Consider the following 128,554-nt stretch of genomic DNA (forward strand, 5'->3'; position numbering starts at 1 on the left):
AATTAATTTCTGTGTTTCAGTATAAAAGTCACTAGAAAAGTTAAAAGGCCACAAAAGAATTTGAGCAGAATAATGCTTTTTTACCATTTCTGCTTTTTACATTTTTCACAGGTTTAACAATTCTATTTTTCCTTTAAAATTTTCTACTTAAAATAAGTAACTGCATATATATATATAAATAAGCATAGAAATAAATATATGTCTTGCATATATATAAACATAATATATAAAAATATAAATATAATATATATAATATATAAATATAAATTGCATTTCTATATAAATATAAATATAAATATAAATATAAATATAAATATAAATATAAATATAAATATAAATATAAATATAAATTTATTAAAACATTAATATAATATAATATAATATAATATAATATAATATAATATAATATAATATAATATAATATAATATAATATAATATAATATAATATAATATAATATAATATAACCATAATAAGATATAATATGTAATACGTATATTAAGATATAATAGCATATATATAATAATATATAACATATTCTATTATATAAACTATATATTATATACTATGTATATTAAGATTATTTATTAATATATAATATAAAATATAGTATATGCTATATGCTGTATATTGTATATATGTTATATATTAGTTAATTATGTACTGATTAATTAATTAATATCAATATAGAAATATAAATGTTTCTAACATTTTAGCCTGATTTTTGCTTAAAACCTGCCAAATCAAGAGAAATCTTCTGACAAAATTGCTCACAAAAACCACAAATGGCAATCCACTGCCTCAGTGCTTATGACTGTAAACTGATGAAAATTCTCAGTTGTTGGCTCCTTAAACTGAGATGCCAAAGACACCACGTTCCAGCATCCAAACATCCAAACATGGCCCTTACTATGGCTGCTTTGGCTTCCACAGAAATGTCTAGAAGCAGGAAATTGCTTACTTGAGCTCTGGCTGCTCTTTGATCAAGAGATTGGATTACTGCTAAATTAGATTGGTTTTGAAGCCATACCATGAAAGCCAAAAGTTTAAAGATCTGGTGCCAGTTCCTTCCTATGCAGTAAAGTTCTTTCTGCACTTCTGAATAAGTACAATAGGAGTAAAAATATATTAAATAACTGAAACGAGTACAAAATTAAATTTCATGAGGAGTTCTAGTGAAAAAATCTTACAAATGAGTACTTCAGTGTTTGCTTTGAGTTTGCAAAAGAGAATAATAATGATCATTATTAACAGAAATCACCAGCAAGAAAATATTTCTGTACAAATGCTAATTATACACATTTCATTACTGCTGAGAAATTCCCCATCTAAGGTTGATTTCTTCCATCCAATTTTTAATGTTCTTAACAGTGCTGCAAATTTGCTTATAACCATTAAGCAGGAAAAGAAAATACCAACTTCTTTTGAAAATAAACAGTCTATCAGGACTTGGAGGATGTTCACTTAGTTACTGGCACAAAGAGAAGCTGGACAAAAAAGTAAAGTTTCTATTTTAGCTGCCTCCTGGTGAAATACAGGCAATAATACTACACAAAAGAACTCTTCAAATTAAAGTGATAAAAATCATGTCACTATAAAAAGATATTGTAAATTTTTGGGGTAGATTTTTATCATTCCTATTTTTATTAATGCACATCAAATTTTTGCTGTTCAGAAAAAGAAGAGACAAAGTCTTGAGAGAAATTAGATGAAAATTTATTATTCCTTAAAACCTTAATGTTCATAATTCTGATACTGCTCAAAAGAGTATTACAGTAAAATAAGCTCAAAGAGAACAGAGAAGAAAAAAGCTGATTATTCCTTAAAATTAGCTTTCTATAAAATGTATTTTGCTATGTATAACCATTAGATTAACTGCTGATGTGCAGTTAATTACAAAGATGTCTATAACATCCAGAATGCTTTGGATTTTTACATATTGTTTCGCTGATGAAATATTTGAACCCCTCAAACTACTGAACCCCTGTAAATCTTTCTCAAATAGCATAGGGCACCTAACAGTACTGCTATAAATAACTAGATCAGGCTATTGGGTATAATATGTTGTTAAATACAACTAGATCAGACTTCTTCTTTGCAGGTCACTTCCCTCAAATCTCCTTTTCTCTTCCCACAGCTGACCATCTCTCACATTCCTGCCAGAAACTAAAGTAGGGGGAAGATAGAGGAAACCACAAGAAATATTTTTAAGTTCTCAAGAGATCCTCTAGCTTTGAAACTTTCTCCATGCAGTGAAAGTTCAAAAAACCACAGGAAGCCTCTTCAGCCAGGGTTGAGCTCATGCTGCTGGTTCTACCTTGGTTTGAGAAGGCAAACAATGAGAGAGGAAGACAGGGTGAGGAAAGCTTAGTGCCTTCCTTCTTATGACCTTTCTGACTTGCCATAGTTAATTGTCTCTGCCAAATCAGGACAAAATTTGCCAGCTGGTTGCAACATTCTCAAAAGAATCATATCTATAAAGGTGAAAGTAAGTAAATATACATGTATTTATATAAATAAATATATATATATTTATATATATATACACACTTGTTTTCATTCCCTTAGGGAAAAAGCATTACCAGACAGATGGGGTTTTTTGGGGGGGAAATGATGTAAAGGGAAAATCTTAGATATTTTGAGTCATTACATGAAGAAAATATGTATCCAGTACTCATTTGTTAGTATTTGCTCACTGAGACAAGATCTGCTTGGCAGTAGTTTGCTTGCCTACACTAAATGAACTTAAGTCCAGCTTCTAGCTGTATCATGTCATCTTCACAGAAATATCTTTAAAACTGCCACCTCTCAAGGCCAAATCCATTCCCAGGGAGTTAGAGAGCGATTCCCATCCATTCAGGCACACCTCTTAAATATTACAGGAGAGGTATAGTGGAGAAAGGAATGAATGTGTGCTGGATCTAAAGCCTGGACAGCTCAGAGAAATCCCAATTGTCCTCCTGGAAAGAGGATTTTGAGAAGATTGCTCTCATGGCTCTGTCCAGAATCAGACAGACATGTCTGGGCTCATTAGCTTGACCAGAGAAGCTGAATAGGATGAAACCAGAATGCTTTAACTTTTCTCAAGCGCAGACATGTTACAAAAAAAAACCTGGGAATCCAAACCAACATATTTTCCATCTTACACTAATTTGTTGTGGAGAAAAGACAGAGTTATGTGGGTGTCAGTCTCTCCGAGTAACAAGCAGTAGGACAAGCAGGAGTGGACTCAAGTTGTGCCAGGCTATTAGGAAAAATTTCTTCACTGAAAGTGTTGTCAAGCATTGGAACAGGCTGTCCAGGGAAGTGTCTGCGTCACCATTCCTTGAAAGTACTTAAATGCTTGCAGATGTGGTGCTTAGGGACAAGTTGCAGAGGTGGACTTTTCAATGTATTAATGGTTGGACTCAGTGATCTTAGAGATACCTTCCAATCTAAAGGCTCATGATTCAAATTCAAACCCTGGGTTATCTATTTTACACAGACATGAAAGACCTGGAGGAGGAAAATTCTTTGCTGATTTTGCACACCACACTAGCTTGAAATACATTTCCCAAAAAATTAACTTGAAAAAAATCAGCAAACATATGATGTGTGTAACTGAACTTCTAAACCATTCATTGCTTAATGGACATACACCTTACCTTGAAAATATGTTTTAAATGGTCTTCATCAAATTTTATTTGCATTTTTTCAAGCAGCCTCCTGCAGCCCTCTAAATCAACATTCCCATTCATGAAATCATTCTGAATTGTATTCCAAAACCACGTATGAGACGTCAGGTTAAGGAAGATTCTGGCCAATTAAATTGCCTTTTAATGGAGGGGATGAGGGGGAAAAGTTTAATTTCATTAAACCTAAGAAGATTGTGCTTCCCTTTCTTCATACTCTAGAACATCCTTGCATTCTGCCCTCTGAGAATGCAGCAGGCCCCAAGGTGTGCAGGAAGAGATTTCTGCTCTGTCCTCAAAGTCCCAGAGAGCAGTGACAGAAGGGCCGAAGGGAGGGTGTGATCAAGGGGTGGTCAGGGTGCAAAAAGGGCTGCAGTGAGAGGAGGGAAACGTGGGGAAGCCGAGGGGATTCAGCAGGCTCAGGGAATGGTGGGGAGTGCCAAGAAACACCAGGGAACGAGTGCTCCCAGCACTGTGCCCACCCAAACATTATCAACCGGCCCTGGCTGACAGGACTGGCTGCCCCAGGCCCTCCAGGGCATCCCCTGTGTGCCCAGGCCTGAGGGGAAAGGGCCATGTCAGGGGCATCCCAATGGCAGCTGTCACAGGGCAGGGAGAGCAGAGGAAGAGGAGAAGGTAGAAGAAGAAAAGGATATCTGTTCTCATCCATGGTGGCTGTGCACCGCCTGCTCCAGGCCCCTCACTGCAGTGGCATAGCCGAGATCTCACTTGGGCTCACAGTGGGCTCCTCATGCCACTGTGACCTGACAGAATGGCATGGAATGTTCACTCCCCCATCCTTCCAGTGTCGCTCCAGTGTTGCTCTGGTGATGTCACAAACTGCAGGCGCCCAGCACAGGCCCCTTCATGCCCCCGCTCCACCACCCTGCCACCATCCTGTGCCTTTTCCTTCCAGCACAAAGTGTCCCCAGGCCCTGCCCCTGTCTCCCACCCATTGCTCCACCACCCTGCCACCATCCTGTGCCTTTTCCTTCCAGCACAAAGCGTCTCCAGGCCCTGCCCGTCTCCCACCCTTAGGATATCCCACACCCACAGCACGTGTGCTGGCAGGAGCTGTGTGGGGCAGAGCAGGCCTTTTGCAGCCAGCCGTGCCAATGTCCTCCAGGGGAGCTTGGCCAGCTTGGCCGAGGTCTCTCTGTCCCGGTCCGAGGTGACAAGCTGGTGAGGCAGAGGCTGCCAGCACAACATCTTCCCCCAGATAACCAGGAGCACTGTGCTACCAACCCACTGCAGAGACCTGGGGGGAAATCCCTTCTTTGGGCCTTGGAGAACCAGCTGGCTTCACGGCACAGGGTGATGGTGGATGTTGAGAGTTGTGGGATGCCACCCCAAAGTGCTGGGAGGCCACCCAAGCTCCCACTTTCCTGCTGGGAACTTCTCTGTCCTCAAAACCAGCCTGGGCAAGAGCAGCTGTCCATGTCCTGCTTTGAGGCACACCAGTATCAGCCTTCAAATCACTGGGACAGCCCTTGGAAATCAGGCTGGACTTACACCCTGACTCCATTTCCCACTCGTTTTACAGGAATTCTTCCCCAGGCAAACTGCTTCGAAGTTGCCAGCTTCCGTGTAGCTGTCAGCAAGCCTGAGTGAGACTCGAAATGTGACAGACCAAAGGCAGTTTGCCACAGATTTTATGCTGAAGTGCCTCAATGCTTACTGAAATACCAGCTTTGATACAATGACCTAAATAAAAAATGGGGGAAAAAAGACAAAATGGAGTTGTTTAATTGATTTATTTCTGGATCACTCAGGAGAGTACAGAGACTTCCAGCAGTCAATCACCACTTTAAAAATAATTCAGGTCTGCAGTGACTGGAAATAATTTGTTTGGGTTTTTTTTTTTTCACTTTCTTCATGTACTTTTTAAGTACTTTACCAGGAATAGTCAAAATGTCAAAGGCAGCAGAGTGCTCCAGCTGAGATAGCAAGCAAATTCTTACTTTCCTTCGCAGTTTTAACCAAAATTATATTCATTTTTGTAATTTCACACCAAATGAAGCATTGATTATAAGGAATCTAGTAAGGAAGATCAGCAAAGACATTGGGACATTATATCTAGATTTTTTTTTTCATTGCTACTGAAACCTTGTAAATTCAGCCTTCAGGCTTTGCTTGTGCATATATCTCTGAATCCCTTATATAGATACATGAACAAAGAGAAGATCAGGACACTGGAGGAATAAATTTCTTATAGCTAGTGCAGAAGATATTTCAGGACTGACCAGGGATGTAGGCTGGGTGTTGCAGCATTAAAGAATAAAGAAATGCTATTCCTCTCTCCCAGTATTTATTACAAAGGTCAAAGGAATGCGTGTGATTTTGGTTTACTTTCAAACTATGATAGTGATTATTTCGTAACATTTATCACAGATTATTACAAATGCCTACCATCCTTGCTGTTTTCTGTAAACATAACTTTTAATTAGAGTTTCAACAGAAACAAAGTTTAATTGCAAGAACTACTGTAAATACTACACTTTAAAAAAAAAAGGTGTAAACATTCAAGCATTATTCTTGCACATATTAGATGTTTTCATTGTAAGCATAAGATTTTGCTGTTGTTCATCACAGCTGGTGGGAATTGCAGTGCCACATGGGTCAAACACACCCTTTTGTAAATACTCATTTGTGGCTTTATAGATTCACTGCTGACTGACCATGATTGCTCTCATTGTCTTGGTTTTAAAATGTCATAAAGAACTATGCATTGATATGGTTTCAAGGAGAAAAAACTGTGCAAAAATGGGCATCTTCAGATTACTCTTCTGATGACAAATGAAGATTTTGCATACTTACTGCCCTCTGATTTGGGAGGTTCCTTTCTCTATGTATCTGGATATGATAATAAATATCCCAGAGAAACCAATGCAGTTGAATAGAGAGAAAGATGGAGCACAGAGAGCATTTTCTGTGCTCCCTCCGTTCTTCAAAGAGAGCTGCATTACCTTTGGGTCATTCTCTTTTCACCCCACAGCTGCTACTGAGATCCATCCAACACCAATCCAACCCTTTAGTGCCTATTTCCTGCTGGAGACCATTCAATGAACAAGCAGCTGTCTTTACATGAAATTTGGTTGAATAAGTGATTATTTCTTTATTGAAAGTAGAAGTAATTTTATTAAAAATGTTATACAATCCAGGGCTGCTATAGTGAAGATAGCTTATTGGGCGTGTAGTTTATGTCTTTATATCTGCAGTACCAGAAAATAGACAAAATTTTGGCCATAGATGTAAGTGCTCACAGAAACAGATATAACACTAGAAATTCTGGATTGGAAAAAAATCACTTTTTCACAAATATTGAGCATGAACAAATAATAAGGAACAACAAAGAATGATGAAAAAGATGGAACAGTTAAATGACTTTCAGTTTCAAGATTTATTCCACCAGATCAATCCCTTATGAGATATGATTTTGCAATACATTGTTTTGTTCTGTAGAATTAAATTCTGTCAACTTTAAAATGCTGTTTCTATATAGAAAAACTGTAGCAAAGAGTGCAATAATAAAAAGCATTTAATATTGTAGTATCAGTCTATCAGCCTACCTTTATGAACTTCTCATTTTCTTTCAATTTCTTTTCTCTAGAAAAGAGGGGATCTATGAAACCAGAATTTGTAACAAAAGCTGCTCAGAAGGATGAAATTTCAGCAGAATAAATGTTCTGATGTCACTGAAAATGCCTACTCATTTTTAGCAATGCTATGAAATTAATTTGAAGAAGGTAATTACAAAACAGGCTTTGCCAATTTTCCCTCTACATTCTCCAGGATGGGCTTTGATTTATTTTATTTTATTTTATTTTATTTTATTTTATTTTATTTTATTTTATTTTATTTTATTTTATTTTATTTTATTTTATTTTATTTTATTTTATTTTATTTTATTTTATTTATTTATTTTTTTTTTATTTTTGGAAAGTGGAAATTTGAGAAAGAATAAAGATTATGAGAAGAAACTAAAGGTGTACAACTCCATGGAAAACTTCACTGAACTTTTATTTATACATTTTTATGGCTCTGAATGTCTTTGAGACTTAGTTGCAACTGCTCCCTTTTTTGTCTGTAAGTGATTTTTTGTTGCTTAGGGAATATGCCAACTTTCATTATTTTTATTCCTGAAATTGCCTCCTGTTCTCTCTAATGCTTTGAAAACCATTCACATTCTTATAGCTGCTTGTGAACCCCTCTCTTTTATTTTTTTTTTCAGTTCCCTGTATTTTAAAATTTAATGAAGGATTGACATGTATAATATATGCATATTTATATACACAACAAAAACAAAAATTCAAGTTTTCCACTGCAGTAAGGAGTTCAGAACACCTTTTTTTCAGAACACAAATTTCAATTCTTCAAGAATGTCTCGGGCCCTTCTCTAGTTAGGATGTGATTAAAAATGTATTTTTGTAGTCTCTACAGGGGAGGCATTGGAGATGGATTCATATTCTGAGATTCCATTCCAAGCATCCTAAACTCAGCAGTGCTGGTATCCAGGCTGCCTGGAAAAATTATATTATGGCAGCTGCATGTACACACTGTGTTATTTCTAATTCATTCGAGTTCCCTTCCTCAGGATAAATGGCAATTACAGCGGCTCTCTGGCTGTCAGTAGTACATGACACCACTGTCATTGTGTCTGCTGAGCAGTTATTTTAGTCTCTGTTCGCTCCAGAGGTTACACATTTGGTTTCTTCAGAAAAATACACCCAGTGTGGCTTATTCATTAGAACAGCCTCATGCTGCCTCCTGTGCTGAGCCACAGAGCAAAGGCTGAGCAGAGGGAGTTGCATTTCTTGCTGCCACCGCCCTGGCTGTAAGAGCTCTGGGGCACATGTGGGGAGGAGAGGACAAGAGCAGGACAGGGAGTGCCCAGGTGTCAGCTGAGGATGAAAGGGACAGGTGGGAACCCTCCTGCTACCCAGGGGAACAGTCCTGGTACTCCCTGAAAAGCCTCCTGTGGCAGTGCATGACCCTGGCGCGTGGTGGCTCTTCTTACGTTCTCATCATCCTTTCCCACTGCCTCTGCTTCTCAGAAGATGTGTTTCTATTTAAAGAATTAATTACCACTCTATTGTCTTGTCTTGTGTTGTTATGTCACCCTGCAGCAGGTTCAGGGCTGCTGTGTCAGTGACAGATCCCAAGGTGCAGGATGGAGAGCAGCACTTCTCTGTCTGAGGTCTCTGTTTTAACAGGGAGCAGGGAGAGCAGAGCCCAGCTCATGAGACATCCTTGTTGTGTTGTAAGCCTTGCAGGATTGAGTTCTTACTTTTTTGGGTAAATTGTGGTTGTAATACAGCTTTGGTCTAGTTAAATGTAGCCCTATTTGCCTGAATAAAACCAGGCAACTTCACACGGGCAGTGTCTGGGCTGTCCTCGCTGACCAGGTGGTGCAAAATGGCTCAAGCCCAGCTCCTCATCCCCTGCTCAGGTGAAACACCACAAAATAAGGAGGTCAGATGGATATTGAGGAGAGGTTTTGCTCACCATTACCTGATTTACAGTGGTAAAAGGCATCTTTTCCCTGCTGTGATTCCCTGCTGTCTCTGCAGGGCAGGTAAACCACATTACCAGCTTCAAGGACACACCTTTCTGGCACTGAAGACAGCTGCCTCAGTGCCTCCAGCAGAAAGATGGAGCAGGATTTGCTTAGTCATTTCTTCCACGTTATGAGACTGATTCTTCTTGCTTGGAAAATGAAAAATAGCTTTTTTCAGTGGGAATTGTATCAGACTCCTAAAGTGCATCTTAGTAGAAAAATCTATGAAAGCAATGGGTTGCATGAAAACCAACTTGGAATACATAAAGTAGAGAAAGAGGAAGAGAGAATTTATATGTGATGTTGTTTCTCTAACTTGTTTTGGAGCTGGTCAGGAAACTTGCTCTTTTTTCCCTTTGTTATTTTTCCCTTTCTCTTGGAAACTAGAGGAAAAAAAAAATAAAATCCAGTGTTTTTGACCAGACAGAACTGCAACAATAGTGAATAGTGTCATCAGTGACTGCCAAAAAAAAACCACCCCAATTATTTGTCACTCAAGCATTAATTTGCCACTAAATGTCAGACTGATGGCAATTAGTAAACAGAAAATCTCACTGGCAGTTAACAAACAGGAAGGAAAATGAGCACTGCATGTCAGACCACTTTCTTCCATCACACTCCTTATCCGTGTTTTTTAATTTCATCCCTGATTTAAGCATGGAGCAGGTTTTAATATGTTAGCTAACATGTATTTCAATATTTTACAGATCTGCTTCCTCTAAGTTGTTAACTAAAAATAATCAAGCTGTCTGGCCTTTTTTAGGTCCTCAGTCAGCTGGTCACAATCCTGGAGTACAATTGGTCATATCCTACGAGAACAGCCGTCTGACAATAATGCTGAAACACATGAGGAACCTTGTGAGTATTTTTATCAGAATGTGTAACCTGTAAGTCCTTGCATTTGCAGAGTACTGTGAAAACATTAATCTTCAAACAGCCTTTCTGGGAGAACTAATTTCAACTCAAAGTAGTGATAGTGCTGCTCTGTCATGATTTAACAATTGGTTTTTCCCTTTGCGATCACTCAGTATGGTTACAGGTGTGAGACAGATACAGAAACTGGGTTTCCTTAATGGCTGGTAATGGCCTTTTCCAAGAAAACCAATTTTGATACTGTTTTGGCCCTCTCAGCAGACACATTTTGATAGCAGTCAGACATAAGGCATGGTGCAGCAGCATGACTTTTTGCAGCACCTCAGCCTGGAGCTCTGGGTTGATTATCCAGACATTGCTTTCTAGTCCAGCCTGTCTATGAAGAGGGAAGAGCTCAGCAGAGGGAGCAGTGGTGAATTTTAAGGAGCAATGTCATTTGGAGGTGTGATGCTCAGCTTTGTAACACTGTCAGGAGGCTGAGAGGTAAATGTTGAGTGCTCCTGGAGCCAGGCTACGGGAGGGGAAGCTGGCAGTGCTCCTGCAGCACAGAATTCCTGCAGGTGGAATTGGCTGCTGAGGGTGACTTCAGAGATGGAGCTGGGGCTGTGTGTGAAGTGTGATCTCTCGGTGCAGGAGCGTGTCAGCTGCTCCATAATGAATTCCCTGCCTAGATGTGCTCTCGAATTCCCATGGCTCACGTCTCCAGCAATATCTGTGGCAAGAGAGCCTTTACTTGTCTAGCCTGGGGATTAGAGCAGTTATGAGCTATTGTGGGTTCTCAGTGCATACTCTATTCCACCTCCATCCCAAACTGGATTACAATCCTTTTCCTAAATGGGGCCAGATTGAGGGGCTTATGTGGGCACCAGCCAGAAATAAAATGAGGCTGATGGTTTAATTAGTGGGATGAAGCACATGAGGCTTACATAGCTCTGACTGTTTTCTGCTGGCCACTCTGGCTTCTCATTTGCAATTCAAGCATCTCCATTCTGGTCTGTAACATTCAATACTTCTCTGTCCTGAGGCTTGTTTTCTGTGTCCTGTGTGTCACTTTGACAGATGAGATCAGCCTCTGCTGACAGGCCCAATTTATACAAACTTTACCTTCAGGATGTAGCATAAGACCCTCTTTATTTTTTGTGTTGAGCTTTCTAAATCTAAGTGACTTTGATAAACTTCTGATAAAGTTCTAATTGGTGAGAGGGGCATATCAAAGTGATTGCCATGCTGATGATATCATTGAGATTTCAAGCAGGTGGTGTGGAGATGCACACAATTTGCAGGTGTTGGAATTAGTCTTTGTTTCTCCTTGTTTCCATCTTTGTAAATGTGTAGGTTCCTAACTGTGTTCTTAGGAAGTTCTGGTCATTTAATTAAATGAAAGTAAATTACAGCATAGATAGCTGTGTAGTGCAAACATAAAATCCAGGGTTCAGTTCACTTCATTATGGAAAGGGTGCTGTGGATAGACAGGGAAAGCCGATCGGAAGATCTCGCGTTGTACGCGAAGATAGGGCCCCTCCTTCTACAATGTTCTATAACCCATAATACTACGGTGATTACGTCATCATATCTCGGTGCTATAAAAACCTAGCTCACCGGAAATAACGGCTTTTTCACCGTCCACCAGATTGGTGTTAGCGCGTGATTTGCCAGACAGGCCTGTAAGTTCAGCCGTCGTGTCACCCACGAACCGGGTCGCTACGCCTCACCCCGAGGCGACAAGTGCTGCCGAAACCCGGGACCGCTCCCCGATACACGCGGGTTCGAGCGGCCGGAGTTCAGGAGTCTCGCCGGACGCTGAGTGACGGCTGGAGCGGCAGGACCGACTCCAGCGGGGAGGACGCTCCCGTACCGCCGAGATGCAGTCGATCAGCAAGGTAGATTCGCAGCTGCATAAGCAGAGCGGTATAGACTGCAAAAAATCAAGGAATTTTGAATGCGTGGTTGTCAGATTGTTAGAATCGTGTTACCGATGATCCCGTAGATATTATTCTCCCAGATTGCTGGGATAGGTGTTCCGAGGCGCTCACAAATGACGTCTTGCGCATTAAGTCCAGCAAGTGCCTTAAAAGCTGGGTGAGAGTTACGCAAGCGCTGAGAAAAGCGCTTCACGAGCAGAAAGTTTGCAAGGCAGCTCAAAGCTGTTTAAGGGTTACACCACGGGTGGGGGTAGGAGCTGCCACTCAGACCACGTGTATTGATTACCCCACCGATTTTAACGAGCCATCTAATGATGACGGCCGACCCAAGTCGCCGTCCCGCCTGCCCGGTCCTAATGCAGGTTTGGCCGCGGAACACACTTTGCCGCCGGGGCGTACCGATGCCACGGAGCCACGGGGCGCACCCGACACCGCGGGCCCTGGAGATGTCGGGGAAAGGCCCCCGCCATATGCGCCGCGAAATGGCGCCGGGGACACGAGCAAGGGGCGGAGCGAAGGGTGCCTAACACACGCGGACATACGCGATCGGGAGTCTAAGGGGAGGCGGGCGGACAGCGCCGAGAGTGAAGGGGAGGAGAGCTCACGGTCCAACCGGAGAGCATGCTCTAGAGTGTCTCCTAGTAAGGAAAAGAGCCCGCTGGAAGGAAGGCGGAGAAAGGGAGGGGACAAACCCGTCCCTGGAAAAGGGAGAGGGCGAAGCCCAACAAAAAGGCACCGCAGCCTGGAAACCTCGAGTCAGTCAACTTCCGGCACTGATCCAGACACCGGTCAGAGCAAGCGGTCAAATGACGAGCCCACAGCGCAGGCTTGCAACCGCAGTAAACTAAGCCCTTGTATTTACACCCAAGGCTTTGGCTCTTCTGCTGACTCTGTTGGGAGATCCACGTCCCTTGTAGAGGGAATTCCCTGAAGGGAATTTGCCCATTCACGTGGGGTGTCCTAGAGAAAAAACCTTTGGATCCGTCACATCCACACGTGCCAGATTTGCTGCTGATGCACAACTCTCACCCCTGGATCAGCTTCAGAGTGTCCTCTCCCTCACTGCTGCAACATTTCAGTCATGTGTGAAAAAAGCCAGTCCTGACTGAGGGAAACTCTACCAAAATTTCTGCAAAGACAAACAACGGAGAACAGCCCTATGGATTTTGTGACTGGAAAGGACCATTAATCTGATCTAACCCTCTGCAAAGTAAAAGCTGTATTTTTTCACTAAGGCAATACTTGCAGCCAAGGAAACTGTTTGAACACAGAGATGTTAAGACTGGTTGGTAATGTTTGCCTACAGTTTAAGGCTGTGGGTGCACAATGAAGACAAGTTCTGTTAAACAGATATTTATAAGATACTAAAAATGTTTCAGTCTCAAGATTTCCCTCAGCAATTCATAGGTTCATTTGAATCCTGAGATTCTGTAAGTCAGATGGCTCACTGCTTCTGCTTATGATTTGAATGGCATCACCACGATTGCTGAGGAAAATAACTTTAAATTCCATTTTCAAATATAGAAAAGCCATGATGCCAATAAAATGCAATTTTCCAAGCGTGTATTACATAACTTGAAGTCAGCTTATTGGGGCACTGCTCGCTCCTCTCAAATACAAACAGTGCAACACTGGGCACTTTATGCATAGGGTTTACGGTCAATATTGCCTTAATAAAGTGAGGCTGGGCTAGAAGGAAACATTTGTGTAGGGGTGAAAACCCTGGAGGCCTGGAGATTTTGCCTCTGGAGTCATGGAGGATGTGGCAGGTGGAGGGGTGAGACAGGGCAGGTTTATTTTTTAAAGACAATAGCACAGTACCTGGCAAAGTGCACTGAATAGTCTTAGGAGGAATATAAAGGAGCCCCAGAGGAGGTTTTTTTTTGCCTCTGAAAGAATTTGTTAGCTTAGAACAAGAATAGTCCGACTGTGGCAGCACAATACCCAGAAAAGCAGCAGTAGGCAGGAACAGAACACAGGGGGAATGCTGCTCTACTGTAAAAATGTAGGCTTGTGCAGATGTGGAGATGAATTTCTGAACACTGAAATACATGTAGGTTTTGAACTTGAACAAGTCCAGTTCTGTTCACCTTCATTAACCAACACAGAGAGTGGGAGCTATCCAGAGCCCACCAGGTCTCACACAGGGCTGGCTATGGGCTGGTTTAGCTCCTCACAGGCAGAAACAGCCAGGCTTCCTACTGCTGGGCTTGCTCACTCCTCAAAAAATACCAGAGACAAGAGAAACAGCCATTGCTGACATCCAGAGAGAGGTTTCTAGCATATTTCCTTGCCTGCTTCACGGAGAAGAAAAGGGAACAGTGGCTCAGCATTGGCTCAGGAGGAAGCCTGTTTTTGCCACTGACTTCATTGCCATGACTTCAGGCATGCCCTGTTTTCCTAGATAAGCAGCTAAACTTTCAATCCTCACTGATAAACATTTTTGCCCATTACTTCTTGTGGACAGAGTAACTCCTCAGGGGTAGAGGGGAGGAGAAACAAAGCCAAGTTATCCTGAACGTCATGCCAGTAAATGTAAAATATTACTAGAATTCAGGAAAGCGTGCGTGGGCGATGAATTCAGAACCAATTTTACAGGGGGAAAATTTGCTGCAAGAAAAAGAAACTCCTACAGTTCTGTGCAAAAGTACTTCCAGCTTTCCTTTTATAAAAGCTCTGAAGCTGTCATGTACCACTCCTGGTGATTAATGATTCTGGGATAGCTGATATGTGGGTGACAAATGAGTAATCAGCTTTAGGCTTACACAGACATCCAGCCTCTTTCCATTTCGTGTCCTATGCCGTGAGAGTACAAATTGCTTTCAAAAATGTTTGTGAGATGCGATGGTTTAAATGTGCTGGGACGAAAGGTGGAAGCCAGTCTTTCCCCAATCCAAAGGGATGAAGTCTAAGCCTGCAGCACAGGGCTATAGGGATGTTCCCACCTACAGTACAGGTGGATTCTCTGCTGCCTTTTCTGGCATTTCTTTCAGCTTGAGCTGGGAAAGGGTTGGAGATCGTTGTTCAGTCTTAGCTGGTTCCCATCGTTCCTCTCATGGGCTCCCTAACTTTTACACTTTATGATTATCCTGATATAGATTTAAATGGAAAATATAGAATACCTGCCAACAACGCAGTGCCTGCCAGTGAAATAAAAAGCCACATTATCCTTTCAGAATATTATGAATGTGTACTGCTTTCCTTACTGCAGCCAACAGGGATGGGAATGGAGGTGCACAGGTAGGCAAGGCAGGGATGGAAAACAAGTGGGAAAAATATCACTTTGAGCTGAACAAAGTTATCCAGAGAGTATCAGTAACAGAATTAAATCAGCAGCTTGGCTGACAGAGGGGAGGTAACATTCAGGTGAAGTTCTCCTTAGTCTGGCACAGGAAAACAAAACAAAAAGCCATAGGAAAAAAGCTCTCATACTAACTATAGCTTATAAAGCATTTGTATTTAATTTTATATTCATAGAAAATTCTTTTGAAGTGAAAGGAAATTAGCTCTGATAAGCTATGTTCTCCTTGAGACTCAAAATTAGCTGAACACCTCTAAACAAAGGGTACTACAACTCAGCAGTAGTTTAAATTGGAAAGAGATGAGGTCTGTTCTTGTGGCACAGGGATTACTGTTGGATTCAAACATATTTGTTTTGAAAGGTGTTTGACAAATATGTTGTACAGAAAGTTCTGTTATTATTTCTTGTTAAACACTTTAATCTGTCACAGTCACAGTACTGCCTCAGCTCTAAATTCTAACTGCTCATTTTTAAATAAGTAATTCCCTACATAGTTGATATGTGTTGAATAAGAAAAAAAAAAAAAAAGACAAGACAACAAACAGTGAGTTCTGTTTAATGATAGGAGTGATCTGGGAGATGAAGGTGAACAAAAATTAGATTTGCCACTGGTTGCAAATGAAGAAAACATTAAAAATAATAGTGCAGACAGAGCAAGATCAAGAGAATAAAAATAATTTCCAGAACCCTACGACCGGCTTAGACAAATGAAAAATATTTCCTCAGGGAGGGAGAGATCTATATCCCAGAGAAATGGGAAGATAAAACAAGCCCATGGTGAGACATGAGGTTGCTACAAGAGATGCCAATGAGAAAGGCCAGATCCTGGTGTCATGGGGCAGAAATGAAGTAGTTCATCTTTATAAGGCTTTGATAATAAACTATTTCTCTCAGGATGTTTTCTTAACTAGAATACAAGTTCAAAGAACAGTTCTCAGTAGGGTTGCTGGGGAGTGATTGATTCTTCAGGAGTGATTTATTGTTACTAAAACTTAGTTAAGGACAGACTAACAAGGACACGAGTCAATTGTGCAAATATTTAAGGGAGAAGACAGGAAGGTTCAAGAGGAATTATTTAGAACATTGAGCAAGAGCGTAAGTAGAAGTAATGAGAGCTAATTAAGGAGCAGAAATTGCAAGCCTCATATAACGAAATGCTTTCTTACACAGGGAGATGGCATGCTGTAGAATAATTGAAGGAAAAGTGCAGAGAGATTGTACAGTTGGAGAAATTAAAGATAGGCACATACAGACTTTAGTAACTAATTAAGAAATTGAGAAGAAAAATAGTGCAGAATGAAGACACAGATCACAATCTCACTGTTTCTTTACACATTTTTATATTCACTTACTATCTGGGCCCAGGCAAGGAGAGAAAAGAATTTGTATGTGGCAGAGAGATAGAAACAGAACAACAGCCTCTGCTTGTGTTTCTTTTCTCAAAGGCTAATTTATTTTCATGCCCTCTAACAGGCAGCAGTGCTCTTAATCCTGAGTGATTTCAAAAAGAAAGTGAAACGGGGATTTGTCTAAAGTATTTGTTCTCCTTTGTGTTTTATTCAAAAGAAGAAATTCTGGGATCTATGTTTCTAAGGGTCAAAACAAGATCATTCTTATCTCAGCCAGTGTCATAGACTTTGTGACTAAATGTTCATCTGAAAGTAACATGTTCCAAGCACAGCAGTAATACAAGGCTGAAAGCAGTGGAATTTAGTTTCCTTATGGGCTTGGTGGTGATTCTGAAATAAAAGCTTCTAAGACTTCTTTATGAAATCTACTCTCTGCATTCTTCACCCTGCACCAACATTGCTGATCCACAGGATAATAGAGCATGACTGAGCCTTGATTCTTGATTTCTCTCACCTATTAGAAAAAAACCCAAACCAGTGGAGTTAATTGTCTCAAAGATAGCAATGCAAACACATTGCCTTTTCTTTCAGGAAAAAAAAAAATCTATGTGATTCTCACTCAGCTCTTTCACTGGGAGTTGTACGTTTATTCCATACATTCCCACTTCTGTTTTATATTCTTTTTTTCAGCCTTGGTAACTTTTTTATGCCCTCATGGTGCCACGTGGAGCACACAGTGATCGAGTCCCAGGCATCAGTGAAGATCCTGTGGATGTACAGACTCTTCCCCATTCCATTCCATTCTATTATTTTATATATATATATATATATATATATATATATATTTATATATATAATATATATATATTTATATTTTTATATATATATTTATATTTATATTTATATTTATATTTATATTTTATTGACATTATATCAAGTTGGGGTTGTGTCTCTCCTTATCTCTTTGTGGATCATCAGGACAATAAATTATTCTTTTTAAATGGGTCATCAGAGATACATTTCAGTGCATTTCTTCAACTTTCTGGTTTCAGAGCACCATAGAAATAAAGGCTTGAATAAAGGGAGAGAAACCCATGTGAGCTTCTGGGTATCCTAGGCCAGCTTTCATTTTATATAATTCATTTAAGCAGAGGTAGATGGGCTGTCCTCTATAAATGACTGAAGCAGATGAGAAGCATTTTGCATAATTCTTATAAAACTCTGGGTCTTTTGGGATCCAGTCCATTTTCCAGAACCATCTCCTTTAAAAAAATTAAAAAAACAAAACCAAAAATTTGTTTTTTTAAAATATTTAACAAATAATTCCTGCTCATTTTGAAAATCCCAGTATCTCTGTGCCTTGGGCTCAGTTTGAAACTGAGATGCGCTGGAATCACATTTCCATCTCATTGTGATGGATCACCTGCCTGACCACGGCTGTTTTGAACACCATGAATTATCTTGCCTAACCTCCAGTGGTCACCCCAGAATGGACCATTTTCCCTCCAGTTTCTGGTTCCATACACACATTTTGTCACTGGTGATGATACAAAGCAGCAGGATCAGCACAAACCAGCTGGGGCCAGGCACCAATGTGGGGGCAATTCAACCAAGCCAAGCCAGGAGATGTCCCCAATATGACAGAGTGAACCTCTTGCTGGTTTCCCCCTTGACAGGGCTACTTTTTCCCCATTTGACAGCCAGGACCCCTTGGAAATTGTTGGTTGACTTTTTAGAAATTTTGTGTCTCAGGACAGCTCTAACCCTATTTTTGCCAGCACAATTGTTCCCCCTCAGGAATGCTGCATAAGCAGCTGTTCCAGCCAGGCTGCTCCAGTCCTGGCCACTCTGCTGAGGGCAGGTTGATGAGGATGCTGAAGGTATTGGACATAAGCTATATTTGGATATTCACATCAATAACGTGCATAGAGCATCTTTACATTTTTAGCATGGTAAATGACAAAGCCATCTGGAGGCTCGCTCCACAGACGCTGCCAGATTTCTGAAAGGTAGAAAATGCCTGCTCAAAAAAATGCTCTCCAGAATTTCCCTGACAGCAAAATATTTCTATTGTCCTGCATTAAGTTGAGATAAATGCAATTTCTTCTTTGGTTGCCTTGCCACTGACCTCCATGGCAGTGATCTCTGTCAGTGTGTCTTCTGTCTTCATGCACATACCCAGATAACCCAAAAAAAATTGGATCAGGAAATGTAACAAAAAAAGAAACTGCTGCTGAAGAGAAGCAGTTAAATATTTTCAAATTTTAGGTAAAAAAGGCAGTTGTTTGGGGGAAGAAAAATGCCATATTTCTGCAATCACTTTTGGCCAGTTGCCTTCCAGTTTTGTCTTGCCGATAGCAGACAGTGCAGGGTGTACCGTAGTGACAGAGTGGGTTATCTTCTTTTGTAATTATTATTGAATTACTGCGATTGGGATTTTATTTTTAATTTTCTTCGAAGCAATTTGGGTCTATTCTGCAAGAGGAAAATGAAAGTAGCAGGGTAGAAGAGAGGTGTTCATGCCTTGGTATATGCTCAAAGGAAGAAGAAGGAAGGGTCTTGGTACCACATTAGTATTTGGGAAGCAACCATAACCACCCATTTTTCCTAAAGTTTATATATCCTGCTTTTGAAGGAGCCTCTTGCTTTGTAATACTAATTTCTCAGCTCTGCAAGCTTAGAAGTAGCCCAGAGGATGTTCTCTTTTTCCTGAGGCAGAGGCTGTATTTGCTAATTAAGCTGCAGCTTTGACAGACAGGGTTTAGCCTTCCTCTGCTCAGTTACACAGGGACTCAGAGGAAGTGAAAAGCAGCAGCAGTGATGGCTCTTCCACGTTCCTTACTGGTTTTAATTTAGTCTAGAGGCAGCCAGTAATTTACAGAGGTTGCTGCAGTGCAAGGATGATTTCTTCTGTGGATTTTTTTTCCTAATCCTCCTTTATTGGATAATAATCAAATCCAACTAATGTCTGTATATAATATATAGATATTTTGTCTTGTTGAAGGTTTTTTCCTAACCACTTACTATATTGATTTGCTTTCAAAAGGTGTATGAATATCTTGATATTAAAAATTAAGAAATATTTTGTAGTCCTTTCTTCGCTATGTAAATAAAGTCTTACAGCAGTGTATGTAAGAGAAGAACATAAGGATGGTAAAGGATAGGAAGACTAAGAGAACTACTGAACAAAGTGAATTATTTTTATTTGAGGACAGGAGCTGAAATGGGAGTCTTTCTAATGTCTGGATATATATATCCATATATATATATCTATCTTTATATAGATATATATTATTTCTTTTTCCATTGAAGAAAAGGAAGAGAGAAACTGAGATTTAAAAATGTCAAGGAAATTAATTTTTCAGGGAAGAAAAGTAGTTATTTATAGAGGAGGAAAGATGTCATTGGTTAATACAAGTTGATCATTTGTTTTTACTGTCAAAATTGTTGAAAATGAAAAATGGGAAAAAGAGAACAGCAGCTGGAACTATCAAATGTTCAGGAGCCATCAATCTCTAGGACAAAAGGTGATCTGCATGTCTAACACTAACAGAAACTGATGACATGGTTTAAATTTGAGGCAAAAGTCTCCTAAAAAGAAAATTTTACGTTGCTTAGGAAGACGTGAGTTTTAAAAAGTTTTACAATAAATAATCCTTAAAATGCATATTTTAAAAATCATGTGAGTATGGCTCAATATTCATATTGGGTGCTAAATCACTTAATAGTTGAATATGTGGCAAATTTTTCAGTAGTTATGCCTATAGTAATGCTAACAAAGAATGCTTATGTTAGGAGAGCTGAGGATCATTAGTAATGATCATGGGAGAAAAGTCATTAGGATAAAATATTTCTTGTGGAAAAATTAATTGAATTTCATCCATTATATCCCAGCCACAGCTACTATTTTTAAAATTAAGTTATATAGGATGTAACCTATCTGTGTGGATTTCTGTAAGCAAATATCAACATTTTTTGGTTTTGGAAAATAAAACTGGAGTGGAAAATGGAACAGTCATAACAGATGCAGGCTCTGTATTTTAGGTTTTCAGTATTGAATTAGACATATGAAAAGAAGCAAATCCAGAGTATTATTTTCTCTCCCTCATTCTCCCTCATTCTTAAAGATTTTCAGCACCTTCTGCCTGACTTTAGAAGAAAATAATGTTTCCAAAGTAAATTCGTTTTTTCACATAAATACAGGCAATTGTAACTGAGTTCCTTAAAAAACATCTGTCATTATCAAGGTCAAGTAGGCTGGTCATTCTCTGAGAAGACAGTTCAATCATCACCTGGCTGTTGAAGAAAGAAAATACAGTCAGTTTCTAAATTCAATTTGAGCCAACTTCTAAATTCAGGTTTTTTTATTGGCAGATCAAAATCATCAGTTTTGTGGGAGTTTTGTCCCTAAGCATATCAAGAGAACCTATGGCATTTTTGGTGGGAGCTTGGTGTTACACCTTTACAGTCTTGCAGATTTTTATAGCTTGGATTTATTTGCAAACTAACACAATGAAAGTTTTAAGACAGTAATTTAAATTGGGAATAACTTCTCCTTAAGGAAGTAAAAGCCTTTATTTTTGGGTTAATGAAATTACTTCAGAATTAAACACAAATAGAATTCATTTTAAAACTTTAGGATTTTTCTGTTACCTTGATCACAAGTCCATTCAAGCCATAAAGGTTTTGTAAAGTGCAAAATTACTTTCCCAAGGTACCCTTTGATTTTCCATCTGCCCTGGACTATGGACAAAAATAATTGATTTTTTAAAAACTTTTAATAAGAGGGAATTTGCTGGATTTCAGAACTACTTATGAGTCTGCTAGAAATCTTACTCTGTTTCTGTCATGAACTATCAGAGCAGGTACTCTTTGCTGCAAAGAGAGAAGTTCCACCTGAATATGAGGAAGAATTTCTTTCCTGTGTGGGTGACCAGAGTCTGGAACAGATTGCCCAGAGAGGGTGTGGAGAATCCCTCACTGGAGATGTTCCAGAACCATCTGGATGCAATGCTGTGCCATATGCTCTGGGATGACCCTGCTGGAGCAGGGAAGTGGGGCCAGATGACCGCTGTGGGCCCTTCCAGCCTGACCCCATCTGGGATTCTGTGGTTTTGGTCAGGTATTCCTCATGTTAACCTAAATTTATAAATAAGCCAGGGCAGACTGAGTTAGAAGTGATCACTAAATGTGATACTGTAATATGACAGAAGTCATAATCCTTAGTAAGAAAAATATTTCTGATGTTTCCTCCATTTTTCCTTTATTCTCCATTCTCCTTTATTTATAACTCAGAAACCCTAGGAGAGGATTAGTTTGCCCAAAACTTGGGGGTTTTTTGCCTGCTATGTCTGTTGTCTTAATAAAACAGTTTACTTCAAATTCCACCTACTCATGATTTTAAAAGAGATTTTTTGCCACGTTAATCCAAGCCCTGTTTTTGCACTATTACAGTCAAATTGCCACTATCACTCCTTGTTCCTGCTAGGAAGTGTCTAGCAAAGTACAACTCTTTCCATTGCAAGTCTTGCCTCAAGAAATCCTACGGTTAAACAGGCTCTTCACAAGAAGAGAAATTCAGCTCTTGTGCCAATCAAAAGAGAAACCGACATAAACTCATCATATGAGCTTTTTTGATTGTTTGGTGGCATAACAGTGCCTCTGCAGATGGAAAACTGGGACAATAGTGGGATTTGGAGCAGCCTGTTTGCCTTTCCTCAGCAAGGGAGGAGGAAGGAGGGAAATGTCACCTCTAAAGTGGGGGAGAAAAGAAACAATAATCAGAACTACAATGTCTACTTGGAATTCAGGTGGCTGCACATCAAGTTACCTCTAACAGTCTGACTGCTGATTGCTACTATTCATGAAAAGGGGCTTTATTTTAGTTCTGAAATAATCCAGAGCAACAGCTCCCCCGTCGAGTTTTCCCGTCTGAATCTCTAAAATGTTCTCTTTTTTAATTTTCTCTCTTGACCCTCTCCTCCCACTCACCTCTTTGAACACAGATTTAAATACATTCAAAGAGATAGTGAGGAAGTAGTTTTCAGTCCATCTCATACAGCCAAAACACTGCTGCAAAGTGCCTCCCTTAAATTTTGGGAGGAATCAGCTGACAGAGGAAGGTTAGTTGGCTGAAGGCAAGGTAACATGAGAAAGAGCAGTTCAAAAGCACAGTGACAGTTTTACCTGACTCCTTTTCAGTTAATCACATCCACTTCTGGACACCCATGTCCTGTTAAACCACATTACCTTTGGAGCCTGTCACCTCAGCCTGGTTCCTTCCTTTGTCTGAAACAACTAAAATCAGTTGACCTTCAAGTTACAGGGATGTTTACCTATTCATTGAGAAGTGGAGATCTAGATTGCACTTAGGATCCTGGTTCCTTGGACTGGGACTTAGGGCTGCATTTCATTCTCCCTCCTGATTTTTAAGAGATGCTCTGTTTACTGTTACTTGTAATCCTCAATTGAAGTTTTAGTACAGTCCTAAATCAACAGAGGTGGGTTTTCAAGTGGACAGTGTAAATTATAAATCCTGCATTAACAATGTGGCCACATTGGAAAATACCCTTTAGTTCCATTGCCCTTTAATGGCTCTCTTACATTGGCTATTGAATCCCATCTATCTAAATCCCGTGGGAATTTTAAATCAGATGTGCTTTGGGGAACTTAGCAATAGCAATATTAATCACTCCCATAGTGCTGACAATATGTAATGGTTTGAGTGGGGCATCCTTTGATGCTGTATGATGTTAATGGTAGCAAGAATCAGCTTTGCAGTAGACCACATCATTTGCCTTGAAGGATCACTTCAGATAACAAAAACCAGAGGTTTGTTGTGCAAGAACTGGTTGTTCACACACACAAGCACTGTTTTCCTTCCCAACAGAGAAATTATTTATTGCTAGGAGACAGCAGTTTCTTCTATCCCAGGGATATGATGTTGGTAATGCTGTAGAAAGCCCCACATTTCCAGACACATACTGTGAATAATCAAAATCTGAGAAATTTCTTCATCCTGAGCCAGGTGTAAAACTACAACAGGAGATAGAAATGCAAGTGCCTGTATAATCCTTTGGGTTCATTGGCTCCAAATGTTTTAAGTTCTCTTCTTTTTGCCTGTATTCTCATTTGCATCATGTCACTGCATTGCTTGGGTGCTGACAGGCAAACTTCCTGTCTAAAATGCTGATTATATGATCAAAATTATTGATATTTTGATACACTCCATTTTGTGCTTTCTGACTGTATACTGTGTAACCAACACAAGGGTTTGTATTTAATTATAAGCCAAGCATTAAGTGACACGTGCCTGCTCCGTAGTTTTTAATTTTTATGTTTCTTGTGTGTTCTTTTGAAGCCTCAAGTAATAGAATGTGTTTCCTGAGTAATTGTAATCTGCTTTAGGAATGACTTTACAGCTCCTCAGAAGTTATCAGAAAATTCTCCACCCACCAGCACTGGCTGGTGTTGATGACTGAGCCTGGTTAATAGATTGTCTCTGATCTCGAGTTGCTGCCGTATAAGATGGAATATCTGGAATATCATTCAGTAACCTGAACTGGAAAATTAGAGATTGCAGCTGTGTGATGGGTGAGATCAGAAAGGCTGCTGTAAGAATCCTGTTCTGCCCATATTGCTGCAGGAAATGCTCCTGGCTCTTCTATAGCAATATGTTTTACAAAACACCCTTAGAAACCATCGGTCTCCCCAATATCAGCACAGATACTTGGGGGTTAAAATCAGTAGGAGCTTACCATCTAAAATCCAGTTCCTATGCCTTGCTCTGGAAAGTGGAAAGGCCAGACTTTGTATCAGATTAAGATGAGTTAGAGTAGATTGAGCCTTAAGGATTTTTTCCATCAGAATGAAAATATTAAAGACAGATAATTTTACCTTGTCTCTGTGTTATTTAATTTTTATTTTCCTGATTCCATTTTAAGCTGAATTCTACTAATGCTTGTTATTCCACTGGCACTCCAGTTTAGCCCAGAGAATACTGAAAATGCAACATGTTTTTATGTCTGCTAAAAACACAGATTTCATTTGGTACTTTTTATTTGTTTTCTTTGCTAGAACATGGACACTCATATTTATGACCTTCTTGTTTTCCAGCACCTCCCAGATGGCTCTGCCCCAAGTGCACACGCTGAATTTTATCTTCTGCCAGATCCTTATGAGGTCAGTCGAAGGAAAACAAGAACAGCTCCAAGAGGCTCTGACCCTACTTACAATGAACTTGTGAGTACCATTCACTTTCTTCCACCCCTTCTTGTTTCATGGAATCATGGAATGGGTCAGGCTGGAAGGGCCCACAGTGGTCATCTGGTGCCACCTCCCAGCTCCAGCAGGGCCATCCCAGAGCACATGGCACAGGATTGTGTCCAGATGGTTCTGGGATATCACCGGTGAGGGATTCTCCACAGCCTCTCTGGGCAATCTGCTCCAGTGCTCAATCACTGCACAAGGAAGTTCTTCCTCCCATTCAGGTGGAGCTTCCTGGGTATCTGTTCCTCCTGTTGCCTCTTGTCCCATTTTTGGGCCTCACGGAGCAGATCCTGGTACATTCCCTGACCTCTTCCTGCAGATGCTGACAGACATGGATGAGGTCCCCTCTCAGCTGTCTCTTTTCCAGGGTGAGCCCAGCTCACTCAGAGTTTTCTCTTGAGAGACATGCCCCAGTCCCCTCACCATCTCCATAGCCCTTCACTGGACTCACTCCAGTGGTTCCCTGCTTTTCTTCATCTGCTGAGCTTGGAACTGAACACAGCACTCCAGATGTGCCTCACTAGGGCTGAGTAAAAAGGCAGGGTCACCTCCCTCAACCTCCTGTCAATGCTTTTCTTGATGCACCCCAGGATCCCTTTTTGGCCATGAGGGCACACTGCAGGCTCATATTGTCCACCAGAACCCCCAGGTCCTTCTCTGCAGAGCTCCTTCCCAGCAGGTCACCTACAACCCACACAGGTGCAATTTGTTCTATTTGCTTTGCCCTCTCTTGAAACAAAACAACAATACAACATTTTTAGAGCCATTGCAATGAGGGTGACCAAGAAGAAGGAATGTACCATAAGGAGAACCACAAATGGTGATGACTGTCTGCTTTGCATCTTTCTCAGAAGTGAAACAGCGTCTTTTATGTCTCTCTGTTCAGGAAAACAGTTGGATTTTTCACAGTGCCCTGTCTTACCCCATAACCACAGTTACACGTTAGCCAAATGAGATCAAGCATCATTGCACCATAACCCAGCAGTTCTGAATGAAGATATGCACAATAGCATGAAAAGTATTAATTGAATGGATGCTGTTATTCAAATTAACATTTGAAAATTGGCTGTCACTGTCCTAAATGATAACACAAGAATGAATAGCCAGGTTCTTTTCATGTTAAAATGCCATTAGTTCACAGCTATATATGATTCTTTCACACACCACTGAAGTGCTCATGCCTCTGGGGTGAAAGGAAACATTTGTATGGAGAAGCATTTATGGCAGAATGGGAAGTGGTATAAACTGTGTTCATTTGTAAGGGCAGATGAGATTGAAACAGTAGGTGGGATTGGAGATTATAATTATTACATGTAACAAATCTCCTAAAGATCTCAAAGCAATTTACAAATGCTCTTTCAGCAGGCTATAAAGTAGAAGGTGTGGAAAATATTACCACTCCACCCTGTTCCATAGATAAGATATGATGAAGGTTAGGTTAGTCAGCAGAGTCTCAGTGCTTATCTCTTCGTTTCTCAGTCCTGGAGTTGTAATATTTCTCTTTTCCCACATCTGTTAATTACAAAAGTTGCCTGCTTACACTGATGACTTCCAGCGTTCTGTAAGAAGGCTCCCTGAGTAGTATTGCTGCTCACAGCTGAGACAAATTTCCCTCCCTACAGTACTGCAGTGGAATAACAAGAAACTAGGCTTTATTTTTTCTGTTCTTTCCTTCTTTTTTCGCTATCAGAGTGGAATAAATCTAATTAATCTGTCTAAAGAAATTCCTTTACATTTGAAAGATATTTAAAGCAAACAAACATAATATGATTATATCATTACATTCATTGTAAGGTATCCAAAATGGACAACAGATAAGAGCCAGCCAGCAACACTGGAAGACAATTATCTTTCAAATTGCTCTTAGAAACCTTTGAATGCAAGGAAATCCAAAATCCCGTCTGCAGTTAGTCACTAGTCACTGGGAGGAGATTTAATTGTGGTTCACGAGTATTCCGCTGCTGTTAAAAGAAATCCCGTGAAAGCTTTAATGTCCTTAATCAAAACGGAGAGCCTTCTTCCCAGATGCTCAATCTTTTTCACTGGGAAGTGCTAATCACAGTGGGGACATATGGTTCCACTGAACTTGGCCCCTTCCAACCCGATGCCTGTGCTTTAGCAGCTCTGCTCCTCCATATGTGATGTCATTCTGGATGCATTTTTTTGTCCAAGGCTGGTAGACTGAGGCAGAAGCCGCCCCAGGGAAGCAAAACTACTAAAAATATAAGTCAGCTGTCTCTTAAGTTAGTTGCTGTCCAAAACACCGTGTACAGAAATGTAGTAGCCTTTTTTATGAGTTCATAAGTTTTTATTAAAGCCAAATGGCTGGAAGGAAGCTGTATATTAATTTCCTTCTTTGTTCCAGACTGAGAAAAATCTGAAATGTGCTTCTCTTGGGTATTTTTGATTCTAGTTTTGTACTTCTATTGCTTATGACTGCCTACAGCAAATTATCAACCTTGCAAAACTGCTTTTTATGTTTGATTTTTACTCGGGTGTGAGAGTGAAGATGTGAAAGTCCAGGAGGGCTGACAATAAAATGAGTTACAGCAAATGTTGTGGAGCTGCTTTTAGCAAACAAATCCTTCTTTTCTCTTGTGCCTGTGTTTGGATTTTGGAATTTGTGGCACTCATAGCAGTTAATGTTATATTGCATTAAGAAATGGTGGTAGAGAAGAGGAGAAGGAACACAGAAAAGTGGAATGCAGTGTAAAGAGAAAAGGAAGGCAGAGCAGCCCCAGCCAGTCTGATGAAAGGGGAGGAGGGGAACTGCACCAGGAGCCACGGCTGCTCCCTCCAGCACCATGCATCAAAACTGCCTTGGATTAATTACCAAATCTAGGAACTGTGCCATGGCTACCTATGGAGAAGCAACTGTCCCTCATTTGTGATTAAAATGTCATTAGACTCCTGTAGGTCAACAGTGTTTCTCTTTTTGCAGCCAGCAATAGTTGAATTCCAGCCCTAACTGTCCCACTGATTTGCTGCATGGCCACATATAACTCACCTCCATCGGATCTGTCTGTGTAAAAGGCAGGCAAATATTCTCACAGCACAATCATTTCAGGATTTAACTGTTCCCAAATTCTGGAACGTGTCATTTGTTTTATCCACACCCTTATTCAGCTTTCTCCAGACCTTTCTTCTGTCCCTACATCCTGATAATAATCCTTACTCCAGCTGAATTTGCAATACCATTTTAGAAACAGTTTACTGGGAGAATTTGAAAACCACCTACCCTGCACTGCAAAAGTCTGTCATTGCTCAAAGATGAAAGCCTATTTTTGGCCAAAGATTGAAAGTTGCTCATTACCCCAGTTCAGTTTCTTAACATTTACAGCTGATATGTGTAGGTTTTGGTGATTTAAAGCAACAGCTGGTACCTTTAATACATTGGCAAAGAAACAAGGCAGCTTTCTTTGATAGCATTAGCATCACCTCAGCATCAGATCACAGACTTACTCTAAATTATATTCTGCTTACTGTGCCTGTCCTTGCTTTTCAGATTTTCTTCATCATCTCACTTTTATTTTGGTGAGGAAAAGAGAAGCTGTGGAATCTGTAATTCATGGGCAATCTGGCAAATTAGGCACAGTAAACATGAAAACCAAAAAGCACCAGGTGCAAATTTCATGACAGCCATCCCAATCTATTATTTCCAAAGGCTTCTAAATGGAAAAGGGAATTTTAACCCCCTGGTAAGACCTTTCTTGGTGTCCTGTTGGTGCTTTCTGTGAGGATCGCCTGGTGTCCTGTCCATTCCATGAATGCAATTGCAAGTGGAAATACAGAGAGGGTTTATCAGTCCAGCCCACAGAGGTCCAAGCCAGAGGGGCTCAGTCTGCCTCTCCTTTCCCTCAGCAGTGCCATAGGTAACAGCCTGCATTCAGATTCCATGGAAAATCCAAGCAGGCAAATGACTTTAAGGCAGTTTCAGTTTTCCATTCTCCTGAAGTGAGAGAATGTCGCCACGTTTGCTTTTTAAATGGCATAGAGAGATTAAAATTTAAAGCATTTTTCCACTGCAAGTGAAATAGCAAAAACATTTCCAGCCATACAAATTTTAGATTAAATGAGCTTCTCTTAAGCAAACTTACCTTTCAGGCCCGCTCTGAGAGCATTTTCCTTCATATTTTTATCAGCCCACATGCAGTTTGCTCAACAGTTTTTGATTAATGCAGGGACTGAAGCATGGGAATTTGTTCTAAGTGCAATTTATTCTTGTTAGGCTATTGCTCCAGATTATTTGGGGTTTTTTTAAAATTCAGAAACTACACCATTATAATTTCATACTTTATCCCTGTGTGTTCTCACAATATTAAGGTAATTTAAAAGCTATTTTAAATCTATAGACATTAATAATTGTTTAAGACATGCTAAACTACCATCTCATTTATTTGGAGAAGTATCAACAGCACATCTGGAGTATCAGATATATCTAAATTTAGTAACTTCCATTTGCTCAACTGGGTCCAATCTTTCCCAGTTTTCACAGGGAAAATTATGAATACTGATTTTTTTTTTTTCTCAAGCATTGTTCAAGACAGGTTTCAAATTTATTTTAAAATGGTAATCAGATTTCATGAGCTTAAGCTCGTGATTCTAAGGTAGAATCTCTTTATATAAACTAGATAAGGTCAAATGTATTTCTGAGGTAAATTCACTAAGTTAAGTGAATTTGGCTCATGGTTAATAGCTTACTATTCTGGATGGAAGTTTAAAGCAATTATCACAAAGTTGGATTAATCATCATCCTATTTGAAGTGCTTTGCCTGTCAAATAGATTAACAAACTTGTATTTTTTTTTCTATTTCACTATATATTATTGCAGATTGTATATGACAGAGTCCCAGAGCTCCAAGGCCGTGTACTGAAGCTTGTTGTGAAAAGCAAAGGAACATTTGTGGGAGCTGTTAACATTCAGCTGAGCAGTGTCCAGTTCAATGAAGAAAAGTGGTACTCCCTGGGAAACAGTGTAATTTAAATGCTCTCCGAGATGATTCAATTATTTGCCCACTCACTAATGTTTCTTTATCCCATTTCCCACGGTACATTTTGTCTCAGTTGCCCTTGAGAATAGGCAGTCATCTGCTGAGCACATATCCTAACATTTCATAATGCTGTTGTCTTAAATGTGCTACCATGTTCCTGCCACAGATTCCTGACAGCGTGAGTTTAAGGAATCACGTGCTAAGGACTTGTAGCAATATGCAGAAGTTCTTATGACAGCAATGAAGGGCTTGGTTTTGTTAATATTAAATAGTACAGTAAAAATACTAAATTCTCAGTGTGTGGGGCCGCATTCTTTGCCCATTAATTCCACTGATGGTGTTGAAACAATGCTGGTAATGATGTAATTTATCATCATTGCATGTGATGAGTTCACCAGAGGACCATGGGATGGTTCCCTGACAATACATTTCCCTGCAGATGTCCAGCAAATTTCATATTAAATCTTATCCAATCAATACTTTGGGTTTTTTAAAGAATGTTAGAAGTTTTGATACAATGTCACATTTAATCCAGGACATTAATTTGTCAACAATATGTATCATTGTTTCTTTTATTCTGACATCCAAGAGGCAGATATAACTGGTCATTTGTGTGAAGAGAGGAGGGAGAAGCTGATGTTCATGAATAAAGAGATTATATTGAGTGTGAGCTTTCAGGGGGGATTTATTTAAGCTCATGATGCCACAGATATTTGTTCAGCAGTCTTCCCACATTGCAGTCCTATGCTGCATAAGGGGTTCAAGTCAATACATGCATTGAATAGACTTAGAGCTATAAATATATATTTATATATTAAATAATTAACATGATTGGTTCCTTTAAGTTCACAGATGCTAATTATGATCATTTTCATGACCCTCCTCTAGACTCTCTCCAAAAGATCAACCTCTTTCTTGTGTTGGAGGCCCCAAAGCTAAATGCAACTTCCCAAGTGGGACCTCCTGAGAGCAGACTAGGAGGGTAAAATCACCTCCCTCAACGCTGATTTTGATAGCAGATGTGGGCTATGTTTCCACTTTTTCCATCAGTGGGAACTTCCCCAACCTGCCCTGACTTCCCAAGTGAGGGATCGCGGCTCAGGCCAGTTTCCTCAGGACCTGTGGATGTTTCTCATCACGTCCCATGGACCTGTGCACCTCAAGGCTCCTTAGGTTTTCTCAGACCCAGTCTTCTCCTACAGAAAAACAGCAGTAGGGCCAAGGACAGCAGCCCTTATTTGGGATACCCCCTCCATAATATTCCCTCTGGCTTCACAAAATCATTGTGAATGTGCCTCTCTGGGAATCAGGCCACTGGGGCTGTTGCAAAGCCACAGATGTTATTTTAATGATTTCTTCTGCAGAATATCATCGATAATATGAAATATGAATAAAGAGTGATGCAGGTTCCAGCTTGATGCCTTCTTTGGATATCAATGGAATGTTACGGTAACCTGTAAATATAATGACACCTTTATTAGTGTATTAACCACAAGCACAAATATTATGATGGAGTGTTTTTATGATCACCAATGCAAACAAGGCATAATTTATGATTCTGTAAGTAGCTCTTTAAAATAAAATGAAATTATACTAGAACTGAATATCATTTGTGCTGGTTTTTCTCATTTATATATATATATAGTATTTCAATTCTGGTATTTTTGGTGTCAGAGTGAAAAAGCCCAGTGTTTTGCAGGATGTGATATTTTTTCAAATGGAAGACTTTCAGCCCAGTGATATTTAAACATGGGCAAACTTACATTGTAACATCCCAGGTTATGTGCTGCACACATTGTTTTGAGAGCAAATGAAAGAACTTGTGAATCAGCAGTGATAGCACCTACAGAACGGTGCTGCAGCAGCCATGCACTGTGCAGCTGAGGCAGAAAAAAGTGAAGTGTAAGACTTCCTACCATGACTTCTTAAATGTTAATTTCATATGAGTAATTCACTTTATCAGAGATAAGTCATGCCATCATGAAACTATGTGTTCATCTGGTTGTTGAAGCATTTGGAAAAGCCATAGTTCTCAATTTCAAACATAATTCACTTACCTGCTTAGAAAACAAAACAACTTTTTCTTAAAAATCCCGGCCTGTACTGCTTTATATGACTAAATGTCCCTTATTTAATAACAAGTGACAATGTCACTTATGGTTAAAAAAAATTCTGTATTTTTTCTATGTATATATGTAAATAATTCCAGCTATTTAAGTAAGTCTGTTTTGTAGAAGTATCCATGTTCTGAACAGTAGTTTTCAAAATCCCTCTTTAGCTGTGTGTGGATGCCTGTGGAGTCTTTGGGAGCCACATTTACCTGGGTTTGGAATTTCTTGCTTCTTTCATACAGAATCATAGAATTGTTTAGATTGGAAAAGAGCTCTAAGATCATCAAGTCCAGCCTTTGACTGAACACCTCCTTGTGAACCAGGGCATGGCACTGAGTGCCACATCCAATTGTTTCTTGAGCACCTTCAGAGATGGTGGTTCCACCTCCTGTCTGAGCAGCTCTTTCTAATAATGGACAACCCTACCAGTGACAAAATTCTCCCTGATGTCCAACTGAACCTTCCCTGGCACAGCTTGAGCCATTTCCCCTTGTTCTGTCACACTACACATAAGTTCCTCTGGTATTTAAGGTTCAGATTCTAGGCAGCAAATATTAAAGCTGGTTGTAGGCAATTTACATTTGAGATCAGTTTTTAAGGCATGCACACAATATGTGGAAGGCTTGGTTGATTTCTTATCCGAAGATACACTTCAAAGACTAAGACTAATTTCTGAAGACTTGTGTTCTAGCCCCTACCTACAGAAGATTCTACAAAGTTTCCTGAGAGAAGTAAAACTTCTTTTTTGTTATTGAAATTGCCCCAATTTGCATTAAATGATTAACTACTCTTGGATCCCATGATAATAGAGTTAAAAATTGAGTTCCTGTCCTGTATTAGTATTCACCATGGCAGATTCATTGGCACAGGGACTGTAAGAGAGGACTCCCCCCTCCTATTTGCCTTTAACCACCCAGGTAGAGAATTTTTCTCAATTTCAGCCCCTCTGAGTATAGCTACAGAATCACTACATGGAAAATCAAATTCTGCTGCAGCTGGACAGCGAGCATTCCTCCCCAGTGGAGTCTACAGGTAGTTGGGAGTCTGCTGCTGGGGAAAGGAAGGCAGTGTGGATATAGATTTGAATCCTTTCAAAAGAAAATGCAGAGGAGGGAGGAAATGGCACAACTTTGCCCCTCTGGCTGTCAAAGAAAATAAAAGATGTAAGCACTGCTCAGCTTTTGGAAGCAACTTGCCCTCAGGGAAACCTCAGGGATATGAATCCTAGGGACCTGGGGACAGTCCTGTAGTACAGATTTAAGCAATTGGAATGCTGAAGACTAAGACTGAAATCCATGCTCACTCTCCAGCATATTAGGCAGTTCTTGCCTTGTCTTCTGCTTGTTGTGACTCCCTCTGCAAGAACATTATTTTCCTATTTCACTGTTTAGAGAGTACTTGGGTACCTAAAGCAAAACCATCGTTCCAGACCTGCTTTCAGAGATCTCAATGTTAAGCATTGCAATGAATGCTTGTAATAAATTTTGAAATTATTTATCACTTTACCTCTTAGAAGCATTTTATTTATGGCCTCTGGGCATTCTGATAGCAAATTACTTTTTTTATATTGTGTTAAGTGGGGATTGGGGTAATTTGTTTGGCATCATTTATAATTTTTGTACCTAGACTCACTCCCTAGAATTTTAATTATTGCACTGAAAATGTTTCTTCAGAAATCTACTGCTCTTACTTTTCCAAAATATGAATCCCTCATTTGTAACCAAAATTATAAAGACATTAAGCCTCACTGAAAATTTGTATCTAAAAAAGCCTCAATCAATAATTTTGCAAGTACTTGTAAGCAGCAGTGCCTGATATTTGAATTTGTCTCAGATATTGCGAATTGTTAGGTTGAGTGTTCTTTCATTATCCTGAAGTATACAAATAAAAGGAAACGAAAAGGTTATCAGTGTAAAAATTCATGTTGTAGAAAAACAACTGAGCTCTAAGAGTAATGTCATTTTTCTTGTATAACTCCTCAGCCTCAACTAAGAATCACAAGCAGCTTTATGACTTCCAAACATGAGGGAAAAAAAATGCACCATTTAAAATCCTGTTAAGCTTAATAAAAAAGGTGTGGTGCCTGTTGCCAGCTCCAGTGTTTTGCCTTGCCGTCTTTATTCACTAATAAAAGCTGTTTGTTTTGTCAGAAATGGCTTTGGAAAGCCAGTGTAGTAAACAGCCATTTTACATAAGCCTTTCTCCTTGGCCTATTGGCTTCTGTGTCTGCTCTTTATGAGCAGCCTTTTCATTACAAAAGTTCCAGGAACTCTACTGGCTTAACAAAAGAAACTCCAGCAAGAAAAATACCATGAATATTTTGCCCTATTTTTAACCATTGTGCTCCACTCTGAAAAGTTGCAGATAGGTTACCTGAGGGGGTTTTGGTGGTTGATTTTGTTTTAATTTGGTATTGGGTTTTGAACTTATCTAAGTGCACAAAACCACTGTCTTCATAGCAGCTCTGACTAGTCTCACTTCTTGCAATGAATTAAAATACCACCTGGGCAGTTTCCATCTAGAATGGAACACTGCAGTGGGAAGAATCACCTGCCATTAATATTGTTCTGATTTCAACATCATGGATTTGCATTCAGAGAATATGTTTATTTCAAAAACAGAGAGTGCCATTTATTCATTTTGTTACAAAATCGTGCTCTAGAAAATAAACATAGTGCTGAAGTCTCTCAATGCTACAGTAACAAAAAAAGCCTGGAATGTTGCAGATTTTTTTGAGCTGTTATAGGTGGTTGACATAAAAATATTACCTGTATTCAGGCTCATCACAGGTAAAGTGTACTGGCCAAGGAATTCGTTGTTACACAGAGAAATCTCATCCTGAACGCAGAAGCGTATCATTGCCAGTTCTGGAACTTGGATGTTAAAAGAGAATGTTTCATTCCATTTAGGGCTCAAAGCTAATTAAAGGAGAAAAGAAACAGGATTAAAATATGATTTCTTTTTTTTCTACTCTATAACTAAGCTGCTATCACTAGTTTGAACTGGTAAAGAGTTTCTTTTACCCTAGGTATCTGTGCCCATTTAAACAAATAACTAAACTCCCACTGATTGTAGTGGGGCAAAAGCCTAAGATAGTTGGTGTCATCCCTTAAAAGAGAGAAAAATGAGACAAGGATAGCCAGGTTAAGAACTTCTGCTCAGCTTAAATTTTCCTATAGCCATACCAGTTTCATGCTTTTGTCAAAGTTTCTCCTTTCACAGTGTTGGAAATGAATAAATTCAGGTAGTAGAACGTTCACTTGACCAGAAATACAAAAAGAGAATGTGGAACAGGAGGGGTTTGCCTGGTCTTTAGCAATGTTCATACAGGGAAAAGAAATTCAGGGGCTGATTTTAAACAGCAGCTATCTATAAAAAAGAAAAAGGAAGCATAGAAGACAGAGGCACAGACAAAATGAGATCACAGAAAGCTTGTAGTCTGAGACATCAAGAAGATCTGTATTATAAAGATAAGGGAGTGCTCACAGACAGCTACAAAGAGTACACACTTCACCTGTCAAGCAATTAAGGGATTACTCCTACCAGAGACTTCAAATGAGACGAGTGATGAAGTTACAGCAATTTCTTAAGAAAACCTCGTCATTAAGTTAAGTTAAGTGGTTAAGGCTGGGATAGGGTTAACTTTCTTCATGTCAACCCCTATGGTGCTGCATTTTGGATTTTTGACTCAAACAGCACTGACTACACCCCAGTGTTTGAGCTATTGCTGAACAGGGCTTCCACAGTGTCGAGATTTCTGTCTTTCTCACTGCAGAGCAGCCTCCCCATCCCAGTGAGGGGGCTGGGGGTACCCAGGAAGTTGGGAGGAGGCACAAGTGGTACAGCTGACCCCAGCTGGCCAAGGGGATGTTCCTTACAAATGGTGTCATGCTCACAGCTGGGGGGAAGGAGGAAGGGAGGGCATTCAGAATTGCAGTGTCTGTCTTCCCAAGTAACCTCAGAGCTCCAAAATGAAGCCTTGTTTCCCTGGGAATGGCTCTACACCTGCCTGCCCATGGGAAGTGGTGAATGAATTCCTTATTTTGCTTTGCTTGTGTGGGCAGCTTTTGCTTTATCTATCAAACTGTCTTCTTCTCTACCCGAGGGTTTTCTCATTTTGGCCTTTCCAGCCCTCTTCCCATCCAACTAGAGGAGAACAAGCAAGCAGCTCTTTGGAGCTGAGCTGCTGTCCAGGATGAGCCCACAGCAGTGTGCAAAAAAAAAAAATTCCACCTTCCTTTAGAAAGGGGGAGTGCTCCCAGCTGTGTGTTTGTGCTTCCTTAATCTATCAGTCTAGAAACATGGCACACACAGCATGAACTTCTGCTACAGATTTTGTGCCAGGAAATCCTAGTCTAGAGAGAAATAATTGCATTTTCTATAACTCCTTGGGATGCAAAGTTGGTGTTTCCTTATAAAATGTTGTTGTGCTTTGTTCACAGCCTCGAGGAGCAGACTGATGCTCACCATTGCTTCTTACAATACTAGATTTCTTTCTTGTTTGGTCCTCTGGTACACCATAGATTTCTATCTGCACTGTGGGGTCAGCTTTGTTGGTCCTAGAGATGCTGCTGGGTGGTAACTGATGGCCACTGATCAGCTGGAAAATTAAAGTTATATTGAAATAACTGTAAGAACGAACTAATTCACCACAGCCATATAGTCACCATAATAGAAATAGCTTTCAAAAGAAATTACTTTAAGTATATGCCAGTCATAAACTGGTGTAATAAACACAGTGGAATCAAGAATATGGTGCTTCCTATCTAATTTACTTATATATATATATATTTTTTTTTTTTAGAAATATTGTGGTATAGGAGCATGTTTTAACTAGATCAGATTGGTCTGAGCCCAGTCCAAACTGACCTTGAATGGTTAGAGGGATGGGATACACATAACCTCTCTGGGCTGCCTGTGCCAGTGTTTCACCACCCTCTTTATAAATAAATAAATATATAGATAAATAAATAACTGAAATAATATTTTAAACAATAATTTTCAGGTTTTTTTATTCAATAGCTATACATAAAAATTATATTTTGCTACTGTACAAAATAATCCTATTGGAATCAGCCTACAGTGATTTTTACATTTTCTGCTATCGAGCTCATGAATTCCAATCTGTGTGGAGTGGATCAGCATCAAGACCCACCGTGACATCAGCATTGTGCTACAGGGTATGTAGCAGACTGCCTCACCTGTGCCTCATCTCTTGCACAGTGTTCCTTAGTATTAGACAAAAACTCTTCATTCAGTGAGCTTCCTGATGTGTTTTGACCAAAATTTCCAAAAACAGGAAATTTTGTCTCAGACTGCCCTGTAATCTGGCACCCAGACTAAGACAGGATTTATGAAAGTCACAACTTTGTCTGCTTTTTATCTATATTTCAGGGTAGCTAGGAAAGAGTCAACATCTGTGCAGTAATCAGCCTTTTAGGAATTAGTATATAACATGTATTGAGAGAGATATACAAGCCTGAAAGCACAGGTGAAAGATATGACTCCTGACCCTGGTCTCAGGCCTAAGCATCATAAGAGATTCTTATTCCCCTGTCAACCACCCCAAAAATCAAAACCCACAAATCCCACACTTTGCTTTGATATTTTCCAGTGCTTGTAGCACCTTGCCCCAAGAGAAGTTCTAGCCTGAAATACTGAAGAGCAGTGGCTTGGCAAACACTGATGCTCTTTCTTCCTAAGGAAAAGCTGCTGCCTTCACCAGGAATCTTTGCAATCACTGATGGGCTGCCCACTAAGGACATGGGAGATTCCTTGCCATTTCCTGAGGGCCATTGCCAAGGCCTGCATGACCCACTGCTAGACCTAGCCTAAGCCTCCCCTGGCATGGGAAAAGAGTGAGTTCTTTCAAGCACACCATGACCCAAATCCATAAATCAAATCAATTTTTGAGATCCAAGGTGAAGCAGACATACAGAGTGATGTATAAATTTAGGAAGCACCTTGAACATCCCTATTTCTGCTTCAAAGGCTCTATGCCTCTTGATGGGAATTGTGGCACATTGGGTTAAGGATAAGGAATTCAGTAACATCAGGCCCTATGTGATTTTTCTATTCTTCATTCGTTCATTCATTCATTCGTTCAGAGAGATTTGCCCTTTAGATGTTTTCTATCTTTGCTTTCTGTTGTCATTTCTGCATTCATCTGGTTAGTAACTTTTTCAGCAGAAGCTGCTTTTCCTTTGACTCCTGCTCCAAATTGCTTTTGTCTTCAACCACAATTTCCTGGTTTTTGCTGCTGGCTATGAATGGGGCTCTCTGTGCCCTTCATTCCCTCAGCCAGTGGGATGCCATTGCCTCTCTGCAGCCCGCACTATCCAGCCTGAAGTCTCAGTCTAAAGTCCTCAATCTTAAACACAGCCTTTCTCTTCTCCAGCTCCTTCCAAACTCAGACACTTCCTCTGCATTGACAATGGTTTTGTCTGTCTCCTGCATTACAATTCAGGGTTTCTCCTCATCCTAATTCCAGCTTCATACAAATTAGGGCTAAAATAAGTGATGTATTTGCCTGGCTGCCTGAAATCATCCAGCAATGTCTATTCACAATTGGTATGCTCACTGTCAGGACACTAGAATGTTCTTGATTAGGTGCGTGCATTATGTAAGTATTTTATAATTGTCACTAACTATTGTTTTATCTCTGCTATTTATTACTCTGAAAGAAACAAAATAGCAATTACACACTAATTATATGCTAATTAAATAGCATTTATGCAAGTGGTATTCTGTGTAATCAGAAATATTACTTTTTCATTGGGAAAAGGGACTTTTCTAATTAGTGAACAATTATAACAAATCTACTTGACCTCAAAATAAAGGCCTTATCTAATCATTTATTTGTAAATGGCATGCATTTCAAGTATTTTTGGGAAGTCAATCACATTATAATTTGGGAGAAGTAGAAATAATTCAAAGACTTATTAATTCATCCCTCCTTTCACCCTTATTTATACCATTTAAGGATTATAAATAGTCTTTTATATATGCATAGAAAGATAATGAGACTTAAAAGAAGCATAAAGCTTCCTATCTTATCTTTAAAAATTTCCATTTGTCAATTAACATTATAATAGTACAGGTGGTATTATTGATAGTGAAAGAAATAACACCCGAAGTGCACATTTGAATTCTGTGCTTTCAGTTCAGCTTCCACATGCACAATTGTCTGGCCCCTTTTTCAGCTACATTATTTATATTTATTTGTACAGCATCATTAAAAATCATGTATTTTTACAGTCTCCTGGAGGCTCTGAACCCCTACATATTTTTAGCAAGCATAAGTGAAATACAGATGGGAAAGCACCCAAGCAGCAGTTGATACTCTGTGAGAGTTTTACCAGCTTGTTGAAAACATTAGTTCCCAACAAACAGGAATAGGAATAAAATGGGGAAAAAAATTAGATAATAATTGCATCTGAAATACATAAAATTTGCTTTCCCATTTTCATGGAACAAAACAACACTTCAGTCATCTTACCCTTATTGACAGAGACATTGGTTTGCTGTATCCTCCCACATTTCGGGGTGTAAATGTGGTATTGCGATCCCTCAAGAATACAGGTTTCAGCACATAGCCACAACCACCATTGTCCAGGAATTTTCCATCTTGCAATTCCATTTGTGTTCCCGGTGTTTGGAAGTTTAAGGCCACTGTAAAATTATATCAGTATTGATTTTAGTGAATTAGATTTGATAACATTTTATAAAAAAAAGTTAAAAAAAATTTCAAATGAGCTTAAGATATCTACATCTTTCAATTCATATGTAGGATCCTGTTATTTCCCTTAAATTAAGTGATACTCAATAACGAATTATTTGTGCACAAAAACAGTACACTCTTTAGAACTGCACCCTCTTTTAAGAACTAATCTATAGATCTTTTTTACATTGCTATACCTCTCTTCCCTTTTCTTTCTAAATTAGACCTTGGAGAATATGAAATAAGAGATCCTTCTCTCTGCAAGAACTGAATTCACATCCTAGTTTCTCTACAGCAGCAAGACCCTGCACTCCAAACCTGCTATCAAAGATCTGGTGCAGAAGTCAAAACCTCAGGATTGTATCTAACCTTAGTTATGGTGCAGAATTCATCACAAAAACATCTCACCCAGAAGATTAAGAAGCTTTAGTTTAGTTAGAATACTCAGTGAAAATACATATAAATTTATAGAACTAGAAGCAATTTTAAAAGTGTTCTTAAATTTATGTGAGCACACACTCTCTTGGAGCTTAATCCTCAAGTACTGGTGATTATTCTAAGAATACACCTGACAGATTTTTTCCTTTCCTTGGCAGTTCAAAACATTTTCAGTTTGCTGCAGCACCAATAATAAAATATCACACTTCTCATCAACAGGATATTGTAATTCATGAGATAAAGCCAACATTGAAATAGACCTGTTTAATGAAATTTCCCCCTATTCCAGTGCAATGGAGCTTCTTGTCACATTCCAAATAGAAAATGCAGAAGTCAAATCAGCAATGAATTATGACATTATGAACCCATGACATGTGTTAAACAGAGAATGATAAGAAGTCATTTACTTAAAAGGATGGTTTGGTAGGAATGAAAAAAGAAGACTTTAAGCAGTTCAAGTGACCCATAATAATTCATAAAGAGGACCTTATTACATTTTCCTGGGAGATAATATGAATGCATTGAATGAACATTTGACATAATGCAAAAATCCTTATTGCAAGTGGAAAACACACAAAATTGTTTTCACTGCAAACATTACTCATTCCTTCACTGCTTTGATGATCATTTTAAAATATTCTGAAGCAAACAACACAAATAGGAATGAAGCAGCTGGTACAATGGACCTGATATTTATAATATGATATATAAACACATGTTTTTGGTGGGGTTACTTCTGAAGAGCTCTGGTTCCATAGCCTCAAAACCAATGAATGGGTGGAATACATGAAGTGCTCCCAGAGTGCATCATCTGTTTAATCTGAAAGGAATCCCATCTGTGCTAGCTAAAATTGCTCTGCATCATGAACCAACATGCAGCAAGTAGGAATAACTGGAAACCCTGTCTAGAAAAACCTCAAACAAAACAAAAAAAGCCTCCAAAACAAAACACAACATGCACTCCTGCTTTGATCTAAGTGTTAATGTAAAGACATGATTTTATGTTAATATACACAGGAATTTTGTTTTACCTTTAACAACAGAAACCAAACTTCAGAGTGTTCATATTGCCCATTGCCCACCATTGCCTTTTTTAAACAGGGTTGGTATTTTCTTGGTATGGTTTTGGCAGCGGTTCAAAATTTTCTCTTTATGACTCAACCCATCATCCAGAAACAGCCCCAAATTTGGTGCTATATGATGCTTGTATATTTTAATGCACTGAATCAAGCTGTGCAGAGGATGCTACAGGAGCTGCAACCCTGTGGCCCCTGGAAGTCTGAACTACAGATAAGCCAGGATCTCTCACTCCTCAGGTGAGTCCTAGGCCACACTTTCAGGATACGTGGGTTTAAAAGTGCAACTGAAATTAGGCACATCGAACAGTCAGCTTCAAATAGCAGCTTCCACATGATGAACCAAATTACATGATTGCACATAATGAGACTATTGCTAAATTTACCAAGCTTTATAGGCGACTAAGCAGGAAAATCTGATGTAACAACAGCAACAAGCAAACGAGAATACTTTATATTTTATCACATTAGGAAAATTACTTTTGCAACACAAGTGAAGGGCAATGTTATTATGGGTTGATATCTCTAAACATCAGCACTGTGTTTTCACTTAATTTAATTTGACCTTAAGAACAAGTTAAAAAACGCATGGAACAGTAGTTTTAATTTACTTACTGGTTTCTTTGTATTGCAAGTTTTAAGGTGATTAAGCAAATGTGAGATTTTGTGTCATATTCTCTGAGATGCAAACCTCTACTAAAACTGTTTACAGGGCTCATAGCTGCTTGGAGCCTCCCAGGGCACTACTTTATGGTGCATTGATGTACAATTTTTCTTTTTAAACAGGTGCAGTATAGCCCTAACACTTCTTGAGAAATGGCAAGGATCATAAACTAAAAGCTATGCCCAGCAGCTTGGGCTGAGCAATATCTTTCTGCAAACAATCCTGAACTTCTACCCAGTGTTTCATTTTAGCTTTGGTGAATTCAAGAGCAGAACTGTTCAATAATATTCTTTGTACTTTTGTTTTATGAAACAGTATAAATATAATGCATGTATGAAGAGAGATTTAAACTGACAGTTTATTTTGGAAAGAAACCCAAATGAGCTTGCAATGAAACCATCTGAGCAGTACATAATCTTAATGCATGGTTTTCATAGGGAAGTAAAGGCATCTGAAGTTGAACACGGTGTACATTAAATTTTCTCCTCAGTCCTTTCATTAAGCACCAGAAGAATTTTAATATTGACATCAAAATCAAAGCAGCACAGCAAAACATGGGCTTGGGGAACAACCTGAGCAAAGCAATTCTTCACTGTGATTCCTGCACCTAAAACAGATTTAACTATTCCTAGAACCATGAGGCTAAATCCCCTTCAGATCAGAGTATTGAATACTCAAATCATCTTGCAAAGTACCAAAGCTGCCATGGCAGTCCCAGTAAGCCCCAGGTGTAAATAACTTCATATGGCAAATTGAGGTTAGGAAATAGACTAGCTCCAAAAAATGAGCCAATCCATAATACACAGAAGAATATTATTTTTGACCCCAAACCTCTGTATCACAAGCAGTTAACTGAAGTCAGTTCCACCACTAATTGCAGAACTAAAGACACTCTAAATATTCATACACAGCACCTTCTATAGGTGCCACCATTCAAGACATAATTGATTTGTGGACTAAAAGCAAAAGCTTTGTAAAACCAAAATGAGAATTGTGACTGTGATTTGAAGGCATTGAGGAAAACTGCACATCTTTTGATCCTGCCTCTCATTAATATTCCCAGTGGGACTTTTAAATTGTAATTTTTTATTTTTTGTTCTTTGCTTGCTGGTTCTATCAGCTACATCACAACCATAAGGTTTAATGCATTTTCCCATTTAAATGGGAAGATTTTAAAATAGATAAGGACACATTTGTCACCATTTTTTCTTGAAATGGGTTACTTAATTGCATTTTATGCCATTTAAAAATGCATCTCAAAATGTATCAATTTTATGCCCTTTCAAAAAAACTCATATTCAGAAAGCACTCACAGTGCCAATGTTCCTATCCCCATGGTTTACCTCACTCATTTGAATCTAAAGAGATGTAATAGATCACACTTTTATCAGCCTTCTTGTCTTGCTCTCAGCTCTTTCCAGTTGTCTGTGCTCTTAAAGTGGGCCACTCACAATGAATGCAACGAAAATCTGTGCCTCAGATATCCCAAATCTGAGCTGAATTCCACCCAGCCTGGGAAATGCTATTGCAAACAGGAGCGTATCCTAATGCTCTGGAATGTTGCCATTGCTTATGAGATGATCAATGTGATTGGATTTGAAGCCACTGCTTTCATTCCACACCAGCACTCCAAGCTGGGCACAGACTGTCTAGGCTTTCTTCTCACATGCAGGTCACAGCTGCACTCAATCCATCACTGCCCAAATTTACAGAAATATTTCAGAAGTCCAGGAAAGATGGAGCGAGACTATTTACAGGGGCATAACAGGACAGGGGGGAAGAGCTTCAAAGTGAAAGAGAATAAACCCGTGAAGAGGTGAGACCCCACACAAACTTTATGAGCAAGGACTTTGGTCTACTAGACCAAAAATAAAGAAAAAAAACCTCTTTTTTTTCTACCAGAAAAAAAATAAAATATATAATGATTGATTTTCCTACAACACTGAGCAAGCTTATATGGACAATATACATTTTGGCATAAAAAGTATCACCTCTCTTCCTGGCAAAAAAAAAAAAAATCAGTAAAACTGTATTTTTTCTCTTCCCTAACAGACTCCAAATTATATTAATCTTAATGATAACTTCTGGCTTTATTTTTCACCTACACATTTTGAAATGGTTGTTTTCACTCTACAGAAGCTTGATTTATGGCTTACAATGTGAGGGATTCTGCCGTAGGAAGAGGGACTGCTCCTCTGAGAGCTGAATAAATGCATAACTGCATGACATAACATCCTTAAAATGTGCAGTCAGTCTTTTTTGTATGGTCTTTGGGCCAGTTTAATACTGTGGCTCTAAAGACACTGTCATTAGAAATGTGAAGAATCCAGTCACACAGTTCATAACTGCTGACATTGCTCCTACTTCATTACAAGTGGTCCTACTGGAAAAGAGATGTCAGGTGATTAAGAGTCCTCCATTGTCCAAGTAAATCTGCAAAGGGTTTAAGTAGAGATCCTCTCTTGTGAGATTCTCATGGGAAAAGTACCTAAAGCATTTCTGATAAATTATCAGATCTGAAAATCTAAATTGATTTTTGCTGTCTAATTAATGTGTCAGTCTGAAAGTCACACTTCAGTGTAAGTCTGAGTATTTTTGGTTGTCATTTGACCAATTTTACACCTGAAATGTTTCCAAAATAATTTTTAAAATTTACTTAACTTGTGATTCTTGGCAGAAAAGTGAATATTATCAGCTTCCCTCTCCTGTTTTAGTCTGGAGTCACTGACAAGTTTTAGAACAAGATCAGCAACTACTTCAGAAACAATTGTGTTCCTGCAATTTTTTCCCATCTTCCTTTAAAATTTATTAGACTTCACATAAATTATTTACTATTCTATTGGTTGTCTGCAGTGAAGACAGCTGGAAAAACTGATAAAATGGAATTTCAGTGTTTCTTTGCTTTACAGTGAAATTCCAGTATCTATGACACACACCAAAAACTGCCTAAAAAGAAGCAGAATAGCCCAAGAGCTTTTTCATAAACCTGGCAGTAGAAGCATTTCTGCAGAAGAGACATAAAACCTTCATTCAAAACCACTCCCAGCATTTGGAGCCATTCCAAAGGAAAGTTGAGTGCATTTGGAGAGCTTCAGATGTTGAATCATATTATCCCACCTATCTTGCAGGTGTCTACACCTGAATTAGCAGTACCACTTCACTCTTTGTGAAGACTAAATCAGTGAAATTCAAGGGAAAACATTAAAAAAAAAATTAGTCCTCTAGGTTTCACTTCCTAAGGAGGCATTTCTGGACTATTAAAACCAGTAGAAGAGAGCAATAATATAGTTATTGACACAGAACCCAAGCAGGGTCGGGTTTGAGTCATTTTAATTTCCACAGGTGAGGCATACCAAGATCAAAATTAGTTGGTTTCTTTTCCCTTGGTTGCTTCAGAGGTTAAAATCAGAACTAGTTAGAGAGCTCCTTATCACTCCTCTTTTCATGCATCATTTTTTACCATATTTTGTCATATTATTGCACACAAGACTGAACCACAAAACAGATGTGACAAAATTGCCAAGCTGCATTTCAGTGTCACAGTCCAAAATAAAACCTACAGAAAGTAAAAAACCCATCATACAAGTACAACTTTCACAGCAGCATATAAATTTATGCACACCCCAAAAAGCACATATGAGATATTCTGAAATAAAATTCTCTACCTACAACACCATGGTTTTCTCCTGTAAGTTATGGCATGTTTTGGTCATTCCTGCAGAGTGCTTTGGTACATGTAGAACATTTCCAAATGCCACATTCAAAAGGTTATTTAAGTCTTTTTTTATGATTTTCACCAAGGCTTTCTTTCATTTTGGATTTTTGTTGTTTTTTTCAGTCTATATAAAACAACTGATATCAGTTTATTTAAATAAATGTCCTGAATTTTATTTCCCTGCATAAATCTTTCCATTTCATTTTATTTCCTAAATAAAAAGGAGACATGGATACATCAAACCAGTTCTTTCCAGTGCCTCACTGCAGTTGTATGCAGGAGGCATACTAATTTTCACAGACTATGAAAAGTGAGGGTTTTTCTCCATAAGACCTCTTTTTTCCCAAAACCTCCTGTTCTTATGAGTCTCAATTTTCAGAGAATGGACAGGGAGTACACAGTGATATCCAAAAGCTATTTTGTGGAAACTCTGTACTTTTTACTGAGCTTTTTAACTTGCCTTCCTCTGGAAATTAGGTTTACACAATTACATGTCTTGTCCTCAGCCCCAAAAAGTCTTGAGCCTGTTGGACCATTTCATCCTGCTTTAGCTGAGTGCCAGGCTGCTCCAAGTTAATATGTTCCAAGCAATTCAGAGAAAATTGCTGGCAAGGTACAGAAGAAAGCACTGTTTTGAGTCAATCACTAAGGGAAGTGAAGGAGTAACTCAGTTCTCATAATTACAAGATGCAGAGGCCTGGAAGGCAGTGTTATGTGTAGGTTTGAACAAAACCTAATATATTTTCTTTGCCCAGCCAGAAAGGTTATGGATGTTAAAGGAATGTAAGCTTGCAGGTGTGGGGAGGAGAAGGGAGTTAAGAAGGGGAATAGGTGGCAAAGAGAAATCCAAGAGTCCTTTGAAGAGTTTCAGGGAATTGCAAAAGGGATCTAGAGGATTCACTTCTGTGCATGGGGTGTAAAGCACAAAGGCAGGCAGACAGGAGGGGTGTGTGAATTATACAGACATGGGACAGATATAAAAATCAAAAGTCTGTGTTAAATCAGTGAAAGGACATCAGCAGAAGATTCACTGAGATACCCTCACTTTGGGAGTTGCATTGTGAAGAGCTGCTATATTTCTGCCAAACAGCTATCTAAAGCAGATTAGGGAATTAATAGATCTAACATAGCTTGGAAATAATGTATGTGGAGAATTGTTTTTAATCAGCCTATTCCCATGTGAAAAATAGAGGGGTTTTTAAGTGAAGATGCAAATGAAGTGACCAAGAGGGCAAATCTAACCACTTCCTGCAGATTTTTAATTCTTCCAGGAAGGGGCCCAAACCCCCTATGCACCAAAAGTCATATGTTTTGCATATAAATGGTTAGACTGACTTCTCATTAAGGCACACTCTGAGTAAACAGCCAGTGTAGTAATTTTGAAAGATTTTGGCGCTGTCTGTGATCTAACAAATGGTTATCCTTTGCAGAGATAAGTGTGGAGATTCACAGGCTAGAAAGAAAACTAGTAAATTGCAGTATGATAAGACTGGGAGATTAATTCAATTTTAAATTAAGGACCTCTGGCGAGTGCTTTCTCTAAGAATGAAACAAACTTCCTAGTTTTTAATGGCAATGTATAGTTTAGATAGCAATGATAGCACACAGGGAGGGCAGCACCCCGGGTAAATAATCCAGACATGGCACTAAGTGTGGATGAACCACAAGGACACAACATAATCAAACCAATTTCACACAGTATGGTGATGAGAAGATACTTGGATAGTCCAGCACAAGTCCAAATCTGTACTGCAAATAAGCATTTATGAGGACATAGAAGCAAGTCAAATTTATACTAAATAGTAATTTTTGTACTCCTTATGTAGTTATGTAAAATAACAGTCAGGATGGAGAAAGTAACTTGTCACAGAAGATATATGGAGAGCTGAGAAAGGAAACAAGTGGAAAAGGAAGCCTGGAACAAGGGTGACATAAGCTCCAGGGCCCTACAGACAGAATGAAATCTGTGCCTGTCCTTGGATGAGTGTGTATTTCAACATAACAAGGTGAATCCACACCTCTCACCTCTCAAAACCGAGAGCCTAAGGCAAAGTGCCCTGCTCACCCCACAGTCTCCCTCAGGTGGCCTTGGCAAAGACTCAAAGACAGAATATATACCTGGGTACAAAAACTATTCTGCTCTACTTTACCTAGGGCTGAAGAAAATTTAGCAGGCAAACATAGAAATATGTTCTGGAACTGAGAATCTTTTAAACTGAAGAATAAACACGTGAAGGTAAAATTGTCTCTAAAGCCATTAAAAAGGACAAAATGCTTACAGGTGAGAGGTTTTCCAAAGCCTGCTGGGTACAGAAGTCATGCCATGCTTATTTTGAAAAAATTCAAATAAATAACTTTCAATGAAGAAGCAGAAGTTAGCACTTTTTTTTGTTGCCCAGGAAACGAATATGTTTTGTACTGGAAATTAAAATTCTACATGTATGTTCATCTGAATAAAGACTGGAGACTCCCAGCAGCTCCCAGCTGTCTCTGGATGTTGTGCTGACCAGGAATGTTTGAGTGCTGCCTTGTGTAGCATATCCTGTTCTGGGAATTTTTGGCACTACTATCAATTGTTGTGCTCACATCTGCACCTAAGCAAGTCACAGAGTGCCACTGAAAACCCACAGACCCTTCAGAAGAAACTTGCATTGCTGAGTAACGGAAACTTAAAAATGCTGAGCTTGTTATTAGTGATTTTCTTAATATCCAATTCAAAGAGGTAGTTTAAAGAGATTAATAAAATAGAATAAATGGAATATCTGGGATAGGAAACAGCTATTTAACACAAAGTGATATTTACAATTACTAGTGAGAAAAAACTGGTGGAATATGTGGGTTGAAGGAAAATTTTATACAACAAAAATTAAAATAATGCCACTGGGGGAAAATTACGTAACCTACATAACACCAGAATACTATAGGAAGCAAGAAACTCCTTTATCTGTAAAGCCTAGAATGCAATAGTTTCTGCAAGGATACATACCCATCTGACACCCTACATTCCAGAACTCCTGAGGATTATAATTTGACGAGCTCATTCTTGTTCCCTTGGGGTAAATTCTTGTAATAAATCTTGTAGTATGTGAAATAAACTCTTTAGCTGATAAACAGAAGGATAAAATCTTGGTAAGAAAACCTTTGTTATTAAAGAAATCCTATTTGAACAAATAATAAAAATACAGTAATTTGATCCAGCAATTTTTTTACACAATATTATGCCAATTTATTCTATTTTAACATCATTTTATTTTGAAATATATTCATTTGTTCATTTAATAATTAATTTTTAAACCTTAATATTTTGTGTGTATTTGAATCTGACAGTATTCCTGTATAAAGAAATATATATTCCTTTGTAAGAAGTTCATTATCCAAAAACCATCCCTTCCCTGAAATATTCTGTTTCTTCACCTTTTTGCAGGGTAACCTTATGATTTCTACACTAAAGCCCACTGTATTCTCATGGGAAACTGAGACACAGGAAACTGCACAAAAGTTTCCCCCTTCTATAATAGCTCAAAATGAAAAAAAAAGGAAAAAAAATCATCTTTAGATGATCTTGGCTTGTTTGTTGTTTGGAGGTTTAAATAAAATGGCTAAATAATATTAGGACCAGGGAAGAGCACGTTTTCAAAAGCCACTGAAATTCTTGTTATATAAGCCTCAGAAGATAACTATCATGTACATTGTTTTTCCTTCTGCTGGCAGTGTTCCCTCCTTTCTCATATGTAAGCATTGACTGCAGGGATGTGGGAAACTTCAGATGACTTCTATCTGCACGATTCCTTTTTAGTGATTAAACAAAAATCTACATTTCCAGGGTCATCTCTCTGATCTCCATTTTCCTCTCACCTCATTTTTTGTTTGTTTAGCGGTTTTGTTTGGTAGAGTTTGGTTTGCTTTGTTGTTTGGGGGTGGTTTTATTGAGGGGGAGGAGAGGTTCTAGAGCTACTTTTCTATCTCCTAGAGTGCTGGAGGAACCAGAGAGAGGACTCAGTGGCTGGAAAATCCTACTTTGTGACACTGTTCAGCATCATTCACCTCGCCAGCTGTTGCCCTGAAAACTAAAACCTGATAATGTTTTCATAGCTTTAGTTACTTTCCCATGGAAGTTCTATAAACAGAAGTTGTTTATCACATTCCTTCTAAGAAACATCTTTTGATGGACGTTTCACACGACCAGTGTGCTTGGGAAGGTGTAACTTAATTATCCAATCCCTGGTCATTGTTGAGAATCTATAAATACTGGGGTCAGAAAATAAAGTTCCTTCTTTCCTGTTCTACCACTGGAAAGTGTTCATGTGAATCATTTTGTGTCCTTTAGCAACAGCCAGCCACTGAATCACCTCCACAAAGTGAGTGGGCATGTGGCAGCCTTCATTGTCATTGTCACTGTCATGCTCGGTGATCTCTGCTTTTAACGCTCCCTCGGGGCTCTCTGCAGGCAGCTGGAGCTCAAACAGCAGAGGCTGCACCAAATGGAGCTGCTCCAGCCCAGAATGGTTTGGATAATTCAGTTTGGCTGGGATGGAAGGTCTGCTCCAGTGGAGCAAGCTGCCTGCTCTGGGGTTTATCCATCCCATTAATGAGGACTCTCTTATCTGCACTTGTCACCAAAGCCAGGCGACTGCCGAGCCAACTCCGCTCAGTTCTCAGCCCAGACATGGGGGTGGGGAGGGAGGTGGTGAAATTTATTCCACGCTTTTTCAAGTGCTGACTGCAATTCCTAAATTACTTGATGCAGAAAACAATGAATCGAAAGGCAGACGTACATTTTTTAGACTGTGTTAATATTTGTTCTTATAAAAATACACGGAATTAAAGCAAAGTTGAATTTCAGTTTTCCTCCCAAAGCCAACAGAAATAAAAATATTATGCAAAGGACATATCTAAAACAGTGTTATACAAAGAACCAAATAAAATCAGACAGCAGGTGTTTCATGAAATTTTAACCCTTCAATGCCTAAGCAGTGAAGCAATCATAGCACCAATGTAACTTTTAACTGATTGACTCCAAAGAAATTACCTGAAGATCTTAAAAGTTTTCGTGCTGCACTCTCTCCAATTGAATTATTTTCATAACACTGCTGATGCTGCAGGGAATGCTCAAAGCTCAGAAACTTCTGAGATTTGGTATAAACCACGAGGTCTGACAATGCAAGGGCAATCTTTCCCTTTCTCACCTAAACATCATCAGATGAATAATGGAATAAAAAAGTCACAATGATGAGTATTTCATTATTATTAATATTAATAATTCAGAGAAACAATCATTTTGGATGCATAAAGCATGAAAAAACGTCTCAGTTAATGAATCTAATAAATATGACCTTTAATAGTGAGATCTGATCTGCTGAGAGAAAATTGAGGTTATTGTGCCCACGTTTATCACAGCAATCATAGGGTGAGTGGAGAGATCCTTCCTAGCAGAATGTTCTTCTCGATAGCTTTACAGTTTTCCTGCTCCTAAGAGTGGTTTGCAAATAATATCATTTTTCATGGCTTTTAATGTTGCTCCTTAAAAATATACCTCCAACTTTCTATTCATAAATATATAAAGTACTAGAAAAGACCAACAGAATAAACTCATCTATAAAATGTAGAATAACAGGAAAATATTACATTGCGCCAAGAAAATTAATCAAAGGCCTATTCCTTTAAGCATTGCCCTGAAGTTAGGAAAACTCTTTTCTTCTTGATTAAGGTTGAAAGTTCTCTCACCAAAATCTTCATTTAGTCTTGCTCAATTACCAAAATAAGCCAAAGTGACTGAAATTTTACCAGGATCTTCTCTCTTACAGAGAAGCACTGTGTGACCACTTCATTTTCCTCAGCATAACTTCTGAGCTAATTGGGGGCAGTAGCCAGCAGAGAGCTGCTGATGCTAATCATGTTTACATTCCATTAAAGCTTTTGAAGGCAAATTCTCATCCCACAAAATAATAGAGATTGCCTGCTCATGGCTCTTAAACTATGCAACGTTCAAGTGCATTAATTATTCTGGGGCTATGTCCCATGAGGACACCAGGAGTCTACTGCCATGGAAATCCTGAAAAATACAACTCTGGAGGCAGGCAAAGCCAGCAGCATCACTGGGGTATCTTGGCTGTGGATTCAAATGCTCTCCCACCCTCCCATAAAGCAATACAGTGGGACATCAAGGAAAATATTCCAACAGAGTGGGACCCTGGAAACCACTTTCTCTTCTGCCTGGGAAACATGAGCAGATCCTTTTTGTTGCTGCTGTTTAAGAGTCTGTGGAATTCATTCTAGTCCGTTACATGGTCCTACAAATATTCTTGAAACCTATTGTCTAGAGAGCTGGTCCTTCCTGGTCAGAGTCCATCCTTCCTCAGAATTTTTCCTTACTATTTCTCCATGTCAGTTGGAATGAGAAAGAAGAAAAAAACTTTCAAATCATATAAAAAAAAAGAGACACTGCTTCTCAGCGAGAGTGCTGGGCTCTGAGGAGCACTGCTGGTTTAGCCACATTCAGGCAATCAGAGCATGATGTGCAAGAGTGACTGGGTACACCAGGTGCTGCCTGACATCCTAAAAAAGCTGAACAAGGCAGTTTCAACCTTGATGAAGCAACAGATTTTCCGTGGTAGAGAATTATAGTTGGTTAAAAAAACTAAGTTCAATTTGACTTTCAAACACCAAATTTTTACACTTTTTTCAGAAATAAAGTTAAGTCTCTGCATGATAAATCTAAAAACACCTCTTCAGCTCCAGGTGCTGAAAAATGTTCCAGCACAACCAGGAATGTGCACCTAATTTAATGCAAAAAAATCCAGAACTGAAGAAAATAGGAGACTTTATCTATCTTAAAAATAGACTGGAAGACCTGGGGAAGAAATGGTTAACTCTGCCTGTTGTCATCAGGTACTGCTGTAAGTGTTCTCTATACATAGTTCCAGGAGAGCCATGGCACCAACAAAACACATCTTAAATCTACTGTGGGACCGAGAGCCTGGGACAAGCACAAGTTTTGAGAGAGGAAAATGTTGAAGTTCAAGATGGGAGCACAGGAAGGGGTTGATTTTGAGTTGGGTACTAAAATGTGGTCCAGTCTGACTTTTCTTATAAGAGTAGGAAAACTCTGAAACCTCGAGCTAAAAAATGTAATTTCCAAATGCACTGATCTTAGTAATTTTAAAGTTTTCTCTTTAAATTTTAAATTAAATTTAAAATATAAATTATTTTAAAATAACTTATTTATAACAACTTTTCAGTTTAGTCTCTATTTTAAGATAATCGAGTTTCTTTAAAAAAAAAAATCTGTGTGTTCTCTATATTCAATTGCAGCAAAAGTTACCTTTGGTTTTTTTTGAGGTGGGGGTGAAAGTCTATGATCTCTTCTTCTTCTGGTGGGACTCCTTGATGGCTGAAGAGGTAACGTGTCATCTGCGTCGTCATCCTCAGACTCAGATTCAGAGTCACTCAGTTCCTCTGTCTCACCACCATATTCAGCATCCATCCTGAGCAGACCTTCCTCAATTGTTCCAACTTTTTTATTTTTTATCAGAACTTTGAATTTTAATGCCTATAGAAAAGAGGTTGAACAATAGTAACTAGAATTACTTAGGTTTTCATCTCTTGGTGTTATTTAACCAATCTTCAAAGTTGTTTATTAAATATAATGATGTGAGGTTGCAAAATGAATTAAAATAGAGTGAGGCAGAAGCCAAAGCCAAAGAAACCAAACAGAATCTGGGGATCAATGTACACAACAGAATGAGCCTATCTAACACCATGACAGGAAAAAAGGCTCTCTTCCACAGGAACCCAGATGCTGAAACTATGAAAAGATAAAAGTAGGAAGCTAAGTAAGAGCCAAAAGTGATAGCCAGGCAAGACATAGAAGGTATATTTTTTTACTTATTTTTTTACTTCTATTTTAAGCCTAAATGTACTTCTATGTGTATATACACACTTAAAGATGTGTCTGCTATTCATTTGGAATGTTTTCATCTATCACTAAGCCTGCAGGAAATTTGTTATTTGATTAATGCCTTTGTGCATATCTCTCTGGTGTACCAAATGAAAACTTTTGTTTATAACTTGTGTTATTTTACAGTAGAACCTTATGCTGGTCTTACCTGGCCAGGGAAACAAAAGTTTGGTGATTTTGCCTAAGCAGTTTCTCTATTTTTAAATAGACGTGTATCAACCTCCATAATATGTAATGTAAAGGGAGAAAAACATCATTGAATTATATTGATTCTAACAGCATGGCTTTCATCTATGGAACAGAATCCTATGAGTATATATTTCACTTCAATTTACAAAACTATATTAATAGTAAAGCTTCTATTATGCAGCAGTACATCTGTACACAGGAGCTGTCAGGGAGTAACAGGACTTACTGTCACTCTTGAATAAAGTGATCCACAACAATGTTCTTTGAATTTCCTATGCTCTAGTGGAAAGGAAGATTACACTACTGGGAGTGTGGCGGGAAGAGGGAACAAAAAAATTCACAATAAATGAAAGGTAACTGAAATGCTGTGTTTTAAGGTATCCACGAAGTAAATATGAAAGGTATGGATAACAGAAATATATAAAGCCAAAGTTTTTTAGTAGAAACCAGAGCCATAGGCAAGGATAGAGACATTCCATTTATTTCCATTGCAAGCTCCATTGCTCATAATCCCCCTATCGCTTCAGATCTCGTGTTGGTAGTTTGCCAGGGTGCCAGTGGAATGAGACATCCTATGCCCAATATCTATCAATGCCATGCTGCTGGAAGGTTTGATTAGTCTCTCTGCACTGGTGACTCAGGATAAGGATGCCCTTTAACATTGCCTTCATTTCTTATTAATGCACTCTTTTTTTTATTTTTCTCTGGTATTTTTAGAAGAGTTTTAATATGATTAATGCTACTCATGTTTTTTAAGAGTTCTGAATTTTGCTTTGCATGTTCACATTTCCCAGTATCTAAAAGCAATTCTATCCACTTTTGATCTTGTATTTTGTTATTCATGGGAAGACTTCATTCTACAAATAAAAAAAAATAAAATAAAATAAAAAAAGACCTGGTATACAAGGGAAGAAAAAACTATCTATGGTTACATTACTGCCTCCTATATGCAAACATAACTTTAAGTAAAAAAAGACAATAGTGTGTGTGTGTAATGATATAAAAATGGGTCATGATGTCAATCAGTCTCTAAAATTCTGTTTGCGAGCTGTTAGCAAAAACATAAACATCCTGAGGTAGGAGAAGTTTTTTAAGGTTTGCTTTGTTTTCTACAAAGGTAACATTCTAAAATCATGGTTCTTTTCAGAAACAGTTACAAAAATACTCCAGAGAATTTGCTATTTTTTGGCCAGAAGCAAATGACAATAATAGTTACCCCCAATCACTGAAAGTGAAACACAGAGTGAAAAAATGGCATAGGCTTTTGTCTGAACTTCACACATCTTCAAAAAAACTTATAACAAATGTATGGTTACAAATTCAGTGACTGTGTGAAATCTGAGTTCTTTAATTGGTAATCAGCACTGCTAAACATGTGACACCTTTTTCTCTACATGTCCAGGTCTTCTAAGAGAGCTGAAAAGCCTTTTAATGAGCTGAAAGTCTGAGCATTCACTATAACTTCTCCTTTCTAGTTTTATTATGAAAGGCAAAATATGTTAAAAATACATTTGCTGTTTACTTCTATAAAAACTGCAAGCATACTAAAAAATTCAAATATGTAAAACATCATAGGACCTCCCTAGAGCATAGTGGGACTTCAAGACTGGCATAAGCAAAAACCTCGAAGTGCAATCAACTAGAACAAATATTTACATAATTAAATGAACAAAACCTTTTTCTTGTGCATTCTGGTTAATGGGATGTATAACACAAATCAGCTGAAGTAATGCCAAGTTTCCAAGATAAAAATCACAAGCACTTTGGATCGGGCAAACCCACCTATTGATGACTACAATTAATGTGAAAATTCAGTGCCCAGAAATGTAAGGAACAAACCCTGGATTTGAGACAGAAGTATTAAAGACAGAATAGCTTCTCCTGTTTAAATTGAGCTTGTTGTTCTCCCTTCTTCTCTCCTGACCAGCTGTAGGTGCTCAGTTAGAGGAATATCAAGCCTTGAAAATCTTGCTAAGTAACAAAGTTAAAATCTCTTCTGAGTTTTACATAATATTCTATTTCAAGAATGATACTGCTGCCTTAAATACTGATATAGGGTTAAGATACAACACCTCCTGTGAAGTCTGACACAGGGAAAGGTTTTGAGACAATGACAAGATTTGTTAAGTACAACTGTTAAAAAAACCCAACACCAGCTATCTTTAACGAATCACACTTAGTGAAGTGTGAATGGATGTCTTTGTGGCAGCCTTATAAATCACAGTTATCATCTACAGATACTTTATATCAATACTGTATACTTATTATACAGATATTTTTAATCAATACCACCAGCAAGGTCTGAGCTCTAGGCAAACAAATATTAATTATATCAGGAGCAGCATTTTAGCTACCTCATAGCAAGTTTTCCTACAACACATTTACCCAGTGAGAAGCACCCTACCCTGAAAATTCCATTTCTGTGTTGTGCTCTGTAGTAGACTTCAGGTAAGTCTACTTACCTTAAGTCTACTTAAGGATAAATAGCTGTGCTATAGCTGAAACTATATTCTACATGGGCAACTAAATCTCTGGATGCATTGGAAATAAGTCCAGATGATTGCAGAGAAAGATGGTTACAGGTTGGCTCAGAGTCTTCATTGCACAGATTCCTTACCAAAGTTCAATGGTCCAAGAAGATGCCTTACCAAACAAACCACATGATTTTTATACACCAAATAAGCCATTGACCCAAGACCTACCTGGGTAATGATATAAAATATGGCAATGTCTTGTTTTTAGTTACCTCCTGAAGTTGCTTTACAATGCAAAGAAGCTATTAACAGATAATGACTGTCACATGTTTACCACATTTCTGGGAAAATCATGTTCCCTCAAGAGTGCAATGCCTAAAAATAGTGAAGGAATTAGATGAGTCTTCTGTATGTACTCACTACAGCCTAGAGATTCCTGAAATTTTATGAGAAACAGTATGGATTTTTTTATTATTATTTTTGAGGTCATCACCAAGACATACCACATTCTCTTTTTTTTTTTTTTTCATATTTTTTGTAAAGAATAGATGCCATAGACTGATCAAAAGGCCTAAGAGTGACTAGAAACATTTTGACTTGCTAAGAAACAAAAGTATTTCTGATGCAAAGACTTGGTCAAGACATTTGCATATGTGAATGTGTTGGTCAAAATAAATAGGAATTAATCTCATAAATGAAGCAACAGAATTAGATGTGCTTAATCTTGAATTTCTCACTGAAAACACTCACTGTGTAGAGAAAGCTCTCCTTTTTATACTGAGTAGATAAAGGTGAAGAAAAGTGTGAAGGATGAGTCCTGGCTTATGGAGTTAGCTGGTTTTCCCCATAATAGCAGAATTTAAAATATCCATAGCCCATGAAGTTGTACTGGAGGCCTTCTATTGATCTTTCTCAAGGATCTCATTAAACAGATCCTTTTATTTGGACACCACAGGTTTAACAACCATAGGGAAGCCTTGGCAATCCTGGCCAGAAATGCTTCTGAGACATCACAATGCAGTAATTGATCTTGCAGCTGTGTGGTAAACATTAAAGAGAACTTGTAAAATCACAGTAGTTGCCACTTCACTTTCAGTTAATCACACAGCAATATCTCATTCCAACTTTGTGACAGGAAACCTGCAAATAATAAAAGATTCCTAACTATCTGATATATCTATCCTGTCAGCAGTGTAAGGCAGTTCAATGCTCTACAATGCAAAATAATTGAGGAACAAACTTTCATCAAAGCATCAATGTGCTTACATTCTTTTCTGTGTTATATTGGATGCCCACATGCTCCTTTCAATTGCTGTCAGATCTCTTGAGAGGAAGAACACAGCAGGGTAAGTAAAACCTTATCTCTTCTAGCATCCTGATATTTTCTAAGTTCATCTACAAATTGCTGCATAAGGCACTTCATTCCTTCACTTTCTATCAGCACATCACCACGAGTGCTGGTACAACCAGCAGAGATGTCTGGCGCCCGTCACTGATGTCAAATCTAATTTAATGCAGGACCTGACTCAAAGGACCTGTTATTCCAGTGAAGATTAGAGGGAGTTCATGAAGTCTCTTTAGAAGCACCATGATGGCCAAGACTGGGAGCAGAGAATTGTATCAGGTCTGTCGCTTTGGGTGGCAAAACATCTTCTTGGGAAAGAGATGGGACAGGTGAAGCTTAAAAGCAGCCTCAGTTTCTCATGGGATAAAGTTTGTGGGAAAGAAAGAAGTAGTGCAAAAGTCTTCTCCTTCCTCCATATGTAGAGGAGGAATTGTGTGCTGAGATGCCACAGAATACAGGAATTGCAGGGAATTAATAATATCAATATAGTCAGATGGAAGTGTGAATATATGACTGAAGGCAAAGAATTAAAAAACCTTTAGTCCTGAAATTTTCTGGGGTTTGTTTTTCAGATGAAGCAAGTGTTGGGAAAAGCAGAGAGAGGAAGTGTTCAGTGATCCTCCGCTTTTATTTCCTGCGCCTCCATGTGATTTTCACTTAGAATTACAATGGTAGGAGACATCATTGCAAGGTGGTCCAAGGAACCACCTAAGAGTGGGCGTGTTCCTCATTTTAACCTCCTTCCACACACACACAATCATCTCAGTTGACAAAGGTATAGTTCAAGACCTACTTAAAGAAAGAAGTAGAAGATTGACCATATAAAAGAAAATTATTTCGATGGAAGCCTCCAAAACTCCAAAACCTAAAAGGAACCTGTAATTGTCTAATGTTTCTTTGAAGTGTTTGGAGAAACTATGTGATTTCCCACTTCATGTACCCACAAAATAACCATTCAATTCTGATCTTGAAGGAGCCACTGAGGTGGCTTTTTCCCTTTTCTTGCTAATGCTCCATCTTGAAAAAAGTGGACCAACAACTTATATAGGTGACAGCTTTTTTCTTTTTCACACTAACTGAGGATCCTTCCAACAAAGAGCATTTCAAATTCATCATTTGTGGTTCTGTAACATCTCTTTTGCACAGCTTGAGTAAAGCAGTCTGAAGACTAAATTCAGAATTTGGTTTTCTCAAATGACAATGAATTTACCCAGGCCTTGAAAATGCACAAGGTCCCAAGCTTTAAAGATGTGATGTCACTAAACTCCTTTTTTGGCTCTTCAAAAAGATGCCAGCCAAAGTCAAGCTTATAACTGAATTTACAAATTCAGTCATAGCTACATATTTCCATTGCTAAGTAAAGTCCTACTGACTTTTCTTACATGCATGATCAGAAAACCTAGGAGAAACAGAGAAGATCCTCATTTGTGTTCATTCTCAAGATAATAATTTTCTGAATTAAAACTTTTGTAATCAGGTGACGACAGTGGCGTTATTTAGGTAATCCTTACACCTTGCACAGATGGGAAATATGTCTCACAATACTATAATATGTTAAAAGCTCAGGAGAATTAATCTCAGCTGACAGCATTTCCATACATAGACCCAGCAATCCATTTTCAGGCAAAACTCTACAGAGCTGACTCATGAAAACTCTAAGCTGTGGAAATATGAAGTATGAACTCCCTGTATCACAGTAACCATATGGTAAGGGACATATATCATAGAAATTAATATTTTTAAGTGTGTGATTCAGTGATTCCATTTCACTGATTTTGTGCTTGCTTCAGAGGACATATGATCCTTGCACATCTCCTACACTGAATCCAGCCGTGATTTGAGAAGCTTTACAACAAGCCCTCCTGTTTGATAGAGTTTAGATTTTTTCCTAATTGAAAAAACAGTTTTCAAGGCTTCAAAATTATGTTGGAAACCATGATGCAAAAAAATATATTGCTACAATAAAAAAAAAAAAGGGTGGAGAAACATGAACATTAAATATTACAACATTGTTATGGAAATATAAGAGTACGGTAATACTTCAGCACATCTTCTTGCACAGATCACTTCAAAAATATTTTTCCTTGACAAATCCTTAAAAAATTATTTTAAACACCTTTTGTGTGTTGTTTTTCCTTATGGCAGTGCTTCCTTCCCACATTTTCATTTGCATTTTTTTAGCTACTGTAAAAACACAAGGAATAAAATATGGCTATACTGGCAACAGCGAGAAGCTGAAATAAGTATTTTGTATGTGTGCACGTATTTGTGCTACAAAAGACTTGAAAAAAGTTTTTGTCCTTGAAAGAAAATTATGTGCAAAGACTGGAACAAAGGAAATGTATTTGTTTTAGTTTGCAATAAAATTTTCAACACCCATCTAATTGCCTTTTCTGACTTCATGTCCCAGGGGTCTCGGGCCATCCGCTGAGAAACGCTGTCTGAGGGAGAAACACACTGAGAAAGAGAATGGCTTTGCAGTAGCAGAGGACCAAAAAAAACCTCCATCATCACTGTTATTGACAAAAAATGTAGGCTCAGGTTTCCATTTCAATAACATGCTTAAATTTCAGGAATTTCCTTCAATTTAAGCAACAAAAAAATAAATCAGCAAATAACAGATGTATTTCCATGTGTTTTTTTGGTGCAGTTTAAATATTTTTGTTACTACCTGAAGTCTATTTCTGACACAGATGTGATCCATAAATTCAGTCCCAGAGGACTGAAAAAAAAAAATAATGAAGAACCCCACCATCATTTCCATTTCTTTCACAGAGAAAAATGAAAACTTATTACCTCAGGAGAAGGCAGTTCAGTCATATCTACTGCACCACCAATTGGTGTAGTGAGAAGTTTGTCACCTAGAATACTTTTCAAGCAGTCTGCCATTACTTCCTGCTGTTTAGGGCTGCAGTGGTTCTCCAGAGACAGTATAACTGGATAGGCAGATGACTGGAAATATAATTTTAGGATTTTATTATTAATAAATAAAAATATGAATAATTGCTTTTCCAAAATATCTTACAAAAGTCCCCTTGGCCATCTGTATTTACATTCATTTTCAAAAACTTCAGAATATAGATCACTTGTTCCAGGTTAGTAACACAATAAAACAGGTAACATTTGTGGAAAAAAGAAAGCACAATTGAAGAAGAAAAAAGAAATGCACCTTCAGAAAGTTAAAACAGAGCTAGACATATATGAAAAAAGGACTGCTTTGTTTTGGTTTTAAAAGCTAAAATCAGATTCTAAAATTAAAATTGAAAGCATAAATCAGAATTAAATGTCTTTTGCTTTAGTTTATGACAGATTTTTTGACTACTTTTCAAATAGTCTATCAAGACTCTGATAGTCTCCCCAAAGCTTGTTCAGAAATTATTTCCTTTACATGAACAAGCTATGGATATTTTTTATTTTTGATAATACCACAAACTTTTCTAGGGACAGTATACACTTTTCTCATCACACTACTCAAGCAAGGGTAATTGAGTAAAAATTAAAGCTAAAAGGTGAAAAAGAGAAAATTAGTAAAAATTAGAGAAGAACTCAAAAGAAATGCATCCATCTAGACTTATAAGTAAATCTCATAAGTTGCCAATAATACTGGTGGATACCAAAAATATAGTCTGAATGAAATCTTTGCTCAGGCAGAGCCTAAATTGTCAATAAGGAAAACACCATTTTATGTTTTTCCTGTCTTTACATTTGTCTCCTGAGCACTTGCTATTGACTTTTAAGAGAAGAAAAGCTCAGCCTGCATGGACAGCTGGTACCAACCATGACCTGTTGTGATTTTATCATCTCATTGGCACTTGGGCTTGAGAACTGAAGTTTGAATTAGAGTTAAGCACAATATGCTGTGTGTTAGCAAGAAGAGGCAAGTTTTATCCAGTGGGTTTTGAAAAACAGTGGAATAAAATCATGTTTTTAATTTCACTTTTAAAATCAGAGATTAATTAAGTTTTATATAGAAAACAGAAAAAAACCACAGCTTTGATTAACACTGAGAAGGCTATAAATACATATGCATGAAAATCCACATAAATTTATGATTGTGGATGTATATATTCATACACATAATGCTGGCCTGATTCTGAGATTTATCTTAATAGTCATTCAGCACTTCCTTTGAGCAGGAGTTTCACCAGAAGCTTATACAAAAGCCTGAGACGGTGCAAAAACTCTCCAGATTTCAGTGTTTTTCTAGAGATAGGTAAAAGGAACTTTGCTCTGATGGGTCACCTGACCAAAAAACATCAGTAGCTGCTAACATTTATCAGTGTCAACATTCAAAATCAAAAGAGAGGAAATGGAAAACAAAGTCTCAAACTCATCTATTATCTAATATTTTTGTCTATTTTATAAATTCACACAGAGGATACAAGACAGACTCATAGCAGCAGAAGAGTAAGTGACAAAAAAACCTTTAAGGGATATAAAGAAGGAGGAAAACATCAGAAAAAATCTGAACTAGGTCTTCAATATAGATTCAGTCCTTGTTTAAATTATGTCAGGTGAGAATTCCACCTAACAAGCTGAGTGAGATCACCTGAATCCTTTGCACTAAGTTTGGTTTATATTCATTATCAGGAAAAATGATTATGATTCCTTTAACTAGATTTTAAACTACATTAAGAACAAATAGCACAATTGCTCTGCAATTAATTTTTAAAATACCCATTGCTCAGTTGCATTTTTTTACCCTGGAGAATTTACAAGAGCCATGTCCCCACTTAGTTAAAGCCACCATCCCATTCTAACCAACTCATGTATACACACACAGATCTGTACGTACCATAAATGCATACTTGTCAATCACATGAATTACAGAGCGAAATGGAATTTTGCTTGTTAAAGTGTGACCATGATACACAATAGGTTCATTGTTGGTGCCATCCCAGCAGTCAATCTCCAGGCAACGGCATCCTTTTAACAGAGCACTTCAGAAGAACAAGAGAAACAATTTTGCAGCCAAAAGAAAGATAGCAAACTTTTTTATACAAGTTGCTGTGTTTCTAATTACAAGCACAGGGATTAATTACAGAAAAAACACCTCATTTTCACCATAAATAGAAATCCTACAGAATTATATGAGACAGACATATTTTCTGTTTCTGCCTATTTTAGGTGTGTGTTATTTAATAAACTTTATTAGACCTTTAAAGAATATGGGATTACCTGCATTATTTTCCTTAAAAGGCTAAAAATCAAAGATTTCAATTAAGGAATTTTGGAACAAAGGCAAATTGCCACTTAAAATAAAAGAATAAATATTTTCAATGCTATTTTGTGCTACTATTCCAAACTTGCTTAGAATTTTGAGAATCACTATATTTAAAAATCTATAGTACTTGGAGAATCAGGTTGCACTTGGTCTTTACATAAAACAGTTCCTCTCCCCAGACCACATTTCTAAGAGTGCTAAAGTTTCTGAGACACCCTGACTTTACTGCTTTAATCTGAATATGTTAGTGTCATCCCTTAAATTCTTAGGTTTCTAATATTTGACTTGCAACTAACTGAAACATTTCTTATAAACTGTTTTACTTAATTACCAAGCTGTCTTTTACATCCCGCTTTTCACACATTAACAATATGTCAAATATGCCTTTAGCTGATTTTAGCATTTTCCTCACACATATAGGAGATAAAGAGAGAGGGGGTTATACCTTCTTTGCAATTACTTTCAGCAAGGCAGCATTAACATAATGGAATTTTAAATACTGTTAGAAATTCAGTACTGTTTCTGATGGTTGCAAGTCACTAAAGAACATCAAGAGAGCAACCAAAAAAAAAATTACAAAGTGTTCAGATAGATGATGATTCCTGCTGCTTTCTCTTCATTAAAGTAGTACAAATAATTCTGGACACATCTCCTCCTAATTCTTAATACATCCTGCCCTCTCAGTGTTGCATTTACTACACAATTAATTTCTTTCTTCCCTGTCTTGGCAATAAGGCATCCTGGTCATCATCCTCTTGGAGTCACACACTGCACAGGTTCCTCTCCCTGCTGCCTACTTGAATGCCCATGTTTTGTTGTTTTTGTTGTTTCTAACCTGCCCACACTGCAACATGCACTGAACACAGATATCCTTGACACAGACATACTCCAACACACATCTTCTACATTGAACAGATCACAGCTTGCCCAGGAATTTTACATTTCTTTCAGGGAGTTATTTATTTTTTGCATGGCACGTTGAGATTAAAAACTGATTTAATCGTGTACTGTACAATATACTATAGATTCCATTTGCTGCAAGGTTGATTTTCTGAGATGTAAGTGAAAAAAATAGATTGCTTCCAGACTATGAACAGATGGTTTGGCAAATATATTGAAAAGTGTACACACAAAATAAAATACCACTCTCATTTCAACTTGTATCTTTGATGGCTTTGTCCCTTATTTCCAAGTAGGATTGTATGTGACTTAGCATTAATTAAAAAAAAAAAAAAAAGCCAAAGAAAGTTTAAAATATTAAAAAATTATGTCTATATACCTGATATAGCCCCATAAGTGACTGGGTCCCATTAGCTGGTCAGCTATCGAGTAGGTGTTGTGAGAAGATGAAATAAAATAGTCACATAATGGCTGGTTCATATCTTGATAGACGGTCTTGTGCTGGCTTTTAAATATTGAACATTCGTCTGAGTTCATGTATCTTATAAATCCTTCAAATGACAACTGCCTTTTCTTCCTCACTGAACAAAAACAAAAGGAAAAAAAAAGAAATCTCTGTTGTGAAGCCACTCTGATGCACTTTCTGAAATTTTTAATAGCCAATTCTGAACACTGCTAAAGGTTATACAGCACAATGCTTTCCTGCAATTTTAAAATTCATACCAAATGTATAAACAACACAAACATCAGATACGTGTGACTCTGGAGCTGAATTGCTGTGGTTCAAACTTCTGAGAGGAAAAAAATGTGTTTTGACACTTTTATTCTTCTATGGACAGCACTAAGAAGAATTTTCAGTAGTCCTAATTAAATATAAATAAAATATTTGTCATTTACTTTGGAAAGTAACATGCCAGACAACGTGTTAAGGGAATCTTCTCTTTTAAAAGAACCAGGATTGTTCTCTAAAAAGTCAGAAATTCTCAATATAATCTTGCAGAAACTATGACTTCTAGCACCAAATGTCTTTGCCAGGGGTGGAAAATTCCAAATAAATATTGATCAAATCATGTTTAGAAATATTTGAAATAAAAATAGCATTGTAACCAAAGAAATAACTGTCTACACAGATGAATTGCAAATCAAGCCTATTACACTACTATATTTATAACAAAATGAACTAATTGAGTCCATACCAGTGATAGTCATCCCATTTGTTTTGGTTTTGACTGATTTAATGGCAAACAGAGCCATTACACTGCCAGCTACTGCTCTCAATGTCATGTTTGTAATGCAGTCATTTTACAAATGATATAATCTCAAAAGTTAGATTTGCTTCAAAATATAGTTTGAATTAGTGAGGGATTTTGCTCAGTTCTTACTCTAAAATAATTTTATTGTCACCGTTAGGCTAGTAGTTAACAATAAGTAAATAATCCAAGATTATTTTATGTTAATAATAGTTTAGAAGTCGATGTATACAAACTTGGGGACTGGAAATACCTGTAGGAAAACCCCCTTTTCTGCCCTGGTAATTCTTACTGCAGCTATAAGAATCAGAATGTACAAGTTAGAATTGCAATTATCGATCTTTGGTGTGTGACAGACTGGAAGTTTTACACCTGGATGAGAATTTACAGAAAATAATTGTTTCTCAATTACACAGGTCTTTGAACTAGAAAACTTGCAATGTTTTACAATGATAAAGAAAAACAGAAGGGCATCCAGACATCAAACATGCATTCACCCAACAACTTATTCCTAACAGAAGTCTTTCTGAAGTTATTCTTCCAGTCTTCCATTGATGAAGAATCCACAGACAACCCAACAAAAGCATTTCAACTGCTAAATAACCTTGTTAGGAAATTTTTCATAATTAGGAAACAGAAATTTACCCTGAAACTTCCTTGCTGTCCAAAATATTTGTTCTGTTTGGTATTATTCCTCTCCTCTTTTTTCACACTTTTTCTCCTATGAACACTGCTTTTGCACTTCCCACTTTCCACTCCTTTCCTCAAAAAAAAAATCCAATCCAGGGCATTTTCTGTTTCAGATTTCTGATAATTTTCGTTTTTCTGCTATCCATCTGTATTGTTAATCTTTCATAGGAGAAAACAGGATACTATTTCTTCATGGAATGTCCTGACAAACTGCTACTCACTTTTACCATCTTAGAAGGGTTTACGTATTTATTATTTTCTCCTTTTTTTTTCTAGTCACTGACAGTGACTAGTTCTTTAGATGTTCCCTTTCTAAAACAAATATTACATTTGATCTTTTCCAGTCTTTCAATTCATCATTCATTTCCCCCCTGTTTTCAAAAGTAACCTTTGACTTGTATTAGTCAAGCTTGTTACAATTTTCTAAGAACTTGGATTTGTCAACCTGTCTTCACTGACCTGATTACATCATTTAAGAAGGTCCTACCCTGTTCCATCCATATTTTTGACTATCTTACTCAGATTAATAATATTAATAATATTACAGAACCGACTGTACTTATTGCATCGGGAATTTCTTTGGTCTTCTTTTAGCTGAGAGATTTGCAGGATGACTTCTTGCAGCCTTGATGACTCTTGAAAAGTGAATCCTATAGATTTATCCACATGCACGTGGTATATTGTTCTATACTTGTAACAACTGGATTAAATTTCTACTGTCTGGATCTTTAAAAAACATTTTGAATTTTTTCACATTACTCAAAACAGAATACACTCATCCTGTATGTTTTGCCTCTAATGAATTACATGAGCTGTCTGGATTTCATTTTGGATTATTTTATTTTTCATGGTCTATAGATTTCTCTGAGCAATTACAAGTAGAGCTAGTAACTATTTGTGTGTGTGTGTGTGTACATCTTTTATGTTCTACCTTTTCTGCATTTATTTATTAAATTAGTGAAAAAATACTGGCTTTTCAGTCTTGCTTTTTTTCTGAATTATTTATGATGTTTTCCTGGCTGTTCTTGTCATCGACAAAAGTTAACTGCAATATTCTCAAGAGAAATTAATGTTCAAGCAAATATGCTAATGACCATAATCCCCAAAAAATGAACATCTAACATTGTTTTGTTAGTCAAGATGTAAGCTCATAGACTTCAGTAAAACATTCAGCTCATGTCTCCAATCAACAGACTAAAAATCTTTGTATTTTTACAGAGCTTACATTTCTGAGGAATAGCCCAGCCATGCTATTTTCTGACCACTTACAGACATTTTCTGCTTCTACATTAAAGGAAATGGGAATTCATCTCCATAACTATTCCACAGTGAAAAGACTTTCATCAAGACCTTACATTTCTCCCCTGGAGGAACCTCAGTCTTTTTCTCCATTAGGACCTTTTAGCAGTAGTTAGTGTGCACACACATATCCATTTGTTGTAGAAAGGGAAGGCAAGAAAAGATTTCTGCCTTCTCGTTGCCTCTTTTTGTTCACAAAGTTCAATGATTTCTTTTTTCTTGCCCTCCTCTTTTGGATAGTGTACAATTCATTTTATTAACAATATTCCTTTATATTGTTTGGGGTTTTTTAAAATCTGATTTAAGATAAAATTATTTTTCTCATTCCTCCTGTTAGGGTAAACTCCAGCTCTGCCATATATACAAATACTGTCATATCAGAGAGGAATTATGGATATTTGAACCTGGGTATTTGAAAAACTTGGATTACATTATACATTATTTTCAGAGTTTATTACATTCCATTTTTCTTATTTACCTTGGAATTTCTTTGAAAATGTTTCTCTTCAGAAAGAAAAAATGGAAAACTATCACAAGATGTTTGTTGCCCTGAAGGCCTTTAGAGTACCCACAATGAGGCAGACAAACCAAGCAAGAAATCACTCTGCACTGGCCAGAGCCTCCTGCAAGACCCATTTCCTCCTGAAGGGACTGAGTACAACCTGCAGCCCTGCCAGGGTCTGGGAGAGGTGTCTGGACTGAAATAGAGACTCAGGAGTGGGGAGGAGAAGAGCCTGAACGGAATGTGAGACTAGGAAATGTGGAGAGAGAGATGTTTCCCATGTTTTTAAATGTATGTGAGTGCTCTTTGCTTCCAGAGAGCTAAATGAGTAATTAAATGTCTATGGTACTTGGGACAGAGAGAGTGGAGTGGGTACAGATACATTTGCTGGGAATTTTAGGGGTGAACTCATGAGAAATACTTGCAATCACAGACAAGGGTTTTACTCTGCTATAATGGAAGGAGGAATCTTTCAGTCATTAAAAGGCAGAAACATCATCAGATGGAATTTCATACTATGAAATTTGACTACATCAGTATGAAACATTCATGCTCTAAGGGAACAGTAAAGAGAGAAGTATTTCCTTGACTAAAGTTATAATACACTTAATTCTTTTCTAGTCTCAGTTTATATTCTAGGGAGGCTTTTTCTCCCTTACCCACACTTACAACTGGTGCATGCTGGAATAAAGTATCTATCTGAGCAGCAGTTCAGTTTTCTAAGGGTTTATATCTCATAATCACCTTGTCTTGAATTTTTTCCCTGAGACTAGACCTTTACACATCTTTTCATAATCTGATATATTGTGTCTCTCAAATCCAGCCACAGCCATTGTCTTTGTTGAGATTTTTAAGCCATCTTTCTTACTTCACATGATTTTTTATGAAATCTGTGGGAGTTTGGCAGAGATGTCTCCTTTATTAAGTTTGATTTACCTTGGCCAATGGGATCAAATGCTCTCTTCTGCAAATTTGTGCTCTACATTCAGCTCTGTCTCGCATACATCAAAAATCCAAAAAAAACCTTCACGACTGTGTGCACTAGGAATAAACTGCGAATGTTTTTTTTTTGCTTCACAAATACATTCTGGATTACTCAAAGTCCTTGTCTGACAGATGCACCAGGCTTATATTGTTATTTACAAAGCAAGCTGTTTTTTTTAAGACAGGATTGCATTTTTGCCCTGTTTTTGTATTGCCTAGCAGGAAAATAGGCAGGAATAGAGTCCTTGAATGGCTCTACATTGTAAATAATACTGGGATGCACTTTCTTATCCTCACTGTGCCTCTAATCCTATCCATGTAAATGAGCAGAATTTTTTTTAAAAAAGACATATATACCAAGCTTAAAAAAAAATTATTTAGTTAGCATGTTTTCTTTAATCTCATTTAATGAGTTGAGTCTTCTATTCAAAGCTAATAGTAAAACGGGAAGATAATGGAATGTTTGGGAAGAATAAAACTCTCATTGGGGTGCTAGTAAGACACAACTGTCAGGTGTGAATCACATATTTTGTGATCAATTCCATAGAAATGGCTCTTTCTACCAAAAATGCAAGGTTTTAGCGCACACGTGAAAAAACCTGTTAGTGTAGTATTTTGACATTGGGCATCTAAATTGTATAACAAGAATGAAAGATTAGTTTATTCCATACTGTCCTGAGCTAGCTACAGTACCTACAGAGAATAAATTCAAAGTTATCTGGCTCAATAGCTTTGAAAATCTCTCTGCAGAAATGTTAGGGATGCACTGGATGCTATAAATGGATTTATTTAAATTAGATGTAAAATGTAGTCATTGTTTTCATCCTAATCTTGACATAGCAGTGCTATCACATTTATGAGAGAATGGTCATTACTATTAGCAAACCTGTCAATCAAATGTCAAAGCCTGGCCTTTTCCCTTTTTGTAAGACACAGGGAGGGCAAGGGTGACAGATGAGTCCAACAGATCATCCTGATGAATAATGTTCTGTAGCAAATTCAGAACGACACTTACACAAAATGGTCTATCACAATACCATATGAATCATCTCTCATGTCAATCATAACTGGAACTTTTCAAGAAATATGTTTGAGTGGGAGTATGAATTCACTCAAAGGAGCATGAACAATACAGAGGTTATTTTGTTCAGCGAGATTATTTCCAATAACAAGACAAACAAATTTATCACAGGTGAAGAAACAAACAAGAATTTGTCTCAGCATCTGAAATTTCAACCAGACATTAAATTAAACCTATAGAAACTTCAGTTGATATTTATAAAGGTGTTTTCTAATGGACTGAAGATTATTCATTGTTTAACTGTGCTATAGATTTGAACTTTCCCATCAAAACAGGTAACACAAAATAAAAGGAACCTTTTAAGCTGGTAATTTGAACAATTAGTAAACATTAGCTCCTCTGAAAGAGCAGAATATGTTTAATAAAATACAGTTAAATTTGAAAGGCAGCCTTAAAGAGTAAAGGCATAAGGAGTCACATGTTTTTATTACTGGACAGTAAGTGCCTCTAAATGAAACACCCAATGTTCTTCTGTTTCTCATTGAAAAAGTGGCATTTTCCATTTTCTTCTTCCACCACAGGTCACCATAGAAAATCCAGTGCTATTATCCCAGAAGAAATATTTTCCCCTAGGGTTTGTTTTTCTTAACCACTTATCAATTCCACCCGTTTTCAACGACTGGGAACCAAGGAAACGAAAGAATTGAACATATTCCACTGAATAAAGTAACAGCTTGCAGCAAAATGCAGTTCTATCCTTTTCCTAGCTGTAAATTTTGCCACAAGTTGAAATCAGTGACGCTCAGCAGAAGTGTTACACCCCAACTTGAGGCACCTTTAAATAGGTGAAGAACATGTTACAGATTTATGAAGCCCTCCTCATCTCAGCATTCTAGTGATTCACAAAAGGTGACCAGGCACCTACAAAAATTTTCCACAGTGCCCCTGCAAGGAAGTCAGAAGGACATAAAAGTCTTGTCTGAGGCCTTGAATTTTCACTAAGTTACTCAAGGGAGAGAAGACAGTGTAACGAGCAGAGAAGAAAAATGGCAGATATGGACTTTAAGAAAAACAAATTGAAAATGGTTTGTAATGTGCTGAAGAACAGAATTTGTAGAAGGACTAGAAATAAAAAGATAAAGAAATGACAGAAAAAAGAACAGAGCAGAGAAAGGAGGGCACCATAAAAAGAAATTAAAACACAGGAAGAAAACATAATAAATAGATGAAAAGACATGCTTTTAAAGAAATAAATATATGAGGTTTAGGACAACACAGTCATTGAGAGAAGCACGAGAAATAAGAGCTAGATATCAAATAGTTAAACTGTACATACCTTCATCAATGGGTTCATACTTCATAATAATTTCTAAGGCAGTTGTTTCATTAGCTTCAGTTTGAAATTGTTCTTTTATAAGAAATTTAAGGAGCTGGCTGTCAGGTAGAATTTTGCCATCTGTCGAGTAAGCCTTGAATAGTTCTTCAAATTCAGGCCTGTGTACAAGAGCTCGATAAATTGCTCTGAAGTCGTCCATGCTAATAATATTTCCTGACTGTTTGTCAATAGTTTTCTGAGGGAAAAAAGCAAGCAAAATTTATTAAAAAAAAAAAAAGAAATTAATGAAACAACATGCAATTATACAAATTATGCACCAAACACTCTTTTATAACTGACCATAAGAGTGAGCATCATAGAAGAATCCTCAGGCAACAGTGACTACAATCAGATTACACTCCTCAACTTTTAGATGACACTTTGTGTGCTACAAATATTTTATGTAAAGTAAAATGGACCATATGACACAATTAGCATCTAAATAAGTGCAATAAATTTAGATTTAATGCATTTTTAATATTCAAACACATTGTTGAAAATCTTTAAAATGCTACGCATTAAAATAAATGTGCAGCATAAAACTTATCAAGTGGAAAATATATTTAGTATAATACCTCTCCAACAGCTATTTACACCATAATGTAAATACTGTCAGTCAAATTTGCACACAAAATCAGCAACCAGTAATCTTAAAAATGAAATAAGGATGACCAAATTACCAAGAAATACAAACCTTTCAACACTTCAATAAACGAAGTTTATTGTTTCACAACAAAACAATATTCAAGTTTGAAGACAAGATATTTTGTAATAACCTATGACACCATGTTCTAATCTTAACAAGCCAGAATGTTGAACTTAGATTAATTATTCACACTTTCAGAATTCTTGAATTGTAAGCTTGTTTTCATACAGCTTACAGAATGTTAGCATAGTAATTAATTTCTGTGTTTCAGTATAAAAGTCACTAGAAAAGTTAAAAGGCCACAAAAGAATTTGAGAAGAATACTGCTTTTTTACCATTTCTGCTTTTTACATTTTTCACAGGTTTAACAATTCTATTTTTCCTTTAAAATTTTCTACTTAAAATAAGTAACTGCATATATATAAAAATAACCATAGAAATAAATATATGTCTTGCATATATATAAACATAATATATAAAAATATAAATATAATATATATAATATATAAATATAAATTGCATTTCTATATAAATATAAATATAAATATATTAAATATATTAATATATATTAATATATATTATAATATATAATATATATTAATATATATTAATATATAATAATATTTATATTAAATATATAAATAGAAATAGAAATAGAAATAGAAATAGAAATAGAAATAGAAATTTATTAAAACATTAATAATATAATATAATATAATATAATATAATATAATATAATATAATATAATATAATATAATATAACCATAATAAGATATAATATGTAATACGTATATTAAGATATAATAGCATATATATAATAATATATAACATATATTCTATTATATAAACTATATAATATATACTATGTATATTAATATTATTTATTAATATATAATATAAAATATAGTATATGCTATATGCTGTATATTGTATATATGTTATATATTAGTTAATTATGTACTGATTAATTAATTAATATCAATACAGAAATATAAATGTTTCTATCATTTTAGCCTGATTTTTGCTTAAAACCTGCCAAATCAAGAGAAATCTTCTGACAAAATTGCTCACAAAAACCACAAATGGCAATCCACTGCCTCAGTGCTTATGACTGTAAACTGATGAAAATTCTCAGTTGTTGGCTCCTTAAACTGAGATGCCAAAGACACCACGTTCCAGCATCCAAACATCCAAACATGGCCCTTACTATGGCTGCTTTGGCTTCCACAGAAATGTCTAGAAGCAGGAAATTGCTTACTTGAGCTCTGGCTGCTCTTTGATCAAGAGATTGGATTACTGCTAAATTAGATTGGTTTTGAAGCCATACCATGAAAGCTAAAAGTTTAAAGATCTGGTGCCAGTTCCTTCCTATGCAGTAAAGTTCTTTCTGCACTTCTGAATAAGTACAATAGGAGTAAAAATATATTAAATTACTGAAACGAGTACAAAATTAAATTTCATGAGGAGTTCTAGTGAAAAAATCTTACAAATGAGTACTTCAGTGTTTGCTTTGAGTTTGCAAAAGAGAATAATAATGATCATTATTAACAGAAATCACCAGCAAGAAAATATTTCTGTACAAATGCTAATTATACACATTTCATTACTGCTGAGAAATTCCCCATCTAAGGTTGATTTCTTCCATCCAATTTTTAATGTTCTTAACAATGCTGCAAATTTGCTTATAACCATTAAGCAGGAAAAGAAAATACCAACTTCTTTTGAAAATAAACAGTCTATCAGGACTTGGAGGATGTTCACTTAGTTACTGGCACAAAGAGAAGCTGGACAAAAAAGTAAAGTTTCTATTTTAGCTGCCTCCTGGTGAAATACAGGCAATAATACTACACAAAAGAACTCTTCAAATTAAAGTGATAAAAATCATGTCACTACTATAAAAAGATATTGTAAATTTTTGGGGTAGATTTTTATCATTCCTATTTTTATTAATGCACATCAAATTTTTGCTGTTCAGAAAAAGAAGAGACAAAGTCTTGAGAGAAATTAGATGAAAATTTATTATTCCTTAAAACCTTAATGTTCATAATTCTGATACTGCTCAAAAGAGTATTACAGTAAAATAAGCTCAAAGAGAACAGAGAAGAAAAAAAGCTGATTATTCCTTAAAATTAGCTTTCTATAAAATGTATTTTGCTATGTATAACCATTAGATTAACTGCTGATGTGCAGTTAATTACAAAGATGTCAGTAACATCCAGAATGCTTTGGATTTTTACATACTGTTTCGCTGATGAAATATTTGAACCCCTCAAACTACTGAACCCCTGTAAATCTTTCTCAAATAGCATAGGGCACCTAACAGTACTGCTATAAATAACTAGATCAGGCTATTGGGTATAATATGTTGTTAAATACAACTAGATCAGACTTCTTCTTTGCAGGTCACTTCCCTCAAATCTCCTTTTCTCTTCCCACAGCTGACCATCTCTCACATTCCTGCCAGAAACCAAAGTAGGGGGAAGATAGAGGAAACAACGAGAAATATTTTTAAGTTCTCAAGAGATCCTCTAGCTTTGAAACTTTCTCCATGCAGTGAAAGTTCAAAAAACCACAGGAAGCCTCTTCAGCCAGGGTTGAGCTCATGCTGCTGGTTCTACCTTGGTTTGAGAAGGCAAACAATGAGAGAGGAAGACAGGGTGAGGAAAGCTTAGTGCCTTCCTTCTTATGACCTTTCTGACTTGCCATAGTTAATTGTCTCTGCCAAATCAGGACAAAATTTGCCAGCTGGTTGCAACATTCTCAAAAGAATCATATCTATAAAGGTGAAAGTAAGTAAATATACATGTATTTATATAAATATATATATATATATATTTATATATATATACACACTTGTTTTCATTCCCTTAGGGAAAAAGCATTACCAGACAGATGGGGTTTTTTGGGGGGGAAATGATGTAAAGGGAAAATCTTAGATATTTTGAGTCATTACATGAAGAAAATATGTATCCAGTACTCATTTGTTAGTATTTGCTCACTGAGACAAGATCTGCTTGGCAGTAGTTTGCTTGCCTACACTAAATGAACTTAAGTCCAGCTTCTAGCTGCATCATGTCATCTTCACAGAAATATCTTAAAAACTGCCACCTCTCAAGGCCAAATCCATTCCTAGGGAGTTAGAGAGCGATTCCCACCCATTCAGGCACACCTCTTAAATATTACAGGAGAGGTATAGTGGAGAAAGGAATGAATGTGTGCTGGATCTAAAGCCTGGACAGCTCAGAGAAATCCCAATTGTCCTCCTGGAAAGAGGATTTTGAGAAGATTGCTCTCATGGCTCTGTCCAGAATCAGACAGACATGTCTGGGCTCATTAGCTTGACCAGAGAAGCTGAATAGGATGAAACCAGAATGCTTTAACTTTTCTCAAGCACAGACATGTTACAAAAAAAAACCTGGGAATCCAAACCAACATATTTTCCATCTTACACTAATTTGTTGTGGAGAAAAGACAGAGTTATGTGGGTGTCAGTCTCTCCGAGTAACAAGCAGTAGGACAAGCAGGAGTGGACTCAAGTTGTGCCAGGCTATTAGGAAAAATTTCTTCACTGAAAGTGTTGTCAAGCATTGGAACAGGCTGTCCAGGGAAGTGTCTGAGTCACCATTCCTTGAAAGTACTTAAATGCTTGCAGGTGTGGTGCTTAGGGACAAGTTGCAGAGATGGACTTTTCAATGTATTAATGGTTGGACTCAGTGATCTTAGAGATACCTTCCAATCTAAAGGCTCATGATTCAAATTCAAACCCTGGGTTATCTATTTTACACAGACATGAAAGACCTGGAGGAGGAAAATTCTTTGCTGATTTTGCACACCACACTAGCTTGAAATACATTTCCCAAAAAATTAACTTGAAAAAAATCAGCAAACATATGATGTGTGTAACTGAACTTCTAAACCATTCATTGCTTAATGTACATACACCTTACCTTGAAAATATGTTTTAAATGGTCTTCATCAAATTTTATTTGCATTTTTTCAAGCAGCCTCCTGCAGCCCTCTAAATCAACATTCCCATTCTTGAAATCATTCTGAATTGTATTCCAAAACCACGTATGAGACGTCAGGTTAAGGAAGATTCTGGCCAATTAAATTGCCTTTTAATGGAGGGGATGGGGGGGAAAAGTTTAATTTCATTAAACCTAAGAAGATTGTGCTTCCCTTTCTTCATACTCTAGAACATCCTTGCATTCTGCCCTCTGAGAATGCAGCAGGCCCCAAGGTGTGCAGGAAGAGATTTCTGCTCTGTCCTCAAAGTCCCAGAGAGCAGTGACAGAAGGGCCGAAGGGAGGGTGTGATCAAGGGGTGGTCAGGGTGCAAAAAGGGCTGCAGTGAGAGGAGGGAAACGTGGGGAAGCCGAGGGGATTCAGCAGGCTCAGGGAATGGTGGGGAGTGCCAAGAAACACCAGGGAACGAGTGCTCCCAGCACTGTGCCCACCCAAACATTATCAACCGGCCCTGGCTGACAGGACTGGCTGCCCCAGGCCCTCCAGGGCATCCCCTGTGTGCCCAGGCCTGAGGGGAAAGGGCCATGTCAGGGGCATCCCAATGGCAGCTGTCACAGGGCAGGGAGAGCAGAGGAAGAGGAGAAGGTAGAAGAAGAAAAGGATATCTGTTCTCATCCATGGTGGCTGTGCACCGCCTGCTCCAGGCCCCTCACTGCAGTGGCATAGCCGAGATCTCACTTGGGCTCACAGTGGGCTCCTCATGCCACTGTGACCTGACAGAATGGCATGGAATGTTCACTCCCCCATCCTTCCAGTGTCGCTCCAGTGTTGCTCTGGTGATGTCACAAACTGCAGGCGCCCAGCACAGGCCCCTTCCTGCCCCCGCTCCACCACCCTGCCACCATCCTGTGCCTTTTCCTTCCAGCACAAAGTGTCCCCAGGCCCTGCCCCTGTCTCCCACCCATTGCTCCACCACCCTGCCACCATCCTGTGCCTTTTCCTTCCAGCACAAAGCGTCTCCAGGCCCTGCCCGTCTCCCACCCTTAGGATATCCCACACCCACAGCACGTGTGCTGGCAGGAGCTGTGTGGGGCAGAGCAGGCCTTTTGCAGCCAGCCGTGCCAATGTCCTCCAGGGGAGCTTGGCCAGCTTGGCCGAGGTCTCTCTGTCCCGGTCCAAGGTGACAAGCTGGTGAGGCAGAGGCTGCCAGCACAACATCTTCCCCCAGATAACCAGGAGCACTGTGCTACCAACCCACTGCAGAGACCTGGGGGGAAATCCCTTCTTTGGGCCTTGGGGAACCAGCTGGCTTCACGGCACAGGGTGATGGTGGATGTTGAGAGCTGTGGGATGCCACCCCAAAGTGCTGGGAGGCCACCCAAGCTCCCACTTTCCTGCTGGGAACTTCTCTGTCCTCAAAACCAGCCTGGGCAAGAGCAGCTGTCCATGTCCTGCTTTGAGGCATACCAGTATCAGCCTTCAAATCACTGGGACAGCCCTTGGAAATCAGGCTGGACTTACACCCTGACTCCATTTCCCACTCGTTTTACAGGAATTCTTCCCCAGGCAAACTGCTTCGAAGTTGCCAGCTTCCGTGTAGCTGTCAGCAAGCCTGAGTGAGACTCGAAATGTGACAGACCAAAGGCAGTTTGCCACAGATTTTATGAAACTTGTGAAAGCTGAGGACACCAAGTTTTGTATTGACATTCTGGAAAACATTCAGGTTTTGTCAGAGGATGTATGGGACGAAAATCTGTCGAGGAATTCCCTGTTACTCACACTTTTATGAAGTGGAATAAACTATGGAACAATCAGCATCTGAACACCAAGGTCTCCAGTGCTGAAGTGCCTCAATGCTTACTGAAATACCAGCTTTGATACGATGGCCTAAATAAAAAATGGGGGGAAAAAAAAAATGGAGTTGTTTAATTGATTTATTTCTGGATCACTCAGGAGAGTACAGAGACTTCCAGCAGTCAATCACCACTTTAAAAATAATTCAGGTCTGCGGTGACTGGAAATAATTTGTTTGGTTTTTTTTTTTCACTTTCTTCATGTACTTTTCAAGTACTTTACCAGGGATGGTCAAGATGTCAAAGGCAGCACAGTGCTCCAGCTGAGATAGCAAGCAAATTCTTACTTTCCTTCGCAGTTTTAACCAAAATTATATTCACTTTTGTAATTTCACACCAAATGAACCATTGATTATAAGGAATCTAGTAAGGAAGATCAGCAAAGACATTGGGACATTATATCTAGATTTTTTTTTTCATTGCTACTGAAACCTTGTAAATTCAGCCTTCAGGCTTTGCTTGTGCATATATCTCTCAATCCCTTATATAGATACATGAACAAAGAGAAGATCAGGACACTGGAGGAATAAATTTCTTATAGCTAGTGCAGAAGATATTTCAGGACTGACCAGGGATGTAGGCTGGGTGTTGCAGCATTAAAGAATAAAGAAATGCTATTCCTCTCTCCCAGTATTTATTACAAAGGTCAAAGGAATGCATGTGATTTTGGTTTACTTTCAAACTATAATAGTGATTATTTCCTAACATTTATCACAGATTATTACAAATGCCTACCATCCTTGCTGTTTTCTGTAAACATAACTTTTAATTAGAGTTTCAACAGAAACAAAGTTTAATTGCAAGAACTACTGTAAATACTACACTTTAAAAACAAAAGGTGTAAACATTCAAGCATTATTCTTGCACATATTAGATGTTTTCATTGTAAGCATAAGATTTTGCTGTTGTTCATCACAGCTGGTGGGAATTGCAGTGCCACATGGGTCAAACACACCCTTTTGTAAATACTCATTTGTGGCTTTATAGATTCACTGCTGACTGGCCATGATTGCTCTCATTGTCTTGGTTTTAAAATGTCATAAAGAACTATGCATTGATATGGTTTCAAGGAGAAAAAACTGTGTAAAAATAGGCATCTTCAGATTACTCTTGTGATGACAAATGAAGATTTTGCATACTTACTGCCCTCTGATTTGGGAGGTTCCTTTCTCTATGTATCTGGATATGATAATAAATATCCCAGAGAAACCAATGCAGTTGAATAGAGAGAAAGATGGAGCACAGAGAGCATTTTCTGTGCTCCCTCCGTTCTTCAAAGAGAGCTGCATTACCTTTGGGTCATTCTCTTTTCACCCCACAGCTGCTACTGAGATCCATCCAACACCAATCCAACCCTTTAGTGCCTATTTCCTGCTGGAGACCATTCAATGAACAAGTAGCTGTCTTTACATGAAATTTGGTTGAATAAGTGATTATTTCTTTATTGAAAGTAGAAGTAATTTTATTAAAAATGTTATACAATCCAGGGCTGCTATAGTGAAGATGGCTTATTGGGAGTGTAGTTTATATCTTTATATCTGCAGTACCAGAAAATAGACAAAATTTTGGCCATAGATGTAAGTGCTCACAGAAACAGATATAACACTAGAAATTCTGGATTGGAAAAAAATCACTTTTTCACAAATATTGAGCATGAACAAATAATAAGGAACAACAAAGAATGATGAAAAAGATGGAACAGTTAAATGACTTTCAGTTTCAAGATTTATTCCACCAGATCAATCCCTTATGAGATATGATTTTGCAATACATTGTTTTGTTCTGTAGAATTAAATTCTGTCAACTTTAAAATGCTGTTTCTATATAGAAAAACTGTAGCAAAGAGTGCAATAATAAAAAGCATTTAATATTGTAGTATCAGTCTATCAGCCTACCTTTATGAACTTCTCATTTTCTTTCAATTTCTTTTCTCTAGAAAAGAGGGGATCTATGATACCAGAATTTGTAACAAAAGCTGCTCAGAAGGATGAAATTTCAGCAGAATAAATGTTCTGATGTCACTGAAAATGCCTACTCATTTTTAGCAATGCTATGAAATTAATTTGAAGAAGGTAATTACAAAACAGGCTTTGCCAATTTTCCCTCTACATTCTCCAGGATGGGCTTTGATTTATTTTATTTCACTTTATTTAATTTTATTTTATTTTATTTATTTTTTATTTTTTTATTTTTGGAAAGTGGAAATTTGAGAAAGAATAAAGATTATGAGAAGAAACTAAAGGTGTACAACTCCATGGAAAACTTCACTGAACTTTTATTTATACATTTTTATGGCTCTGAATGTCTTTGAGACTTAGTTGCAACTGCTCCCTTTTTTGTCTGTAAGTGATTTTTTGTTGCATAGGGAATATGCCAACTTTCATTATTTTTATTCCTGAAATTGCCTCCTGTTCTCTCTAATGCTTTGAAAACCATTCACATTCTTATAGCTGCTTGTGAATCCCTCTCTTTTATTTTTTTTTCGGTTCCCTGTATTTTAAAATTTAATGAAGGATTGACATGTATAATATATGCATATTTATATACACAACAAAAACAAAAATTCAAGTTTTCCACTGCAGTAAGGAGTTCAGAACACCTTTTTTTCAGAACACAAATTTCAATTCTTCAAGAATGTCTCGGGCCCTTCTCTAGTTAGGATGTGATTAAAAATGTATTTTTGTACTCTCTACAGGGGAGGCATTGGAGATGGATTCATATTCTGAGATTCCATTCCAAGCATCCTAAACTCAGCAGTGCTGGTATCCAGGCTGCCTGGAAAAATTATATTATGGCAGCTGCATGTACACACTGTGTTATTTCTAATTCATTCGAGTTCCCTTCCTTAGGATAAATGGCAATTACAGCGGCTCTCTGGCTGTCAGTAGTACATGACACCACTGTCATTGTGTCTGCTGAGCAGTTATTTTAGTCTCTGTTCGCTCCAGAGGTTACACATTTGGTTTCTTCAGAAAAATACACCCAGTGTGGCTTATTCATTAGAACAGCCTCATGCTGCCTCCTGTGCTGAGCCACAGAGCAAAGGCTGAGCAGAGGGAGTTGCATTTCTTGCTGCCACCGCCCTGGCTGTAAGAGCTCTGGGGCACATGTGGGGAGGAGAGGACAAGAGCAGGACAGGGAGTGCCCAGGTGCCAGCTGAGGATGAAAGGGACAGGTGGGAACCCTCCTGCTACCCAGGGGAACAGTCCTGGTACTCCCTGAAAAGCCTCCTGTGGCAGTGCATGACCCTGGCGCGTGGTGGCTCTTCTTACGTTCTCATCATCCTTTCCCACTGCCTCTGCTTCTCAGAAGATGTGTTTCTATTTAAAGAATTAATTACCACTCTATTGTCTTGTCTTGTGTTGTTATGTCACCCTGCAGCAGGTTCAGGGCTGCTGTGTCAGTGACAGATCCCAAGGTGCAGGATGGAGAGCAGCACTTCTCTGTCTCAGGTCTCTGTTTTAACAGGGAGCAGGGAGAGCAGAGCCCAGCTCATGAGACATCCTTGTTGTGTTGTAAGCCTTGCAGGATTGAGTTCTTACTTTTTTGGGTAAATTGTGGTTGTAATACAGCTTTGGTCTAGTTAAATGTAGCCCTATTTGCCTGAATAAAACCAGGCAACTTCACACGGGCAGTGTCTGGGCTGTCCTCGCTGACCAGGTGGTGCAAAATGGCTCAAGCCCAGCTCCTCATCCCCTGCTCAGGTGAAACACCACAAAATAAGGAGGTCAGATGGATATTGAGGAGAGGTTTTGCTCACCATTACCTGATTTACAGTGGTAAAAGGCATCTTTTCCCTGCTGTGATTCCCTGCTGTCTCTGCAGGGCAGGTAAACCACATTACCAGCTTCAAGGACACACCTTTCTGGCACTGAAGACAGCTGCCTCAGTGCCTCCAGCAGAAAGATGGAGCAGGATTTGCTTAGTCATTTCTTCCACGTTATGAGACTGATTCTTCTTGCTTGGAAAATGAAAAATAGCTTTTTTCAGTGGGAATTGTATCAGACTCCTAAAGTGCATCTTAGTAGAAAAATCTATGAAAGCAATGGGTTGCATGAAAACCAACTTGGAATACATAAAGTAGAGAAAGAGGAAGAGAGAATTTATATGTGATGTTGTTTCTCTAACTTGTTTTGGAGCTGGTCAGGAAACTTGCTCTTTTTTCCCTTTGTTATTTTTCCCTTTCTCTTGGAAACTGGAGGAAAAAAAAAATAAAATCCAGTGTTTTTGACCAGACAGAACTGCAATAGTGAATAGTGTCATCAGTGACTGCCAAAAAAAAAACACCCCAATTATTTGTCACTCAAGCATTAATTTGCCACTGAATTTCAGACTGATGGCAATTAGTAAACAGAAAATCTCACTGGCAGTTAACAAACAGGAAGGAAAATGAGCACTGCATGTCAGACCACTTTCTTCCATCACACTCCTTATCTGTGTTTTTTAATTTCATCCCTGATTTAAGCATGGAGCAGGTTTTAATATGTTAGCTAACATGTATTTCAATATTTTACAGATCTGCTTCCTCTAAGTTGTTAACTAAAAATAATCAAGCTGTCTGGCCTTTTTTAGGTCCTCAGTCAGCTGGTCACAATCCTGGAGTACAATTGGTCATATCCTATGAGAACAGCCATCTGACAATAATGCTGAAACACATGAGGAACCTTGTGAGTATTTTTATCAGAATGTGTAACCTGTAAGTCCTTGCATTTGCAGAGTACTGTGAAAACATTAATCTTCAAACAGCCTTTCTGGGAGAACTAATTTCAACTCAAAGTAGTGATAGTGCTGCTCTGTCATGATTTAACAATTGGTTTTTCCCTTTGAGATCACTCAGTATGGTTACAGGTGTGAGACAGATACAGAAACTGGGTTTCCTTAATGGCTGGTAATGGCCTTTTCCAAGAAAACCAATTTTGATACTGTTTTGGCCCTCTCAGCAGACACATTTTGATAGCAGTCAGACATAAGGCATGGTGCAGCAGCATGACTTTTTGCAGCACCTCAGCCTGGAGCTCTGGGTTGATTATCCAGACATTGCTTTCTAGTCCAGCCTGTCTATGAAGAGGGAAGAGCTCAGCAGAGGGAGCAGTGGTGAATTTTAAGGAGCAATGTCATTTGGAGGTGTGATGCTCAGCTTTGTAACACTGTCAGGAGGCTGAGAGGTAAATGTTGAGTGCTCCTGGAGCCAGGCTACGGGAGGGGAAGCTGGCAGTGCTCCTGCAGCACAGAATTCCTGCAGGTGGAATTGGCTGCTGAGGGTGACTTCAGAGATGGAGCTGGGGCTGTGTGTGAAGTGTGATCTCTCGGTGCAGGAGCGTGTCAGCTGCTCCATAATGAATTCCCTGCCTAGATGTGCTCTCGAATTCCCATGGCTCACGTCTCCAGCAATATCTGTGGCAAGAGAGCCTTTACTTGTCTAGCCTGGGGATTAGAGCAGTTATGAGCTATTGTGGGTTCTCAGTGCATACTCTATTCCACCTCCATCCCAAACTGCATTACAATCCTTTTCCTAAATGGGGCCAGATTGAGGGGCTTATGTGGGCACCAGCCAGAAATAAAATGAGGCTGATGGTTTAATTAGTGGGATGAAGCACATGAGGCTTACATAGCTCTGACTGTTTTCTGCTGGCCACTCTGGCTTCTCATTTGCAATTCAAGCATCTCCATTCTGGTCTGTAACATTCAATACTTCTCTGTCCTGAGGCTTGTTTTCTGTGTCCTGTGTGTCACTTTGACAGGTGAGATCAGCCTCTGCTGACAGGCCCAATTTATACAAACTTTACCTTCAGGATGTAGCATAAGACCCTCTTTATTTTTTGTGTTGAGCTTTCTAAATCTAAGTGACTTTGATAAACTTCTGATAAAGTTCTAATTGGTGAGAGGGGCATATCAAAGTGATTGCCATGCTGATGATATCATTGAGATTTCAAGCAGGTGGTGTGGAGATGCACACAATTTGCAGGTGTTGGAATTAGTCTTTGTTTCTCCTTGTTTCCATCTTTGTAAATGTGTAGGTTCCTAACTGTGTTCTTAGGAAGTTCTGGTCATTTAATTAAATGAAAGTAAATTACAGCATAGATAGCTGTGTAGTGCAAACATAAAATCCAGGGTTCAGTTCACTTCATTATGGAAAGGGTGCTGTGGATAGACAGGGAAAGCCGATCGGAAGATCTCGCGTTGTACGCGAAGATAGGGCCCCTCCTTCTACAATGTTCTATAACCCATAATACTACGGTGATTACGTCATCATATCTCGGTGATATAAAAACCTAGCTCACCGGCAATAACGGCTTTTTCACCGTCCACCAGATTGGTGTTAGCGCGTGATTTGCCAGACAGGCCTGTAAGTTCAGCCGTCGTGTCACCCACGAACCGGGTCGCTACGCCTCACCCCGAGGCGACAAGTGCTGCCGAAACCCGGGACCGCTCCCCGATACACGCGGGTTCGAGCGGCCGGAGTTCAGGAGTCTCGCCGGACGCTGAGTGACGGCTGGAGCGGCAGGACCGACTCCAGCGGGGAGGACGCTCCCGTACCGCCGAGATGCAGTCGATCAGCAAGGTAGATTCGCAGCTGCATAAGCAGAGCGGTATAGACTGCAAAAAATCCAGGAATTTTGAATGCGTGGTTGTCAGATTGTTAGAATCGTGTTACCGATGATCCCGTAGATATTATTCTCCCAGATTGCTGGGATAGGTGTTCCGAGGCGCTCACAAATGACGTCTTGCGCATTAAGTCCAGCAAGTGCCTTAAAAGCTGGGTGAGAGTTACGCAAGCGCTGAGAAAAGCGCTTCACGAGCAGAAAGTTTGCAAGGCAGCTCAAAGCTGTTTAAGGGTTACACCACGGGTGGGGGTAGGAGCTGCCACTCAGACCACGTGTATTGATTACCCCACCGATTTTAACGAGCCATCTAATGATGACGGCCGACCCAAGTCGCCGTCCCGCCTGCCCGGTCCTAATGCAGGTTTGGCCGCGGAACACACTTTGCCGCCGGGGCGTACCGATGCCACGGAGCCACGGGGCGCACCCGACACCGCGGGCCCTGGAGATGTCGGGGAAAGGCCCCCGCCATATGCGCCGCGAAATGGCGCCGGGGACACGAGCAAGGGGCGGAGCGAAGGGTGCCTAACACACGCGGACATACGCGATCGGGAGTCTAAGGGGAGGCGGGCGGACAGCGCCGAGAGTGAAGGGGAGGAGAGCTCACGGTCCAACCGGAGAGCATGCTCTAGAGTGTCTCTAGTAAGGAAAAGAGCCCGCTGGAAGGAAGGCGGAGAAAGGGAGGGGACAAACCCGTCCCTGGAAAAGGGAGAGGGCGAAGCCCAACAAAAAGGCACCGCAGCCTGGAAACCTCGAGTCAGTCAACTTCCGGCACTGATCCAGACACCGGTCAGAGCAAGCGGTCAAATGACGAGCCCACAGCGCAGGCTTGCAACCGCAGTAAACTAAGCCCTTGTATTTACACCCAAGGCTTTGGCTCCTCTGCTGACTCTGTTGGGAGATCCACGTCCCTTGTAGAGGGAATTCCCTGAAGGGAATTTGCCCATTCACGTGGGGTGTCCTAGAGAAAAAACCTTTGGATCCGTCACATCCACACGTGCCAGATTTGCTGCTGATGCACAACTCTCACCCCTGGATCAGCTTCAGAGTGTCCTCTCCCTCACTGCTGCAACATTTCAGTCATGTGTGAAAAAAGCCAGTCCTGACTGAGGGAAACTCTACCAAAATTTCTGCAAAGACAAACAACGGAGAACAGCCCTATGGATTTTGTGACTGGAAAGGACCATTAATCTGATCTAACCCTCTGCAAAGTAAAAGCTGTATTTTTTCACTAAGGCAATACTTGCAGCCAAGGAAACTGTTTGAACACAGAGATGTTAAGACTGGTTGGTAATGTTTGCCTACAGTTTAAGGCTGTGGGTGCACAATGAAGACAAGTTCTGTTAAACAGATATTTAGAAGATACTAAAAATGTTTCAGTCTCAAGATTTCCCTCAGCAATTCATAGGTTCATTTGAATCCTGAGATTCTGTAAGTCAGATGGCTCACTGCTTCTGCTTATGATTTGAATGGCATCACCACGATTGCTGAGGAAAATAACTTTAAATTCCATTTTCAAATATAGAAAAGCCATGATGCCAATAAAATGCAATTTTCCAAGCGTGTATTACATAACTTGAAGTCAGCTTATTGGGGCACTGCTCGCTCCTCTCAAATACAAACAGTGCAACACTGGGCACTTTATGCATAGGGTTTACAGTCAATATTGCCTTAATAAAGTGAGGCTGGGCTAGAAGGAAACATTTGTGTAGGGGTGAAAACCCTGGAGGCCTGGAGATTTTGCCTCTGGAGTCATGGAGGATGTGGCAGGTGGAGGGGTGAGACAGGGCAGGTTTATTTTTTAAAGACAATAGCACAGTACCTGGCAAAGTGCACTGAATGGTCTTAGGAGGAATATAAAGGAGCCCCAGAGGAGGTTTTTTTTTGCCTCTGAAAGAATTTGTTAGCTTAGAACAAGAATAGTCCGACTGTGGCAGCACAATACCCAGAAAAGCAGCAGTAGGCAGGAACAGAACACAGGGGGAATGCTGCTCTACTGTAAAAATGTAGGCTTGTGCAGATGTGGAGATGAATTTATGAACACTGAAATACATGTAGGTTTTGAACTTGAACAAGTCCAGTTCTGTTCACCTTCATTAACCAACACAGAGAGTGGGAGCTATCCAGAGCCCACCAGGTCTCACACAGGGCTGGCTATGGGCTGGTTTAGCTCCTCACAGGCAGAAACAGCCAGGCTTCCTACTGCTGGGCTTGCTCACTCCTCAAAAAATACCAGAGACAAGAGAAACAGCCATTGCTGACATCCAGAGAGAGGTTTCTAGCATATTTCCTTGCCTGCTTCACGGAGAAGAAAAGGGAACAGTGGCTCAGCATTGGCTCAGGAGGAAGCCTGTTTTTGCCACTGACTTCATTGCCATGACTTCAGGCATGCCCTGTTTTCCTAGATAAGCAGCTAAACTTTCAATCCTCACTGATAAACATTTTTGCCCATTACTTCTTGTGGACAGAGTAACTCCTCAGGGGTAGAGGGGAGGAGAAACAAAGCCAAGTTATCCTGAACGTCATGCCAGTAAATGTAAAATATTACTAGAATTCAGGAAAGCGTGCGTGGGCGATGAATTCAGAACCAATTTTACAGGGGGAAAATTTGCTGCAAGAAAAAGAAACTCCTACAGTTCTGTGCAAAAGTACTTCCAGCTTTCCTTTTATAAAAGCTCTGAAGCTGTCATGTACCACTCCTGGTGATTAATGATTGTGGGATAGCTGATATGTGGGTGACAAATGAGTAATCAGCTTTAGGCTTACACAGACATCCAGCCTCTTTCCATTTCGTGTCCTATGCCGTGAGAGTACAAATTGCTTTCAAAAATGTTTGTGAGATGCGATGGTTTAAATGTGCTGGGACGAAAGGTGGAAGCCAATCTTTCCCCAATCCAAAGGGATGAAGTCTAAGCCTGCAGCACAGGGCTATAGGGATGTTCCCACCTACAGTACAGGTGGATTCTCTGCTGCCTTTTCTGGCATTTCTTTCAGCTTGAGCTGGGAAAGGGTTGGAGATCGTTGTTCAGTCTTAGCTGGTTCCCATCGTTCCTCTCATGGGCTCCCTAACTTTTACACTTTATGATTATCCTGATATAGATTTAAATGGAAAATATAGAATACCTGCCAACAACGCAGTGCCTGCCAGTGAAATAAAAAGCCACATTATCCTTTCAGAATATTATGAATGTGTACTGCTTTCCTTACTGCAGCCAACAGGGATGGGAATGGAGGTGCACAGGTAGGCAAGGCAGGGATGGAAAACAAGTGGGAAAAATATCACTTTGAGCTGAACAAAGTTATCCAGAGAGTATCAGTAGCAGAATTAAATCAGCAGCTTGGCTGACAGAGGGGAGGTAACATTCAGGTGAAGTTCTCCTTAGTCTGGCACAGGAAAACAAAACAAAAAGCCATAGGAAAAAAGCTCTCATACTAACTATAGCTTATAAAGCATTTGTATTTAATTTTATATTCATAGAAAATTCTTTTGAAGTGAAAGGAAATTAGCTCTGATAAGCTATGTTCTCCTTGAGACTCAAAATTAGCTGAACACCTCTAAACAAAGGGTACTACAACTCAGCAGTAGTTTAAATTGGAAAGAGATGAGGTCTGTTCTTGTGGCACAGGGATTACTGTTGGATTCAAACATATTTGTTTTGAAAGGTGTTTGACAAATATGTTGTACAGAAAGTTCTGTTATTATTTCTTGTTAAACACTTTAATCTGTCACAGTCACAGTACTGCCTCAGCTCTAAATTCTAACTGCTCATTTTTAAATAAGTAATTCCCTACATAGTTGATATGTGTTGAATAAGAAAAAAAAAAAAAAAAGACAAGACAACAAACAGTGAGTTCTGTTTAATGATAGGAGTGATCTGGGAGATGAAGGTGAACAAAAATTAGATTTGCCACTGGTTGCAAATGAAGAAAACATTAAAAATAATAGTGCAGACAGAGCAAGATCAAGAGAATAAAAATAATTTCCAGAACCCTACGACCGGCTTAGACAAATGAAAAATATTTCCTCAGGGAGGGAGAGATCTATATCCCAGAGAAATGGGAAGATAAAACAAGCCCATGGTGAGACATGAGGTTGCTACAAGAGATGCCAATGAGAAAGGCCAGATCCTGGTGTCATGGGGCAGAAATGAAGTAGTTCATCTTTATAAGGCTTTGATAATAAACTATTTCTCTCAGGATGTTTTCTTAACTAGAATACAAGTTCAAAGAACAGTTCTCAGTAGGGTTGCTGGGGAGTGATTGATTCTTCAGGAGTGATTTATTGTTACTAAAACTTAGTTAAGGACAGACTAACAAGGACACGAGTCAATTGTGCAAATATTTAAGGGAGAAGACAGGAAGGTTCAAGAGGAATTATTTAGAACATTGAGCAAGAGCGTAAGTAGAAGTAATGAGAGCTAATTAAGGAGCAGAAATTGCAAGCCTCATATAATGAAATGCTTTCTTACACAGGGAGATGGCATGCTGTAGAATAATTGAAGGAAAAGTGCAGAGAGATTGTACAGTTGGAGAAATTAAAGATAGGCACATACAGACTTTTGTAACTAATTAAGAAATTGAGAAGAAAAATAGTGCAGAATGAAGACACAGATCACAATCTCACTGTTTCTTTACACATTTTTATATTCACTTACTATCTGGGCCCAGGCAAGGAGAGAAAAGAATTTGTATGTGGCAGAGAGATAGAAACAGAACAACAGCCTCTGCTTGTGTTTCTTTTCTCAAAGGCTAATTTATTTTCATGCCCTCTAACAGGCAGCAGTGCTCTTAATCCTGAGTGATTTCAAAAAGAAAGTGAAACGGGGATTTGTCTAAAGTATTTGTTCTCCTTTGTGTTTTATTCAAAAGAAGAAATTCTGGGATCTATGTTTCTAAGGGTCAAAACAAGATCATTCTTATCTCAGCCAGTGTCATAGACTTTGTGACTAAATGTTCATCTGAAAGTAACATGTTCCAAGCACAGCAGTAATACAAGGCTGAAAGCAGTGGAATTTAGTTTCCTTATGGGCTTGGTGGTGATTCTGAAATAAAAGCTTCTAAGACTTCTTTATGAAATCTACTCTCTGCATTCTTCACCCTGCACCAACATTGCTGATCCACAGGATAATAGAGCATGACTGAGCCTTGATTCTTGATTTCTCTCACCTATTAGAAAAAAACCCAAACCAGTGGAGTTAATTGTCTCAAAGATAGCAATGCAAACACATTGCCTTTTCTTTCAGGAAAAAAAAAATCTATGTGATTCTCACTCAGCTCTTTCACTGGGAGTTGTACGTTTATTCCATACATTCCCACTTCTGTTTTATATTCTTTTTTTCAGCCTTGGTAACTTTTTTATGCCCTCATGGTGCCACGTGGAGCACACAGTGATCGAGTCCCAGGCATCAGTGAAGATCCTGTGGATGTACAGACTCTTCCCCATTCCATTCCATTCTATTATTTTATATATATATATATATATATATATATATATTTTTTTTTATATTTATATTTATATTTATATTTTATTGACATTATATCAAGTTGGGGTTGTGTCTCTCCTTATCTCTTTGTGGATCATCAGGACAATAAATTATTCTTTTTAAATGGGTCATCAGAGATACATTTCAGTGCATTTCTTCAACTTTCTGGTTTCAGAGCACCATAGAAATAAAGGCTTGAATAAAGGGAGAGAAACCCATGTGAGCTTCTGGGTATCCTAGGCCAGCTTTCATTTTATATAATTCATTTAAGCAGAGGTAGATGGGCTGTCCTCTATAAATGACTGAAGCAGATGAGAAGCATTTTGCATAATTCTTATAAAACTCTGGGTCTTTTGGGATCCAGTCCATTTTCCAGAACCATCTCCTTTAAAAAAATTAAAAAAACAAAACCAAAAATTTGTTTTTTTAAAATATTTAACAAATAATTCCTGCTCATTTTGAAAATCCCAGTATCTCTGTGCCTTGGGCTCAGTTTGAAACTGAGATGCGCTGGAATCACATTTCCATCTCATTGTGATGGATCACCTGCCTGACCACGGCTGTTTTGAACACCATGAATTATCTTGCCTAACCTCCAGTGGTCACCCCAGAATGGACCATTTTCCCTCCAGTTTCTGGTTCCATACACACATTTTGTCACTGGTGATGATACAAAGCAGCAGGATCAGCACAAACCAGCTGGGGCCAGGCACCAATGTGGGGGCAATTCAACCAAGCCAAGCCAGGAGATGTCCCCAATATGACAGAGTGAACCTCTTGCTGGTTTCCCCCTTGACAGGGCTACTTTTTCCCCATTTGACAGCCAGGACCCCTTGGAAATTGTTGGTTGACTTTTTAGAAATTTTGTGTCTCAGGACAGCTCTAACCCTATTTTTGCCAGCACAATTGTTCCCCCTCAGGAATGCTGCATAAGCAGCTGTTCCAGCCAGGCTGCTCCAGTCCTGGCCACTCTGCTACAGGCAGGTTGATGAGGATGCTGAAGGTATTGGACATAAGCTATATTTGGATATTCACATCAATAACGTGCATAGAGCATCTTTACATTTTTAGCATGGTAAATGACAAAGCCATCTGGAGGCTCGCTCCACAGACGCTGCCAGATTTCTGAAAGGTAGAAAATGCCTGCTCAAAAAAATGCTCTCCAGAATTTCCCTGACAGCAAAATATTTCTATTGTCCTGCATTAAGTTGAGATAAATGCAATTTCTTCTTTGGTTGCCTTGCCACTGACCTCCATGGCAGTGATCTCTGTCAGTGTGTCTTCTGTCTTCATGCACATACCCAGATAACCCAAAAAAAATTGGATCAGGAAATGTAACAAAAAAAGAAACTGCTGCTGAAGAGCAGCAGTTAAATATTTTCAAATTTTAGGTAAAAAAGGCAGTTGTTTGGGGGAAGAAAAATGCCATATTTCTGCAATCACTTTTGGCCAGTTGCCTTCCAGTTTTGTCTTGCCGATAGCAGACAGTGCAGGGTGTACCGTAGTGACAGAGTGGGTTATCTTCTTTTGTAATTATTATTGAATTACTGCGATTGGGATTTTATTTTTAATTTTCTTCGAAGCAATTTGGGTCTATTCTGCAAGAGGAAAATGAAAGTAGCAGGGTAGAAGAGAGGTGTTCATGCCTTGGTATATGCTCAAAGGAAGAAGAAGGAAGGGTCTTGGTACCACATTAATATTTGGGAAGCAACCATAACCACCCATTTTTCCTAAAGTTTATATATCCTGCTTTTGAAGGAGCCTCTTGCTTTGTAATACTAATTTCTCAGCTCTGCAAGCTTAGAAGTAGCCCAGAGGATGTTCTCTTTTTCCTGAGGCAGAGGCTATATTTGCTAATTAAGCTGCAGCTTTGACAGACAGGGTTTAGCCTTCCTCTGCTCAGTTACACAGGGACTCAGAGGAAGTGAAAAGCAGCAGCAGTGATGGTTCTTCCACGTTCCTTACTGGTTTTAATTTAGTCTAGAGGCAGCCAGTAATTTACAGAGGTTGCTGCAGTGCAAGGATGATTTCTTCTGTGGATTTTTTTTCCTAATCCTCCTTTATTGGATAATAATCAAATCCAACTAATGTCTGTATATAATATATAGATATTTTGTCTTGTTGAAGGTTTTTTCCTAACCACTTACTATATTGATTTGCTTTCAAAAGGTGTATGAATATCTTGATATTAAAAATTAAGAAATATTTTGTAGTCCTTTCTTCGCTATGTAAATAAAGTCTTACAGCAGTGTATGTAAGAGAAGAACATAAGGATGGTAAAGGATAGGAAGACTAAGAGAACTACTGAACAAAGTGAATTATTTTTATTTGAGGACAGGAGCTGAAATGGGAGTCTTTCTAATGTCTGGATATATATATCCATATATATATATCTATCTTTATATAGATATATATTGTTTCTTTTTCCATTGAAGAAAAGGAAGAGAGAAACTGAGATTTAAAAATGTCAAGGAAATTAATTTTTCAGGGAAGAAAAGTAGTTATTTATAGAGGAGGAAAGATGTCATTGGTTAATACAAGTTGATCATTTGTTTTTACTGTCAAAATTGTTGAAAATGAAAAATGGGAAAAAGAGAACAGCAGCTGGAACTATCAAATGTTCAGGAGCCATCAATCTCTAGGACAAAAGGTGATCTGCATGTCTAACACTAACAGAAACTGATGACATGATTTAAATTTGAGGCAAAAGTCTCCTAAAAAGAAAATTTTACGTTGCTTAGGAAGACGTGAGTTTTAAAAAGTTTTACAATAAATAATCCTTAAAATGCATATTTTAAAAATCATGTGAGTATGGCTCAATATTCATATTGGGTGCTAAATCACTTAATAGTTGAATATGTGGCAAATTTTTCAGTAGTTATGCCTATAGTAATGCTAACAAAGAATGCTTATGTTAGGAGAGCTGAGGATCATTAGTAATGATCATGGGAGAAAAGTCATTAGGATAAAATATTTCTTGTGGAAAAATTAATTGAATTTCATCCATTATATCCCAGCCACAGCTACTATTTTTAAAATTAAGTTATATAGGATGTAACCTATCTGTGTGGATTTCTGTAAGCAAATATCAACATTTTTTGGTTTTGGAAAATAAAACTGGAGTGGAAAATGGAACAGTCATAACAGATGCAGGCTCTGTATTTTAGGTTTTCAGTATTGAATTAGACATATGAAAAGAAGCAAATCCAGAGTATTATTTTCTCTCCCTCATTCTCCCTCATTCTTAAAGATTTTCAGCACCTTCTGCCTGACTTTAGAAGAAAATAATGTTTCCAAAGTAAATTCGTTTTTTCACATAAATACAGGCAGTTGTAACTGAGTTCCTTAAAAAACATCTGTCATTATCAAGGTCAAGTAGGCTGGTCATTCTCTGAGAAGACAGTTCAATCATCACCTGGCTGTTGAAGAAAGAAAATACAGTCAGTTTCTAAATTCAATTTGAGCCAACTTCTAAATTCAGGTTTTTTTATTGGCAGATCAAAATCATCAGTTTTGTGGGAGTTTTGTCCCTAAGCATATCAAGAGAACCTATGGCATTTTTGGTGGGAGCTTGGTGTTACACCTTTACAGTCTTGCAGATTTTTATAGCTTGGATTTATTTGCAAACTAACACAATGAAAGTTTTAAGACAGTAATTTAAATTGGGAATAACTTCTCCTTAAGGAAGTAAAAGCCTTTATTTTTGGGTTAATGAAATTACTTCAGAATTAAACACAAATAGAATTCATTTTAAAACTTTAGGATTTTTCTGTTACCTTGATCACAAGTCCATTCAAGCCATAAAGGTTTTGTAAAGTGCAAAATTACTTTCCCAAGGTACCCTTTGATTTTCCATCTGCCCTGGACTATGGACAAAAATAATTGATTTTTTAAAAACTTTTAATAAGAGGGAATTTGCTGGATTTCAGAACTACTTATGAGTCTGCTAGAAATCTTACTCTGTTTCTGTCATGAACTATCAGAGCAGGTACTCTTTGCTGCAAAGAGAGAAGTTCCACATGAATATGAGGAAGAATTTCTTTCCTGTGTGGGTGACCAGAGTCTGGAACAGATTGCCCAGAGAGGGTGTGGAGAATCCCTCACTGGAGATGTTCCAGAACCATCTGGATGCAATGCTGTGCCATATGCTCTGGGATGACCCTGCTGGAGCAGGGAAGTGGGGCCAGATGACCGCTGTGGGCCCTTCCAGCCTGACCCCATCTGGGATTCTGTGGTTTTGGTCAGGTATTCCTCATGTTAACCTAAATTTATAAATAAGCCAGGGCAGACTGAGTTAGAAGTGATCACTAAATGTGATACTGTAATATGACAGAAGTCATAATCCTTAGTAAGAAAAATATTTCTGATGTTTCCTCCATTTTTCCTTTATTCTCCATTCTCCTTTATTTATAACTCAGAAACCCTAGGAGAGGATTAGTTTGCCCAAAACTTGGGGGTTTTTTGCCTGCTATGTCTGTTGTCTTAATAAAACAGTTTACTTCAAATTCCACCTACTCATGATTTTAAAAGAGATTTTTTGCCACGTTAATCCAAGCCTTGTTTTTGCACTATTACAGTCAAACTGCCACTATCACTCCTTGTTCCTGCTAGGAAGTGTCTAGCAAAGTACAACTCTTTCCATTGCAAGTCTTGCCTCAAGAAATCCTATGGTTAAACAGGCTCTTCACAAGAAGAGAAATTCAGCTCTTGTGCCAATCAAAAGAGAAACCGACATAAACTCATCATATGAGCTTTTTTGATTGTTTGGTGGCATAACAGTGCCTCTGCAGATGGAAAACTGGGACAATAGTGGGGTTTGGAGCAGCCTGTTTGCCTTTCCTCAGCAAGGGAGGAGGAAGGAGGGAAATGTCACCTCTAAAGTGGGGGAGAAAAGAAACAATAATCAGAACTACAATGTCTACTTGGAATTCAGGTGGCTGCACATCAAGTTACCTCTAACAGTCTGACTGCTGATTGCTACTATTCATGAAAAGGGGCTTTATTTTAGTTCTGAAATAATCCAGAGCAACAGCTCCCCCGTCGAGTTTTCCCGTCTGAATCTCTAAAATGTTCTCTCTTTTAATTTTCTCTCTTGACCCTCTCCTCCCACTCACCTCTTTGAACACAGATTTAAATACATTCAAAGAGATAGTGAGGAAGTAGTTTTCAGTCCATCTCATACAGCCAAAACACTGCTGCAAAGTGCCTCCCTTAAATTTTGGGAGGAATCAGCTGACAGAGGAAGGTTAGTTGGCTGAAGGCAAGGTAACATGAGAAAGAGCAGTTCAAAAGCACAGTGACAGTTTTACCTGACTCCTTTTCAGTTAATCACATCCACTTCTGGACACCCATGTCCTGTTAAACTACATTACCTTTGGAGCCTGTCACCTCAGCCTGGTTCCTTCCTTTGTCTGAAACAACTAAAATCAGTTGACCTTCAAGTTACAGTGATGTTTACCTATTCATTGAGAAGTGCAGATCTAGATTGCACTTAGGATCCTGGTTCCTTGGACTGGGACTTAGGGCTGCATTTCATTCTCCCTCCTGATTTTTAAGAGATGCTCTGTTTACTGTTACTTGTAATCCTCAATGAAGTTTTAGTACAGTCCTAAATCAACAGAGGTGGGTTTTCAAGTGGACAGTGTAAATTATAAATCCTGCATTAACAATGTGGCCACATTGGAAAATACCCTTTAGTTCCATTGCCCTTTAATGGCTCTCTTATGTTGGCTATTGAATCCCATCTATCTAAATCCCATGGGAATTTTAAATCAGATGTGCTTTGGGGAACTTAGCAATAGCAATATTAATCACTCCCATAGTGCTGACAATATGTAATGGTTTGAGTGGGGCATCCTTTGATGCTGTATGATGTTAATGGTAGCAAGAATCAGCTTTGCAGTAGACCACATCATTTGCCTTGAAGGATCACTTCAGATAACAAAAACCAGAGGTTTGTTGTGCAAGAACTGGTTGTTCACACACACAAGCACTGTTTTCCTTCCCAACAGAGAAATTATTTATTGCTAGGAGACAGCAGTTTCTTCTGTCCCAGGGATATGATGTTGGTAATGCTGTAGAAAGCCCCACATTTCCAGACACATACTGTGAATAATCAAAATCTGAGAAATTTCTTCATCCTGAGCCAGGTGTAAAACTACAACAGGAGATAGAAATGCAAGTGCCTGTATAATCCTTTGGGTTCATTGGCTCCAAATGTTTTAAGTTCTCTTCTTTTTGCCTGTATTCTCATTTGCATCATGTCACTGCATTGCTTGGCTGCTGACAGGCAAACTTCCTGTCTAAAATGCTGATTATATGATCAAAATTATTGATATTTTGATACACTCCATTTTGTGCTTTCTGACTGTATACTGTGTAACCAACACAAGGGTTTGTATTTAGTTATAAGCCAAGCATTAAGTGACACGTGCCTGCTCCGTAGTTTTTAATTTTTATGTTTCTTGTGTGTTCTTTTGAAGCCTCAAGTAATAGAATGTGTTTCCTGAGTAATTGTAATCTGCTTTAGGAATGACTTTACAGCTCCTCAGAAGTTATCAGAAAATTCTCCACCCACCAGCACTGGCTGGTGTTGATGACTGAGCCTGGTTAATAGATTGTCTCTGATCTCGAGTTGCTGCCGTATAAGATGGAATATCTGGAATATCATTCAGTAACCTGAACTGGAAAATTAGAGATTGCAGCTGTGTGATGGGTGAGATCAGAAAGGCTGCTGTAAGAATCCTGTTCTGCCCATATTGCTGCAGGAAATGCTCCTGGCTCTTCTATAGCAATATGTTTTACAAAACACCCTTAGAAACCATCGGTCTCCCCAATATCAGCACAGATACTTGGGGGTTAAAATCAGTAGGAGCTTGCCATCTAAAATCCAGTTCCTATGCCTTGCTCTGGAAAGTGGAAAGGCCAGACTTTGTATCAGATTAAGATGAGTTAGAGTAGATTGAGGCTTAAGGATTTTTTCCATCAGAATGAAAATATTAAAGACAGATAATTTTACCTTGTCTCTGTGTTATTTAATTTTTATTTTCCTGATTCCATTTTAAGCTGAATTCTACTAATGCTTGTTATTCCACTGGCACTCCAGTTTAGCCCAGAGAATACTGAAAATGCAACATGTTTTTATGTCTGCTAAAAACACAGATTTCATTTGGTACTTTTTATTTGTTTTCTTTGCTAGAACATGGACACTCATATTTATGACCTTCTTGTTTTCCAGCACCTCCCAGATGGCTCTGCCCCAAGTGCACACGCTGAATTTTATCTTCTGCCAGATCCTTATGAGGTCAGTCGAAGGAAAACAAGAACAGCTCCAAGAGGCTCTGACCCTACTTACAATGAACTTGTGAGTACTGTTCACTTTCCTCCACCCCTTCTTGTTTCATGGAATCATGGAAGGGGTCAGGCTGGAAGGGCCCACAGTGGTCATCTGGTGCCACCTCCCAGCTCCAGCAGGGCCATCCCAGAGCACGTGGCACAGGATTGTTTCCAGATGGTTCTGGGATATCACCGGTGAGGGATTCTCCACAGCCTCTCTGGGCAATCTGCTCCAGTGCTCAATCACTGCACAAGGAAGTTCTTCCTCCCATTCAGGTGGAGCTTCCTGGGTATCTGTTCCTCCTGTTGCCTCTTGTCCCATTTCTGGGCCTCATGGAGCAGATCCTGGTACATTCCCTGACCTCTTCCTGCAGATGCTGACAGACATGGATGAGGTCCCCTCTCAGCTGTCTCTTTTCCAGGGTGAGCCCAGCTCACTCAGAGTTTTCTCTTGAGAGACATGCCCCAGTCCCCTCACCATCTCCATAGCCCTTCACTGGACTCACTCCAGTGGTTCCCTGCTTTTCTTCATCTGCTGAGCTTGGAACTGAACACAGCACTCCAGATGTGCCTCACTAGGGCTGAGTAAAAAGGCAGGGTCACCTCCCTCAACCTCCTGTCAATGCTTTTCTTGATGCACCCCAGGATCCCTTTTTGGCCATGAGGGCACATATTTTTGCCAGCACAATTGTTCCCCCTCAGGAATGCTGCATAAGCAGCTGTTCCAGCCAGGCTGCTCCAGTCCTGGCCACTCTGCTGAGGGCAGGTTGATGAGGATGCTGAAGGTATTGGACATAAGCTATATTTGGATATTCACATCAATAACGTGCATAGAGCATCTTTACATTTTTAGCATGGTAAATGACAAAGCCATCTGGAGGCTCGCTCCACAGACGCTGCCAGATTTCTGAAAGGTAGAAAATGCCTGCTCAAAAAAATGCTCTCCAGAATTTCACTGACAGCAAAATATTTTTATTCTCCTGCATGAAGTTGAGATAAATGCAATTTCTTCTTTGGTTGCCTTGCCACTGACCTCCATGGCAGTGATCTCTGTCAGTGTGTCTTCTGTCTTCATGCACATACCCAGATAACCCAAAAAAATTTGGATCAGGATATGTAACAAAAAAAGAAACTGCTGCTGAAGAGAAGCAGTTAAATATTTTCAAATTTTAGGTAAAAAAGGTGGTTGTTTGGAGGAAAAAAAATGTCATATTTCTGCAATCACTTTTGGCCAGTTGCCTTCTAGTTTTGTCTTGCCGATAGCAGACAGTGCAGGGTGTATCGTAGTGACAGAGTGGGTTATCTTCTTTTGTAATTATTACTGAATTACTGCAGTTGGGATTTTATTTTTAATTTTCTTTGAAGCAATTTGGGTCTATTCTGCAAGAGGAAAATGAAAGTAGCAGGGTAGAAGAGAGGTGTTCATGCTTTGGTATATGCATAGCTCAAAGGAAGAAGAAGGAAGGGTCTTGGTACCACATTAATATTTGGGAAGCAACCATAACCACCCATTTTTCCTAATGTTTATATATCCTGTTTTTGAAGGAGCCTCTTGCTTTGTAATACTAATTTCTCAGCTCTGCAAGCTTAGAAGTAGCCCAGAGGATGTTCTCTTTTTCCTGAGGCAGAGGCTATATTTGCTAATTAAGCTGCAGCTTTGACAGACAGGGTTTAGCCTTCCTCTGCTCAGTTACACAGGGACTCAGAGGAAGTGAAAAGCAGCAGCAGTGATGGTTCTTCCACGTTCCTTACTGGTTTTAATTTAGTCTAGAGGCAGCCAGTAATTTACAGAGGTTGCTGCAGTGCAAGGATGATTTCTTCTGTGGATTTTTTTCCTAATCCTCCTTTATTGGATAATAATCAAATCCAACTAACGTCTGTATATAATATATAGATATTTTGTCTTGTTGAATGTTTTTTCCTAACCACTTTCTATATTGATTTGCTTTCAAAAGGTGTATGAATATCTTGATATTAAAAATTAAGAAATATTTTGTAGTCCTTTCTTCGCCATGTAAATAAATTCTTACAGCAGTGTATGTAAGAGAAAAACATAAGGATGGTAAAGGATACAAAGACTAAGAGAACTTAATTAAAATTAAAATACCACCTGGGCAGTTTCCATCTAGAATGGAACACTGCAGTGGGAAGAATCACCTGCCATTAATATTGTTCTGATTTCAACATCACGGATTTGCATTCAGAGAATATGTTTATTTCAAAAAACAGAGAGTGCCATTTATTCATTTTGTTACAAAATTGTGCTCTAGAGAATAAACGTAGTGCTGAAGTCTCTCAATGCTATAGTAACAAAAAAAGCCTGGAATGTTGCAGATTTTTTTGAGCTGTTATAGGTGGTTGACATAAAAGTATTACCTGTTGTTGCAGGCAGTCAATTAATTTTATTTACACAATTAGTTGGTTTGTTCCTGTTGTCCCCCCCCCGTGGTTCTGTGTTGGTTTCACCCATTTGTCAATTATTGTAAACCCTAGCCCCTTTTTCCAGATTGTTCCTCATACATTACCCTGATCCTGCCCCCGAGCCCTATCAATCTATGTAAACCCAACCCTTTGATCCAGCAAGTTCCCTGCTTTTCATCCCTTACTCGAAGCCCCATTGGCATTATGACTGCCGCCCCTCCCACGTGTTATCCCTATTGGCCCCCAACATTGTAAACCCTCCCCCCAACTCCTCCCCTGAAATACCCTGATTGGTTCCTGAGTTTGTACCCTCCCCACCTTAAATTGCGGCGCACAGAGGTGCTGCTCGCTCAGTTTGTCCTACCTTTGACCTTTCCAGTCCCTTCCCCGTCTACTGTTCCTGTCTCCTACAATAAATCCGGTTTCTGGGAAGATTATTGGACTCTGAGCCTCCTCCGTTCCTCCACCGAGCATCCACAACGTGCTGAGACCGCAGTGCCTGAGGGCTTAAGAGCTCTGAAGGTTCGGTCTGGGACAAATAGCTCCCAGGTCATTCCCCACTCCTGACGCTGCTAGCGGTCAGTGAGGCAGAGCTAGCCTGAGCTGGAAAGGCCGCGGAAGGAGCAGCGTTAACTGGCGCCCAACGTGGGGCCTCTGCAGCCTGTGGAGACCCCTGGAGGAGTCGACCCTGTGGATTACAAAGACTTGTGGGCGGCAGTTACCCCGGTTGTAGCAGGTCGGTTTTTGTCTGGCGGCACTCCCGGGGAAGAAGCGACAACCTCCGGTGTGCAGGAAACCGCTTCTGGGGCTCGGACGCCTTCCACAGCCCAAGTCAGGACCTGGTGAGTTTCCCCAGTGGGGGAAGGAGGGGTGTGTGTGTGTGTGTGTGAGTCCCCCTTGTGTGTTGTGAATTGGGTCCTGACCCTTATTTTCAGTTAAGTTTACATTTGCTGCTGGGAGGCGGTGGAACTGCGGAGCCAGGGGGGAATCAGAGATGGGCGCATGTTTGTCGGCTCCGCAGAGGGGGATTTTCCTCCAAGTTGTGGGTATCCTCGAGGGTGGGAATCATAAATTTTCGCGTGGGTTGGTCAAAAGGCTAGTACGTTGGCTGTTCCTGCATTTTCCCCATGTGTCCCCTGAAAATGTTATCTCAGTGATATTTTGGAATTCGGTTGGGTCCAAATTAACGGCTTTGGTGGTTCAGGGTGACAAAACAGCCGCCAAATTAATCCCACTTTTCGTTTTAATTCAGACTGCCTTAATTGAAAGAAAGGGAATGCAGAGGCAGCCAACGCAGCCTTCCCCAGTTTCTTCAGTTTCCCCAGTTTCCCAATCCCCATGCTCCTAAGTTGGGGGAGACCTGCGGAGCAACCCGTAGAACGCAGGGCTCCGAAGTCGGCAGCAGTCTCCCTGGCTCCCCAAGCCTCCCTCAGAACCCTTGCCCCAGTAGCCCTGGCCAAGCTGCCGGAGCCCTTACCCATTCCCCTGTTCCCCCAGTTGACAATCCAAAGTTATCCCCTTTCCAAGTTGCAAATCCCCAGTTTAATAAAGTTAATGATCCCCAGTTACTTTCCCAGAACCCTGGATCCCCTATTTTCCCTTGTCTCCAGTGCTCTCCTATGTCTCCCCATGCCCTGCCTGACCCTCAAAATGGCCCCCAAGGGGCACAAGATGGCGGGGACCGCATGGTCGGAGCCTTCCCTTGTTCTCCTTCTTCCCAGAACCCCTTTCTTCCCACAAAGTGCAACCCCTTCTTCCCTAGCCCCTCCCTTCTATCCTACCCTGACTCCTCCCACCTCCCCTTGGGTGGTTCCTCCTCCTCGGGGGCGTGCCCCCAAAGTGTAACCTCCCAAAACCCCACCTCTTCCGGCTGCGGCTCCTCCCTCCAACCCTCCTCCTCAGTCGGCCCTCCAGCCCCGCCTCTTCTGGCTCCTGGTTCCCACGCCCCTCCTCCTGGTTCCCACGCCCCTCCTCCTGGTTCCCATGCCCCTTCTCCCAGTTCCCGTGCCGCCCCATCCGGTCCCCATGCTTTGGGGACCGGAAGTGACAGGCCTCAGGACCAGAACCCGGAACAGGTTGTGATTCCCTTTGCCGCACCAGTCAGTTTTCGAGGAAGGGGAGGGAGGTACCGAGAATGGGAACCCTTCTCCTTCCAGACAAAGAGGGAGCTGTGCAAAGCCCAGGAGGAGTTCAGCAGGAGAAGTGAATATTTTAAGGGCTTATTAAAGGCCACCTTCTCGGCGAACGAGATGGTTCCCCACGATTTAAAAGAACTGTTTGCCTGCCTCCTTTCCCCAGCTGACTATAGGCTGTGGAAACAAAGGTGGAAGAAATCGTTGGAGGCCATCCTTCCTGAGCTGTTGCGCAGCGAGGAGTCTTGCGGTTGACGCAGACGAGAATCCCCTCTCGATAGACCACCTGTGCGGTGAAGGGAATTGGGGGAAGCCAGAAGAACACGCCAGGGTTTTACCTTGGCCTGTCCTAATTAAAATAACAGAGGCCGCTGAGAAGGTATTTAACATCTTGCCGGGAGGGGAACCCCTGACCAACTTTTCAAATATCAAGCAGTCGCCCAATGAGCCCTTTACCATTTTTGTCAGCCGATTACAGGAACAGATAGAGAGGCAGGTTGACAGACCTGAGCTGCAGGAGCAGCTTATCCTGGAGATGGCAAAGACAAATTGTAATGACATTTGTAAACAAGTTATTTTCAGCCTGCCTTTGTATCCACCGCCAACCTTGGATGTCCTCATTGATGCCTGCGAGAAGAAAGTGCCATTAGTGGGGACGTCCAGGGCGCCATCTCTACCACCGGCGGCCACGAGACCACCGACTGCAGCAATAGCCCAGCACCCGCCAGGCCAACCTCCACCACTGTCTGGAAAACCTCTGCAGTGCTATCGCTGTGGGCAGCTGGGGCATATGACCAGGGATTGCCCTGCCGCGCATCCCTGCCCTGGACCTGCGAGGGGCAATATGGGGGGAAAAGGGGGAGAGGGAGTCTTTAATAAAAAAAACTAAAAGCGCGGCGCGAACCTGCCCCGCGTGAAGCAACAAATGGGGCAGGTATCGCGGTGGGGGGGAAAAACACCAACCGGACATGGCCTATTCACTGGACGAGACACTTGGTAACGACACGAGACATCCTCTTCCGGTCCCAGCACTGGACAGTAGTAGCTGTGGACCCGCTGGAGGAAAAGACAATGGACACCGGACGTGACAGTAAGTACATCGCCATCGGGGACACCAAGCACACCCCTCCGGAGATTGAGATTTCTCCGATCACCTTTCCGGGTGGTCCGGAGAACCTCATAAAAGTATTACCTCTATTGAGGCTCATCACAGGTAAAGTGTATTGGCCAAGGAATTCGTTGTTAGACAGAGAAATCTCATCCTGCACGCAGAAGCGTATCATTGCCAGTTCTGGAACTTGGATGTTAAAAGAGAATGTTTCGTTCCATTTAGGGCTCAAAGCTAATTAAAGGAGAAAAGAAACAGGATTAAAATATGATTTCTTTTTTTTCTACTCTATAACTAAGCTGCTATCACTAGTCTGAACTGGTAAAGAGTTTCTTTTACCCTAGGTATCTGTGCCCATTTAAACAAATAACTAAACTCCCACTGACTGTAGTGGGGCAAAAGCCTAAGATAGTTGGTGTCATCCCTTAAAAGAGAGAAAAATGAGACAAGGATAGCCAGGTTAAGAACTTCTGCTCAGCTTAAATTTTCCTATAGCCATACCAGTTTCATGCTTTTGTCAAAGTTTCTCCTTTCACAGTGCTGGAAATGAATAAATTCAGGTAGTAGAACGTTCACTTGACCAGAAATACAAAAAGAGAATGTGGAACAGGAGGGGTTTGCCTGGTCTTTAGCAATGTTCATACAGGGAAAAGAAATTCAGGGGCTGATTTAAAACAGCAGCTATCTATAAAAAAGAAAAAGGAAGCATAGAAGACAGAGGCACAGACAAAATGAGATCACAGAAAGCTTGTAGTCTGAGACATCAAGAAGATCTGTATTATAAAGATAAGGGAGTGCTCAAAGACAGCTACAAAGAGTACACACTTCACCTGTCAAGCAATTAAGGGATTACTCCTACCAGAGACTTCAAATGAGACGAGTGATGAAGTTACAGCAATTTCTTAAGAAAACCTCGTCATTAAGTTAAGTGGTTAAGGCTGGGATAGGGTTAACTTTCTTCATGTCAACCCCTATGGTGCTGCATTTTGGATTTTTGACTCAAACAGCACTGACTACACCCCAGTGTTTGAGCTATTGCTGAACAGGGCTTCCACAGTGTCGAGATTTCTGTCTTTCTCACTGCAGAGCAGCCTCCCCATCCCAGTGAGGGGGCTGGGGGTACCCAGGAAGTTGGGAGGAGGCACAAGTGGTACAGCTGACCCCAGCTGGCCAAGGGGATGTTCCTTACAAATGGTGTCATGCTCACAGCTGGGGGGAAGGAGGAAGGGAGGGCATTCAGAATTGCAGTGTCTGTCTTCCCAAGTAACCTCAGAGCTCCAAAATGAAGCCTTGTTTCCCTGGGAATGGCTCTACACCTGCCTGCCATGGGAAGTGGTGAATGAATTCCTTATTTTGCTTTGCTTGTGTGGGCAGCTTTTGCTTTATCTATCAAACTGTCTTCTTCTCTACCCGAGGGTTTTCTCATTTTGAACTTTCCAGCCCTCTTCCCATTCAACTAGAGGAGAACAAGCAAGCAGCTCTTTGGAGCTGAGCTGCTGTCCAGGATGAGCCCACAGCAGTGTGCAAAAAAAACAATTCCACCTTCCTTTAGAAAGGGGGAGTGCTCCCAGCTGTGTGTTTGTGCTTCCTTAATCTACCAATCTACTTAATCTACCAATCTACTTAATCTACCAATCTAGAAAAATGGCACACACAGCATGAACAACTGCTACAGATTTTGTGCCAGGAAATCCTAGTCTAGAGAGAAATAATTGGTGTTTCCTTATAAAATGTTGTTGTGCTTTGTTCACAGCCTAGAGAAGCAGACTGATGCTCACCATTACTAGATTCTACCAATACTAGATTCTACCAATTACTACATTCTACCATTACTAGATTCTACCAATACTAGTTTTCTTTCTTGCTTCATCCTCTGGCACACCATAGATTTCTATCTGTACCATGGGGTTAGCTTTGTTGGTCCTTGACATGCTGCTGCGTGGTAACTGATGGCCACTGATCAGCTGGAAAATTAAAGTTATATTGAAGTAACTGTAAGAATGAACTAATTCACCACAGCCATATAGTCACCATAATAGAAATAGCTTTCAAAAGAAATTACTTTAAGTATATGCTAGTCATAAACTGGTGTAATAAACACAGTGGAATCAAGAATATGGTGCTTCACATCCAATTTAATTTTTTATATATAATTTTTTAGAAATATTGTGGTTTAGGAACATTTTTTAACTAGATCAGATTCCTCTGAGCCCAGTCCAAACTGACCTTGAATGGTTAGAGGGATGGGATACACATAACCTCTCTGGGCTGCCTGTGCCAGTGTTTCACCACCCTCTTTTAAATAAATAAATAAATAAATAACTGAAATAATATTTTAAACAATAATTTTCAGGTTTTTTTATTCAATAGCTATACATAAAAATTATATTTTGCTACTGTACAAAATAATCCTATTGGAATCAGCCTACAGTGATTTTTACATTTTCTGCTATCGAGCTCATGAATTCCAATCTGTGTGGAGAGGATCAGCATCAAGACCCACCGTGACATCAGCATTGTGCTACAGGGTATGTAGCAGACTGCCTCACCTGTGCCTCATCTCTTGCACAGTATTCCTTAGTATTAGACAAAAACTCTTCATTCAGTGAGCTTCCTGATGTGTTTTGACCAAAATTTCCAAAAACAGGAAATTTTGTCTCAGACTGCCCTGTAATCTGGCACCCAGACTAAGACAGGATTTATGAAAGTCACAACTTTGTCTGCTTTTTATCTATATTTCAGGGTAGCTAGGAAAGAGTCAACATCTGTGCAGTAATCAGCCTTTTAGGAATCAGTATATAACATGTATTGAGAGAGATATACAAGCCTGAAAGCCCAGGTGAAAGATATGACTCCCAATCCTGGTCTCAGGCCTGTTATGAATTATGTTTGTTCATTAACTGGGATTAATTGGGATGATGTTCGTCAGTTAATCAGGATGTGGTTGGTTGTTTTTTTTTCTTTTTTTTTGCTCTCTTTTCCTTCGCAAGCTAATGTGGAAAGCTTTTCGCAAGTTGTGGTCGGGGTTGTTTTCGTACAGACCAGGCGTGGGACTTTCCAGGAAGAAGAATAGAAGTGAAGCAAGATGTTTCAACAACAACCCCGAAGCATGTGCAAAAGGCTCGTGAACATCTTAAAAAGACTGACTGAAACCTCAGTATGCGCGGCAGTGGCGGAACAGAGAACCCCCTGTCGCCCAGCGCTGCATTGCCTCCATGTTTTGCTGCTATGATTAATAAAATTTGTTAATTAGTTGCTAATTTGACTCTTATTAATCAATATAATCAATAACAATTGGTGCCGTGACTCGGATGGGAATATTGGTGAGCTATTGAGGTTTGGGGAGGCGCCCCGCTGTAACTTGCGGCCCCAGCTTCGGTTGCTTGCCCTACTTCCACCGACGAACCCAAATTAAAACAGGGAGGCAAGGAAGGACCGGTCGACCCCTTAAATTTTGTGCACAAAAGTCCGGGCGAAGACGCGGAACGCGGACGCGTAAGTTACTGCCTGTTTGGCAGGGGTTTCCGTTTGGTCGGGGTCGGGTTCCCGGAGTGTGGCGATTGTGGTTTGTGTGTTTGAGAGGGGAACTGGCAGCCGGATTCCCCAAGCGAGTGCGGACCCTCAGTAGTGCATTTCCCATTGTCCGCGAGGACGTGGGTCACGAAAAAGGGGAAGTGAGTGAAGCGAGTGAAACGCACACACGATCGAGAGAAGGCACTCCGGAAGATGGGACAAGGGAGAAGCAAGCCCCTTTCACCCATGAAGCGTTCTCCAGTACCCAGGGACTCCCCATTGGGATTTATGTTGGAGATGTGGAAGTATTATCCTGGGACTGGGAATAAAGATAAGGCCAAGATGATCTATTATTGTGTAAAAGTGTGGGGAGGAAAACAAATTGATGAGGCAGTATGGTGGCCAAAGTTCGGTTCTACTGAGGATTGGATGCAACAAAAATCAAATATTTGGGTAAATAATAAAATCCCATTCAATCAAGAGGAGAGTGAGTATGCAGCAGTCTGGGTTACACGCCCAGGAGGACCGGGAGTCTCAATTTTTAAATTATCAGAAATAGACCCGGAAAGTAAAAAACAAAAACCCCGACAGGAAGAGGATCTTCCTGTAAGACCCCCACCGTATGTCCCACCGCAACCGATGGCTCCCCCACCGCCACAGGCGGAGCCGGAGTTAAATAATCAGGGAGATCGGGGTCTGCAAGAAAGACCAAATGAGCAGGAAGGAAGCCAAGATCAGGGACCCAGAACTAGGAGCCGTGCGCGGCAACAAAACTTGTTTCCGTTAAGAGAAGTGCCCATGGGAGGTCCTAATCCACAGATGGGATTTATTTCAGTACCTCTCAGTTCGGGGGATGTGAGAGATTTTAAAAAGGAGATGGGAAAGATTTTAGAAGATCCTCTGGCGGTCGCTGAGCGAGTGGATCAATTTTTAGGACCTAATATCTATACTTGGGATGAACTGCAGTCCATCTTAAATATATTGTTTACCACTGAAGAGAAGAATATGATAAGGACTGCAGGGATGCGCATTTGGGACGCTCAACATGCACAAGGACCCCAGGCAGACATAAAATGGCCCCTGCAGAGGCCTCAGTGGGACCACCAGAACGGAGATCATAGGACGCATATGCAGGATTTGCGCACTATAATTATTCAAGGAATTAGGGAAGCAGTTCCTAGGGGTCAGAATATCAATAGGGCCTTTAATGAGAGGCAAAAGAAGGAAGAATCTCCCAATGAGTGGCTGGAAAGATTGCGTAAAAACTTGCAAATGTATTCTGGTTTGGATCCAGACACTCAGTTAGGTCAGGCTTTATTAAAGACTCAGTTTGTTGCTAAGGCCTGGGACGACATACGTAAGAAATTAGAGAAAATTGAAAACTGGCAAGATAGAGGATTAGATGAACTTCTTAGAGAGGCGCAGAAAGTTTATGTTAGGAGGGAGGATGAGAGTCATAAGAGACAAGTTAGAATGATGGTTGCGGCAGTCAGGGAAAGTAGAGAATTGGATAAACAGGAAAGACGGCCATTTCGGGGGAAGCCCCCAAACCGGGAGGGAAATAGAGGAGTGGAAGAAAGAAGAGAAGAAAGGAATTGTTTTTATTGTGGGAGGAAGGGACATCTTAAAAGAAATTGCAGGATTAAGGTGCAGGATGAAAAGATGTTCAAGGAAGATTAGGGATGTCAGGGGCTCAATTTGTACTTGTTGGGGACCCAGAAACATCGTGAGCCCTTGATAAAACTAAAAGTGGGTCCCCACCGCGAAGAAATAGAATTTTTGGTAGACTCGGGGGCTGAGAGATCTACCGTACAAAAATTGCCCTCTGGATGTAAACTATCCAGAGAGACAGCCCTGGTTGTAGGAGCTAAGGGAGAACCCTTTAAAGTTGGAATTGTTAAAGATGTAGAGGTAGAAACTAAATGTAAGATAGGGTTAGGGAATCTTTTAGTAGTACCTGAAGCAGAGTTTAATTTATTAGGTCGGGATTTAATAATTGAATTAGGAATAAACTTGGAAGTGGAGAATAAAGAAATAAAAATAAAGCTTTGTCCCCTTAGAGTAGAAGATGAAGAGATGATTAACCCTGAGGTTTGGTATACCCCGGAGACTGTAGGGCGACTAGAGATACCCCCTTTTACGGTAAAAATTAAAAACCCGGAACTTCCAATTAAAATCAAACAATACCCTATTTCACTAGAAGGAAGGAAGGGATTAAAACCAGAAATAGAGAGACTTATAAATCAAGGACTATTAGAACCTTGCATGTCCCCATTTAATACTCCCATCTTGCCGGTAAAGAAGCCTAATGGGACGTATCGATTAGTACACGATTTGCGGGAAATAAATAAAAGAACTATTTCTCGGTTTCCCGTAGTGGCCAATCCCTATACGTTGCTAACTAAATTAGGCCCTGAAAATCTATGGTATAGTGTGATTGATTTAAAGGATGCATTTTGGGCCTGTCCCTTAGATGAAACATGCAGAGATTACTTTGCATTTGAATGGGAGGATCCTGATACTGGGAGAAAACAACAACTGAGGTGGACGGTTTTACCTCAGGGCTTTACTGAGTCCCCCAATTTATTTGGACAAGCACTAGAACACATTTTGCAGGAATACAAGCCTGCTTCAGGTATTACTCTTATTCAATATGTAGATGACTTATTAATTGCGGGGAAAGAGGAAGAACAGGTCAGAAGAGAAAGTATCAAACTCCTTAATTTCTTAGGATTAAAAGGTCTCAAAGTATCAAAAATCAAACTACAATTTGTAGAAGAAGAAGTACGATATTTAGGACATTACATCAACAAAGGAGAAAAGAAAATAGACCCCGAACGCATAAAAGGAATCTTGTCATTACCACCTCCTAAAAATAAAAGGCAAATTAGACAAATCCTAGGTCTAATGGGATATTGTCGGCAATGGATCGAAAACTACAGTAGTAAAGTTAAATTTTTATATCATAAATTGACTCTCGGGGGTTTAATTACTTGGACTCAGCAAGATGAGGAGAACCTTCAGGCATTACGAGAAGATCTGATAAACGCCCCAGTTTTAAGTCTGCCGGATCTGAATCGGCCTTTTTATTTATTTATAAATGTGAGTGATGGCACAGCATATGGGGTCCTGACCCAAGAATGGGCTGGGAAGAAAAAGCCGGTAGGCTATTTGTCAAAGTTATTAGATCCCGTAAGCAGAGGATGGCCTACCTGTTTGCAAGTGATCGTAGGATGTGCCTTATTAGTAGAAGAGGCCAGAAAAATCACCTTTAATAGCTGCATAAAAGTGTTGTCCCCTCATAATATCCGGGGTGTGTTGCAGCAGAAAGCTGAGAAATGGATATCAGACTCCCGTCTACTTAAATATGAGGGAATTTTATTGGAAGCTCCGAATTTAACTTTAGAAACAACGAGCCTCCAAAACCCTGCCCAATTTCTATATGGAGGGTCTGAAGAGTCAGAACTAACACATAATTGTCTTCAGACCATTGAAGAACAGACAAAGATTAGACCCGACCTGGAAGAAGAAGAATTAGACGATGGGGAGAGAATCTTCGTAGATGGTTCTTCCAGAGTGATTGAAGGGAAAAGAAAATCAGGATACGCAGTTATAGATGGGAAGACATTGGAGATTCTAGAATCAGGACCATTGAACAGTTCTTGGTCAGCACAAGCTTGTGAACTATATGCTGTCCTACGAGCTCTAAAGAGATTAAAGGGAAAGGTTGGGACAATTTACACGGACTCTAAATATAGTTATGGGGTAATACATACTTTCGGAAAAATCTGGGAAGAAAGGGGATTAATCAACTCACAAGGGAAAGATTTGATCCATCAGGAGTTAATAAAAGCAGTTTTAGTCGCTTTGCGAGGACCTGTAAAGCTAGCTGTAGTACACCTAAAAGGACACCAGAAGGGGGTAGATTACAAAACAAGGGGAAATAATGCAGCAGATCAGGAAGCTAAACAGGCAGCATTACGAGAACTAGTGTTAAAGGAAAAGGGAATGGGGCCCTCAGTACCCGAATTGAAAATTTTTGTACTCACCCCAAAAGAGGAACAGAAACTTGCTCAAATGGGGTGCACTAAAAATAAAGAAGGGAACTGGCATTTACCTGATGGAAGAAAAGTGTTACCAAAGTCAATAGCTTTTCAGATTCTAGACAATCTACATAAACAGACACATTGGGGTAGCCAAGCCCTAATAGACCATTTTGCGGCTAAATATATGTGTATAGGACTACATGATCTGGCAAAATATATTACTCAGGGATGCCCCACATGCCTAAAAGTTAATAGAGCTGTACGGAGACAAATGCCAATGGGGGGAAGACCCTTAGCAGTGAGACCATTTTCTAAAGTTCAAATCGATTTTACAGAACTCCCCAAAGTAGGGAGGTATAAATATATTCTAGTCATTGTAGACCATCTTACACATTTCGTAGAAGCCTTCCCAACCATCAGGGCCACCGCACAGACAGTAACAAAGGTTTTATTAGAACATATAATCCCCAGATATGGAATAACCGAAGTTATTGATTCGGATCAAGGACCACATTTTACATCTAAAATCATAAAGAATCTGGTGGAAGCCCTGGGAATAAGATGGGAAGAACACACTCCGTGGCATCCACAAAGTTCAGGTCTAGTAGAACGAATGAATGGAGAACTTAAGAAACAATTAACAAAATTAATGCTTGAGACTAAACTCTCATGGATTAAATGTATTCCTTTAGCGTTGCTGAATATTAGAGCCCAACCCAGAGCTGACATAGGAATATCTCCCTTTGAAATGTTATATGGAATGCCCTATGATGCAGGAATCCCCATGAACCACCCGGGAATCTCAGATAAAATTACTCACACGTATATTCATAAACTGATGCAGTATCGCCAGGAACTTTGGAGAAAAGGACAACTAACCCAGAGACCTCCTCTTGATATTACATTACATCAGGTCAAGCCAGGGGATTGGGTTCTTATAAAAACGTGGAAAGAGACCACTCTACAACCTCGCTGGGAAGGACCGTACCTGGTGCTTTTGACCACCAACACAGCTATCCGAACTGCTGAGAAGGGATGGACTCATGCCAGCCGTATTAAAGGACCAGTGAGCAATAGAGAGTGGATGGTCACTAGTCCTGCGGGAGACTTGAAGGTTAAATTGTCCAAGAGACCGCGGCAATAATAAGGGACATTAAAATTTCAGAATTTGATGAACAAGAGCAACCAAAATAGAACTTTTGTAATTAAACACCTGTCTAAGGCACTTAAATTTAATGAGCAAGGAAACATTTATAACAAAGATGTGGGTGTAACATGCACCGATATTAGTTGTGGGGGAAATTGCTATCCATTTGTTTGTTTTATTTGTTTAGTTTGTAAGGAAAAGTGGTGGACCCATTGCAGAAACGGACATCCCCCTCGAGGAGTGTGCCGGCCGTGCTGGACATTCCAGCGAGAATTAACTGATTGGGTATTAGCTCAAAGAGTCAAAACAGGAGACCTAGAAAAAGGATCGGCCGAGTGGTGGAATATATTTACAAAGGGGGTAAATCCGGACCTATACTGTTATCACCCGAACGAGCCTCGACCCTTTGTGGCCCGGCTAGTGGCAGGACTGTGTCGCCGAAGGGTGGCATCAGCGAGCTGCAAAGCCCCGGAGGTGAAGAATTGTAACTGGCAGTCTTATAGACTGAGGCTCACACAGACAGGGAGACAGTTCCCTCCTGAAGAATTCTCTTGCTGCCGAGAAGATGGCTCACCCCGTGGCTCAAAGCAACCGAGTCGACGGGCGAGGCAGAGGGGAAGTAAACAGTGGAGGGAATTCTCCGGTTGTCAATGGGATCACAATATTATGGTCCAGGAGATGCCCCAAGAGTGGGAATAACTTCTCTAAGAGGTGGGATCCCCATTACTGGAATGGGAAAGCCATGGGCCTTTTGTTATCCTGGATATTGTTTTGGAATCTATTGGGAGTTTATGGGAATGATAGAGTTACGCATGAACCCTTTGAGTGGTCCCTAATTAGGGAAGAAGAGCAGAGAGTAATTCAATCGGTAATCAGTTCAGGGGCGCCCACTTTCGAATGCCGGCTTTTTGAGTTACTTTCAATAGATCAGCCAAGTCAGTTTCTTGAGTTAGTTGCAAAAGGTCCACCAAGACGACCAATCTATATATGCCCAGCTTCGAATCCTGGGAAAGGATATTGTAATTATCCCGGAGAATTCTATTGTGGATATTGGGGTTGTGAGACCCTGGCATTAGGATTTACACCCGGAGGGGGCCCAGATCCATATATTTCTGTAAAGTGGCTACCCTGCACAGAGGAGGGCATTTGTGATAGGTTAGGAATTACAGTGGAATCTCAAACATTGGCAGACCTCGGTTGGTTTATTGGGAAGACATGGGGAATACGAGTGTGGGAACCTGGAAAAGATCGAGGAGGACACTTTCTTATAAAGAAAGAAAGGATTCCTCATAATTTACCAGAGGCAATAGGACCCAATGAACCCTTGAAAAACATAATCGAAGGAGAAACCGAGAAGAGAAAGCCTGCATCTAGCGGTAATACCACCTATAGTATATCTAAAGAAAAAGATATCATGATGCTACCCACAGAACATTCACCCCCTGAAGCATATGATACTTTTTGGAAGATTATGCAAGCTAGCTTTAGTGTTTTAAATCAAACCCATCCTGAATTAACTAAAGAATGCTGGCTATGTTATGACATTCATCCTCCATTTTATGAAGCAATAGGGTCAGTAGCTAATATAAGAAGGAGGAACGGAACTAATCCCAGAGAGTGTTTATGGAATCGGGAAAAAGGAACCCCGGGGATTACAATAACGCAAGTTACCGGACAGGGGTTATGTATAGGAGCTATCCCTCCAGAGCAAAAGTACTTGTGTAATAAAACTATAAAAATACAGAAGAAGGAGGTCGCTAATTGGTTAGTGCCAGCTTATAATAATAAATGGATATGCTCCAAGTTAGGGGTAACACCATGCTTGTCCACCACAGTATTCGATGAAAAATCTGAATACTGTATACAAGTAATCATTGTCCCTCGAATTATATACCATCCCAAAGAATATATACTAGACCATCACGAGGCAGAAAAACATCATTTAGTAAAAAGAGAACCATTTACAGCACTTACGATTGCATTACTGTTAACAATAGGAGGAGCTGGAGCAGGAACAGGTATAGCTTCTCTAGTATCCCAAGGAGCTGGGCTAACAACATTGAGAAAATCAGTGGATGAAGATTTGCTAAAAATAGAAAGAGCTATTGATGCTCTTACCAAATCAGTACGGTCTTTATCAGAAGTAGTCCTACAAAATAGGAGAGGATTAGACCTTCTGTTAATACAACAGGGAGGATTATGTATAGCCTTGAAGGAACAATGTTGTACCTATGTGGATTCGACAGGGGTGGCAGTAGACACTATGGCTGAGCTCAGGAAGCAACTTGAGCAAAGGGAACGTGAAAGAGAATCTCACCAGAGTTGGTATCACAAATGGTTCAATCAGTCTCCCTGGCTTACCACCCTTCTGTCAACAATAGCTGGACCAGTGCTTATATTTGTTCTAGCATTAACTCTTGGTCCCTGCATCTTTAATAAAATAATAGCTATTGTTAGAAAAAGACTAGAAGCAGCTCATCTGATGTTAATACGGGCAAAATATGAACCCATCAACCTAGCCCCGGATGAAGAAGAGTTAGAATGGAGTAGACAAGAACTAAAAAGGTTTAATGAACAAAGCAAAGAATTGTCCTAGATAAAAAGGGGAGGGACTGTTATGAATTATGTTTGTTCATTAACTGGGATTAATTGGGATGATGTTCGTCAGTTAATCAGGATGTGGTTGGTTGGTTTTTTTTCTTTTTTTTTGCTCTCTTTTCCTTCGCAAGCTAATGTGGAAAGCTTTTCGCAAGTTGTGGTCGGGGTTGTTTTCGTACAGACCAGGCGTGGGACTTTCCAGGAAGAAGAATAGAAGTGAAGCAAGATGTTTCAACAACAACCCCGAAGCATGCGCAAAAGGCTCGTGAACATCTTAAAAAGACTGACTGAAACCTCAGTATGCGCGGCAGTGGCGGAACAGAGAACCCCCTGTCGCCCAGCGCTGCATTGCCTCCATGTTTTGCTGCTATGATTAATAAAATTTGTTAATTAGTTGCTAATTTGACTCTTATTAATCAATATAATCAATAACAAGGCCTAAGCATCATAAGAGATTCTTATTCCCCTGTCAACCACCCCAAAAATCAAAACCCACAAATCCCACACTTTGCTTTGATATTTTCCAGTGCTTGTAGCACCTTGCCCCAAGAGAAGTTCTAGCCTGAAATACTGAAGAGCAGTGGCTTGGCAAACACTGATGCTCTTTCTTCCTAAGGAATAGCTGCTGCCTTCACCAGGAATCTTTGCAATCACTGATGGGTTGCCCACTAAGGACATGGGCCTACAGCCTGCTCCGAAGCTAGCCTCCAGAATTCACCCTTTCAGTTTAGGAAAAAAATAAAAAATATACAGTGTTTGTAACATCCTGCTGGGCCCTGCAGGAGGGAGAACAAACACGGCACAAGTGGTTTCTTTTACTAGATATTGGAACGGATACTCATTTGGAATTTTGGTTTATGATTTTGATGTTTAAAGATTGTTTTCCTTGCAAGGATTTGACGGTTGAGTCAAATATCTTTAACTCAGTGAACGAATACAAAACATTGTTAGTCTGGTCGAACTAACAGTCTAACTTGTCAATATAGTAGTTAAAAGGAACACTAAAGTGGTACAAGGTGAGCAAATTTGGGTCTCGCAGGGATTGCAGGACTTTGGTGCGGTTCACCCCCTGCAAGGCGGGGGGGAACGCGTGCCGGCCGGTGCACTGCTCGAGCCCCGGCATCGTCTCGCAGGGCAGCTCGGGTTCGCAGGAGAAGAACCTGGCAGCACAAGGCTGGCAGAACTCGGCCCGGCGCCCGTAGCACGGTCCGCGCGCGCGCGGGCCGCTCTGACGGGCGCGGGGGGGAGCAAAGTTCGCTCTCCGCGCTCACCTCCGCTTCCCCGCTGGAGCGCGAGCGAGCGCGGGGCGCTGTGCGGGCCCCGTGGTTCCGTGCCGCTTCTCGCGGCTCGCTCCGCGCGGGGGGAGCAGGGGCGTCCGCGCGGGCTCCGCGGTCTCGCGCCGCTTCCCGCGGCACAGAAGAAAGGAGCTCACAGGCCGCGCGCGCGCGAGCGAAAGGGGGGCTTGGGCTCCCCCCCCTTCCCCCGCCGCTTCTTGGCTGGCACCTTGGATGGGTGCGGGGGGGGGGGAATGCTCGCCACGGCCCCGGCCCCAGCTCCAGATCTGGGCTTGGGCTCGGCTTTTACGGGGTTTTTGCGGCCGGCCGGAGCTAGGGGGCCCGGCTGGCCGCCCGGCCCGCGGCTGGCGGCGGCGGGCGGGCGCAGGGGGAACGGGGTTGTTGCTGCCCCTCCCGCCACCGCTTCTCTGCCGGGGGGAGCCGCACGCTCCGCCGCGTTGGTACACGGGCGGTTTGTCACTCATGTTACGGATCTGGTTCTGGTCCCAGACCCGGGATCGGGCTCGGTTTCTACAGGGCTCTCGCGGCCGGCTGGCGGCCGCGACCGGACCGGTTGCCCGGGCTCCCCTGCGGCGGTGGCGGCGGCGGCAGCGGGCAGGGGCGCCCCGGACAGTTCCAGCGGCGCTTCGAACTTGTTTTTTTTTCTCTTTTCCATTTTTTTTCTCGGTTTTTTTTCACCGCTGCTGCTGCCGCTGCCGCCGAGGTGGTTTTGCCGGTGGCTGCGGCGCTTCTGTGTGTTCGGGTTTCTCGGCGGCGGCGGCGCCCTGCACGCTGGGCGCGGGGGGGCTGAAGAGAGGGTTTTTCGCGGCCGCGCTGGCAGCTATTTGGGGCACCGGCGGAGGCTCCATGGCGGCCGCTGGCAGCAGTGCCCGCAGCGCCGGTCCTGGAGGGGCCGGCGGAGGCTCCGCGGAGGGCGCAGGCAGAAGCGGCTCTCGCGGCGCTGGCGATGGCGGCGCCTGCGGGTGCGGTAAAGGCAGAGCCGCGCGACTTCTGCTCTGTTGTTGTTTTTCTGCTGGCAAAGCCTGCGCGCCGAGCTCTGCGGATGGCGGGCGCACAAACTTTTTTGGGGAGGGAGATTTCTGGCTCACGGACTGCTCCTTTCAAAAACAAGGGTCTGGACTCTTCTGGATGTTAAAAGAAGTAGCCAAACCTTTATTCGATGGCAAAAATACCAACAGGAGTAGGAAGACAGGCTAGCCTGACTCCCTGCAACTCACAACCCGAGGAGCAAGGAGATCTCCCCCAACACAGCTGTGCACAAGGTTATATACCGCTTGAGCCCCAGGGGATGGTACAACTCAGGGTCCAATGAGGGATCAGGGGAGGAGGAGTGAGGGGAGGCGGTTACACTACTGGGAACCAATAGGGACATGTCATGGGCGGGACGGCAACTAAGGAACCAATCGCGAACCGAACTAGGGGTGAGGAGCATGGAAGGTTCTGGAAGAAAGGGTCGGGTTTACAATGATGGATAGGGGGATTAGGGCAGGCCGGGGTGATGGGCAGGGAAGGTTGGGGATTAAGGGGAGGGGTTTACATAATTGACAACTGGGGTCAAAACCAATACAGTTAATAGGGGAGAACAAGAACATACCAACAGACTAACAATTACAATCATAACACTATAAATACTTATAACACTCCTGCCCGCTGCTAAAGTTCTCTAAGGGTCTGGGCAGAGCTGAAGGACCGCCACGCAGTTCGGTTTCACTGTTTTTAGGCTGGCACTGTTTCAGTGCCTTAAAAATCACTCCCCAGGTTGCTGCCAAGCTGCATGCACTGGTATCTCCCGCAGCCAGCCTAGTCCACAGGTGGTCCCCCACTGACCACCAAATCTCAAGGTTAAACACATCATTCACAGTCATAGCAAACTCCTGCGCTTTCACCCAGTGGAACAAAGCGCATTTATCTTCTTCAGGAATACAGAGTCCCATGCTCAGCAAGGCGTCTTGCCATGCAAGGCTGACAAGTTGCTCGTCAGCTAAATCACAAGTTCTCCATTATGAAATTTTTTTATCTTGGCGGCTCCGCGAATGCAATTATGCAAACGCTAATGGCTCAGACCCGGGTTTTTGAGCTCTGCTTCACCAAGATGAGCCGTTCCAAGCCCGCTCTCTGGTAGGCTCCACTATCCCGTTGGTTAAAATACCAGTTCCCTCTAGGAGAACCCGGGAGAATTCCACTTACCCCTCTAGGGGGAAGGGCTGGCTTTGTCCTCGCTCGCTGCTTACCCTCAGGGGATTAGCAGATGTCGTCACGTCGGTTGCTTTCTGACCTCGGGGGTTGGCTGCACATCACGTCGGGTTACCAGACCTCGGAGGGTCGGTTCATCATCATGCGGGGTCACCAGATGTCGTTCTAATTGGGAACGGCATAAAGAACGACACGGACTCTCAAGGGAGTCAGAACAGGAGAGAATCTCTAGTTTATTGCTACAGCCATGTTATATAGACTAGTTTGTGGAAAGTACAGAAAAGAAACTCTTATTGCTTAGTAAAGTGCTACATTACCATCATTGGTCAGTGGGGTTCACCACCCACCCTGACCCTCTCCTGCAAGGAAAACAAGAGAACAGACAAACAGCACCTGCAGGCTGTTTTCTGTCTTTGAGGATTGTTTGAAATCCTCCCATGAAATTCCCAGGCTAGCTCTCAGGCAGGTCTGGCAGGCCATGGGCCTACAGCCTGCTCTGAAGCTAGCCTCCATAAAGTTCCACCTGAATATGAGGAAGAATTTCTTTACTGTGTGGGTGACCACACTCTGGAACAGATTGCCCAGAGAGGGTGTGGAGAATCCCTCACTGGAGATGTTCCAGAACCATCTGGATGCAATGCTGTGCCATATGCTCTGGGATGACCCTGCTGGAGCAGGGAAGTGGGGCCAGATGACCGCTGTGGGCCCTTCCAGCCTGACCCCATCTGGGATTCTGTGGTTTTGGTCAGGTATTCCTCGTGTTAACCTAAATTTATAAATAAGCCAGGGCAGTCTGAGTTAGAAGTGATCACTAAATGTGATACTGTAATATGACAGAAGTCATAATCTTTAGTAAGAAAAATATTTCTGATGTTTCCTCCATTTTTCCTTTATTCTCCATTCTCCTTTATTTCAGTGCTCAACTCAGAAACCCTAGGAGAGGATTCGTTTGCCCAAAACTTGGGGGTTTTTTGCCTGCTATGTCTGTTGTCTTAATAAAACAGTTTACTTCAAATTCCACCTACTCATGATTTTAAAAGAGATTTTTTGCCACGTTAATCCAAGCCCTGTTTTTGCACTATTACAGTCAAACTGCCACTATCACTCCTTGTTCCTGCTAGGAAGTGTCTAGCAAAGTACAACTCTTTCCATTGCAAGTCTTGCCTCAAGAAATCCTATGGTTAAACAGGCTTTTCACAAGAAAAGAAATTCAGCTCTTGTGCCAATCAAAAGAGAAAACGACATAAACTCATCATATGAGCTTTTTTGATTGTTTGGTGGCATAACAGTGCCTCTGCAGATGGAAAACTGGGACAATAGTGGGATTTGGAGCAGCCTGTTTGCCTTTCCTCAGCAAGGGAGGAGGAAGGGGGGAAATGTCACCTTTAAAGTGGGGGAGAAAAAAACCAATAATCAGAACTACAATGTCTACTTGGAATTCAGGTGGCTGCACATCAAATTACCTCTAACAGTCTGACTGCTGATTGCTACTATTCATGAAAAGGGGCTTTATTTTAGTTCTGAAATAATCCAGAGCAACAGCTCCCCCGTCAAGTTTTCCCGTCTGAATTGCTAAAATGTTCTCTTTTTTAATTTTCTCTCTTGACCCTCTCCTCCCACTCACCTCTTTGAACACAGATTTAAATACATTCAAAGAGATAGTGAGGAAGTAGTTTTCAGTCCATCTCATACAGCCAAAACACTGCTGCAAAGTGCCTCCCTTAAATTTTGGGAGGAATCAGCTGACAGAGGAAGGTTAGTTGGCTGAAGGCAAGGTAACATGAGAAAGAGCAGTTCAAAAGCATAGTGACAGTTTTACCTGACTCCTTTTCAGTTAATCACATCCACTTCTGGACACCCATGTCCTGTTAAACCACATTACCTTTGGAGCCTGTCACCTCAGCGTGGTTCCTTCCTTTGTCTGAAACAACTAAAATCAGTTGACCAAGTTACAGTGATGTTTACCTATTCATTGAGAAGTGGAGATCTAGATTGCACTTAGGATCCTGGTTCCTTGGACTGGGACTTAGGGCTGCGTTTCATTCTCCCTCCTGATTTTTAAGAGATGCTCAGTTTACTGTTACTTGTAATCCTCAATTGAAGTTTTAGTACAGTCCTAAATCAACAGAGATGGGCTTTCAAGTGGACAGTGTAAATTATAAATCCTGCATTAACAATGTGGCCACATTGGAAAATACCCTTTAGTTCCATTGCCCTTTAATGGCTCTCTTACATTGGCTATTGAATCCCATCTATCTAAATCCCATGGGAATTTTAAATCAGATGTGCTTTGGGGAACTTAGCAATAGTAATATTAATCACTCCCATAGTGCTGACAATATGTAATGGTTTGAGTGGTATGGAGGCTAGCTTTGGAGCAGGCTGTAGGCCCATGGCCTGCCAGCCCTGCCTGAGAAGCTAGCCTGGGAAATTCATGGGAGGATTCAAAACAATCCTCAAAGACACAAAACAGCCTGCAGGTGCTGTTTTCTGATTCCCGTGTTTTCCTTGCAGGAGAAGGTCAGGGGGTGGTAAACCCCACTGACCAATGATGGTAATGTAGTACTTTACTAACCAATAAGAGTTTCCTTTCTGTACTCTTCACGAACTAGTCTATATAACATGGCTGTAACAATAAACTAGAGATTCTCTCCTGTTCTGACTCCTTTGAGAGTCCGTGTCGTTCTTTCCGCCGTTCCTAATTAGAACGACATCTGGTGACCCCTCGTGATGACGGACCGACCCTCCGAGGTCTGATAACCCGACGTGATGTGCAGCCGACCCCCGAGGTCAGAAAGCAACCGACGTGAAGACATCTGCTAATCCCCTGAGGGTAAGCAGCGAGCGAGAAAAATACCAGCCCTTCCCCCTAGAGGGGAAAGTGGAATTCTCCCGGGCTTTCCAAGAGGAAGCTGGTTTCTAACCAACGGGATAGTGGAGCCTGCCGGAGAGCGAGCTTGGAACGGCCTATCTTAGTGAAGCAAAGCTTGAAATCCCGGGTCCAAGCCGATAGCGTTTGCATAATTGCATTCGCGGAGCCGCCAAGATAAAAAAAGTTTTCATAATAGAGAACTGTGATTTAGCTGACAAGCAACTTGTCAGCTTTGCATGGCAAGACACCTTGCTGAGCATGAGACTCTGTATTCCTGAAGAAGATAAATGCGCTTTGTTCCACTGGGTGAAAGCGCAAGAGTTTGCTGTGACTGTGAATGATGTGTTTAACCTTGAGATTTGGTGGTCAGTGGGAGACCACCTGTAGACTAAGCTAGCTGCGGGAGATACCAGTGCGTGCAGCTTAGCAGCAACCTGGGGAGTGATTTTTAAGGCACTGAAACAGTGCCAGCCTAAAAACAGTGAAACCGAACTGTGTAGCAGTCCTTCAGCTCTGCCCGGACCCTTAGAGAACTTTAGCAGCGGGCAGAAGCAATCCGTAGAGCAGAGATCTCCCTCTCCAAAAAATTTGAGCGCCCGCCCTCCACGGAGCTCAGCGCGCAAGTTTTGCCGGCAGAAAAACAACAAAAGAGCAGAAATCGCGCAGCTCTACCTTCACCGCACCCCCAGGCGCTGCGAGCACTGCTGCCAGCGGCCGCCGTGGAGCCTCCGCCGGTGCCCCGGGTGCCTGCCAGTGTGGCCGCGAAAAACCCTCTCTTCAGCCCCCGCCGCGCCCAGGGGGCGGGGGGGCGCCGCCGCCGCCGCCGCCGCCGCGGAGCCAGGGCAGACGCCCGAGCACACAAAAGAACCGCAGCCACCGGTAAAATCCCCACAGCGGCAGCAGCAGCGGCGAGAAAAAAACGAGAGAAAAGGTGGAAAAGAAGGAAGAAAAAGCTAACTCAGGACGCTGCCCGCCGCCACCGGCCGCGGGCCGGGCGGCCATCCGGGCCCCCTAGCTCCGGTCGGCTGCAAAAACCCCCTAAAAGCCGAGCCGAAGCCCGGATCTGGAGCCGGGGCCGGAGCCGTGGCGAGCATTCCCCCCCCCCACACACCCATCCAAAGTGCCGGCCGAAAAGCGGCGGGGGAGGGGGGGGGAGAGCCAGGCCCCCCTTTCGCTCGCGCGCGCGCGCCCTGTGAGCTCCTTTCTTCTGTGCCGCCGGAAGCAGCGCGAAACCGCGGCACCCGCGCGGACGCCCCTGCTCCCCCCGCGCGTGCGCGCCCCGCGCGGAGCGAGCCGCGAGGGTCGGCGCGGAGCCGCGGGACCTGCACAACACCCCCGCTGCCCCGCGCTCACCCGCGCTCCAGCGGGGAAGCGGCGGGGAGGACGGGGAGCGAACGTCGCTCCCCCCGCGCCCGTCAGCGTGGCCCGCGCGCGCGGACCGTGCTACAGGCGCCGGGCTGGGTTCTGCCAGCCTTGTGCTGCCAGGTTCTTCTCCTGCGAACCCGAGCCGCCCCGCGAGACGATGCCGGGGCTCGAGACCCCGGCCAGCACGCGTTTCCCCCCGCCTTGCAGGGGGTGAACCGCAACAAAGTCCTGACCACTTTAGTGTTCTTTTAAACTACTATATTGACAAGTTAGACTGTCAGTTTGAACAGACTAACAATGTTTTGTATTAGTTCACTGAGTTAAAGATATTTGACTCAACCGTCAAATCCTTGCAAGGAAAACAATCTTTAAACATCATCATAAACCAAAATTCCAAATTAATATCCATTCCAATATCTAGCAAAAGAAACCACTTGTGCCGTGTTTGTTCTCTCTCCTGCAAGGGCCCAGCAGGATGTTACAAACACTGTACATTTTTTATTTTTTTTCCTAAACCGAAAGGGTGAGTTATGGAGGCTAGCTTTGGAGCAGGCTGTAGGCCCATGGCCTGCCAGCCCTGCCTGAGAAGCTAGCCTGGGAAATTCATGGGAGGATTCAAAACAATCCTCAAAGACACAAAACAGCCTGCAGGTGCTGTTTTCTGATTCCCGTGTTTTCCTTGCAGGAGAAGGTCAGGGGGTGGTAAACCCCACTGACCAATGATGGTAATGTAGTACTTTACTAACCAATAAGAGTTTCCTTTCTGTACTCTTCACGAACTAGTCTATATAACATGGCTGTAACAATAAACTAGAGATTCTCTCCTGTTCTGACTCCTTTGAGAGTCTGTGTCGTTCTTTCCGCCGTTCCTAATTAGAACGACAGAGTGGGGCATCCTTTGATGCTGTATGATGTTAATGGTAGCAAGAATCAGCTTTGCAGTAGACCACATCATTTGCCTTGAAGGATCACTTCAGATAACAAAAACCAGAGGTTTGTTGTGCAAGAACTGGTTGTTCACACACACAAGCACTGTTTTCCTTCCCAACAGAGAAATTATTTATTGCTAGGAGACAGCAGTTTCTTCTATCCCAGGGATATGATGTTGGTAATGCTGTAGAAAGCCCCACATTTCCAGACACATACTGTGAATAATCAAAATCTGAGAAATTTCTTCATCCTGAGCCAGGTGTAAAACTACAACAGGAGATAGAAATGCAAGTGCCTGTATAATCCTTTGGGTTCATTGGCTCCAAATGTTTTAAGTTCTCTTCTTTTTGCCTGTATTCTCATTTGCATCATGTCACTGCATTGCTTGGGTGCTGACAGGCAAACTTCCTGTCTAAAATGCTGATTATATGATCAAAATTATTGATATTTTGATACACTCCATTTTGTGCTTTCTGACTGTATACTGTGTAACCAACACAAGGGTTTGTATTTAATTATAAGCCAAGCATTAAATGGCACGTGCTTGCTCCGTAGTTTTTAATTTTTATGTTTCTTGTGTGTTCTTTTGAAGCCTCAAGTAATATCATGTGTTTCCTGAGTAATTGTAATCTGCTTTAGGAATGACTTTGCAGCTCCTCAGAAGTTATCAAAAAATTCTCCACCCACCAGCACTGGCTGGTGTTGATGACTGAGCCTGGTTAATAGATTGTCTCTGATCTCGAGTTGCTGCCGTATAAGATGGAATATCTGGAATATCATTCAGTAACCTGAACTGGAAAATTAGAGATTGCAGCTGTGTGATGGGTGAGATCAGAAAGGCTGCTGTAAGAATCCTGTTCTGCCCATATTGCTGCAGGAAATGCTCCTGGCTCTTCTATAGCAATATGTTTTACAAAACACCCTTAGAAACCATCGGTCTCCCCAATATCAGCACAGATACTTGGGGGTTAAAATCAGTAGGAGCTTGCCATCTAAAATCCAGTTCCTATGCCTTGCTCTGGAAAGTGGAAAGGCCAGACTTTGTATCAGATTAAGATGAGTTAGAGTAGATTGAGGCTTAAGGATTTTTTCCATCAGAATGAAAATATTAAAGACAGATATTTTTACCTTGTCTTTGTGTTATTTATTTTTTATTTTCCTGATTCCATTTTAAGCTGAATTCTACTAATGCTTGTTATTCCACTGGCACTCCAGTGGAATACTGAATACTGAAAATGCAACATGTTTTTATGTCTGCTAAAAACACAGATTTCATTTGGTACTTTTTATTTGTTTTCTTTGCTAGAACATGGACACTCATATTTATGACCTTCTTATTTTCCAGCACCTCCCAGATGGCTCTGCCCCAAGTGCACACGCTGAATTTTATCTTCTGCCAGATCCTTATGAGGTCAGTCGAAGGAAAACAAGAACAGCTCCAAGAGGCTCTGACCCTACTTACAATGAACTTGTGAGTACCATTCACTTTCTTCCACCCCTTCTTGTTTCATGGAATCATGGAATGGGTCAGGCTGGAAGGGCCCACAGTGGTCATCTGGTGCCACCTCCCAGCTCCAGCAGGGCCATCCCAGAGCACGTGGCACAGGATTGTGTCCAGATGGTTCTGGGATATCACCGGTGAGGGATTCTCCACAGCCTCTCTGGGCAATCTGCTCCAGTGCTCAATCACTGCACAAGGAAGTTCTTCCTCCCATTCAGGTGGAGCTTCCTGGGTATCTGTTCCTCCTGTTGCCTCTTGTCCCATTTCTGGGCCTCATGGAGCAGATCCTGGTACATTCCCTGACCTCTTTCTGCAGATGCTGACAGACATGGATGAGGTCCCCTCTCAGCTGTCTCTTTTCCAGGGTGAGCCCAGCTCACTCAGAGTTTTCTCTTGAGAGACATGCCCCAGTCCCCTCACCATCTCCATAGCCCTTCACTGGACTCACTCCAGTGGTTCCCTGCTTTTCTTCATCTGCTGAGCTTGGAACTGAACACAGCACTCCAGATGTGCCTCACTAGGGCTGAGTAAAAAGGCAGGGTCACCTCCCTCAACCTCCTGTCAGTGCTTTTCTTGATGCACCCCAGGGTCCCTTTTTGGCCATGAGGGCACACTGCAGGCTCATATTGTCCACCAGAACCCCCAGGTCCTTCTCTGCAGAGCTCCTTCCCAGCAGGTCACCTACAACCCACACAGGTGCAATTTGTTCTATTCGCTTTGCCCTCTCTTGAAACAAAACAACAATACAACATTTTTAGAGCCATTGCAATGAGGGTGACCAAGAAGAAGGAATGTACCATAAGGAGAACCACAAATGGTGATGACTGTCTGCTTTGCATCTTTCTCAGAAGTGAAACAGCGTCTTTTATGTCTCTCTGTTCAGGAAAACAGTTGGATTTTTCACAGTGCCCTGTCTTACCCCATAACCACAGTTACACGTTAGCCAAATGAGATCAAGCATCATTGCACCATAACCCAGCAGTTCTGAATGAAGTTATGCACAATAGCATGAAAAGTATTAATTGAATGGATGCTGTTATTCAAATTAACATTTGAAAATTGGCTGTCACTGTCCTAAATGATAACACAAGAATGAATAGCCAGGTTCTTTTCATGTTAAAATGCCATTAGTTCACAGCTATATATGATTCTTTCACACACCACTGAAGTGCTCATGCCTCTGGGGTGAAAGGAAACATTTGTATGGAGAAGCATTTATGGCAGAATGGGAAGTGGTATAAACTGTGTTCATTTGTAAGGGCAGATGAGATTGAAACAGTAGGTGGGATTGGAGATTATAATTATTACATGTAACAAATCTCCTAAAGATCTCAAAGCAATTTACAAATGCTCTTTCAGCAGGCTATAAAGTAGAAGGTGTGGAAAATATTACCACTCCACCCTGTTCCATAGATAAGATATGATGAAGGTTAGGTTAGTCAGCAGAGTCTCAGTGCTTATCTCTTCGTTTCTCAGTCCTGGAGTTGTAATATTTCTCTTTTCCCACATCTGTTAATTACAAAAGTTGCCTGCTTACACTGATGACTTCCAGCGTTCTGTAAGAAGGCTCCCTGAGTAGTATTGCTGCTCACAGCTGAGACAAATTTCCCTCCCTACAGTACTGCAGTGGAATAACAAGAAACTAGGCTTTATTTTTTCTGTTCTTTCCTTCTTTTTTCGCTATCAGAGTGGAATAAATCTAATTAATCTGTCTAAAGAAATTCCTTTACATTTGAAAGATATTTAAAGCAAACAAACATAATATGATTATATCATTACATTCATTGTAAGGTATCCAAAATGGACAACAGATAAGAGCCAGCCAGCAACACTGGAAGACAATTATCTTTCAAATTGCTCTTAGAAACCTTTGAATGCAAGGAAATCCAAAATCCCGTCTGCAGTTAGTCACTAGTCACTGGGAGGAGATTTAATTGTGGTTCACGAGTATTCCGCTGCTGTTAAAAGAAATCCCGTGAAAGCTTTAATGTCCTTAATCAAAACGGAGAGCCTTCTTCCCAGATGCTCAATCTTTTTCACTGGGAAGTGCTAATCACAGTGGGGACATATGGTTCCACTGAACTTGGCCCCTTCCAACCCGATGCCTGTGCTTTAGCAGCTCTGCTCCTCCATATGTGATGTCATTCTGGATGCATTTTTTTGTCCAAGGCTGGTAGACTGAGGCAGAAGCCGCCCCAGGGAAGCAAAACTACTAAAAATATAAGTCAGCTGTCTCTTAAGTTAGTTGCTGTCCAAAACACTGTGTACAGAAATGTAGTAGCCTTTTTTATGAGTTCATAAGTTTTTATTAAAGCCAAATGGCTGGAAGGAAGCTGTATATTAATTTCCTTCTTTGTTCCAGACTGAGAAAAACCTGAAATGTGCTTCTCTTGGGTATTTTTGATTCTAGTTTTGTACTTCTATTGCTTATGACTGCCTACAGCAAATTATCAACCTTGCAAAACTGCTTTTTATGTTTGATTTTTACTCGGGTGTGAGAGTGAAGATGTGAAAGTCCAGGAGGGCTGACAATAAAATGAGTTACAGCAAATGTTGTGGAGCTGCTTTTAGCAAACAAATCCTTCTTTTCTCTTGTGCCTGTGTTTGGATTTTGGAATTTGTGGCACTCATAGCAGTTAATGTTATATTGCATTAAGAAATGGTGGTAGAGAAGAGGAGAAGGAACACAGAAAAGTGGAATGCAGTGTAAAGAGAAAAGGAAGGCAGAGCAGCCCCAGCCAGTCTGATGAAAGGGGAGGAGGGGAACTGCACCAGGAGCCACGGCTGCTCCCTCCAGCACCATGCATCAAAACTGCCTTGGATTAATTACCAAATCTAGGAACTGTGCCATGGCTACCTATGGAGAAGCAACTGTCCCTCATTTGTGATTAAAATGTCATTAGACTCCTGTAGGTCAACAGTGTTTCTCTTTTTGCAGCCAGCAATAGTTGAATTCCAGCCCTAACTGTCCCACTGATTTGCTGCATGGCCACATATAACTCACCTCCATCGGATCTGTCTGTGTAAAAGGCAGGCAAATATTCTCACAGCACAATCATTTCAGGATTTAACTGTTCCCAAATTCTGGAACGTGTCATTTGTTTTATCCACACCCTTATTCAGCTTTCTCCAGACCTTTCTTCTGTCCCTACATCCTGATAATAATCCTTACTCCAGCTGAATTTGCAATACCATTTTAGAAACAGTTTACTGGGAGAATTTGAAAACCACCTACCCTGCACTGCAAAAGTCTGTCATTGCTCAAAGATGAAAGCCTATTTTTGGCCAAAGATTGAAAGTTGCTCATTACCCCAGTTCAGTTTCTTAACATTTACAGCTGATATGTGTAGGTTTTGGTGATTTAAAGCAACAGCTGGTACCTTTAATACATTGGCAAAGAAACAAGGCAGCTTTCTTTGATAGCATTAGCATCACCTCAGCATCAGATCACAGACTTATTCTAAATTATATTCTGCTTACTGTGCCTGTCCTTGCTTTTCAGATTTTCTTCATCATCTCACTTTTATTTTGGTGAGGAAAAGAGAAGCTGTGGAATCTGTAATTCATGGGCAATCTGGCAAATTAGGCACAGTAAACATGAAAACCAAAAAGCACCAGGTGCAAATTTCATGACAGCCATCCCAAGCTATTATTTCCAAAGGCTTCTAAATGGAAAAGGGAATTTTAACCCCCTGGTAAGACCTTTCTTGGTGTCCTGTTGGTGCTTTCTGTGAGGGTCACCTGATGTCCTGTCCATTCCATGAATGCAATTGCAAGTGGAAATACAGAGAGGGTTTATCAGTCCAGCCCACAGAGGTCCAAGCCAGAGGGGCTCAGTCTGCCTCTCCTTTCCCTCAGCAGTGCCATAGGTAACAGCCTGCATTCAGATTCCATGGAAAATCCAAGCAGGCAAATGACTTTAAGGCAGTTTCAGTTTTCCATTCTCCTGAAGTGAGAGAATGTCGCCACGTTTGCTTTTTAAATGGCATAGAGAGATTAAAATTTAAAGCATTTTTCCACTGCAAGTGAAATAGCAAAAACATTTCCAGCCATACAAATTTTAGATTAAATGAGCTTCTCTTAAGCAAACTTACCTTTCAGGCCCGCTCTGAGAGCATTTTCCTTCATATTTTTATCAGCCCACATGCAGTTTGCTCAACAGTTTTTGATTAATGCAGGGACTGAAGCATGGGAATTTGTTCTAAGTGCAATTTATTCTTGTTAGGCTATTGCTCCAGATTATTTGGGTTTTTTTTAAAATTCAGAAACTACACCATTATAATTTCATACTTTATCCCTGTGTGTTCTCACAATATTAAGGTAATTTAAAAGCTATTTTAAATCTATAGACATTAATAATTGTTTAAGACATGCTAAACTACCATCTCATTTATTTGGAGAAGTATCAACAGCAGATCTGGAGTATCAGATATATCTAAATTTAGTAACTTCCATTTGCTCAACTGGGTCCAATCTTTCCCAGTTTTCACAGGGAAAATTATGAATACTGATTTTTTTTTTTCCTCAAGCATTGTTCAAGACAGGTTTCAAATTTATTTTAAAATGGTAATCAGATTTCACGAGCTTAAGCTCGTGATTCTAAGGTAGAATCTCTTTATATAAACTAGATAAGGTCAAATGTATTTCTGAGGTAAATTCACTAAGTTAAGTGAATTTGGCTCA

General features: G+C 40.3%; 2 protein-coding genes and 1 pseudogene across 2 annotated transcripts in view; 1 reads left to right on the forward strand and 2 right to left on the reverse strand.

Moving 5' to 3' along the window:
• Window positions 1–4,879, reverse strand: part of LOC131586058 (1-phosphatidylinositol 4,5-bisphosphate phosphodiesterase zeta-1-like) — a 49,047-nt gene extending 44,168 nt beyond the window's left edge. The window contains exons 1-2 of the mRNA XM_058852797.1: window positions 4,725–4,879; window positions 3,644–3,794 (exon numbers count right to left, since the gene is read on the reverse strand). Of these exons, the coding sequence (XP_058708780.1) occupies window positions 3,644–3,794; window positions 4,725–4,879 (306 nt within the window). The remainder of the gene's footprint in view (window positions 1–3,643; window positions 3,795–4,724) is intronic.
• Window positions 4,880–30,776: 25,897 nt separating this feature from the next.
• On the reverse strand, window positions 30,777–76,695 carry LOC131586059 (1-phosphatidylinositol 4,5-bisphosphate phosphodiesterase zeta-1-like). Its single transcript, XM_058852798.1, has 13 exons — window positions 76,541–76,695; window positions 75,460–75,610; window positions 70,827–71,061; window positions 64,124–64,325; window positions 62,416–62,560; window positions 60,417–60,572; window positions 52,977–53,204; window positions 50,685–50,841; window positions 48,642–48,758; window positions 39,541–39,713; window positions 36,510–36,642; window positions 34,811–34,960; window positions 30,777–31,385 (listed from the first exon to the last, which is right to left on the reverse strand). Exons 1-13 carry the CDS (start codon window positions 76,693–76,695, stop codon window positions 31,300–31,302), a joined length of 2,088 nt encoding a protein of 695 aa, XP_058708781.1. The 3' UTR covers window positions 30,777–31,299.
• Window positions 76,696–76,810: 115 nt separating this feature from the next.
• On the forward strand, window positions 76,811–77,355 carry LOC131586060 (F-actin-capping protein subunit alpha-3-like; annotated as a pseudogene).
• The last annotated feature ends 51,199 nt before the right edge of the window (window positions 77,356–128,554 follow it).

Source organism: Poecile atricapillus, chromosome 18 (assembly GCF_030490865.1).
Source record: "Poecile atricapillus isolate bPoeAtr1 chromosome 18, bPoeAtr1.hap1, whole genome shotgun sequence".
NCBI classification, from domain to species: Eukaryota; Metazoa; Chordata; class Aves; order Passeriformes; family Paridae; genus Poecile; species Poecile atricapillus.

Excerpts from the sequence above, each read along its gene's own strand:
- LOC131586059 (XM_058852798.1), bottom strand. The coding sequence starts at position 76,695 with ATGTTGTGCTGGCAGCCTCTGCCTCACCAGCTTGTCACCTTGGACCGG. Across the intron at positions 62,561-64,123 it reads CACTTATGGGGCTATATCAG|TGCTCTGTTAAAAGGATGCC; the intron begins GTATATAGACAT and ends GTTCTTCTGAAG. Across the intron at positions 60,573-62,415 it reads TTGACAAGTATGCATTTATG|TCATCTGCCTATCCAGTTAT; the intron begins GTACGTACAGAT and ends TTATATTTCCAG.